Below are 144,179 nucleotides of genomic sequence, written 5' to 3' on the forward strand. Positions count from 1 at the left end.
ACGATTGCATCTTAATATGGGGACCTAGAACATGAAATCTTAAACTTTTCTCTGTGACACACATGATGGATGATGTTCCCAGGAAGAGCCTCCTCTGGTGAGGATGACAGGATGAGGCAAGATTGCTGGGGCCCTGCCACTTCCTTTTTGTCTTCTCAAAAAGTGTGTTTGATTGCAAGGAAGAGCATGTCCATTTATATGTGGCACAAAGGATTCCCTTCTCCTGGGGGACAGCGCTTACCACAGCTAGAAGCAACAAAAGGCAGGATTTGGTAGTGCAGCTCCTGGCTAGGAAAGTCCCAGAGACTCTTTCAGCACCGTGCAGAGGCCCAGCTTGGGCATGTTAAATGCCTACTCTCCACAAACAGCCAGTCTATCACCCACTCAGCCTCCATACCACACACACACACACACACACACACACACACACACACCATGAATGTGAGTACAAGGACATGACTGATGATCCGTGCTGGCTGAAGGGAAGAGAGGAGGAAAACAAAAGTCTGAGTGTCTTGGGTATTTGGCCATCAGAAGAGAGAAAGCTCGTGAATGGGGATTGCTTTTTCTATAGCGAGAGGAGCAGTCGTGTGCAGAAGCCCCAAATGCCCAGAATGCAGTGTCTATGCTTGTTGAGTAGGTGGGTGAGCCTCACCTCCATTGCAGTGTGGAATTTCCATAAATTAGAAGCTATGGATCAAAGCTGAAGGCAAGATTTTTTATAAAATCCCTCTGAATTATCATAGTGTGCTTGACTTGCTCATAGTAAGGGCGCTTGCTACTGTACGTGGCCTCCCCTCCACTATGATGTGCATAATGCTGGATCACATAGGGATAATCTTAAATCTATACTACTTTCTATTTGAAAAGTAAGTCAGCAAGCATTTGTTTTTTTAACCTGTGACCCACCTCATAACTTATGGGAACCTTTCTGGCGTGTCATGCTACTAAGTTAGGCAGATCAAGACAGAGCAATTTTCCCCAAATGGCAATAAAATGCAGAAAAGATAATGAGCTCAAGTTGTCACTGTGTGTGTGTGTGTGTGTGTGTGTGTGTGTGTATGTGCGCGTGTGCACACACGCGTGTGCTCTGAATCATGGGATACTATGGGACAACCAGTAACTCTTCCTGCTGAATTAGAACAGTGTCCATTATATGAGTGGATGTAAGAAGGAAAAAATTATATAGACACCCCTTTCCATGACCCAAAGCTTTTCAAAAAGAACCAAATATTCTTATCTGAGTTCTACAAGGTTGGTCCTGGCATTTCAAACTGAAGAGGGCAGTAGAAAGCTAGATCAAATTGTAGTCAACAGTTTGAGCTACATCTTGTCTGAGTGAAAATGAAGCACCGTGGTGTGATATTAGAGTCACAAATAAAGAAATGTGTTGGGAAGTTTATGGGAAATGCAAAATTTATTTGACCTACATGTCTAATCACATCATTAATGTTGAAGACATCAAAACTAGAAAAACACAGGCTATGAGCCAAGGGTCCCAGGAAATTTGAGGCCGGCTACATTCAAGTCATGGCATCCTGTGGGGAGAGTAAAGGTGAAAAGTGGAAACAGGCTGGTTACATATAAATTCAAGGAGTTGGAGCTTGGGTGGTCATGTGACTGCATCTTTAGGCAACTTTGCTTGAGTAGTAGATGCTCTATAAAGTGACTTCTGTGCTTCAATCTCTTGTCTGTATGATGAGGACAAAACAACACTTTAAACTTGTAGTTTTGATGTTTATATGGGTTAATATGTGCAAATGAATTAAAGCAGTCACTGATGTACAATGAGTGCTACATAAGAACTTGCTATTAAAATTCAAACATCTAACCACGAATAGGCAAGGCAACTTGAAAAAGAAGAAGAAAGCTAGAGATTTCACAATCCTAGATTTCTAGATATACTACAAAGCTGTAGTAATCAAAACAGCATGGTACTGGCACAGAAACAGACACATAGATCAATGAGACAGAATAAAGAGTCCAGAAATAAACCCGCAATTACAGGGGCAATTAATCTTCAACAAAGGATTACAAAGCAAGAATGTGCAATGGGAAAAAGAATGTCTCTTTAACAAATGGTGTTGGGAAAACTGGACCGCTACTTGCAAAAGAATGAAACTGGACTGCTTTCTTACACTATACACAAAAATAAACTCAAAATGGATTAAAGATCTGTGTGTAAGACTGAAACCATAAAAATACTAGAAGAGAGCAAAGGCAGTAATTTCTCTGTCATCAGCAGTAGCAACTTCTTTGTAGATATGTCTCCTGAGAAAAGGGAAACAAAAGCAAAAATAAACTATCAAGACTACATCAAAATAAAAACTTCTAAGAAAGGGGGGGGGGCGCCTGGGTGGCTCTGTCAGGCATCCAACTCCTTTTTTTTAAAGTACTTATTTATTTTTGAGAAAGAGAGAGCAGGGGAGTGGCAGAGAGAGAGGGAGACATAGAATCCAAAGCAGGCTCCAGGCTCCTAGCTGTCAGTGCAGAGCTCGATGCAGGGCTCAAACTCATGAACTGTGAGATCATGACCTGAGCCAAAGTTGGATGCTTAACCAACTGAGCCACACAGGCATCCCAGTTGGACATCCAACTCTTGATCTCAGTTCAGGTCTTGGTCTCAGGGTCATGAGTTCAAGCTTTGCATTGGCCTCCACACTGGGCACAGAGCCTATTTAAAAAAAAAATAATAAAAAAGTTCTGCACAGCAAAAGAAACTACCAAAAAAACAAAAAGATATCCACAAAATGGGAGAAGATATTTGCAAATTACATATCTGATGAGGGATTAGTATCCAAAATACATAAAGAATGTATTTAACTGAACACCAGAAAATTAACTGATCTAATGAAATGGGTAGAAGACATGAACAAATGCTTATCTAAAGAAGACAGACAGATGGCCAACACATACATGAAAAGATGCCCAGCATCACTCACTATCAGGGAAATGCAAATGAAACCCCAATGAATAGTACCTCACGCCTGTCAGAATGGGTAAAAAGAAAAAGCCTCAAAAAACACTAAATGTTGGTGAGGATGTGGTAAAAAAAGGAATCCTCTTGCACTGTTGGGAATGCAAACTGGTGCAACCACTGTGGAAAACAGTATGGAGGTTCCTCAAAGTATGAACAAGAGAAATACCATACGATCTGGTAATTCCCTTACTGAGTATATATGGAAAAAATATGAAAACACTAATTTCAAAGGATATATGCACCCCTATGTTTACAAGCAGCCCAAGTGTCCATGTATAGATGAATGGATAGAGAAGATGTGGGGTATGAATATATATATATATACACACACACACACACACACACAATGGCATATCACTCAGCCATAAAAAAGAATAAAATCTTGCCATCTGCAACAACATTCCTGGAGGATGTAATGTTAAGTGAAATCTGTCAGAGAAAGGCAAACACCGTATAATTTCACTCATAGGTGGAATTTAAGAAACAAAATGAACAAAGAAGAAATTAAAGAAAACCCAAAAAACAGACACTTAACTACAGAGAACAAACTATGGTTACCAGAGAGGAGGTGGGCGGTGGGATGGGTAAAACAGGTGAAGGGGATTAAGGAACGCACCCATCGTGATGAACACTGAGTCATGTATAGGACTGTTGAATCACCATATTGTACATCTGAAACCAGCATAACACTGTACATATATCACACTGGAAACAAACAAATAAACAAATCTCCAACATCTACTTCTGTATGTCTATAGTCTCATTATCAGCACATCACAGTAATGACCCCGAGTGAATGAGAAATGGAAATAGGGTTCATCTAATGCTGAACATGACATGGAAGGATATATAAAGTTCACAAATTCCTCAAAGGATCATAAGGAGCCAGTGCTTATAGGGTTAACAATGAGTTGCCTGGAAAAATGTAGCAGTTCAGAAAAACTTTCCCCAGGGTTATGGATGGCCGCGTCCTCATTGTACCCTAGGTTTAATAGGAAAACTTTATATGTGGGATTGTTAAAGTTTAGTGTGGTCGATGCTAAAAATCTTAGGGTCACAGTGACAGAGTCAAGGAGGCCAGGACAGGACCAACAGTGATGGCTGATTGGCAGTGAAGGGGAAAAAGAAATCCAGTATTTTCCTCCCAGAAAATAAGGTTGTGAAATTTTTGCATTTGTTGTGTGCGTATTCATGTGACTACAGACGTGTGTATTAGTCTATTACAACAAAATTACATAGACTGAGTGCCTTAAACAGCAGAAACTGATTTTCTCACAATTCTTCAGGCTGGAAAGTCCAAGATTAAGGGCCTGTCATGGTTGGTTTCTGGTGAGTTCTCTCTTCTAGGTTTCCAGGTGGCAGTCTACTCACTATGTTCTCCTGTGATCTTTCCTCTGTGAGTAGGAGAGATCTCTGGGGTCTCTTCCTCTTCTTATAAGAACACTAATCCTACAGACGTAGGGCCTCACCCTTATGACCTCACTTAGCCTCAATCACCTCCCTAAAGGCCTTATCCCCAAATGTATTTACAGTGGGGGTCAGGGCTTCAATGTAGCAATTTGGGTGAGAGGAGGGAGTACACAATTCAGTCCATAAAAGTGTGTGCATCATTTTAGGATTGGTTGCTTCTGACATTTGGGCAGAATTTTCCTGTCAATTGTTGTAATGTTTATTTTCCTAAAAGGCAAACTGATTCTGGATTAGCCTTTCAGAATTAGCTCTTCTGATAGGGATTAGGAGAGAATGGCAGAAGAAAAGGAGAGAAAATCCCAGTAGAATAGACTGGAAAAGAAAAATAGCTTAAACTAGGCTTTTTGTGGCTAAAAACCTCACAAAATAAGATGTGCTGATCTCTGATGTGACCTAAGTCAAACCCTGAGTATTCCTTCTGTAATCCCATTGGAAATATGTTTGCACCCAGTTTAATCATAGGTTTATTCAGATAAGTAATGCGCCAGTTGCCAATGCTATCTTGGACAAGGAATATATAAAAATCAGGAAAGTGGCCTCAAAAGAACTAATTCTACCTCATGTTGCTGGTCTATTTTTGCTAGGATTATATAAACATTCATTTTTTTTGGAGGATGGACCAAATACCTTTAGCCGAATTTCAAGATATTTAGGGACCCTGAAAGAGTGACATTAGAATCACACCTAGTCAATTGTAAATATTTAAAAATACTTCATGGTGTTCTTATACATTTTTCTAGAGTTATGCTATAAAAAAGACAAGCTTTCAATCAGAATTTTTTTTATATCTTGTCTATCCACCACCAAAAGGCACTACAGCCAGGCTAGAGGTCATGGTCGCTTAAACTGCACTTGATGTATTTAGAAGTATTTATCAAAGAACACTTACTATGTTCAAGGAACAACCACAGACACTGTGAACATAAGGATTTTGCAAGTCAGTCTTTTACTCCAATATCTATAATCTATTTGGGGCAAGGCACATATACACAAACACTGACAATAAATAAGGAGCTGATATTTATCTAGCACTTCTCATGTGCAAGGCATTTTCCATTTTCATTTCACTTAACCTAATTCTTAGCAAAGTCGAAGAGATGGCTACCCTCATTTAACATATGTAGAAACAAAACTCAGGGAGATTCCATGACACCCCAAAGCCACATGGGAAGAAAGAGAGAAACTAGGAGTTCAACCTGTTGTGTCCATTGCAAAAGCCTGATCTTTCAACAACTAGGCTCTGGTGAAAGGTACTCCGGGTCTAGCATTAACTTAAAATGATTTGGATTTTAGGGGAAAATGTGATCAGGTGGCAAAATAGAGAAAAGCTTTGGGCTGGAAATATAGAAATGTTGAGAATATACTCAGAAGGCAGGAATGGGTACAGTGAAGAAGTGTCAACAGTGCATGAAGGCAGGAAATTACAAGGCAGGTTGAGGAGATGAAACCTTAGTGAATCATGGAGTCAGGCTAATAGGGTAGACCAGGGCTAGAGTACAGGTTGGCAAAAGTTAAGCTAACGAATTTGAAAATCATCTCATAGGTGCTAATGAATTAAAGCTTTTGAGTGGGTGTATATGAAGAAAGAACCATTTAGAACCATTATCTCACATGCAAAATGTATTGAAGATGGGGAGAAATGGAAGGTTAGCTGGTAGTTGTCAGTCCTAGCTGCATATTAGAATCCCCTGGGGAGTTGTTTTTAAAAATGTCAATACTGGACCCCACCCCAGCCCAATTTAATTGGAATCTCTAAGGTTGGGACCAGACAAGAATTTTTTTTTAAAGCTCCCCCAGGTGGTTCTAATGTGCAACCAGGGATGAGACTCACTGAGTTAGATTATTGCAATCATGCAGCATATAATAAGTTTTTGAGCTAGGATGATAGCAGAGGAAATGACCAAATGCAGCAGACACTGTGGAGGCAGGGGAGAAAATAATAGCTATATTTGGGGAGAAATTATTATAGGTAGGGAGGAGGGGGGGAGACAAAGACGTTACATGAGTAACTGACAAAATTATAAGAGAATAAATTCAGGAGGACGAATCATGTGGGGCTGGCAAAGTTTTCCATTTTAGGTATGCTATGTTTCCATCAAGAGCAGAATGTTCCGGGGAGTCTGATGTTCAGCGCTAGAAGGAAGGAGACATCATGAGAAGAGATGAAATCTCAGAGATGGACAGAATTAAAAGGTAAGAGGGTGTAGGACCTTGGGAGATGCCAACATGGAGGGGTAGCAGAGGAAAAAGGGAAGCAAAAAAGAGAAACAAAATGCAGGCTCCAAAATGAAGAAATGGGGAAAGGGAAGGCCAACAGTGGAAAGTGCTACCAAATGGGGGTGATATAACCTACCAAGCCCCGTGCCCTCAATATGCAAGAACAATAATGTTGCCGTGGCTGCAGCAGCTGTTTTTGTCTTCCTATTTGGGGCTCTCAAGCACACAATATTGCTTGCTGCGAATGCAATCTGGTCTCTTTGCTAGATGAGAAAAGAAAAGCATTTGAAGTATGTGCCTCCATGGAGGAGCTTATTAAATAGGCTGAAGGTCTCTGGGATAGGTTGGAAGGAATAATACAGGAAGGAAGCCAACACAAGGAAGTTTTTTTAAGAGGCAGAAGGGAATTAAAATTGCTATCAACAAGTTGGCAAATAAAAAACAGCGACACAGAGAAGAAACAGAACCAGAGGAAAGACAGCATTTCTAGGGAGAGACAATAGATAGGAACCTTGATAATTTTAAATGTGAAGCCGTTGTGTTTCAGTTCCATCATTCAATGGTAAGGAAGATTCGGCTTCTATTGGGTTGGAAGAATTCTGAAGATAATACCATCCAACTGCATAAAAAGTCCCCTGCAGAACGAACAGGCTACTAAGACAGTCATCAAGCTCTAATAACATCTGAGACTGGCCATTTAGTTGTCTTCAAATTCTTTAAAAAAAATCAGTAAATGAAAGGAAAAGAAAAGCAGCTGTCATAAAGGTGTAACATGAGCTCTCTAGAGGCATGTTGAAAAATTAAATTTTATTTCCTTTTCTGATAAGTTCCTTGGCTTGTTGACTAGAGCACTGACAGAGAAATGTGTATCTGACAACGTCTTTCATGATGTTTTATGACCAACATGGGGCAATGTTAGATGATGGGACATTAAGTGGATTCATAGCTGCTTAAATGATTATAAAGATCATTGGGCCAGCAATCAAACATGTAGTCTCTGGTCTGATTCCATCACTTAGTAACTATTACCTGAAGGGAGTTTTCATACTCTCTGAGCTTCAAATTCTTCATCTCTAAAATGGGTTCAATAACAGCTGCCTTTTGTTGCACATGGGATGAGTGAGTCATTATTATGGGAACAGGTTCTGCAATTTCAAAGGTCTTATGACATCAGGGGAAGAGATGCTGGTGATGGGCAGAATCCCAAAGCCTCACCCTAACCCCCGGAACTTAGAGATATGTTACATGATGCAGCAAGGGGGAATGGAGGTTGCAGATGGAATCAAGGATGTAAATCATCTGAGTTTAAAGGAGATTATCCTGGATTATCTAGGATGCACTGTAATCTCAAGTTTCTTTAATGGGGAAGAAGAAGGCAAAAGAATCCGAACCAGAGAGATGGCAGAGAGATGCCTACTGCTGGCTTGCAGCAAAAAGTCAAGCAATGTAGGGGCCACAGGGCCAAAGAATGCAGGCAGCCTCCAGAAGCTGCAAAAATCTAGCAAACGGATTCTTTCCTCAAGCCTCCAGAAAGAATGCAACCCCACTTCTGACCTCCAGAATTAGAAGGCGATCAATTTGTTTTGTATTAAGCCACTAAGCGTGTGGCAATTTGTTAAAGCAGCAACATGAAACTAATACCATGCCTTTGTACAAGCCTTTCTCTAATAAAGTCCCAGAATCCTGTGCTCTTGGTCCTAACTGATACAAAATTCCTATTAATTTATATGAAGTCATAGAAAGTATACCTCTATAATTTGGATGTAATACAAAAGTGGAAAGGACAGCACATATACTGCCTAAACTCCTGATAAATCTAAAAGATCTTTATGAATCATATTAAGATAGAGTATCACAAGGAAACATAAACTTTTCCTTTTAGGTTCAAAATACACATTGCACAAGTACAGAATGAATAGACCAAAAGTTGCTCATGAAAACACAGATGAACTTTAATTTAGTACAAAGTCATAATAAATCAATGGTGACTGATAAAAATCCCATGCAATTCTAAGGCTGCACTGATAGAAAGTGGGCAATGAAATGATAAACAGATTTATTGGACTCTAACAGATGAATACGCTTTTCCTGCTAGAACATTGCATAAGTGACTAATTGTATATTTGCAAAGTCAAGAGACCAATAAGACAAAACCTTCTATATTAATGCTAGGATTGGCCAGCAACATAAGAATCATCTGTTTAAAAAGAGAGATCTATGACCCCTATCCTAGAGCTACTAAATCAGAATCCCTGAAGATGGGGCCAAGAACATGTATTTTGTGTTTTCAGCAAGTGCCCTTGGTGATTCTAATGTGTAGGACACGTCTGATCTATGGACCCCAGGTCAGAAGCAAATGGTCAAGTCACTAAGATAAAACATGGGTGTAGACTGTGGAATCTCACATTCAGGGAAGGCTCCATAATTGTCTTCACATACTTGAAGGGATATCAAATGACGATCCTCTGCAGTTATACAGAATAAACAAAAGGGTACAAGAGGCCAACAGGTACTTTTCAGTAATTGAATTTATGTGTATATACCCCAAGTTACGCCAGGCTACTCTGGCCTGAAGGTTGAAAATGGGTCCAAGTAACTGTAACAAAATAGTATTTCTATGGCTACATCCTAACCTGATGGTTGCAGACTCCAAGCTTCTCTCCCCCAAATGTTTTTGGGAGTCTCCAAAGAGTATCACATGTGTCTTTGAGAAAGACAGCTCTTCGTCTCTAAGAATCCATAACATATGTATCATTTTCTGTCTCTGGCTGACTACTGCATGCTACCAAAGGTACCACGGTAGCTTCATTATTCAAAGAACCCACTAAGGTCTCTACCACAGAGACCTATGATGTTTTCTTCAGCTACTTCCTAGTTTCCAATGACTATGGTTCCTCTTAGGTTCAGTCTGCTAGCTCCCCTTGAAACTAAATGTGGTTTAACAATTACTGCAATTAGGGAAGGTTCATGGTCAATTTATGACACTCTCTGTCACACAGACTTTGGCTGTCAATATTTTATAGACAACCTTCTTTCCTTTCTCCCTTATCCCTCCCTTTCTACGTTGCACTTACTCTGCAGTCCCTCTCCCCAGGAAAGAGACAAATGACCAGAATTAACTTCAGTGAGCTTAAGGAGAAAATGAAAAACTTATTGTATGGACACAGGGGTATTTCAAGAGTAGGTATTCAAGTTTTATAAGGGATTACAATGAGAAAATCCAAAAGTGTCAGCAGCCAAGGCAGAAACTCTATGGAGCCACAGACCTTTCTCTTAGTCATTTGCTGCATGCATTTTGAGGCCAGCTTTCATTGCTTCTCTATGTATAGGGTCGAGAATGTCTTCCCCAGTTAACACTAATTTTCTGATTATTCAACAAAGATTAACCGGAGTCTCTGGGTGCTACTTAAAATTTCCTGGGAAAGAGAACCAAATGGGCCCATTTTGGGTCAGGTGGTCACCCCTGGTTCAATTAATGGTAGTTGTAGATCATATGGTCCATTGCCTTATTAGCAGATACAGAAGTAGAATTTCTAAGAAGTAGTATGAGCAATGTTTCTCTGTGAAAAACACTGTCTTAGAGACATGGGATTGGCAGGCATCACAAAGGATTTTATGTCACTAACCTTGGGCCAAATTTATACTCCACTACGTTTCTTTCCCTTTGAATGAGTTTTTCCCACAAGACCTTTTGTGCATAGACTTCTGTGGGGCTGCTCAACCAGTCTCTGCAAGACATGGTTGACCATGTCTGCTTTCCAGCATAAACAGAACCTTCATTCTCCAACTAAGATCTCTTTTACGAATGATTATAAGGAGACGAGCTTCCTACCCCAGGAAGTACTAAAAGCAAGAAGAACCACCTATAATAAAATTGTAGAAAAAGATATCATGCTCCTTGACGTAATAGGGTATACAAGATCATTTTAAAACTCATCAGTATCTTAAATTTATAGGTAATATAAGTTTACTGACCAGCCAACTGAAAGTTGAATTAACACAGTCTCATCTAAATTGTCTAAAAGCTTGAGAACTAAAAAATAAACCTACTCTCAGAATCTGATATATGTTTTTAAAAAAAACCAAGTTCTTCTATGACTACAAATCCATTTACTTTGCCAAGAGAAGGAGGAACACACGGCGTTGCTAGTTGTAAATTAGGTATTTATCAGTTGGAGAGGTTTTCTTGTGCTCTTTTTACCAAATGTTCTGGGGATTTTAAGAGTGGCTTTCCAGGTCATCAAACTAATTACCTTCAGTATTTCTTAAAGAACAGAGGTGGTAAGAAAAACTAGCTCAGATGGTGTAAATGAAGCACCAGCTACCTCGAATACAAAACAGGTGCCCAGCAATGTATTTGGGGCAGTTGATGCTGTGTTTGCTAAGTGGGCACCATTCAGATTTCAGGTCCATTTGGCAACTTCACTTTTTGTTTTTGGCAACTCCATTTTAATTGTGTTTAATGATGAACATAGAATTCTGGAGTCTTGATTTTCTAGTTGGGTGTGTGTGTGTGTGTGTGTGTGTTTAATAAATGAACTGTGTTTTCAGCGTGTCACTACTGTTTCCATTCTTGTTTCTTTCTGTAGTTTTATAGAGTGTGAACATTTATGTTATTATACATGGAAAGTAAGTAGTGCCAGTAATTCAAGAACTGTTTAGGTCTTCAGGTCTTTCAGCTGCCTGTTCATGCAGGAGATGCCTGAATTCTCACATCACTGCACTTTAATCCCATGGAGAACGGGGGACAGTATATGGGTCATCTTTCTTGCTACAAATCAGAGCAAAGACGTAGGCCTTCCCCACAAAACTCCCTTTCTCCTCCAGTGGAAAAACATTTAACTATTTAATAACTAAGTGAACAGACAAGGAGGCATCATGATATACTAGGGAGAACATGGGTCTACCAAATACGCAGACATGAGTTTGAATACTAACTTGATCCCTTGCTCTTTTGGCTTTGTTAAATGCGAATCACAACAGTGACCACATGGGGGTTTTAGAAAAATTAAATAATAAATATAAAAGCACCATACGTGCTCAATAAACATTATTTCTTTTTCCATTGCCTCAAAGTTTGAGGAGAGGATTAATGGGGGCATGTATGTCAATAGTGCTTGTACATTTTTGAGTCAAGAAGTCCTAGGAGATTTTCATATGGCTATGGACTTTCTCCTGGGGAAGGGAGGAACCCATATAGATGGAAAAAATAAAGAATTAGGGCTCAATTTGGGGAAATTCACGGACCTTCTGAACATACCATCAGCAGATGGTATTAATAATGTTAATTGTCATCTCCCTGGTTGTTGCTCTGTTCTGTCCGAAATCCTTAGTCAGGGCTGACCTCAACATACAGGACCAATGTGATGTTAAGGAGCCTAGCAAACACAGATTGTTCTTTCTATACCCAAGACCCTGAATTTAAGGCTTAGATCACTGTTCAAAGATTTATGTTTGGTAACTAAACTTTGAACCTTGTCTTGAGATCAGATTGTAGACAAAGAGATCCTGGGGACCTGAATGGAGATGGAAGGAAGGAAAGCAAGTGACTGACCTCCAACAGTTTGGGGGAAAGGTTGGAGAACAAGAGGCTGGGGTTCTTAGGTTTTTTTCATCCACTTTACAACTTTAATCAAGTATTTGTCCTAGCAGATGCACAGTCTAAAATTCATATTTAAATATGTGTTACATTTTTATGTTTTATTTTTTAACGTTTATTTATTTTTGAGAGAGAAAGAGCTTGAGTGGGGGGGGGGGGTGGCAGAGAGAGAGAGACAGAGACAGAGAGACAGAGAGAGAGGGAGACACAGAAGTCTGATGTGGGGCTTGAACTCAAGGACTGTGAGATGGCGACCTGAGCCTAAGTCGGAATGTGTAACTGACTGACCTACCCAGGTGCCCCTAAATATGTGTTACGTTTTAAAAAATCAAAGTAAACATACACCCAATTAAAAAAAAATGAAATAACTTAGAAAACAAAACAAAAACAAAACCTGAAACACTTGTCTACCAACATGCCCCTACCCAGTCCACATCTCTTTCTCAACAGAAAAATCTAACTGGTTTTAATTCTACTATCTTTCTACCTTATTTATTTTATGAACCTCCTCCTATAAGAAGTTAGGGCTTAGCTTACCTCACTTATTTAGTGGGGAGAGAGAGAAAGACAGAGAGGTGGGGGAAGGGAGGGAGGGAAGAGGGGTGAGAGAAAAAGGGGACTGAGGAAGGGGGAAGGGGGAAAAGGAAAGGGGAGGGGAGAAAGAGGGAGGGGGAAGGAGGGAGAGGGAAAGAGGGAGAAATGGAAGGAGAGGGAGAGAGAGAGGGAGGAATATGGAGGGAGGGAAAGAAAATACATCTAGGGTAGCCATTTCAGTTGGAAATTCTTTCAACTGAAGAATATCTCTTTAGGACAGAAAATGTGTATCTTGCTATTTTCTGTGTATATGTGCTGCCCTTCATTTTCTTAGTTCTCTTCCTTTTTGGAAATTCTTCTAATCACAGTCTGTTTCTCCTCTTTAATTTTCTCTTTCTCTCCTCACAGTATGTTCTGGGAGAGTATCTTGTCTTTATTTTCCACTCTTTCCTTTGAACCTGTTTTTTTTTTTTTGTAATTAAATACTTTTTTAATTGCTGAGAGCTATTTCTTATTCTCTGTTCCTTTTTCATAGCCTTCTGTTCTTGGTTTATGGATGTAATATTGTCTCAAATTTCTCTTAGGAAAAGAGGGTTTTCTTAAAGTTCTTTTTTGTTCCTTACATTATCTCACTTTCCTCTCAATCAGTTTTTATTTTTGTTTAGTTTGGTCTTTTTGTTCATGCTGAAAGTTTTTATGAAATAACTGAAAGCCGTTGGTTGTTGGTTTATATTATGAATGAAGGAATGTTGACAACAATCTCCATGGCTGTAGGAGTGCAGCTTATAAATGGACAACATTGCTATAGTATGAAGAGCAGGGAGTCAGCCGTGTTTGTCTTGTGCTGTGTGTGTGTGTGTGTGTGTGTGTGTGTGTGTGTGTGCATGTGTTGGAGGGGCATTCCAGAAGTCAAAAGGAAGTCTTTATTTGGAATACCAGAACTATACCAACTTTCCTAATTTTTCATTAGATGGTGTACAGTCTGTTCAATTTCTTCAGAAAGGAGAGCCCTGGGGTTTAGTTGTTGTTGTTGCTCTGTTTAGGGCCACTTAGTTGGCTGCTGGCTCTGCCAGGGAGGGAGAGGGCAGATTTTGTATTACAAGCCTCTGTTTTCAGTCCTTCTCCATTTCTGCCCTATCTGCTTTGCCAAGTCAGCAGTCTTGTGGAGATTCTTCTGAGAAGGAAAATGTCCTCCTGAGTTGCATCCCTTTGTGAGACTCTCAGGTTGAAGCTTTCTCTACTTCATTGACTCATGGTCATTTTTCCATTTGCTTTTCACATTTAAGGAATTTGTTGAAATGTGTGGTCTGACAACAATCCCTTATTCAGTGTACTCTAAGGAAATCATCGTTATCATTTACGGGGAGAAAGGGGAGACAAATGAGGGAGTAGAGTAAGCCATGATGATATGGAAGTCATAGCAACACTTAACAAAGTCCCTGCCCTCTCTTACTGTCCAGAACCCTGATATTTTTAAAGTAACCTCAAGCACCTAATCTGAAAGAGCTGTCACCCTCTTGTCCATGCTGCCCTGGCTCAGTTTCTTAACCATCCAGTTCCTCTTCCTTTTGCACTGCTCCATATATATACCATGTGTGTCCTCTGACATGTCACATCTCTCTATTCAACATGGCACACCACTGAGTAGTAGTCTACATTTCACCCAAGTCTACATTTTCCCCAGGAATATTTTTTCCTTCTGAAAACAGGTGAAAGAGAAAGAGTGTAAGCATTTACCTGGCACTGTCCAAATTCCGTGTTCTGGGGGTTTGGGAGCAGGGAGGGCTGTTAGCACTTTTAATGGTTGTTAACCCATCAGAAATGAAAGAATGAATTTCCCTAGAGCAATAAAAGGGCAAGGTCAAGTCTTTTTCTTCACAGAGAATAAAGCCAAGCAGCTGGGCAATGAAAGACAAAGGAAGAAGAGAGAGCACATTCCTGAGAAATAGTTTTTTGTTATAGGAATGGGTTTCTGTGTATTCACAAAATTAAGTAACTGGTAAAACTTTTAATAGAGAAGATGACTGAATAAAGCCTTTGTTTACATTTCTTGAATAGCATTCCATTCACTAACTCAAACAGCTGAAATGACTTTTGAATTTTACTCAAAGTCATGGAGATATATATCCACTTTGGTTGTCTGGCCCATCACAGTCATAAATACCAAGAGTGAAGGCCAGTAAATCTGCCATTTCATAGCAAAAACAACACCATGACAATTTAACTAATGATTCCCTCACACCACTTTTATTATACAAAGAAAGGTTTCTCTTTTTGACAGAGAAAGACATCCTTCATGGATTCTTTTCCAGAAAGGCAGAAATGTGTGTCTTGTTGATATAGAACATTAAACTCAAATACAGAAATAAAGCAAAGAAATAAGCCTGCCTCCTCTTAATGCTTTTTAGGATGACTTTCTCCCACTCTCTTACTTTTTCATATTCTTTCTATATATAGTTTACAAGAGGATATATCTTAAGAGTTTGACTGAGCTAGTGCCAAGCATTTGATGGACCTCATAGTGTGGGTCTAGTCAAGATTTCTTTTATCCCTCACCCCTTTTTTTCTAGTCAAACTATTCTAGTCGCTGTCCCTTAAACATGCCCAAAGTCTTCCTACTGGGATGCTACTGCATACATTGTTTTCCTTGCCTGTAAAGTTCGCCTCCCACCTATATGCCAAAAAGTTCCACACCTCCTCCAAGGTTCAGATTCCACTTGCTCCGTAAATCTGTTCTACACTGGCCTCGTCCTTTTGACATATTCTTTTCCTGTTCCAAACTTCCATCACTTGAAATGTCTACTTTGTGTTGTGGCTCTTGTGTATACACTGCCTCTCTAGTATCTCTCTGACTACAACAAGATCACTCAAACTTTCAACTTTTGTGAGAGTCAGGGTGTTTGCCCATTAGGGTATTTCATGAAAAAAGCAAGCATCAATTTGAGAAGAATTTTTTTTTAAAGATTTATAATTCTTAACTTAAAAGACACATTTTAAAAATAAAAAATAATGATTATTTCATAATCAAGAAAAGGAAATATTGTTGAAACATTTCATCAAAATATCTATAGCTAGCTAGACACAAATAGATCAATCCAAAGGTCAATTTCCTCTTCCAACCATTTCCCCCTTATTCTCTAATACTGCTAAGGCTGAAAAATTCTAGTTCACAGTTTATGGCTTTAACAGGTGGTTATGGACCTTGTACTTGAACCCAGATCAGAAACTGGGAATAGATCTCTCTCTACAAACTAGCTACAGAACTCCTCTTTAAGTTGATGGCACATTGACTACAAATCTGGAGAGGTGAGGGATTTATGTTGGGAGAGGGGAATCAAGGATTTCTAATGCACCGTTTGGTTTCACTGGGGTCAGCCAGGTATTTCTTCATATTCTATGGATGCTTGTGTACAGGGGTTTAAAATATATGCAATGATAGGTTATAAATTCTGTTCATAGGTAATTAAAATAAAGCATTAAGAGTTGAGAAAGGGTCAAAATGGTGACTGAGCTGTTTTCACCTCAAGTATAACTTCCTAAGAACTTTTTTAGGTTAGCTGAAGTTCATGATGTTTCGCTCTGAAATAACACGTTCAGGATATAATATTTGTTAAAATAGCTAATATTTAGTGCATGATGACTATATGCCAGGCAGCATAAGCATGTTATGTGTGACCCTTAGGACAAGTCTTTGAGGTAGGTACTATTATAAACTTTATTCGCTCATAATGAAATTGAGTCACAGAGGTTTGAAATGACTTCTAAAATCACATAATTTTTGTATGGTCCAGCCGGGGTTTGAACCCAGGGTTTGAACCTGACTCCAGAAACTTAAGTCGTAGCCACTATGATTTCATTCTGTTTTGTTTTTTTTTTAATTTTTTTTAACGTTTTATTTATTTTTGAGACAGGGAGAGACAGAGCATGAACAGGGGAGGGTCAGAGAGAGGGAGACACAGAATCTGAAACAGGCTCCAGGCTCTGAGCTGTCAGCACAGAGCCCGACATAGGGCTCGAACTCATGGACCGCGAGATCATGACCTGAGCCGAAGTTGGCCGCTTAACCGACTGAGCCACCCAGGCACCCCACTATGATTTCATTCTGGATTACACCATTTAAGAAAGCCACTTACAGAAACAATTGTGGCCAGAAAGAATAACTTCATTAAAATGTTTTTTTTTTTTTAATTTTAAATGTTTATTTATTGTTGAAAGACAGAGCATGAGCATAGGAGGGGAAATGAGAGGGAGAGACACAGAATCTGAAGCAGGCTCCAGGCTCTGAGCTGTCAACACAGTGCCCCACGCAGGGCTCGAACTCAAAAATGGCAAGATCATGACCTGAGCGGAGGTCGGATGCTCAACCGACTGAGCCACCCAGGCGCCCCTAAAATGTTTTAATCTCATTCATCATTCAATAAAAATTCATGCCAGTACCATTTCCCCTGACCGCAAGTGTTTTTGTGTATCAAAAGACAACATTTGACATGACTATCATTTTCTGTGCCAAAAGAAGTTACAAAATCAACAGCTGCAATTTGGTTATATTTAGAACGTCAGTATTTCCCTCAAAACTGAAAGAATGTTACCAGTAATGTGGCTCGCCATCACTTTTATTCTTGAACAAAGTACTCTGTGATCAGGGGCATCCTTTTTTCTTTGTCTAGTGATGCCCTTCCCCTATACACATATAACTGGTATAACATTTGGTATTTATTCCAAGACAACCTACACCACAGTATATAAAATGATCATTCACTAAACAAAAATCTTCAATGGCACATATTTTCATTAATAAACAAATGAGAAGTTATCCAGCAGTCATTTCTTATACAGTTTATCGCTGAACAAAAGTGGGAGTGGAGAGTATTAGGGGTGCTGACCTCCCTGTACAGTTGAAAATCTGCCTATAACTTTTGATTTCTCCCAATATTATCTACCAATCACCTACTGTTGACCAGAAGTTTACTGGTAACAAAACAGTTGATTTAAACCTATTTTGTATGTTATTTGTATTGTATAGTACATTTTTCCAATAAAGTGAGAGAAAAGAAAATGTTATTAAAAAAACCATAAGGAAAATACCTTTTAGTAATGTATTTCTTTAAAAAAATCCACGTATAAGTGGACCTGTGCAGTTCAAATCTGTGTCACTCAAGGGTCAACTGTATACATATTGCTTGTAAGCCAAATGGGGTTTGACTAAACTTTAAAGCAAAATGTCAACCAAGAGCACACAATATTAATTACTCTTTTATACAGTATGATACTGAAATTCCAAAATGTTCTCTTATAAATGAATTTTACCAATAGCTCACTTTGTGTTGTGGTTTAAAAATATGTCCACAAATTTTTTGACACTCTTCTCTTCAAAAGGTCAGTGTTGGTTCTCTTCCCCTTGGGCATACACTGGACTTAGTAACTCACTTCTAACAAATAGAATATGGCAGAAATAGTGTGGAACTTATGACATTAGGTCATAAAAAGCATCATGGCTTCCTCTTTGGATCACTTGCTCTAGAGGAACCTAGCTGACCTTTTGTGAGAACACTCAGCTCCACAGACAAGTCCATGTGTCAAATAAATGAGGTCTTCCAACAACCACAAAAGAAGTGAGGTTTCCTGCCAACAGTCATGAGAGTAAACCATCATGGAAACAGCTCCTACAGCCCCAGTCAAGCCTTCCAATGACTAAAACCTTGCTGACATCTTGAGCACAACTTCTTCAGAGACCCTAAGCCCTAACCACCTAGATAAGCCGTTCCTAAGTTCCTGACCCATGGAAATTTGGAGATAATAATAAATATAACTTACTTTAAGCTTCCAGGTTTTGTGTTAGCTTATTACATTGCATTAGATAACTAATACACTTTGTTTCTCTTCTGTACACACTGTTCATCATTAACTTTATGACTTCTTTTATATTTTCTCTGCAGTAATTTGAATCATACCTGTTTTCACTTGGAGCACCTTGAATATGTTTTACTTCATTTCTTTCTTTAGTAGCATAATTCATCATTTCTAACTGAAAAGGTATAAATTTGCACTTGTACTAGAAAAACTCAATTAGTTTATTAGCATGATCACTGCACTCTGCTTAAATTCTGATAGTTTCATGCCACTATTGGAAAAAAAAATTATAATAATGAATTAAAGTGTAGGAGCAAATTGATATCCAGTCCACTGAAAACCAATTTTCAGATAAAAAATCATTGTATTTACTGCTTGCAATTCATTCTAACTAATTTACAGAATCATGATACTTGTAGATTCACTTACTATAGCACATTCAAATTCATCCTCCATATTTGCACAAACTATTAACTACTTAGAATTTTTCCTTCAATGGTAAGATTTATATTAAATTTTTCAGCAATATTTTTAGGAATACATGTATTCCTTGTTAAACCACTGGGCCATTTTGTGAAATAGTGTGTAATGTAACATAATAGTAAGGCAAATTTTCAATTTGATATATATAAACAAAAAGACAAATAATACATACTTATGTGCACACATTGTTGAAAATATCAATAAATTATAAAATACACAGACTGATCCAAAAAATGTATAAATTATTCTTATCATAAATTAAAGAGGAGACATCACTACAAAACCTACCGATATCAAAAAGGTGAAAAGCGAAAATTATGGACTCTAGGCAATAAGTTCAACAATAGAGATGAAATGAAAAAGTTCTTCAAAAGGCTAAAACTACCAAAGAATACTTAAGAAGACATAGGGAACCTGATTAGCTCTGTGTCTAGCAAAGAAATTGAATTGTATATAAAAACTATCCCAGCAAAAATGTGGGTGCAGATGATTCTAGTAATCAATTGTATCAAAATTTTGGTAAAGAAATAATACAAATTCTACCTTAACTCATTTTATGATGCCATAATTACTTTGATGCCAAATTAGACAAAGACATAAGAAAATAAAACTAAAGACCAATATTTCTCATAAACATAGATGTAAAATCCTTAAAAAATTTTAATAAATCCTTAGTAAAATTTTAGCAAGCCAAATTGAGGCACATATTGAAAGGATAATACAACGTGAGCAAGTGGGCTTAATCCCAGAAAAGCAATTTTGATATAACAGTTAAAAGACAATCAGTGTAATCTATCACATTAATAAACTAAAAAAGAACCATATGATATCTTAATAGATTCAAGAAAAGCATTTGCCAAAATTCAACATCCAGTATGATAAAAACTAGGAATGCAAGGTAATTTATCAACTGATAAAAGGAAACTCTACAGCTAACATTATAGTATGGTCAAAGACTAAAATGCCATGCCCCTAAAATGGGAACAAAGCAAGATATTAACTCTCACCACTTCAGCATTATTCTCAGTTTCCAGCTAGTTCAATAATGCAAGAAAAAGAAAAAAAAAGACATACAATTTGGAAAAGAGGAAGCATAATGTTTTTGTTTGTTTAAAGTTTGTTTATTTATTTAGACAGACAGCATGCTCACGAGCAGGGGAGGAGCAGAGAGAGTGTGAGAGAGGATCCCAAGTAGGCTCTGCATTTGCAGCACAGAGCCTGATGCAGGGTTTGACCTCACGAACCCTGAGATCATGACCTGAGCAGGTCATGCTCAGAGAGTCAGATGCTTAACCAATTGAGCCACCCAAGTGCCCCAGGAAGAAGCATAAGTGCTCATTCAAAGACAGCATGAATGTCCATCTAAAACATTTTAAGGAGTCTATATATAATCTAGTTCAAAGCAACTAGAACTAATCAGTAAAGTTTGCAACAGATATATTTTACATAGAATGTAAGATTGATATAAAAAATTCAATTGTATTTCTGTATACTAAAAATAAACAATTGGAAATGGAAATTAACAAAATACATTTACAATAATATTAAACAATGCAATATGAATCAATGTAACAAAGTATGTATAAGACCTGTATATTGAAAACTATAAAACACTGCTTAGAGAACTTAAAGGAGACCTAAATAAATGGAAGGATACACTATGTTCACCAGACTTTAATTCTCCTTAAAATTATCTATACATCCAATGCAATTCTCGTCAAAATTTCAGTAGGATTTTTTTTTGTAGTAATTGACAAGCTAAGTCTAAAATTTATATAAATGCAAAGGATTTAGAATAAACAAAACAAATTAGAAAAAGAACCAAGTTGGAAGACTTACATTTCCTGATTCCAAGACTTAGTATAAAGCTTCAGTAATCAGGACAGTGTATTACTGGCATAAGGACAGATGTATAGAACAAGTAACAGAATAGAGTCCACAAATGGACTTACCCATAAAAGGTCAATTGCTTTTCTGACAAAGACACCAAGGAAAAAGGACAGTCTTTTCAATATATGGCATTGGAATTGGATGCCCATAATTAAAAAAAAATGAATCTCAACCTTTACCTCACAACATATACAAACATTAACTTGAAACACATAATAGGCTTACATGTAAGAGATAAAACTAGAAAACTTCTAGATAAAAACATTGAGAAAAATCTTTGAGACCCTAGATGAACAGAGAATTCTTAAGTGGGGCAGAGAATTCAGAAAAAATTTTTAAAAAATGGACAAAATGGACTTCATCCAAGATAAAAACTCATTATTTGAAAGCTATGTTAAGAAAACTAAAAGGCAAGCCACAGACTGGGAGAAAATATATGCAAAATATATATCTGACAAAAACTTGTATCTAAATATATAAGGAACACTTACTACTCAATAACAAGAAAAGAAACCAATTAAAAATGGGCAATATATTTAAACAGAAACTTCACCAAAGAAGATATTCAAACGGCAAATAAACACAAAAAAATGGTGCTGAACTTCATTAGTTGTTAGGGAAATGCACAGAAAACCCATGAGAAAACTCTACAAATCTGCTATCATGGCTAAAACTAAATTGTCAGACATTATCATGTGTTGGTAAGTGCATGGAACAACAGGATTTCTCATTGCTGGTGTGAATCCAAAATAATGGAGGCACTTTGGAAAACTGGCAGGAATTATTTTAGAAAATTAGCAATACACCACACAGCCTAGCAATAATGCCCTCAGATGTTTACCAAAGAGAAATGAAAACACATGCTCGCACAAAGATGTGTACAGAAATGTTCACAGACACCTTATCGAGGTGGCATCACCATGGTGGTTAAGAGCACACACTTCAAAGCTAGGTTACATAAAAGCTAATAATGGCCTCAGGATAAAAAATCTTAATATCTATAAACTGGTAAATGAATAAACCATATTATGGTGCATCCATACAATGAAAAACTACTCAATGATAAAATGGAACTCATTACCAATGTACGTGACTATGCATGGATCATAAATTAATTATACTATTAGTTAATAAAGCCAGGCCCAAAAGACTATATGACTCCATTTATATGCTCTAGAAAAAGCAAAGTCATAGTGACAGAGAATCAGTTGACAGTTGTCAAAGCCTGGAAAGTGGAGACAAAATTGACTACAAAAGAGTAAAGGGGCACTATCTGAAGAGATAAAAATGTCCTGTATCTTGGGGCGCCTGGGTGGCTTGGTTGGTTGAGTGTCCGACTTCGGCTCAGGTCATGATCTCACAGTCCGTGAGTTCGAGCCCTGCGTCGGGCTCTGTGCTGACAGCTCAGAGCCTGGAGCCTGTTTCAGATTCTGTGTCTCCCTCTCTCTCTGCCCCTCCCCTGTTCATGCTCTGTCTCTCTCTGTCTCAAAAATAAATAAACGTTAAAAAAAATTTTTTTAAAAAATGTCCTGTATCTTGATAACAGTGTTGGTGGTTACAAGACTGTACGGACACATTTGTCAAAACTAACCAAATTTTGCATGTAAAATTAGTGACTTTTATATTATGTAAATTACATTTTAACAAAGCTTATTAAAAAAGAAAAAAAAGCTGATAGGAAAAAAATTATTCTGGCCAAGATGAATACCACCTGTTAAGAAAGCAATGACATTTAAAAGCACAATAGGATGTTATGGAAAAATTATACTTTACCTTATGTTTCAAATCTGTGAAAAATATGTAATAAAATTGTTTTCCTGATTCCTTTTTTTTTTTTTTTTTTGAGCCTAACAAACCACTTTGTAGACCAAACTTTGTGTTGCAACCATCTAGGAAAGGGCTTTTGATGTGACTTAGCCCTGGCTTACACTAGTTTAGTTTCCTTCACTGTATTATTTTAGCCTACCCACTCCTTAAATACAGACATTTCTCAATGTTCTGCTCATGGTCCTTCACCTTCCTTTTCCTCTCCCAGGACTTTACCAGTCCCCATAACTCTATCTGGTATATGGTGGCTTTGTAGTCACTCTCACTAGAGGTAGAATATACTTCTATATCCCTTAGTTTTGAGCTTAGCCATGTTTTGGTCACTATGATGTTTAATGGACTTAACCCCAATGGAGGTTTAATGTGTTTGCAGAGTTAAGCTTGCCTCCTGTAAGCTTGCCTTCTATAAAGAGATTCTCCTGTGGAACTTCTGTCCCTTCACTCCAGGCCCCAGAAAAGACTATAGGTGCCAACCTCTGGTCAATCTGAAGACCCAGAAGCATGAGAATAAAGCCTGTATGCCACTGGGTTTGGGGATAATTTGTTATGCAGCATGATTGCTGGCATATTCTTGTCCCTTTTTGTTTCTTCCCTTTTTTCCAGGGATTTTTAGTGGAAGAGATCATCCATTCTCCTTGCTATCATTGTCACATCTAAGGGAAAATACCACTAAATCTGCCTCTAACCTGGCCTCTCTTCTGAGCTCCAGATTCCCACATGATATCTACAAAGTAAGTACCTACTAGATACATGAAGAAAGAGAAAAACGAAATTCTATCAATTAGTGGCCTACTAGAAACTTATATACTTTTTCCATATGTTGCCTCAGTGAATATTTCGATGAGTTAATGGAAGTATTACTGGTATAAGTTAAACTGGAGAGAAGGTTACTTATAATTACTTGCCCTCGGCAAGATAAAATGGGACCGTATATGTTCTCACTTGGAAAGGGCACGTTAAAGAAAAAAGAGGAGGATGGATGAAATAGATAAAGGGGATTAAGAGTACACTTATTTTGGGGCACCTGGGTGGTGGCTCAGTCGGTTAAGCGTCCGACTTCGGCTCAGGTCATGATCTCACGGTCCATGAGTTCAAGCCCCGGAGCCTGCTTCGGATTCTGTGTCTCCCTCTCTCTCTGACCCTCCCCCCGTTCATACTCTGTCTCTCTCTGTCTCAAAAATAAATAAACATTAAAAAAAAATAAAAGAAAAAGAGTACACTTATTTTGATGAGCACTAAGTAATGTACAGAATTGCTGAATCAGGGGCACCTGGGTGGCTCAGTCACTTGAGCATCAGACTCTTGATTTTGGCTCAGGTCATAATCTCATGGTTCATGGGATTGAGCCACATATCAGGCTCTGCATGACAGTGTGGAGATTGCTTATGATTCTCTCTCTCCCCCTCTCTCTGTACTCCCCCACTCATGTGCCCACATTCTCTCTCTCTCAAAATAAAGAAATAAACATTTACAGAAATTAACTGCTGAATCATTATACTGTACACCTGAAACTAATAAAACACTGTATGTTAACTGTTCTTTAATGAAAAAATAGTCCTAGGATTACAATTAATGGATTTAAAATTATTTTTGGTCTAATTTTTAAGAATTGTTTATATAGTATAGGTACTTATATTGCTGTAATACAGAGCTGATACTACATAAAATATTTAGCTTCTCCCTTCACTATAAAATGGAATTTATATTTTTATTCTTTATTTGAGAAAGAGAGAGAGAGAGCACGAGTGGAGGAGAAGGTCAGAGGGAGACAGAGAGAATCTTAAGCAGGCTCCAACACTCAGCATGGAGCCCAACATGGGGCTCAATCCCACAATCCTGGGATCATGACCTGAGCTGAAATCAAGAGTCAGACACTAAATTGATAGAGCCATAGATGCACCCCCAGAGTTTATATTTTTATAGGAAAAAATATAGATGCACCAGGGTTCATTTACTGAGATAACTTTTTAAAGTGTTTTGCTATTGGCTTTGAAAGGGTATTAAGGTAATCTATAACTACTATATAATCCTATCATCACAATGCATTACATGAGTAAGAAAGGAGATGGCCACATTGTCAGGTGTTTGAAAATGCATGTGTATGAGCAAATTATTTTGGTGATGTAGAAGCCAAATCACTTTCTGAAATATTTACAGGGAGGAATGAAATAAGATACCTTTTTCCTTGGTTAAATTTTGTTAGAATAGGCTTTTTAGAACAGTTACATATTTACAAAAAGTTTAAGAAGCTGTAACAGAAAGTTCCCACACACTCCTTCAAGTAGTTTCTCCTATTATTAACTTATTAGTTATGATTAATGAACAGACACTGAAGCATTATTATTAAATAAAGTCCATAGTTTATCCAGATTTCTTTATTTTTAACCTACTGTCTTACTCTATTTTAGGATCTCACCCAGATTACCACATCACATTCTGCTTATGTTTTCTTGTTTTGTTTTTGTTTTTTGTTTTTTGTTTTTTGTTTTTTTGGCTGTGACAGTTTCTCAAATTCTTTATTTTTGATGAACTTGACAGTTCTGATGAATACTGGTCAAGTATTTTGTAGAATGCCCCTCTACTAGAATTTGTCTGATGTTTGTCTCATGACTAGACTGGAGTGACAGCTTTTTGGGAAGAAGATAACCAGATGTAAAGAGACACAAAGGGACATTTTCATCACACCACAACACAGGTAAGTACTATCAACATGATTTATCACAGCTGGTGTCAACCCTAATCACCTGGCTGAGGTGGTGTGTAATGTTTTCCCCTCTGTAAAGTTCCTCTTTCTCCCAGCTTGCCATACTATATTCCATGGAAGGAAGTCACCATGTTCTGCCCACTCATAGGGAGTGTGGAGTTATGTCCCTCCTTTTTAAGGATGGAATATCTACATAAGTTACAGTGAAGTTCCTCTGCACAGATTTATCTTTTATTTATTCAATCATTTATTTATATCAGTGTGGACTAAAGGATATTTATTTTACACTTTGAGTTCTAGTGCAGTAGTATTTTATCTTGTTCCAATTGTTTTAGCTTTGGCCATTAGGAGTTCTTCCACTTGTGGGGTGCCGGGGTGGCTCAGTCGTTTAAGTGTTGGACTCTTGATTTCAGCTCAGGTCATGATCTCATGGTTTGTGAGTTTGAGCCCCGAGTCAGGCTCTGTGCTGGGTGAGGAGCCTGGTTGAGATTCTCTCTCTCCCTCTCTCTCTTCCCCTCCCCTGTTCTCTCTCTCTCTCTCTCTCAAAATAAGTAAATAGACTTAAAAAAAAAAAAAGGAGTTCTTTCAGTTGGACTGAACTGTCCTGTGTCCCTTTGGCAAAACCCACATCAATGCTCTGTTTTGTTTTTTGGAATTTCTTACTTTCTGTCACTATAAGGGATTCCAGTCATACCTTATATATTTCCTACTCTAGCCCAAGAATCAACCACTTCTCCAAGGAGCCCTGCTTCTTGTTACTGGAAAATGGTATTAGATACCAAGATATAGCTGCTGAGTGTACTTGTGACTAGAGTATTCTTACTTGTAGGTCTCTCATCCGACAGGGCAAGGATTATATATGTGACTAACTACCCCACAGATACATATCTACAGATATTTTCATATATAACCATCTGTATCTGGATTGAGTTAAACATGAGTGCATATGAATGCCTCCAACTCTAATCTATGGTCACATGGATCATTTTAGCCTCCTCCCCTTGCTTAACAGTGGATTCCCATTCTAACAGTGAGAAACCTGGCCCCTGCCATCTGCCACACATTTACTTAATTTTTGAATTCCAATATACATGCATAGCAGTATCAGAATTGTTAAGCCAGAACCCCATGAGAAACAAATTTATTAACTAGAGTGCAGTATGTGTGTGTGTGCACACAGCCACTTAGGTCAGCAACCTCCCCCACCCCCTTCAGTGAGGTTGTCTCATACATTTGTAATCCAGTTTGATTTTCATGTCACAGGCTACATTCTTCCTGAGATCCCTGACCTCCTAAATGATTTGGTGAAAGCTGCACAGATTAAAGTTTACTTTGTGCCATATCAAGCTCTATGGGTCTTGACGAATGCATAATGTCAGGTATCCGCCATTATAGTCTCAGGCAGCAGAGATTTACCACCCTGAAAACCTCCTGTGCTTCACCTACTCAATCCTCCCCTACTCCCCCGAACTCCAGGCAACCACTGATCTTTTTACTGTCTTTAGAGTTTTTCACTTCTATAATATCATATAATTGGAATCATAAAATGCATAGCCTTTTCACACTGATCAACCAATTTTAATTTTCATTTTAGGTTCATCATCATGCTGTTTTTCATGACTTGATAGCTTATTTGATTTTATAGCTGAATAGTAGTCCACTGAATGGATATACAACAATTTGTTTATCCATTCACCTAGTGAAGGACATCTTGGGTTCTTTGGCAAACACATTTCTATAAGCATTTTTGGCATTTTTGGCAAACACATTCCTATAAGCAATGTAGGAACCCTCAACAATACTTGTTCCATGATGAAAACAGAGAATTAAGTGAACATATACATATGAGCATACATATATATGAGATACTGAGACCCCCGGGCACCTTCCTCTATGAGGGTTCCAGAATTCTTGTGCCGGTCTTTTACTCTTCAGGCAGGATACTGAAGGATCTATAAAGGATCCAAAAGAATGATGTAACATTAAGGATTCTTCAATAAGATGGCCCAGTCAGGTCATCTTTGGTGAAACTCATAGTCCACAAACCCTACTCAAGGGTCTGCAATCCCAGTGAGTTTTTAGTCTCTCACTCATATGCAAAGAGACAATGAAAGATCACAAAAATCCAGAGGAAATCCTCTAACATGAAAGGTGGACAGTAACCAAATAGCAAAAGATAGAGAGAATCGGTTGAAAGTCCCACTTTGACTCAGGTCATGATCTTGCAGTTCGTGGGTTCAAGCCCTGCATCTGGCTCTGTGCTGACAGCTCAGAGCCTGGAGCCTATTTCGGATTCTGTGTCTCCCTCTCTCTCTGCCCCTCCCCTGCTCGCTGTCATTCAAAAAAAATTAAAAATTTTAAAAAATCTCAAAAAATAATGTGCAATAAACAGGTTCTGAAATGAAAAGGAAACTTAAAAATCCCTTTCTTTAAAAACCTCAGACACAGAAAATATTGCAACACAGAAAGAGCAGCAGACTGAATGGGTGGGGGGGGGGGTGGGCTGTGCGAGGGTTTAGAAGCAAATATGGCCAAGGCAAGGCTGTTTGTTTGTGCACCTGATGAGGCAATTTTCCATACTATCCCTGCATTGTCCTGCAATCTTGACATATGCCTTGAGCATCAAAGGGAGGCTTGTAGGACTCCTTTCCATCCCACAGGGTCTAGGAGTCATTTCTGAGCCTGTCAAAATATGTGTTTTACTGTGTGATGCTTTCTAATAGTAAGACCTTCTTATAGATTAGTCAGAAAAATATTTCAACACATGAAGACCTATCATTTCTATTTATTTATCCTCTCCCTTTTCTATGTTCAAGCATGTGTCACAGCTGGTTCTGTGAACATTACCTCAAGAAAAGTGTGTGTGTGTGTGTGTGTGTGTGCGTATGAGAGTACATGTATAAGAAATAATTCTCACATGGAATAGAAATAACCTAAAAGAGTCTTTGCAGATGTGATTAGTTAATTTAAGATGAGGTCATACTGGATTTATGTGGGCCCCAATCCAAAGACTAGCATCCTTCTAATGAGAGAAATTAGAGACAAAATTTAGACACGTAAAGAGATAAGACAGCCACATGAAGACAAAGGCAGAAATTGAAGCAATGCAGCTGCAAACCAGGGAACAAGGATTGCCAGCTGCCACCAGAACCTGGAAGAGGCAAGGACGGATCCTCCCCCAAAGCTTCAGAGGATGTGGCCCTGCTGATGTCCAATTTTAGACCTCTAGCTTCCTCACCTGTTGAGGAATACTTTCTGTTGTTTGAAGCCAGTCAGTTTGTGGTACTTTGTTATAGCAACCTTCAGAAACTAATGCAAGGGGATAGTTGTACACACTCAGTTATCTTAGCCAGACGTTTGACAAAGGTAGGGACAGAAAGCTGGGGAGGTCAAGAGGCGAAGCAGGGGAGAGAAAAACAGAGAAGAGCTATGTTCTTGTAATAGGGCTTTCCAGAGATAAATGGGACCAAACATAATTTGATGGAGGGACGGACAGACAGGTGATATAGACTGATTCAGCATAAGGAATTGCCTCACACAATTATGGAGGCTGACAATTCTCAAGATTTGCAGCTGGTAAGCCAGAGGCCCCAAGTGAGCTGTTGGTGGGGTTCTATTTCAAATGCTGATCGAGTAAGACCCAGGAGAGACGATGTTTCAGTTTAAGCCCAAGGGCAGGAAGAAAACTGATGTCTCAGTTGGAAGGCAGTCACACAGGAGGAGTTTACCTTACTCCCAGAGAAGGATTAGCTTCTTCTTCTAGTCAGTCCTTCAACTGATTGGGTAGGGTGTCCTATCCACATTAGGGAGGGCACTCCGCTTCACTCAGCCTACCAATGGCAATGTTAACCTCTCCATAAACACCCTCACTTACACACCCAGAACCATGTTTGACTGAATGTCTAGGTACCCCATGGCCCAGTCAAGTTGCCCTCAAAAAGTAACGGTCACAGTCCTACTTCCTGGCAGGACTGGAGACAGCAAGTCCCTGGGAAGCAAAACCCGGAGGTGAATGAAGCAGATCCATGCATGGCCGGTGACAAAGCTGTCACCCCGAAGAAGCCCACATGGATCTGATTTGTGTGGTTCAGCCATAACTGGAGCAAGCCAAGGACATGATAAACAAGGACAGCTCACTCTTTTTTGTGGGAATCTTTGGAAACTCATGAACCTCCCAAACTTGACCTAACTGAAGTTAAATTTCTCACAAGCCCAGCTGAAATAGATCAGTCAGTTCCTAGGATATAAAGAGATGAGATTCCACACATGTGTTCGTTACCTGGAATTTATAATCTCTCTATAATCAGCCTCTGGCAAAATAAAATGGCACGGGACAACCCAAAAAACCCTTGAGAGCGAATGAAGGTCCTGTCACATAGAACCTGTTTCAGTGAATGTTAGACTAGAAATGGACACCTGGCCAATTAATTCTTAAGAAATAGAAGTCACCTGGGGTGCCTGGGGGGCTCAGTTGGTTAAACATCTAACTTTTTATTTCAGCTCAGGTCATGATCTCATGAGACTGAGCCCCAGGTCGTGATCTGTGCTGACAGCGTGGAGCCTGCTTGGGATTCTCTTTGTCTCTCTCTCTCTCTGTCTCTCTCTCTCTCTCTCTCTCTCCCTCTCTGTCCCTCACTCACTCATTCCCTCTCTCTGTCTCTGTAAATAAACATTAAAAAAAGAAATAAATAGAAATCTCCCTGCACAGCCTACATTTCTGATTACACACAGGCCTACTACTTGACATTAAGGGAGGGAGAACACAGGAGTGTTCTGTGAAGACTTCTCTGCTTGCCTGTGCCAAGTCCACATGAGAAGTAAGTCCTTTAGATATAGGTAGGAAAGCTCTTGGGACAGACGCATATGATGCTGCAACCCCCAAGCACTACGGGCACCAAACTCACTATACTCTGATGAAGCCTCTTTGTCACGATTTTCCAGGAAATCAACTTATCCCCATTGTAAAACATAGAAAACCGTTAAATCAGGGCCATGTAATGGAATGACTATAGAATGCAGGTGCATAAAGATGCACCTAACTGAGGACCTAACCCTCAGTTACTGCTCCACTGATTAAGTCATGGGAAGCATCACCAGAACGAAAAAGCATGAGGATATGGTTCCTCGCAGGAACCCTGAAGGCAGGAAGGAAGCTTTTAGTGACTGTCTGCTTTTCTGGATAATTTCTGTCCCTGGCAATGGTGTGGGGACCCTGGAAAACTATACACTTTGGTATCAGGAAGGCTGGGGTTTGAATTCCAACCCTGTCACTTTTGAGGACATTAGGTACATTACTTAACCTCTTGCTTCTTAAAAATAACTAAGTTTTCTTACATCTTCCTCTTCAGCTTGATTCAGAGCTTTCATTTCTAAGTATGACTTTATACCTTGGCAAGAGAAAGCCACTTTTGGGGTGGGGGTGGCATTTTCCAAAAATGACACAGCTTTCCACCCAATCAGAAATTCCTGGACAACCGCTGTTTAAACAGCAAATAACTCTTTAGAAAGAATGTTAATAAATCAATTACTTCATAAACTAATGAATGGATTAAATAGGAGAGAGCAGCATCAACAGATAAGAGAAAGCTTACTAAAGAAAGAGAACGAAGAAACATTTAGTGGCTCTTCTCAAGCGAGACTCTTGAATGCAGAAGGTCAACCTCCTGTGGCTTCTGAGGCCATAAATTGTGGTCTCTTCTAATCTTGAAAGGCCATTGCAAATATGATTCTCTGTCACTGTAGTGGCTGGGACTACCTGGGGAAATCACACCTCTGCAGTGCATATGAAGGAAACTAGTGAGACTGATAAGGGACTAATGAATGGCTTGATTCTCAGCCAATCAACTGGGCCTACAGAAGATCCAGCTTTTCAGAACAAGCCTCTGTGGCCCTCAGTGGCTACCTGATATGGTCACCTGCAGGCTATTAAGCATAGCTCCCGATTGCTCCAGGGTAGGACAACCTTTGATGCTGAGTCCTCATGATACAGAAGGGAATGACCCCATGAAATCACCAACATAATCATTCATGTCCAGGAACACATATGAAGGATTATTTTATTCTCTGACTTTGGGAAGATTCTCTGACTTTGGAAGAAATCTCAGAGAGCATCTGACCTGGCCTTTATGTGTTACAGATGAGGAATGGACTGTCTAAATGGAGATGGTAATTTTTTTTTTGAAGGTGACTGAGAAGACTTACTTTTACTTCCTCATTTTGTCATTGACAGGCTAGATCCAGCTTCAGTCTAGCCACTATACATAACCGTCCGTGCTCAGCTGGCCACGGGGATGTGGCTCAGAAGGCTCTGGAAAATCAGGATGTAAACGTCGAAGTTAGATAGAGCCCAGTGTACTTCTTGCCTTACTTACAGTAAAACCTTGGTTTCCAAAGCACTCGTATATCAAAGCAAATTTCAAGAACCGTTGGCTCACTTGTGATCACATGACATTTGGCATCATGCACTACTCGTTTTACAAGACATCGCTTGTTTATCAAGTTAAAGTTTATTAGAAATGTTTGCTTGTCTTGCGGAACACTTGCAGACAACTTGCTCACAATCCAAGGTTTTACTGGTATTCTTTCCTAATTTCTTTGAGGAAAGCTATCTACTGAGGGTCTTCAACACTTTGTTTCCCATTCCCTAAACTCAGGTTAAGAGGAAAATAATAAAGACCTGGTTGTTTGGTATTTATAAAGAGTTTTCACATGCACTGCATGGGTCTGGATCTTTATAAGGACACTGTGTGGCAGGCAGGATGCATAGATTTCCACTTTCTACACAGACACTGTGCTGGGAAGACTACAGTCAGACAGGATGAATCATCTGCTCATATCCCTTGCTTTCTTATCTATCTGGGGAAATCCACTGAGGCCTAGAAGCAATCTGAAGATCTCTTTTTTCTTTCATTTTTGTACACTTAACCTAGAAGTAGGCAGTCCCCTGTTTTCTTTCTGTTATCACAGAACATATAGCATCTCCCCAAAAAAAGGCATGGCCCACATTCATGCTGCCTGTACATCACACACACTTTTGACTGCCACTGGCTGTTGTAAATCCTTTCTTAGATAATGGGATTGACAAAAGTGAAGAAAAAAAAAAAAAGGTAACCTGGATGTAAAAGCAACTGCCTTCTGTTTTTGTTCCTGTCATATTCACAAAGTCTTTTGTAGAAAAATACGTGGAATTAAGTGGTGCTGAAAAAAAAAAAGGCACTGGATTGCAATTTACTATCACTACTACTATTTCTAACTCATACAGCATTTTAAATGAACACTCCTTTTTTTTTTTTTCTATTCCTCCCATTTCATAGATGAGGAAATTGAGCTTTAATGAGTTTAGGTGAATTGAATTTCCGGTGTATCTCTATCAGCATTTTGCAAGGGCTCGGTTAGTATTTGCTGAATTGAAGAGCATTCACTTCTATATCTCTTTTTGCACTTAATATTCAAATTAATGGCTGAACCAGGTTTTTTTCCCCCCCCTTGGAGAAGTGCACACCATGGAAAGGTGCCTCTGGGAATGCAAATAGCCCAGTCTATGTATTAGGCAACTATAAACAAATGGAGATTTGCACAGATGTAATTAAGAGTAGAAAATACAAACCTATGTGCAGAACCATGATTTACAGTCAAATTCACCTGCCTTGAAAGCTCATATTCGATTGCTCCTCGTTTGATTACCAAGCTGGTATTTCAATGCAAAGCATATGCTTGTGGGCCCCCAGGTTCTCTGGGCTTATGAATTAGCTAATAACTTTGAAACGAACCTTTTAAGGGACGAGCGCTTTATGCCTCAGCAATGCAAACATGGGCAAGTGAAAATATATGCATCTCGACTGGTTATTTTTGTACGGAGGACAAATGTGTAAAAATATGTTTACCAGAAAAAAATTTCTGGTTTTGACTGTTTGCCAAACGTTACACAAATAATTAGTGATGTTGTTAAATGCTCAGCAGCTCTTCCAAGGCTTCTTTTTTGGCATCAAATATGTTCGTTCTCCAGTATACGGGCATATATAATAATTTAAAGTATTCATAGAACATAGCTTCTGGCTTGACTTACAAAATGGGCTGCTAATGTTTCATTCCTTTCATTTATCCTTTTCAGTTTCTCTCTCATATATGAGAGCCTGAAAAGAGATGAATGAGATTTTTTGTCACAAATCTAACTTAACTTTTCTAAATTGTAAGTAAAATATCCTAAAGCGGTTGTTCATTTTGTCCACATTCCCTTCTCCATCATGCATCTTCTTCAAGTATATTTGGAAGGTAAAATTTTGAGGGACGCCTGGGTGGCTCAGTCGGTTGAGCATCCGACTTCGGCTCAGGTCATGATCTCATGGTTTGTGAGTTCGAGCCCTACAGGGGCATCATTGCTATCTGGGCAGAACTTGCTTCATATCCTCTGTCCTGCTTGCATGGATGCATGCTCTCTCTCTCTCTTTTCCAAAAATAAATAAACTTTTTTTTAAAAAAAGGAAGGTAAAATTTCTAATAGAAAGCAAGAAAGCAAAAGTTTAAGGGCTAGAATACCAGAGCTTGGCTTTATCCCTCACCCGGTCCCACTCCCCCCACCAAACACACCATCTTGAAAAGCCGGAACGACCTAGAAAAAAGTCTCATCAGCCCCACTTTCTAGACTCAGTGGATGTTGCTAATATGAATAAAGTGTTGTTCCAAGAGTGAACTTTGGGTCTCTCCACCACGTACACGCAAAATGTCTGCCATTACTGTTTGCTGTCTTGAGTGAAATGCAGCAGTTTTAGGATATCAGTAAAGTAAAAGCCACCCCCTCCAACTGCAAACCCACCGTGGTCAGTGGTACCAGAGGATGATGCATTTGTTGGTTAGCCTAGCTGGAGCTCCATGCCAGCATCTTTCCACTACAGGGGAGCCTGGCCATGAAAGGGCCCAGGAGGAGTCACCTTGAGGAATGTGTTGTATTAAAGCCAAATAGCAGAACTGTGTATGATATCTCTTATATCAGAAAAAAAAAATGTCAGGGAGGAAGAATCCTGCCCAAGGCAAAATGCCAACCATGAGACAGAATGGCAAGTAAAAAATGGGCACAGTTGTGATATACTGATGGGGGTAAAAACCCAAGATGATGGGAGAGTATGTCAGAGGAGAAGGAGGAAAGAATAAGGAACTGCCAAAATGGAAGGCAGTCTGGATGTGTCCCAGAGCAGAGCACCATAGAAGAGCAAAAAGAGGTACAGCATATAAAACATCTTGTAAAGAGCAGTGACATCTCCCTATTTTACACATCCAGAACCTCAGTTGATGGAAGGAAGTCAAGGGCACTGCACAAAGTCCACCCAGTTGACCAAAGGTCCTACAAAGAGTGATTCAGCTTCACATTCTCACTGTGCAGGTTCCAAAGTCCTGATTCTACCTGGAGAGACACTCCATGGACCCTCCTCAACACTGCCCGCCTCTACTAAGACTGGGAAAAGGCCAACACACAGAATCACTCAGAAAAATGGGAAAAGGAGGAAAGCAAAGGGGGCTGGACAGCTTGCAAGATGAGACATCTACCATTAGAAAATAAATACACCGCATGTACTGATGGAAATTTAAAAAAAAAAAAAAAAAGGCATGATCCAAGAGAAAACTCTCCATATCAGAATCTAGAAAAAAATATCCATGCAAATAAGGGCCCATTATTTCCCCCTCTGCACGGAATAGCTGGCTTGGAGTTTTAACATGGGAGGAAAAACCAGATGGCGGCAGACGGGCTTATTATAGAAAGTCCACTTGTACTGAAGTTTTCTCAGCGCGCTCCATCACTGCTGAGTGAGGTTTTGTTTTGTTTCCTTCTTAAGTGTAGGGCAGGCAAGTACCAAAATTTGTATAAAGTCTGAAACCTTTTCATGAAAATGTTCTGTTCAATACCTCCGATACATGATATATGATGCCACCACAGGAAAACTAGTGTTGCTACAGACGTTAATCATAATTATGAAAATTTTTAATTTAAATGTAGGTCTGAACACACAAAATACAGTGCATGGCCATCTGTTAGTTTTCCATCTGGGCTCATTTGCAAAATACATTCTGTTTCACTCCCCCCTCCCCCCTCTATTTATAATCTTCCCTGGAAAACAAATATGCCTAATCTATGGCATGCCAGAGCTGAAGTTAGCTATTTACAAGTGGCTTTTAATAGACATGGCTACAGTTGAAAGCAGTAACAGAAACTTCAAGGGTTTTTTTGGGGGGAGGGGGGTTGTGTGTATGTGTGTATGTGTGTGTATGTATGTGTGTGTGTGCAAGAGACACCTCCTTAGATTGTCAGTAGATTTCTCCTTTGAGAGTATCCCATCCCCATATGAAAATGGCTTTACAGGTTATCTGTAAGGAACAATGAAAAATGGGGGCGCCTGGGTGCCTCAGATAGTGAAGCGTCCAACCTCAGTTCAGGTCATGATATCCTGGTTCATGAGTTCGAGCCCTGCGTCAGGCTCTGTGCTGACAGCTCAGAGCCTGGAGCCTGCTTTGGATCCTGTGTCTTCCCCTCTTTCTGCCCCTTCCCTGCTCACACTCTGTCTCTCTCTCAAAAATAAATAAAAACATTTAAAAAAGTAATGAAAAATGCAATATTGCTGTCTCTTGGTATCATGCTAAGAATAATATCTAAAACTTGAAGCTTTCATGGCAGCATTTTCACAACAGCCATAAAGTAGAAATACAAATGTCTATCAACAGATGAATGGATAAACAAAATGTAGCATATCAATAAAGGGAGTATTATTTAGCCATAAACAATGAAGGACTGATCCGGGTGCCTGGGTGGCTCAGTCAGTTAAGCATCCGACTTCGGCTCAGGTCATGATCTCACTGTCTGTGAGTTCAAGCCCCATGTGGGGCTCTGGGCTGACAGCTCAGCACCTGGAGCCTGCTTTAGATTCTGTGTCTCCCTTTTTCTCTGCCCCTCCTCTACTTGCACTCTGCTTCTCTCTCAAAAATAAATAATCATTAAAAAAATTTTTTTTAATGAAGGACTGATAACTGATACATGCTACATTGTGGCTAAACCTTGAAAACATTAGGTTAAGTGAAAAGAGACACAAAAGGCCACATGATGCTTGATCTCATTTATAAGAAATGTCCCAAACAGGCAAATATGTAGGGACAGAAAGTAGATGAGCAGTTTAGTTGCCTGGGGCTGGAAGGTGAGGTTGGGGGACATGGGGAGTGACTTCCAATGGATCCCTTTTAGGGGTGACCAAAGTGTTCCAAAATTAAATGCTAGTGGTTGCACAATTCTGTGAATATACTAAAAGAAAAACTGGACTGTACACCTGAGATAGGTAGACTTCCTGAAATATATATAATTTGTATCTCAAAAAAGGTATTAAAAAAACTATACAGCCAGACAGAGATGAAGAAATCACTTAGTCTATTTTTTACACTTTATCTTATTTTTATTTTTTATGATTTTTTTAATTTTTCATCTGTTTAAGATGGTACAGTGAGGTCTTGGTGGGGAGGCGAAAAATGACAGTTACCCAGCTGGTAGTGGTCAGGTTTCTAGGCGTCCATTCAAGGGTTCTCCCTGATCCGTAATGCTGAATGATGACGCTAATAAATTATCCTAGAGTCATGAACAGAGTGCACTGAAGAAGGAGAGGTTCAAATTCGAATGGAAAGACTCATTAGAAAATTGCCTGGTGAAACCAAATCAAGGCAAGAAAGGCCTTCAATGATGCCGGCAGTATTAAGGACAGACGAATGTACTTGGCTCCAGGAGATCTCTTCGAGGTAAACGCTTCATGACTTTGTATCTGATTGACTATGAGGGGAAGTGGAAGGGAAGCAGACCTGGATGAGAAAGATGGCTGTGATCAAGAAGCCTAGACAAAGTAGGAACTGGAGAAAGACGATGAGTCTAATTCTTACCATGCATTGGAGTCATCCGGGGAACACAGAGTGCAGACACTAAACAGGAAACTGGCATGTGAGAACTCAAAGTTTGTCCTAGAGCTTAGGGCCCAAGATAAAGAAGGAAGCCATCTGGTGAGCATGGGCCGTGAGAGCACTGAATGGGTACAGTTGTCCTGGAGCCAGAGCAGAGAGGAGCAGAGACTGAGGACAGTACGCGGGGACTCCCACATATAAGGATGCAGAGAGGAACAAAGAAACATTCTGGAATGAAGGTGGGAAATCAGGAGAGGTCAACAAAAACCAAGGCAGCAGATTTGATCTAAGCCAGTCAGAGGCTCTATGATGGATTTTGGAAGGCATCATTTGAGGCCTCATCCTTTGGTGAGGATTTTAGTTTACTTAGGTAGGCAGGTAGTGGGAAATAAATTCAGAAACTTGAACCAGCCAAAAGGTCTGGCTCTGGAGATAGGCAGGATGGGGAAAAATCTGTAAGAGTTAAACGGATTAGATGAGAAAAACTAGTGAATAGAACTAAAAGAAAAAACAAAAAAAAAAAACAGATGGAAGCTGCTGGAAAATTCAAGAATGAGGCTATCACGACAGACTATGTTATAAAAAGGAAACTACAGTTCTCAGAAGATCTACTGTCACAATGAGGGTGAAAACGTACAAGTAAGCTTCTGCATTTCTGCCCTAGCAGAGTGGGGGGAACACAGGTACTAACCCAGACCTTTAGGGGAGTAGCAGACTTCTCCCATGTTTAAGGAGGTTAGCCACATTCTGCACTTCCCACTTCTGAGGAAGTTGAACTTGACAATGAGGGCAAACAAAAGCCTCTGAATTTTGTTCAGTTAAAATAAAATCCAGTTCCACAGATTCCCACTAGGAAAACCACAAAACCAGGAGTCACAGGAGGTATCGTCCCTGGGACACTGTTATCTCAAAAAAACACATACTGAGCATGTGTTTATTTACCAGGATGAAGCGTACGTCCTAGGAATTGAACGAAAAGAAAGATGTCTTGGCCTGTCCTTAGGGAAATCGCAGGGGAGTCACAGACAGGCAGACTGTTTCCAAATCATAAGATAAATGCTGTGAGAGAGACCTGGGTATGCAGAGAAAGGCATGCCCTACTCTTCAAGGGACTGGCAAAGTGGGGCAGAAGAGGCTTTTCACAGAGGAGGCCATGCCCGGACTGAATCTTGAGGGATAAACAGTATACCAAGCCGACTGGAGGTGGAATGGGCATGGGGACCATTCTCCCAGGGTGCAGAGCACAGCGGAGGGCCTGCAGCTGAAGTGCGGCTGGTCCTGGGAAGCCGGAGAGGCGCCTGCAGGGACCAGAGCGTGGGGGGACATTCTGCATCCTGCTGGACTTTGTTTCAGTGTCCCCAAAAGCAGGCCCTAAGGTAAGTACTGGGTGCAGGTAGTTTATAAAGCACGGAGGAGAAAACAGAAGTCAGTAAAAGCTGAGTTAACCAGGGGGTTACCTCTGTGGGCACCTGGGCCAGACCCCCTGGAGTCTCCTGGGTAAGCAAAAAAGACCATACTTCCGAATCACCACGCTACAGGGCAGCCTGGACACTTATTCTCCAATTCCCAGCCCCAGGGGTGGAGCACTACTCTGGGCGTGTTCAGCCTACACACACACACACACACACACACACACACACACTTTACATTTTCAGATTGAACCTGCCACCTGCTTACTAACACTTCTCCTCCTCTCAGGCAGAGAAACAGAACAGAACGTTAAGGAAGCAGCTGCCTGTGTGTAAGAAGCTGTCTTCCCCAAATGTGGGTGACCTCAGGGTGGCCAAGGGCAGAACATCAGTGGCTTCTGCTAAGCAACCCAGAGCGGGCCAGGGGTCTCCGCCTTCCGACCATGGCTAGCTCACGTCCACCTCCACAGCTCCATGCAGGACCTTCATTCTTCCTCAGCCCTGAACGTCTAACCTCCTCCCACTCCCCCACAGTTATAACACCTCCCTCTGCTGCGAACACACAAAAATGCGCATCGACTGCCGCACACGTCCAGAACATGCCACACACCATCTCTTTGTAGTCCCTGAACATCTCATACCATTTAAATTGTTGGTGTCTCTGCCCTTCCCACAGGGCCCAGAGCATGCTAGCATCGATTGATCGCTTGGGCAAAGACTATTTTATGAGCTTTTGGGAAACCAAGCCCTTCCAGTAAATCAACCAATCCAGTGACACCTCAAAAAGCATATATACTTAATACTGAGGCAACAGAATTAAGCTGTCTCAGAGGGGAAGGAATGTGCTGTCTTATAATGTGAACCAAATTAGCCTAATACAGAGCTTTGACTTCCTGATAGTCTTCTGTCAAAAATAAATGAAGCGGGAGAGTCAGAACAGAGTTATGTATTTGAAGCCAAGCTGAAGAAACAGAGCAGACACAAGACATAAAAAGAGAGCACACTGGCTTTAAATACATATAACATAAAGCATCAATGTCTGCTTCATAACATTTATTTAAAACTTTTTGCCCTCTGAATCACCTTAATTTTGGATATCACTCTTCCCTATGGTCATTGTGAAGAATTGTACATTATCAAAAAATCTTTATTTATTTTGGTATATATTTTCTGACAGGTCAACTAGCATGGAAATTCTGGGCCTTGGGAGGTCTGAGTCTCCTTTTATATTTACCCAGCAAACGTGCTGTTACTCACTGAAGTCACTTGAACTATATGGGCCAGTTTCTCTTGTCAGCTTCTTGGAAGCTTTGAACTGGAAAAAGAAATACACAGCAGGGTAATCTAGCCCTTTGAAATTTGGGATGGCTAGGAAAGATGCAGTGTGGTATTGATTTGCAATAGGCTTTGTTCAGACGACATCAGTCTATAATATGATGAGGATTCTTGGATTAAGATGTCCAGTGGTTATAAATGAAAAGCTGTTCTCTTTTGGTGGGGGGAAGGGTGCCAGGTGATATGAGTATGTGATTTTCAGTTACCTCCTTTGTGGGACTTTTGGCACTTGAAAAAAGGCACAGGTCCTTTCATTAGCAGGACAAAAGGCAGCCTAGAAGGACGGGTCGATTTAGAAGTTAATACATGACGGGTTTTCTCACATGGAGTTGAAGAAGCTGAAGAAGCCACTCTCCTATGGTCCTTATACAGATGCTGTTTATCGAGCTTCCCCCACCCCGCCCCAAAATGCTGGGCGAGGTGCTGGCACCTTCCAGCCATGCTGTCCTCACCAGTGTTCGAGAAGCTGTGTTTGTATCAGTTTGCTGTGAAGACGAGCAAACTGAGGCTGGGGAGGGGAGGTGAGCTGGCCAAGTCTCAGAGTTGGTGGAGTGAGGGACCGAGATAAGAACTGATTACCATTCATCTCCAAAGGACAGGCACTAAACAACTACCTTGCATGGTATGACTTTGTCCAAAAAAAAAAAAAATATATATATCAAAAAAACAAAAACAAAAAACAAAAAACAAACAAACAAACAAACAAAATCTTCTGTAGCTAGACTGGGTGGTTTACCTGCTGGGTGTTTACAGACATCACCTCCTCGTGGATGGAAGAGAGGTGAGTCAGACCATTCCTTTCATCAGGAATTATTTAAACTACTTTGATTTTTATACCTAACCTTTTTGTCAAAGGGCTTCATTTTAAATATTCACACATTCTGGTTCTACACAGGGTGTCCCTGGAAACCAATGGAATGTGTTTTTGTTTGGTTATTCCCAATTAGGCAGGTAGTCCCGATTAGGACTGCAGGGATCTCCAGGAATTCCAAGTTATTTTCACACACTGATGATGTGGTGGGTGTGATTAAGTCTTTTCTATCATGAAGAACTGAAATCTGAACTATATGGATCTTGGTATCTTTTCATTAGCTATATATGACATTAAACTTTTACCATACGGCTGCTTTCCTTTAGAAAGCTATCAGGCCATGTCACTCCCCTATTTATAGTCCTTTTAGTGTATTTCACCGTTTCAATTTGTATGTCCTAGTTTTCTGTGAGGTTAACATATTATATTAGTTATTTGGATTTTTTTCAGAATCACTTAGGACCTCAATCTAATTGTAGAGCCTCCTGAAGGAGCCCTTGAATGGAGTGTAGCCCTCACTTGTGCCCCCCATATCTTACAGATACCTGGATGAAGGTCTCATGGGGGATTAGGGAAGAGGGAACAGGGTAAGGTCCAATTTCCACTCTTTCCCAAGGAATTTGGTGCTCTCCTTTGTTACGGATCGAATCATGTCTTTCCAAAAGACATGGAGGTCCTAACTCCCAGTATCTATGAATGTAACCTTATTTAGAAATAAGGTCTTTGCTGGGGTGCCTGGGTGGCTCAGTTGGTTGAGCGTCCGACTTCAGCTTAGGTCATGATCTCGCGGTCTGTGAGTTCGAGCCCCGTGTCAGGCTCTGTGCTGACAGCTCGGAGCCTGGAGCCAGCTTCAGATTCTGTGTTTCCCTCTGTCTCTGCCCCTCCCCCACGCAAGCTCTGTCTCTCTCTCTCTCTCTATCAAAATTAAATAAACATTAAAAAAAAAGAAATAAGTTCTTTGCATATGGTCATGTCAGACAAAGTCATTAGGCTGAGTACTAATTAATATGATGGTTTCCTTATAAAAAGGAGAAATTTGGAAACAGAGACAGAGACACAGGGACAACACCATGTCAAGATTGAAGTTTTGTTGCCACAAGTCAAGGAATGCCAAGATATCTAGAAATCCGCTAGAAGCTAAGAGAGAAGCATGGAACAGTTGTGCCCTCACATCCTGATGAAGAACCAACCCTACTGGCTCCTTGATTTTGGATGTCTAGCCTCCACAGGTGTGAGGCAGTAAATCTCTGTTGTCTGCACCACCCATTCGTGGTACGATGTTACAGGAGTCCCAGATACTACTACAGACTCTATCTCAGCACTCGGCATGCTCCTCAATCCCAACCTTGCCTCCTCACAACACAGATCCATTTTCTTCGCATCCCTTCAGTTTACTTTAAACAGGACTTGGTTCCATAAATATCCTATCTAGATATCCTGCTACTCACACCCAAAGCCAAGAGGTCCATGAGAGTGGCACCAAGGCCTCTGTTCAGAGGGACACCAAGTGCATGGAGTGCAAATGACAGCCATCATCTCACCCTTTTGAATGAAATACTGGTATTGCGAATATACGACCCAAATACCAGAAGAATGATGATGTCATGCTTTTGCTTTGGTACTGAAAACGGTAGTCCCATTTTCTCTATTATGTCATTTCTTCTTTTATTTAAGCATGTCATTGTAGGGATTCTAGTATTTCTGGGGATAAAGGACCTAACTTACAGAGAATAGTGTAGGTGGGAATACTTATTCAATATTTAAATGTAGGAAAATAAGAAAGCACAATGGAGTAGCCCCCATGTAGGGGTGCCCTCCATGAACGAGCTTCTTACTGCTTCTTTTTGGATTTGGGTGAACGGGTGTGTATGCAGCTTGAGGTCTCTGAATCCCTGTGGGAGACAGATCTTTGCTTTGTGGACGTGTGCTCCTTCTGTCCTCCCTTAGACCTTCAAAAGTAAGTTATTAATGCTAATTATCCAGAAGAAAAGTTTTGTTACACTTTGCTTTAGCATTACTCCAACTCTGAACTGTATTTTCTTATTTATCCATAAAAAAATAATTTTACTCTCTCCTATTAGCTTCTCTTTCACCTTTGGAAATGTCTGAATGGAAAGATTCTGGGGAGTCATGGATAGTGAGAGTGAAAAGGAGTGTGTAGTTTACTGTGGAAAAAGCTTCACTCTGTGGTCTCATCTCAGTCTCTAATAATTGGTTTCAGAATCTTGGGGGTCTGGGGAGAGGTAATAGGACAGATGTCAGACCTGAAAGCAGCTCATTCTTGGTACCAAGGACACTGTGTCCATATAAGTTTTGATTGCCCTTTTTACTTTCCTACAAGAGTAGGATCTCTAGCCACCAGAAGAACTGTATGTGTGGGATAACAGTCAAAGGGGCTTATGCCCCTAACTGCAAAGGGCCAAAGGGAAATGTTCACCAGCTGGCAGAGTGAGCTAGAAATTAACAGTGATGCAGGTACTGTGTGCTCCTTTGTAATGACTTAGGTGGAAAAGGGCTGCTTTCTAATAGTTTAGGCAGAGGACTTGATAGAAACAAAGCAGTTACATCCTCCTTCCTATCCTAAGGGAGAAGGTCTTGGTTGTCGCAAAGATTAATCTTCACAGTGATGCCATGTGAAGTCTTCATTTCTCCTCATTTGTTCAACAAATATTTATTGAAGGCTTGCTATGTGCCAGATGCTGTGCTAGCCTCTGTGGTGTTATAGTGAATAAAACATTGCCCCTGCCTGCAGTGGGGGAGGCCAGTGTGATCTATATTTATATTAAGAGATATTAAGTGCTAAAAAAAAAGATAAAATAGGTTAAAGTACATAAAGAGAGCCAGTATGGGAAATAGAAACAGCTATTCTTTTGGACAGGTGGCCGGGGAGGCCTCTGTGATGGGGTTAACATGAGAGCAGAGATGAGTGGCCAGTGAGGAAGCAGATCATCTGGGCACAGACATCTCAGGTAGAGGGAAAGTGAAATGGGGAAGGTACACCAAGAACAGTGGTGGGGGAGTATGAAGGTCCAACTAACTTGCTTTGTAGGGGACAAACTCAGGTAAAACTTATACTCCACATGTACCCTGAGGGATCAGGCTGAGGCTGGAACACTGCCTGAAATTACACAGTGCTTAGCTTCCTCCACTTCCATGTTCTGCTCTCCCTGCTCCTTTGATGGCCTCCTCTCAGAACACTTCTTTAATGAGTTGCATGACCAAAAATCCTCATCTCAAGGTCTGCTTCTAAAACAGCAGCCATTGAAGAGTTCCATGCCAATGAGTGCTATGATCTGACTCACTGTTTATAAGGATCATACTGGTGGCTGTGTGGAGAAGCAAGGTGAGGAAGTCATGGTGGGACCAGGGAGAACCCCATAGGAGGTTTTTGTAATACTCCAGGAAGTAACCGTGACTAGGACCAGGACAGTAATAGTGAGTAGGTGAGAAGTGATTGGCATCTGAAATATTTTGACAATTGACAAGGTGCAGTGAACAGGTTTCGATGATGTTTTAGAAGAGAGAAAGGAAGGAATCACAGATGATTCCAAAACTTTTGACCTCAGAAACTAAAAGGACGGGATTGCACAGACTGCGATAGGAAGGCAGGAGGTCCACATTTCAAGGCAGAAATCAGGAGCTCAGTTTCTGACGTGAGAAGGTTGAGATATCTGCTGGATATCCAAGTGTCCTAACCTAACCAGTCTGGAGTTCACAGGAGGGCTCTGGGCTAGAGTGCTGGGAGTATTCATAGACATGCCACTAAAATGCTGTCACCAGAGGATTGAAGCTAGATACATAAAAGGTCTCAGGAGTGAGCCCTAGGGTATTCCACCCCTGGGGGTTGGGGAGGTAAGGAGGAACCAGCAAGGACGTCTGGGGAAGAGTGGCTAGTCAGATGAGAGAGAGAAACCAGTGAGAATGGTGCCTTGGCTGGCAATGAAAGAAAGGGCAGCTTGTAGAGGGAGTAAGCAGTACACAGTGCTGAGGAGGTGGAGTAGGATAAGACCTAAGAACTTTCCCACTGGGTTTGGCAGCAGAAGCCTTAGGCTGTCTTGACAGGAGCTGTTTGGGAGTGATGCGTATAGTCTTGGTTCGGGGCGCTGTGGGGGAGAGGCGGTCAAGAGAAAATGGGACATGAGGAAGCATAGACAGTAAGTACAACCAACTTTTCTGAGAAGTTTTGTTTTAAAGTGGAGCAGAGACATGGCAAATGCTTGAGGGCAGAAGGGAGGGTTTTGAGAAGATGCAGATATTACCAAATGTTTTCTAGTCATGCAAATGATCTCGTACAGAGATAAAATAAAAATGCAAGAGAAAAGGGGCAACTGTTAGAGCAATGTCCTCGAGTGGGTGGGAAGAGATAGGACCCAGCCATGACTGAAGGGGTGGGTCTCAGGCAGGTATGTGCATAGTTCATCCTTACTCACAGGAGGCAGGTGATACAGGTGCAGACACAGGGAAACAGCAGGTGAGGTGGTTAGTGCATGTTGAATGGTCTTTTCTGATTATCTGTATTTTTTTTTAGATGTCTAGGACTCATGGTCATAAGCTGTGTCGGGATACCTGATCAGCTGTTACATATCCATTTTCACATTCATGATGATTTAGGTGCTGATTCTCCTACCCATTAAAATGTAACTGATGTCTAAAAAGACCTAGACCTACATGAAGGTTAACGCCCTTCCCCAAATCTCAGATTCCCAGGTTGAAGTTTACTTACAGAGATTATGAATAAATCAAGCTGTTAATTAATAAAATCAATGTGTATGATTTTAAGAAAGACTAAATTCATCCCAAAGGGCTGATTATTTTTATAGGCAACTTTTCACTAGCAAAACACAGTTTTTAGTTTTAAATTTGCTGATCTCTCCCTACACAAATTAAGGATGGCACACCAACCTTCCCTTTCCAGTCTCCTGGTTTTTGCCACTCTGACCAGCCCATAGTATTATTTACACATTTTTCTCTTTTTATTATAAAAATGTCAGCCTGCAGATTAATGAAAACTTGTCCTTTTTGTGTAATTTATCCTTCGAGGCTGACGGAAAACCTTCAGGGGGAATATAAAAGCAATCAGGCATCCATTTAGAAAAAAAAAAAAAAAGCCGTGATTATTTTTTGTATGTGGTTTTATATCATTTCACTTTTTCAATATGTCTATTTCACATAATTTATTACTTGACACTTTTTATTTTCAATCATTTTTGGTTGCTTATAAATAAACATGCATTAATGTCAAGAGAATTAGCATTCCATTATAAACTTTATACAAGCTGAAAAAATGGCTTCAGTGAAGTTGCCTCCTTATTTGGGACATGCATATACATTCGATGGTGCCTGTCTAGAGAATTAAACACTGGCACATTTTTTATCTCTGCTAAATAGAAGCAATTCTGAAATGGAGACAGTGATTTCCAGAGCAACATTATGCAGGTGAAGATTATGCATTTTAATGTTGTTCTGTTTGGAAGTTAATCTTAAGATAATTTAAATGGTATCTTAAATAATGATTCTTTGCATCTCCCCAGAAAGAATCCTGGTCCACAGTATGACCATATGTGTTTATATACAGTCCGATATGATGATATGATTTAATATTTCTTAATACCATAGCTAAAACATGTTATTGGAATATTTTAAAATAAAATAAAGCATTTCTTCACCAGTCATCAAAGCATATCAAATTTGAGCTCCTCTATGTAAATCTAAGAAGAAACAAAATTTTTCAACTAGTTTTGAGATGAAGGCTATTGAATCAGGGTCTGGACAGCAGACAGCAAGGATATGAGCGCAGGGGGAGAAATCATTATATAATTTTAAAGTTATTTCTGGGAAAGTTTAGCATATAACATATAATATTTAAATACAAGTTGCAGAAATAGAAGTAAAATACAAACAAAATAAATTTATAATCAAAATAAATTTATCTAAACAATCAGGATAATTTTCTCTTTAGATTATACAATCATTAGATCATTAAAATGTTAGTAGAAAATACGGTGACAAAATTTACCAATGCCCAGTACTAAATAGATATACAACATTTAAATATTCTTTTTCAAAGTGTGTAAATTTTAGCTAAACCACAGGTAAACTTTAATATCAGTTTTGTACAAAACTAAGATGTGTCTGCCTGAGGCCACAGGATAACCAAAACTGACTGAATGGACCTTCTCTCTTTCCATAAATCCATTTGTGATTGTTGACTTTACTACCCATTGGTCACTATAAATGTTAGCCTTCTCTTGTCTAAAGACTTCAAGGCATCTCATCTGAAACAGGTGTCTTGCAAGGGGATGTCAATTCTTCTTAAGACCTCCACCACCTTGTGTTGCTTCAAGATCCATAATCTGGGACAAATCCCTACAGATTACAGAAGATGGTCATAAAGCCTAACTCTGGAAGAAGGAGTATATCCACTGAAATATTTTTGCCTCTTTATATTGGCAGAACCTAGAGAATGTACAGGGAAATGGATTTTAAGAAGGTAAAACAAGGGAAAAATACAAAATGTATCAATATGGGTGTACTTAGTACAGATTTTGCCTTCAGTGTGTTATTTCAATAAACTAGTGTTTAATAATCTACTTAAAAGACAACAAGACTCAACACTATGCTGATTTCTGTAATGACTGAATTGTTAGAACCTTTTTTGGTAGAGGAAGTAATTCAAAGACTTAGGAAGATAAGAAAGAGAAAGATGATTCATCATATCAGTTTCTGCATACAGCCTCACCCCCACTATGTGCTCAGGAGGGCTAAGAGGGCACATCTTTTTCCCAAAGTGTTGTGAAATGACTTGATAAGAATAGCACCAACACCTCTGAAAGCATTTGTAGTGGCTTTCCCCTGCAAGGCAGGAATGATGGTAACAGACGTAGCCACTGAAGAAGATTCCTGGATTTCACTGGAGCATGATGACATCCAGGAATGGAAGGTGACCAGGTGCCTATGATAAGATCAATGTTATCACTGGAATAGGTATCAGGTCTGCAACTAAATTCAGAAGTGGTCATGATGTCCTTATGACTGAAAAAGCTGAACAGACTTATGAGGATGTACTTAATCCATATAAGTGAGGGGGCGGGGGGAACCACCTTTTCATCCTGGTGAATGGAGATCCAACTTCAGACACCAAAGAAGAAAGTTACAACTCTTTATTCAACTCCTAAGGCATACAAACACAGAATTCCTTCAATGAAGAGTAAACACGGGTTACTAGAAGATGGACCCTACAAGTATGCCACAAGTATAACCCATAGATTTTCCTTAAAGCATTTCCCCAAAGTGGCTATATCAGAGTGACCGTGTCTTGGGCATACAGAAATACCCAGACATTTTGGGGGTTAAAAAAATTTTTTTAATGTTTATTTATTTTGGGGAGAGATAGAGACAGAGTGCAAGTGAGGGAGGGGCAGAAAGAGAGACACAGAATCTGAAGCAGGCTCCAGGCTCTGAGCTGTAAGCACAGAGCCCAATGCAAGGCTTAAACTTGGGAACCAGGAGATCATGATGTGAGCTGAAGTCAGAGGCTTAACTGATTGAGCCACCCAGGTGCCTCCAGACTTTTCAGAGATTATAGTATGATGCAAACTCTAATCTTTATGCACCTGACATATCAGTCAGAAGAGGGACTTAAGTGTTGTTGATAAATGAACTTTAATCTTGAGTCCATTGATAATAAGATCATTGGGTCTACAACCCTACTCTATAGTTGTTTCTCCAGTTCCAGGACGCATAGCAGGAGCAGACATATATATATATTGAATACTTTGGTTACTCCTTCATCCATGCAGTGAGAGCTATTATGGTAGGAAGGGCCAAGTGTAACCACCTGGAACACATTTTATATCAAAATAGTAAATTTAAAATATTAATGCTTTCATTGGGGAAATGCAGGGATTAGTTCCACCATCAAAAATATGAAGGATGCAGGTGCTGATTTCTATTAATTCTGTTTTACCTCCTTATTTAATTTGTGCAGAATATAGATCACTTATAGAGAATGAAAGTGTATTACCGCAAACTTTCAAGTGGTGACTGAATTGCATTTACTGTTCCAACTGTGGTCTCTTTATTGGGGCCACACTCAACATAAGTCTTGCAAACTGATATGCAGACATTAATTTGACATCTTCTTTCTTCTCTATAACAATCAACAGGATCAATCAGAAGATGTGTGCTTTCACTTGGGGAAAAAAAGCATTATACAACCAGTGATTTTCTTCAGGGATATGTCAACTTTCTGGCTCTCCCATAGAAACTGATCTCTTTCTACTTAAGGTATGATTACCATCGCCTGGGAGATTGTTAGAAACGAACAAGCTCAGATCCCACTTCAAATTTACTAAATAAAAATCTACATTTTAATAAGATCCTCAGGTGGCCTGGAGCATATTAAGAGTTTGAAAAGATCTTGTCTAAAGGCACCCTGATCATGTCATCATCACATAGGGTACCAGACTGGTCCGCCTTGTTGACAACAATGTTGGTTGGACCCAGAAATAGAAAGTACTCCGGGTTGGGGCGCCTGGGTGGCGCAGTCGGTTAAGCATCCGACTTCAGCCAGGTCACGATCTCGCGGTCCGTGAGTTCGAGCCCCGCGTCAGGCTCTGGGCTGATGGCTCGGAGCCTGGAGCCTGTTTCCGATTCTGTGTCTCCCTCTCTCTCTGCCCCTCCCCCGTTCATGCTCTGTCTCTCTCTGTCCCAAAAATAAATAAAAAAAAAAACGTTGAAAAAAAGAAAGTACTCCGGGTTAATCTATACACATGTGAAAGGGTGAGAAATAAGCCCTATGGAGACTCAGGAGCCTGCTATCTCAGTGAGATTTCTTGAAGTTCAGTGATTTGGGAAATGTTTAGGTACCCTGTTTAAAGTGGAAGACAAGTTGATTGTATCTTGTGCCTTCTAATACTATGACTAGTGAAGATGTTTGCATTTCGGAAGCCAGAGAGACAACATATGAAAGTGTTACTCCACCCATTCACTAAGCATCTATCTAGGTTACCAGTGGTGCCAGCTATGTCTGGAGCCCAGAGCAAGAAAAGATTTTACAACAGGTACAGGTTGCAGTACAAGCAGATTTCCCATTTTAGTCATATGACTCACCAGATACAATCGTAATATGATATGTGTAATTCATATGGTTTCGATAAGGTTCCTTTGGCAATCCTAATAATAGACTCACAGAGTGTAACTCTAGAATTTGGACAGAAAGGCTTGCCATGCTTTTCAGAGAAACAGTCTCGTTTTGAAAACAAAGTGCTTGGCTTATTAGAAGGCCCTACTGGAGACTGAACAACTGGCCAAAGAACACCAAGTGACCATGCCACTTGAGTCATTTCTCATGAAGGAGGTGTTGTGTGCTCCAACAAGACATAACTTTGGTGTGTACAAGAGCACTTCATCATCAAATGGAGGTGTTGTATATAAGACTGGGCTTTGGCAGGTTTTAAAGGATCAAGTGAATTCATAAGCAGTTGACTATAATGGTAACTGCTATTGATACATAGGCATTTATCCCTCAACTCCGTGGAGAAGTTATGCCGCTAATTATATGAAAGAATGAATGTAGGCCTGTTTTGTTGTTGTTTTGTGAGTTTTTTGGGGTTTTTTCTTTGTATTTTTTTAGAAAGCATGCAAACAGGGGAGAAGGGCACAGAGGCAGAGAGAGAGAGAGAGAGAGAGAGAGAGAGAGAGGTTCTTAAGCAGGCTCCGTGCCTGGTGTGGAGTGTGGCACAGGGCTTAATCTCACGACCCTTAGATCATGACCTGAGCCAAAATCAAGAGGTGGAGGCTTAACCGACTGAACCACCCAGGTTACCCAATTTTAGGCCTTTTATTTATTTTTTTTTTAATTTTTTTTTCAACGTTTTTTATTTATTTTTGGGACAGAGAGAGACAGAGCATGAACGGGGGAGGGGCAGAGAGAGAGGGAGACACAAAATCGGAAACAGGCTCCAGGCTCTGAGCCATCAGCCCAGAGCCTGACGCGGGGCTCGAACTCACGGACCGCGAGATCGTGACCTGGCTGAAGTCGGACGCTTAACCGACTGCGCCACCGAGGCGCCCCAATTTTAGGCCTTTTAAAAAGATGATTCCACATGGAATTCTGTCACAATTCCAAATTGGACCACTGCAGCTTTATCAGAATACTCTGTAATTACTCTAAAGACATTTACAAAGGGAATACTCCCAGCAGAACTTTCAGTGATGCATTTAGTTGTTGCCTGTACCTGGACAGATACATATGCAGAGGTAAAGTTTATGTTAATTCATAGGCAATAGCTAATGGTTTGGCCAGATGAGTAAAGGAAGTAAATTTGAGAAGCAAATGATACCAAAGACTGAGGAAGAAGTACATGGCTGGAACTATCTCAGAAGGGACACAGGACATGAAAATGCTTGTATCCATGTGAATGTTCACAAAAAGATTCTCCTGTAATAAAGTCTCTTGTTAAATAGGTAGACAAGATGATCTGATTGGTGGATCTCAGTCAGCTTCTTTCTCTAGTCATGGGTTTAAGAACAAAGTGGCTTTCACAGGAAAGATGTAAGTTAAAATTATATATGTATTTTATAGCACAGATAACAGTCACTGTTGAGTGCCTAATACACTAACAGTGTAGAGACAACAATGAGTCCTCAATATGGTATCATTCCTTGGGGAGGCTGATCAACCCTTTGATGGTAATCATCACATTGGAATGTTTCATCATGAAGTATGGAATTTTTACTCACTGGAATTGACATTCTATATACTTTTTGTTAGCCCTCCTGCCATTTGCAATGATTCTACACATAGTATTAGCTATGGATTTACTGAGTATCTTTCTCACCATTAAGGCATCACACTCAACATTGCTTCTGACAAAGAAACTCACTTTACATCAAAAGAAGAGATGCCCAATCACAAAATGCACTAGCCTTACCTATCTTATAACCCCCAAATAACTGGCTTCATAGAATAGTGCAACGGAAGACCCAGTTACGGTGCTACCAGTTATGGATTTGGGAAAAGCAGTATGGCTGTATGTATTTTTCTGAGCCATAAACCAGTCATAGGGTTGGTTTTTCTATAGCTAGAATATACAATCTGGAGATGAAAGGGTAAAATTGGCTTCTTTCTCTATTATCCCTTAATAACTTACTCTAAAATTTTTGGCTTCCTGATTTCTCAACTTTGGAGTCTCTGGCTTAAGGATATTAATTTCCAAGGGAGGAGTGTTTCCTCTGGAGGCACAACAATGACTGCAATTAACTGGAATTTGAGATTATCACCTGGCATTTTTTGGTTTCTTTTGCCACTAGCCATAATACTGTAATGCCTAATGCTTCAGGCAAAGAAGCACTATGGTACCAGATGGAGATATCAGTCTTGCCTGATTATCAAGGAGAAATGGGGGGCATTTTCATAATGTTATGCAGTGGGGCATGAGGACTATGTCTGAAAGTAGGATACTCTTTTGTGAAATTCTTAGAATTTACATGTACAGAGTAAAGGTTATTGGGAGACTATGGCAATGAAATACCAGAAGGACCACTAATGGCTCTAGAGATGAAGTTTTGGGTCAGAATAGCTGCAATCCTAGCTGAAATAGATGGTATAGAGAATAAGCCATGAAAAAAGAAAAACAATCATGTCAAGTTTTAGAAATAAGGACTAAAGCAAACATACATATTTTGTTCCTAGTTTTGCTATATATTTTAAATACATTAATCAATAATTTCTCCTTCATGAGTTACAGACTATAACATGGGACTCATCAAGAAAAAGAATGACAATTACTCAGAAAAATATAGAGTAACTCACAACATTTTTGTTTTCCATCTTGGGGGATGAAGTGAGCACATCTTTGGTTATACATACATATATATATGTATGTTATACATATATATATGTTTTCCATCTTGGGGGATGAAGTGAGCACATCTTTGGTTATACATACATATATATATATGTATACATATATATATGTATACTATATATATATGTATATATATATAGTATAGCTATATATGTTAGCCATAGCATGATGTTGTTATTTGAAGTTTTAAATATGGGTGGAGAGGTGTATATAATTGCTAAGTTTGATAAAGTGATAGGATGTGTCAAACTCTGTACTGTCAACCAGGCATCACCCTCAAATCCTTCTACATTTTCTTTTCAATGCCAGGAAAGACATCTGGATCTGCATTTCATAGAACCCCTTTCATCCCGTGGTTCTGGGATTCTATCTGGGACAGAAGCAGTTGCTGAAGATTTCAAAGTGGGAGGGAAGAAGTCATTAATCCAGCAGAAGCTATAGGTAGACCATTGAGATGATCTGCAACACCTTCCCTTGGTCTCTGGGCATTTTCCTAAAATTAGGCATTTGTGAGGCTTCCCATGGATTCCAGTGAGTCTTCTTGAGGCACATCTCTGAAGTGCTGCAGACAGCTGAAATCACCAGAACTGGCTCCTGTGGCACCCCCAACTCATGAGAATCACACATCAGTGCTACAGATAGTCAGAATCATTGTTGGCAGCTTCTCTGTGGTTCTTATACTTCCTGATTTCCACCAAAGAGGTCTGTCTTCTTGATTTGTACTCCGCCAGCCATTCCTACCATGATGCCTCTAATACCCATTAATAAATCTTTTTCTATTTGAAATCCTAAGAATGACATAGTCACTTACCAGGATATAGCAACCATTTAGGAATAAGGAAAGGCTGCTAATGAACCTAAATAGATACAATAAAGACCAGAGACATTTTATTCACAGGAAAACTCATGTTCTTACTTAGAATCTGTTTACATTTTTGCATATAATCCTAATAAGCTCGGCCATCCATTCTCAAAGAACAGAAACAGCAAATTGAAAGGAAGTGAGTCTGTCTGAATTTGGGATTCTGAAAGCAACAGTAAATAAACCATTAGCAGCATGGTTTTACTGATTCTTTTATACAATAGTAAATATCGAAACTTAGAAAGTTAGAAGTCTGAGATTATTTAGCATAGATCCAGCATTATACGTAACAAAATACCCAAAAGGTATGGTGATATCATACCCTAATGTAAAAATCAATAATGACAATAACTTGTGAAATCAAGAAAAATGTACACCATATTGAGAATGCTCTAAGAAATAAGAGAGAGATGAAATCCATACAAGACAGTTTTTTTCCCCAGAAAACATATTTAAAATTGAATATATGATTTTATGTGGTTCCATACAAATTTTAGGATTTTTTTGTTCTAGCTCTGTGAAAAATGCTGATGGTATTTTGATAGGGATTGCATCACATGTATAGATTACTTTGGGTAGTATAGACATTTTAACACTATTGGTTCTTCCAAGCTATCAACATGGAATTTCTCTGTGTCATCTTTAATTTCTTCCATCAATATTTTATAGTTTTTCTGAGTAGAGTTTTTCACTTCTTTGGTCAGTTTTATTCCTAAGTGTCTTAACTGGTTTTTGGTGTAACTGTAAATGGGGTTGATTCCTTAATTTCTCTTTCTGCTACTTAATTATTGGTATATAGAAATGCAACAGAATTCTGTATGTTGATTTGTATCATGCAACTTTACTGAATTCGTTTATCAGTTCTAGCAGATTTTTGGAGTCTTTCAGGTTTTCTATATATAGTATCTTGTCATATGCAAATAGTGAAAGTTTTACTTCTTCCTTGCCAATTTGGATGCCTTTTATTCCTTTTTGTTGTCTGATTGCTGTGGCTAGGACTTCCAATACCATGTTCCATAAAAGTGGTGAGAGAGGACTAAAATTTATATGGAACAAGATAAGACCCCAGGGTGCCTGGGTGGCTCAGTCTGTTAAGCACTGACTTCAGCTCAGGTCAGGATCTCATGGTTCGTGGGTTTGAGCCCCATACTGGGTTCTGTGCTGACAGCCTGGAGCCTGGAGTCTGCTTTGGATTCTGTATCTCCCTCTCTCATTGCCCCTCCCCTGCTCATGCTCTCTCTCTCTCTCTCTCTCTCTCTCTCTCTCTCTCTCTCTCAAAAATAAATAAACATTAAAAAGAAAAAGAAAAGGCCCCAAATAGCCAAAACAACTTTGTAAAAGAAAAGCAAAGCTGGAGGCATCACAATTCCAGACTTCAAGTTATATTATAAAGCTTCAGTAATCAAAACAGTATGAAACTGGCACAAAAATAGACACATAGATCAATGGAACAGAATAAAAAAAAACCCCAAAAATGAATTCATAACTATATGGTCAAATAATCTTCAACAAAGCAGGAAAGAATATCCAATGGGGAAAAGACAAATGGTGTTGGGAAAACTGGACAGCAACATACAAAAGAATGAAACTGGGCCACTTTCTTACACCATATACAAAAATAAATTCAAAATGGATGAAAGACCTAAATATGAGACAGGAAACCATCAAAATCCAGAAGAGAACCAAGGTAGTAACTTCTCTGACATCAACCACAGCAACTTCTTACCAGATATGTCTCCGGAGGCAAGGGAAGCAAAGCAAAAATAAACTGCTGGAACTTCATCAAAATAAAAAGCATCTGCACAGCAATGGAAACAATCAACAAAACTAAAAGGCACCCTATGGAATGGGAGAAGATATTTGCAAATGACATATCTGATAAAGGGTTATTACCAAAATGCATAAAGAATTTATAAAGCTCAACACCCCAAAAAAGAATAATCCAATCAAAAATGGGCAGAAGACATGAATAGACATTTTTCCACAGAAGACATACAGATGTCCAATAGGCACATGGAAAGATGCTCAACATCACTGATCATCAGGGAAATGTAAATCACAACTACAATGAATAGACATTTTTCCAAAGAAGACATACAGATGTCCAACAGACACATGGAAAGATGCTCAACATCACTGATCATCAGGGAAATGTAAATCACAACTACAATATCACCTTATACTTGTTAGAATGGCTAAAATCAACAACATAGAAAATAATAGATGTTGGCAAGGTTGTGGAGAACGGGGAACCCTGTTGCACTGTTGAGAGGAATGCAGCCACACTAGAAAACAGAATGGACATTCCTCAAAAAGTTAAAAATAAAACTAACCTATGATCCAGTTATTGCACTACTAGGTATTTATCCAAAGAATACAAAAACATTAACTCAAAGGGACACATGCACCCTGATGTTTACAGCAGCATTATCTATAATAGTTAAATTAAGGAAACAGCCCAAGTGTCCACCAACTGATGAATGGATAAAGAAAATGTGGGGGGCACCTGAATGGCTCAGTCAGTTGGGCCTCCAGCTTTGGCTCAGGTTTTGATCTCGCAGTTTGTGAGTTCAAGCCCTGTATCGGGCTCCATTCTGACAGCTCGGAGCCTGGAGCCTGCTTCAGATTCTGTGTCTTCCTCTCTCTCTCTCTCTCTCTCTCTCTCTCTCTCTCTCACTCTCTCTCAAAAATAAACATTAAAAATTAAAAAAAGAAGATGTTGTACTTATACACAATGGAATATTACTCAGCCATAATAAAAAATAAAATCTTGTCATTTGGAATGACACGGATGGAGCTAGAGACTATTATGCTAAACAAAGTAAATCACTCAGTGAAAAGACAAATACCATATGATTTCACTTATATGTGGAATTTAAGAAACAAAACAGACAAGCAAAGAGACAAAAGAGAGAGGCAAACCAAAAAACAGACTCTTAACTATAGAGAACAAACAGATGGTTACCAGAGGGGAGGTGGGTGGAGGGACAGGTGAAATAGGTAATGGGGGTTAAGAAGCGCATTTGTTGTGATGAGCACTGGGTATTGCAGGCAAGTGTTGAATTGCTATATTGTACACCTGAAACTAATATTATACTGTATGTTACTAGAGTTTAAATAAACACTTAAAAAAATAAAGTTGAATAAATAATCTTTCTTTCTCTTAACTGTTGATATTATCCAGTGATCTGCCTAACCTCACATTTCCTCCCAGTAGACTGTCCCAGTGTTTTCTTACCAGTTCTCTTGAGTAGACACTTGCTCTATGCTGGCTAGGCTTGTAAAAGTTCTCCTCATAGAATTAAGAAATGGGGCCCCAATTACTGAATGATGACAGCCAACACTTATATAATGCTAATTTTCATAACAAACCTATGATATTTCATATTTATATTTCTTCCCATTTACTTGATTTAATATTAAATAGAAACTATATTACTATCCTTTCTATTTTACAGATGAGGGAACCACCCCTGATTGTCAACCATCATCTAAACTCAGCTGAAGTCAGAGCGGCCTTTCCCTCAGGCAGCTGCTATATTATCGTTTTCCACACCTGGATATAGTGATTCTCACACCTTGACAGCAACTCTTAGAAAAAAAAAAAAAAACACCAGACAACTGGGTCATATCCTTTATCAACTGTGCTATGCCTCAGCTCTACTTAATTTTTTTACATTCTTGTCTCTTTGAAACTCCATAAATACATTCACGAAACATTTCTGAGACCTTTTTGATGATTTCCTATCCATCATTATACTTCCCGGCTAATTCCCCAACACTCCATGTGACCACCTAGATCCCTCATTCCTGATTTCTCTGCTATATCTGATTTATTTACTTCTTTGCTATATCTGATTTATTCCTAATCCCCAAATACCAGCACAGAGTTATGTATTCTTTTTCTCTACAGATGTTTGCTGAACGGAGTCTTGGAATCTGAGTCACAGTTATCTGTAGGCTTCTAATTCTAGTTTCTACTCTCCGCCCCCACCCCCGACCTCTAAACTATGGTACTATAAATTGCAGCTGGAGCCAGAAGTTAAACACATGGGCAGTTCACTTCGCCAAGACTGGAGGACCAGAATTATAGGAACCAGTTGATGAATTCCCAGCCAAAGACAATACTGGACAGGAAAGCAGGTGTTTTCCTGCGAGTCAAGTTGGTGATGAGGAAGGACAGAAATGAGAAATAAATGATGAAGGTAAGGAGCTGGAAAAGAGGGCACTGGATTTGTGGTATAAATTTCTGAGTCAAATTTGAATAGCAAACATTTGGCCCATTTGGTGTTTCTAAAGCTGTAGTATCCAGTCTCCAAGATGGCCCCTAATAATCCCCACCTGATGGCATTATACCTTTGTGTAGTAGCATCATTATTCCAGGCTGATTTATATGATCAACAGGATTAGGAAGAGGTGATAACTTAAGACTAGGTGACAAAACACATTATGGCTTCTGCCTTGGTCTTTATCTTAGATCACTCACTCTGGTGGAAGCCAGATGCCATGTTGTGAGGGCACTAATGTGGCCATTGAGGAGACCGTATGCAGGAGAAAAGAGTCCTCAAGCCAATGTTCAGATAAGTGAGGGTGGAGGTGACTGCAGCCCCAACCAACTGCTACCTCTGAATTTTTGACCTTCAGAAACTGTGGGGGATAAGTGTTTATTGTTTTAAGCTGCTAAACCAAACGGTCATTTATTTCACAGTAATAGAAAACTAATCAAAAGCCTAAATTATAGGTTGCAAATTGAGGGTTAGAGTACAATTTCTGCCCTGCTGACATAGTTTTGTTTCATGGCGAAGGGACAGATGATGGTTTTAAAAATTCAACTGTCAATTAATTTTTAAAACTTCAGTTGGTTAGTTTCTTTAAAAAACAAAAGACCTTGTAACACAGCCCTGTCTTCATGGCTCTGTTGCCTTCAACTTGATCTGTCCCATTCATTTAAATATCAGTAGGCATTTGACTTTGCTATCTTTGGTCCAGGCTTCAATCTGTCAGGAAATGATTCCATTTATCTTACATTGCCCTTGCTTTAGCAAGAACTCTGTGTGTGTGTGTGTGTGTGTGTGTGTGTGTGTGTGTGTGTGTGTGCATACAGTATCTTTTGTTGATATATCTATATCTATATCTCTATATCTATCTATCTATCTATCTATGTAATATCTTTTGTTGTTATGGTCTTTTAAAGTTTTCACTGGATGAGTTTTGCTGCTAAAATAAAAATAAACAATCAAACTCCCATGATTTTTATTTTTTTTTTATTTTTAAACTCCCTAAATCTGTCATTTCATCAGAAATATCTGGAAGATTCTCTTATTTCTTTTTTTTAATATGAAATTTATTGTCAGATTGGTTTCCATGCAATACCCAGTGCTCATCCCAACAAGTTCCCTCCTCAATGCCCATCACCCACTTTCCCCTCCCTCCCACCCCCATCAACCCTCAGTTTATTCTCAGTTTTTAAGAGTCTCTTATGGTTTGGCTCCCTCCCTCTCTAACTTCTTTTTTTCCTTCCCCTCCCCCATGGACTTCTGTTAAGTTTCTCAGGATCCACATAAGAGTGAAAACATATGGTATCTGTCTTTCTCTGTATGACTTATTTCACTTAGCTTAACACTCTCCAGTTCCATCCACGTTGCTACAAAACGCCATATTTCATTCTTTCTCATTGCCAAGTAGTATTCCATTGTGTATATAAACCACAATTTTTTTTTATCTATTCATCAGTTGATGGACATTTAGGTTCTTACCATAATTTGGCTACTTTTGAAAGTGCTTCTATAAATATTGGGGTACAAGTGCCCCTATGCCTCAGCACTCCTGTATCCCTTGGGTAGATTCCTAGCAGTGATATTGCTGGGTCATACGGTAGATCTATTTTTAATTTTTTGAGGAACCTCCACACTGTTTTCCAGAGTGGCTGCACCAGTTTGCATTCCCACCAACAGTGCAAGAGGGTTCCCATTTCTGCACATCCTGGAAGATTCTCATATGTAAAGATTTCCAATCGTAGATTATTACAGACATGGTCATTGTATAATCATATGTTTATATTTCAAAAGAGGGGTCAAAATTTTCTCTTCCCCTTCTGGAGATGGGGCAGTACTTAGGAGGTATTAGTGTGGAATGGGAGTTTATTCCAAGGGCAGATCAGGTTGTACCTCCTCATAAGGTGATTCACAGTGGGATGATCGAGCAGAGTGAATCTGAACCAGGTCCTTTGTTTGGGGTGGCGGGCAGGGTGGAGTAAAGCATTAAGCTGGGAAGAGCAAACAGCAATGCCAAGTCAAGGCAGGCATCAGTGGGATCAAGAACAAGAAATGGAGCCAAGAGGACAAAGGATTGAAAGCAAGAGGTCAGGACAAAGCTGGAGGGGTCTAGGATGATTACCACAAAAAGCTTTGGTGTTTCTGCAGTTCTTTCTTAATCCATGGATGCATGAGACATGATAATGATGTAACCATGGATCTTTGGGAGTTCTGCCAAATAAAGGACTGCTTTGAAAATTTATCATAAAGACTATCCACATGACATGGCTGGTTTCTGGCAATCCAGCCTTTCTAGGTACAGAAAATCCCATTGATTACTTCCAATTATTTTGTTCCCTCTTTTGAAATGCCCTAGTACTTCAACGCATAGGGCAGTGATGAGCTGGCTTACTTGGGAGAAATGGAAAAATATTGAGGCCAGGTAACATGATGATTTCTTCTGACATCAACCTGATACGTTTAAGTGAAAGACGATACTTTAACATTTGTGTACATCTAGTTGAACGGAATTATATTCACATGCAGATCATATATTTGGCTCATTTCACAAACACATGCTTTATGCCATGCATTCGAGAAATGTGAAATCAAGCCAAGTTTTACATAGCCCACATAATTTTACATATTTGGGAAGGTTAATAGTAAAAATCCTCAGCAACTGATTTAGGTGGTTTTTAAAATTTGGTGATTCTACAGATGATTATAGATTTAGAGGAAATTGAAAAACTCAACAAATTTCTTCCTTTCTCTAGTTACTAGAGAAGGGTACAGAAAAGAATTGCTAAGCAGGAAAGAATGGTTTTGCTATTTTCCACAATTCCTTTCACCACCATCTTCCTTCAGGCAAAAGTTAGCCTGTATTTTTAAGTGTCTGGGTATAAACATGCCTGTATTAAAACATTCTCCTTGTTTATAATTTTATGATTTATCTATATATCTTTATTTTTGGCTACCGTGGCTTTTACAGCTTTCTAATTTATATAGCCATTTGTTTGGGCTGTCAAAACATTTTTAATTTTAATTACTGTGTATCATGCCTGAGGGTGTAAAACTGTCAGATAAATCTGAGACTCTGCATAAACATGTGGAGAACTGCATGTGTTATCACTCAACAATTGCTAGTGGGCAGTTAACAAATGCCTTTCTAGGGGATGGGTTGGTCGGCTTCTTTCTCTTCCTCATGGAGGCACCGGATGATGTTGTCAGGCTGGGTGCTGGGCACCTCATTACACACCACATGTTGGTGACTTTGGAACAAAATGGGCAAGAGTGCGTGATGGGCCAGCCACAGGCTGGGCAGCCTGCAGATGGCTGATGTGAGAGCACTTAATGTTTAAGTTTATAAGATTCAGCAACTAGACAATCAACCTGGCATCACTTTAAAAAATAATTGGGGAAGAGGAGTCAGACTTCTTTAAAGTGGGATAGTATATTTGACTGGCAAAATGTGATCAGGGATTTGGCTCTTTTTTCTTTCTCATAAAGTCTTAGTAGAATGTATGGATGGATGCTTGCATGCTTCCATCCATCAACCTATTATAAATCTAAAAGTCTTGAGTTTGATATCAGGAGACTTGAACTTGAACTTGAGTCTTGCTGATGTCTACCAGCTCTGGTAAACTTGAACACATTCTTTAGTTGAAGATTTATCTTACAGTGAGCTGAAAGGCTTTTAGAGATAATCTAGCACAGTATCCAATACAACATTGAGATCTATGATGAGGTATGGAGCCAGATTATGTCTGTATTTATCCTAGGACAATGTAATATAATTACAGTTCAGTTATGAGTTTTTATGTCAATCTTAGGGGAGACTCAATGCCCAGGGAAGGTTGCCTCTACCCTGTTCCCATTTCCCATAGACCCAGCCTTGAGTTCAAGAACCAGAAAGAAGATGGCACAGGGAAAATTATGGTAGAGATTCCCTTCTGCAAATTGCTTTTGCAGATCTTCTCTTTTACCCTTGACATGCTGAAGGCATGTTAATGATGCAATATGCCTCTGAATGAATGTCAACTAATTGAGTTTCCAAAGACCTTCTTGTTTTTGGACTATAAGCTCAACCAGGTAGAGGCATTTATAATATGGGGCTAAACTGATTATTGGTGTGAAATCTTTCAGACAAGAATCCCTAATAGAAAAATGAAGAATCCTTTACTTTTGAATATTAAAGCTTGCTAATTTACAGACTATGAATTGACTGTATAAGTCACATGAATTCAAAAAATATCCCTTATGCACATTTAGCTCTCTGATGATGCTCAACTCAAGAAAGTTTTTTTTTTATTAACATCTTATCATCTTTGATATAGAAAAACATTGCTCTGAACTAGCCCTTCAGGATGGCTATTTTTTCCTAAAAAAAAAAAAAAAAAGTCTTTCCTCTCCTAATTTTCCAATATAGAACATTTCTCTTTTCTACCTTGATATTTAATAGTTCTTTGTTGGAGTCATTTGCTTCCTTATGTAAATATCATTCACTGCATTTATTACTGGTATTTGGTAAGTGCCTACTATATGCTAGACACTGAATAAGGGGCAGGAGATTTAAGGAAAGCAAAAACAGATAATAAACAAGAAGTCAGAACCGGACTATATTTCCAGTCCATCCAACAGTATGGTTGTTGACAGGTGTTCATCTCTGGTAACTGTGTAGACTGAACTATAGATTATATCTCATTTGAAGGAAGTTTGATTTGTTTCATCCCTCACTACCAAGCACACAGAAGGAACTAAATGTAACTGAATTAATAAATAGATAAATGCAGAATGAGTGTTTCTTTATCTTTTTATCTTTTGACTTTGCTAATTTTACCTTGAAGTCTATACTGAGAAACAAAATTAAGAAAAAGAGTAACACCCATAATGCTGTTGTTATTTAATTATAATTCACCTTGTCTACAAAAAGGTACAAATGAAAAGGAAGTATATGTGCCTGTCAGTTGATTATTTGCTTCAGCATAAGAGATAAAAGGAAGGTGACTTCACACCCACATTCATAGCTGCCCTATTCATAATAGCCAAAAGGTAGAAGCAACCAAAATGTCCACTGATGAATGATTAGATAAACAAAATGTGATACACACACACACACACACACACACACACACACACACAGTGGAATATTATTCAAGTAATCCTATCACATGCTACAACATGTATGAACCTTGAGAACATTACACAGAGAAATAGGTCAGTCACAAAAACACAAATACTATATGGTTTATATGAGGTATATACAATAATCAAATTAATAGAGATTAAAATAATGGGGCCTCTGGGTGATTCAGTTAAGTGTTGGACTCTTGATTTCAGCTCAGGTCATGTCTCAAAGTTTGTGAGTTAGAGCCCTGTGTTTCTCTCTCTCCTTTCTCTATGCCCCTCCCCCTGCTCTCAAAATAAACAAACATTAAAAACATAGAGTCAGAAAGTAGAATGCTGGTTGCTAGGGGCTGTGGGGAGGGGAAAAGGGGAGTTGTTTAATGGGTGTAGAGTTTCAGATATGCCAGAGAAAAAAGTTCTGATAAGCTGTTTCACAACAATGAGAATATATTTAACACTACTGACTGTACACTTAAAAGTGGTTAAGATGGTAAATTTTATGTCAAATAGTTTTTACCACGGTTAAAAAAAACTAACTAATATTGAATAAGGGCAGTGTTCCAGGCACTTTACATGGATTATGTCACAAAACCCTCTCTATTCCATTATTGGACAGGTAAAGAAACACACATTAAGTTAAATAGTTTTCAAGGCCTTAGGATTCAGAAGCTGAGGATGTGGAATATGAATCAAAACATGCATCTATTTTCTTCTAAGTAATCTCTTCAGCAAAGCATTGATAAAAATGTCATAGACACTTAGTAGAGTTTGATAATACTCAAAATAACAGCACAATAATAATACATGAACATTAACTGTGTGCTATGTTCCATGTATTTTTTTCTGATGGCTTTACACATGACCTATTTAATCCTCAAAACTTACGACATAAATATTATTATGAACCCCAATTTAAGGAAAGTTAAGTAACCTGCTCAAGGTCAAGGAATCAGTAAGAGGCAGATATTTGACTATAAGTAGTCTGACCCTAGTGCCCTCTCACATTACATGACCCAAGAATGAGTGTCTAGTTGGAGGGTGTTTCATAGCATTTCAAGCCCCTCTTCCCATACATTATTAATGTGAAAAATCAAGAGGAATTGTGAGGTCTGCAAACAGCCATCATTATCTCTATTTTAAGGAAGACAATACAAAAGATCTATCAGAGAAGTTAGGAATTTTGTTCAGGAACACACAGAAAATGATAAAAGAAAGATTTGAATCCAGGTCTCCTGACTTCAGGTTCCATGCCCATTTTCTCTGACAGCCTAGGTGAGGTCCTAGACCATCTGGGGTATGGAGAGACTGGAGTGTATCACAGATACTCCCTTACTTTTACACTCATTTCTGAGTTCCATGCAATTGCTGGTGGCCATAGGTCGGGTGGGATTTGCCTACGAGGGCCTCCGGTGACTTAGCCTTGGGGCAGGCTACAGGGACAACCTTGCCTGAGGGGCTCTCCTGGTCTGTTGAGGGAGGCTTGGGCAAGTCTGTGCCCTGCTCTTTCCTGACATGCCCTCAGAGAATAGGATTTTTATTGGACAGTTGGTGACAGGCACAGAATGTGAGCAAAAGGGACCTCGGTTTAATATCTCACGAGATGGACAGCACATATTATGCTGGCAGTAACTCACCACTGATTTACCGCCCTGTACGACTAGTGTTTTCTGAAAGACGGGGAGGAGGCAGGAGCAGAAAATTCTTTTTTGTCCCAAGACTTCTCTTACTGCAGATGTTTGCAACTGGCACTCCCTGCTTTTCTCCCTCTGTGGGTGCATATGAATAACCCACATAATCATGTTTCTGTCTTAATTACGTTTCTATTACTTAACTAAAATACCTGATTCTGATGCCAGGAAAAGCTGGCATATCTGTTAAAATCTGAATAGAGGGAAAGCTGGGCTGTACTTGAAGCAGTCAAGGCCTCCTTACCCTTGAAGTCTCTCAAATGAATGAAGCCATAAATCTTAGGCAACTTATTTCCCCCTCTCTCCAAATAATTTTAATATGTTAGAAAATATCTGGCCCACAGTTCTGAAGGTGCATTTGGGTTTTCTCAGTTACCATTTATCTATCACTACATAACAAAATCCCCTAAAGCTTAATCCCTGAAAACAGCAATCATTTATTATTTATCACAAATCTGCAGACAGGTGGGTGATCCTGTGGATCTGGGTGGGGATTGTCATACATCTTGTTGGGTTGACTTGTTGGGTCAGCTGGGGGCTGGTGGATCCATGGTGGGCTCGGCTCTGATCTCTACAGTCTCTTATCCTGCAGGCTGCCTGGGCTTATTCACACTGTGGTTGTAGGGTTCTCAGAGAGGAAGCAGAAAACGTGCTGCTACTTTTTCCAGCCTCTGCTTATGCCCAGGAGGCTAGCATCCTATTGGCCAAGGCAAGTCACATGGTTGAACCAAACATCCATCAAAGTGGGGACTCTGACTCCACAGAAATAACAGCGCCTAAGGGCTTAAGTACAGGAAGGACTTTTAGGGGCTATCATTTCAATCAATCTTCTACACTCTCTAAAACACACTGATACCCTGAAATTTAAGGATAGTAGCTCTCCCCCAAGAAACAGAGACACTGTCCCCTTTCCTTCTATCCTAGTGCTAGCTTAGGATGGTGCTTTGGATACAGAGGATGCTAAATGTCCTTAAACTGAATGGCTGCAAGGTGTCCTTACCAAGGGACCAAGTCTCTCAATCAAATCTCTTTTGGTTCCAGTAGCAAGCATCTCTTCAAACTGGCTTCAACAAAAGAGAAACTAACTTATTTCATTGAACTCAAGGCCAGGAAATAGAAACAGGTTTCTTGAGGGGCCAGGACCAGAGACTGAAAGTTATAAGGGCCTGAGTCCACTTGATGGGCCAGAGGCCACCCTTACTCCAATAAACTGTAGTGATGTAATGGCCCCAGTGTCATGTGGCACAAAACATCGCTGTCTGTCGAGCTCTGGATGGAGCAATGTCCATTACAGATGACTACAGGTAGGAGAGGTTTCTTAAAGAACGTGGAAATTCTTTAAGGTGCAATAGATAGCTTCAAGATTCCTGTCCCTGATCAAACACTATTCTAGATACTAGTATACTATTCTATATACTGCTGAGAAGGGATTTTGTGGATGCAATTAAAGTTCTAAATCAGTTAACCTTAAGATATGATAGAGATTATGTGGGTGGGTCTGACCTAAGCAGTATTTTCTCTGGCTTGTAGCAGAAAAGGAATTCAGAGATTAAAGGCATGAAGAGATTTGACGTGCTGTCCCTAGCTTTGAAGATTAAGGGCCATGTGCAAAGGAATGTTTATGGCCTCTAGAAGCCAAGAGCAGCCTCTAGGTTTCATCCAGAAAGGAAATGGAGACCCTAGTTTTACAACCAAAAGAGCTGAGTTTTGCTAACCACCTGAATGAGTTTGGAGTATATTCTTTCCTAGAGCCTTCAGATGACAGTCCAGCTGGCCAACCTCTTGATTTTGGCCTTATGACACTCTAAGGAGAGAAGCTAGCTGAGCCCTGCTGTATTACTGACCTATAGAAACTTGTTTCAAGTTTCTGAGTATGTGATAATTTGTTAAGATGCAATAGAAAACTAATCCACAGGCTAATTACCATTTCCATTTACCTTTGTAAAAATGTTATACCATTTGAGAAATGACATAATTGAAATTATCACTCATATTTTGGTCTAAATTTGTTGGCCTCAAGTGCTTCATGATCTGTGGGAGCAAAAATGTGGGAGCAAATCTGTGGGAGGGAAAAGGAACATTACAATTCAAAGAGGTAAACTGTGAGAGAGAGAAAGATTAAATTTTCAACTGAGGGGAAGTAAGCTGGCTTTTGTGAATTGTAATCTTGCATGGTAGGCTTTCAGGGAGACACCATACAAGCAAGTTCAAAGGCACTGGTAACCTAAGAGGTGTGTGCCTGCGTTGTGTGTGAGATAGACAGAGAGACAGACAGACAGGCAGACACATAGATAGATAGGTTGATAAAGATGGAGAGACATACATAGAAAAAAAAGAGACAGGGAAGAGATTAGTAAAAAGGTACTGAAAAGCACAAAAAAGCCTTCCATTTACCTCTACTTCTGCATATTCCATCTCCTCAATTATATTAATATTAGCAATCAAACTTGCTCAAGTAAATCTGATCTCAATCTCTATCTATCTATCTATCTATCTATCTATCTATCTAATCTATCCAAATAAGAGAGACAGAGAGGGATGGAGGGAGAGAGAGAAAAAGAATATGAAAGTATATAAATTAAAAGGAAAAGCAGGGAATTCACAGAAGATGTGTGGACTGGGATTTGATACCATTCCATGAATCTCCCAATTCTTCAGTAAAGTTACCAACTCAAGAAATGCTAGGAATGATCGGATTTCCCATGGGAAGCAGTGAAGACGCAGGAGCTTTGATGAGAGTCAGAATCAAGATGTGATCTTACATAGGGGACAACTTCTAAAGGAAAGATGCAAGAGAGCAAGTGGGACAAGATGTAACCTTCTTTTGACCTCTGTGAATTAAAATGTATGCTATGGTGGATTCTAGGGCTGGACTGCCTGGGCTGGGATTCTGGCTTTCCTAGTTGTCAGCTGCGTAACCTTAGACAAGATACTTAACCTCTCTGCTCAGTTTCTTCATTCACAAAATGGAGATAATAATAGCATTCACACAGAGTTGTTGTGAGGGTTCAATGAGTTGATTAGAGGAAGAGTGCCCAGCACAAGAGACACTATGGACATGTTGCTATATTTATTACCTTAGGGCTTCAGAAGAAGGGTCTATTACAGTCATTCGAAAGGATGAAAAGAAGCTTCATGGAAAAGTGGCACCTGAGATGGACCAAATATGTCACCAGTTTACCTGCATGGAACTTTCTAACCATGCCAGAGAAGGAGAGAGAAGTGTGGCAGAAAGGTGAGGGCAAGTAGGCCAGGGGAACAGAGGAGGAAACCCACAGCAGATGAGTCTATCCAGTTTTGTAGAGACTAAGCAGAAACTGCCACGGTTCTAGGCTGCCAGGGTCTTCTTTCCTCTGGGTCCTACTTACAGTGTGGGACATCTACCACGTTTGAGGCTTCCAGGCAAGGTTGGCTGATCTGTTGGAGGGTCACACACCCATGGGGTAGTGGGTGAAGCAGGGTCCGACTACCTCCCTGTGACTGTCTCAGCAACAGCTCTGGCAAAGGCCACAGGCAAGACTCCCAGAAGGAAGCTGCCAGTGTAACTGGGGCCTGGACCCTCCATTTTGGCCTCCCTGTTCTTATCCTCTAAGAACAACCCACTCGTCTCTCCTTCAAGATGGTGGCTGTTCAACAGATTGTATGCTCCTCCGTTAAACAAAACCAAACACAGTTACTCTCTCCACATGCTATTAAACACAGCTACATTAAAATAATGTGTAGGTTGAGACAAATACATACCACCACAAGATAATTGGGAGTTAAGTCACTGTGACAAGCTGAATAACTAAATTAACCCTATTAAAACCTGTTTTCATAGGGTCAAAGGCTTTTCAGTAGAAGAAATCAGGTGTAAAAGAAAGCACTCACTTTTTGAACACCTTGAAACACTTGCCGAAAAATAAGCCAGTCGCTTGGAGAAGCAAGCAAACAATTTGACTTAGTTCAAGGAAAAGACAAAATGAGCTCACAGGTATTTGCTATTTTTAATTTAAATTCTATTAGCTTACGAAGGGGACACTATTTTTTCTTTTATCACAGTAAAAGCATTTTATGATGAGTACTCCAATATGTTAAATGTGATTTAACAGTAAATCACTAAAAATAAAAGAAATTTCAATTAAAACAACATGATTTAGTAGTGAACCTATCAAATTTTGAGGACTTAAACAAAATGATAAAAATTTTGCAATGGTGAGAGTATGAGGAAACAGGCTCAAATCTGGGGGCAGGGTGGTGTTAATATTCCTGGATGATTACTTCAGAGCCAAAGAATGATCCAAGTATCCTGTGCATTTCACTGTCCCAGCTCCTTACTTATAGGCAAGTAAAATATCTACTACCTAAGGCAATAAAATGACTATATATTAAGCTACAAGAATATAAGCTCATTGAGAGCAGCAATTATGATTATGATTTAATTTATTTATTTAAATTCAAGTTAGTTAACATACAGCACAGTACTGGTTTCAGGAATAGAACCCAGTGATTCATCACTTACATATGATACCCAGTGCTCATGCCAAAAACTGCCCTCCTTAATGCCCATCACTAATTTAACCCATCCCCCACCCACCTCTCCTCCAGCAGAGCAGGAATTATTTTGAAATTGTTTCATCCTCTTGTTACCCAGCACCTAGGACAAGTGCTAACACAGAATGAGCAGACAAAAGTTATACACACACACACACACACACACACACACACACATATCTATACATATACGTACATGGTAGCAAAAATGAATTATAGTGTTTTTATATCAAAAGACACCTAAATGCTTAGTCATAGGAATGGAGGGAATAAAATACGATCTAACAATACAAAAGGATATGATGCAGCCATTAAAAATAATGCTACAGATTAAATAGTGCTAGCAAAGTGCCTGGGTGGCTCAGTCAGGTGACTGTCTGACTCTTGATTTTGGCTCAGGTCATAGTCCCAGGGTCATGGGATTGAGCCTCTTGTTGGGCTCTGTGCTAAGCGCCTGCTTAAGATTCTCATTCTCTCCCTTTCTCTCTCTCTCTCTCTCTCTCTCTCTCTCTCTCTCCCTCTGCCTCTGTTCACACATGCTCTCTCTGTCTCACAAAAAAATGTTGTGGAAAAAAACTTATATGACACAAAAATATGTTCTTAATCAATTGTTATCTGAAAATACCTGGTTTTAAATAATGTGTAGACTATCATCTTAATTTTTCTATAAAGAGTATGTACATACAAAAACTGGGAGATACATACTAGGATGTTAACATTGGCTATATCTGGTTGTAGTTTACTGATGGTGTTTTTCTCTTAATTTTCTAAAATGAGGAAAAAAAATATAATGAGAGTAACTGGAGGTTAGGGACCAGGCTGAAATGATGAGTAAACTCCCTTGAAGTGAGAAAAACCAGAGATTTTTCTGAATATCTCTATAGAAAAGATCCAGGGCCAATGGGAGAATGATGCCGAGGAGGAGACATCGATGGGGCATCAGCCATCAGAGCCATTCAGTAACAGGACAGGCCACAACTTGAAGTAGTGAACTCCTCATCCCTATATGTATGCAAGCAGAAGCTAGGTGACCACCCAAGAAGAGTTATTTTTTCTAAACTCTTAAACTAAATGAACTTTAAGTTCCATAAACCCAAGAGTTGAAGATTCTATGATCTGACTGGCAGACATCCCTCTGCAAACTGTATTTGACATGAAAAGAGAATTCTTTTTTTATTGACCGAGGATGTGTTTCTATTTATCCTTCTGTTTCCTGGGTTATCTTCCCCAGTTTGTTGCTTCTTTCATTTGTAAGGCTTCTGTAAACTGTCCTTCTTCACTTGTTATACTACCTGAATGATCAGAGTTTCATTCATATCTATTTTAATGGCTTCTGGGTCTTCAAGAATACTCGACAGAGTGTCAAGTAACCTTTATAGTTATCATGAATCTTCTTAAAGTGAATTGGTTTTCAACCAGCTGAGCCTTCCCTTTAGTAACATCATTGGATGGGTTCTAGAAAAGGGAGAGACTAGGATGAGGGCCAAGGGTTGTTGAACAGAGAGGAGATGAACATACATCCACTTGAAGGTTTTGATAAGAGTTATTCCTAGCCAATTAAAGTGCCCACAGAAAAGTCATCGGCTTTCTTGAACTATCATACATTGGTTGATATCCATTTATATCTTCAAATGTTTGTTTGACAGGAAATTACAGAATAATTTTGATATTGAGTTTGGAGCCAATTTTAAATAGTTCAAAGGGGCACTGTTTAGATTCACCACAAGAATAAACCCTGTATAAAACCAGTTATTTAGTGTTCCAGTTAGTATACACAGATCATGCTTTTTGAAGTTGTTCAGTCCTGAGGATAGTCCAAGGAAATAAGGACCTATTCTATACTTGAAAATGAATAATATTTGACTCAACTCCCTTCTGAGTTTGTTCACCATAGTAGGTTAGGGCGGAAAATTTATTTGGTACAGATCCAAGTGCTACATAAAGATTGCTTAAAGCATATCCCAGACCTGCCAAGGAATTAATCTAGACCCAACTGCTCCTGTAAAAACTCACTTGGTCGGGTTTGTAGAGCAGTGAAAGGGTTTAGAACATGCATTTATTATGTGATAAAACTACAAAACTTCTCAAGACACGCTTGTTCACTTTATAAAAGAACACAAAGTGCTAGCAAAGTACCAGGTTCATTATTTGTGTGATCAGTTTCTTGGAATACTTTGGAATAACCATGTGGGCTCTCTCGCAAGGGGTGAGGAAGAGGATGATAAGAGATTACAAAACCATCCCAAATGGTGTCTTCCATGGTAACTGAAGTGATGCTTTCAGGGAAGACTGCTGAAGCATCCCTCTATTCCCATTGCCAAGAACTCCTGGAAAATCACAAGGTAAGCAGATTAGGCAGAAGGCATTTGGGATGCTTCATCAAGCCTGCTGAAGTACCCTCGAGCAATATCCTATTTCATTAGCTATTCAATGGAATGGGAATAAGAGAACAGGGATGCCATGCTGACCAACAAAACAGAAGGTCACTGTAAGGAGATTTCCTAGCCCGTTGCTCATTGCCAAGGGCCACTATTAACGCACTTCTAGTTGGAAGAGGCCCATCAGCAAGTTTCCAGGACAGGGAACTGGAGTATATTCTTTTCCATTGCTCTCTGAAATGTGTGGTCTCAGAATAGTACAGAGGCTAAGTGGGACATGTGGCACAGTGCCCACAGTACTTCAAGCTTCCCTTGGGCTCACCAAATGAATCCATGTGCTTCCTGCCATGTCTCGAGACTCAGATATTCTGAGCAGTAAGGGGCATGAAGAGGGAGAGAGTATGCAGAATACAGTAGGACCACATGACCTGTGCTTTGTTAAGAAAGTATGCAAGCTGTAGGTTTTAGAGAAGAAGCGAAGCCTAAAGAAGAGGTCTTACGGCACCACCTCCACAGATACCCAGAGATAGGATGATGAGAACAGTAATGGAAGGGATAAAGGCTGAAAAGTCACAGGGATACCAGACTGATCTATTCCATGACACAGATATTTACATGAAGACTTTTAGATAATATTTTAATGCCCAGTTCTTTGCAATACTTTGGCTGAGATACAGGAGTGGACATAACACATATTCGGTATGTGGGCCATCTCTGGTATACTAATTTCCTTTTGCTTAGTCATGTAGGCAGCAGCAGAGCTGATCTCAACTAAGGTGGCTGGTACTAATTGTTAGTTTCCAATTACTAGTTGTTCAAGGTTTATCAACTATTGTGACTTTAATTAGGGCCCTAAGATGTAAACTGCAATGTCTTTAACAGACACATTCCGATGGGGATAATTTGATGAGCCAGTTGCTGTTGTATAGTAATTGAAAACCAAAGAGAGATTCACATATGAATAGTAAATTAAGATGTGCAGTAGTAGCTGGGATTTATACCTGGACTGTTAGAGGCCTTAATGACCCCATAAAAGGGAATAAGGTCATTTGTTATTTAAAGGATCATAAGATATTGCATTTCATAAGGATATTGAGCATGTACAAGGTTAAAGCGCTCATGGGTGAGCCAGATTCCCCCTTTATTCCATTTATAAGCAGAACCAAAAGAGTTAGCACTTCTTTGTAATAAAGCTCTAAATTCCAGAATAACTTGTTACTCTATGTCCCAAATCCCAAAGGGCAGTTGCTGCTGGGCTGGGCTTTGTAAAATGTTAGTTTCACCCTCAAACTCAGCACAGGCACTGAATCCTCCATTTTAGAACCAATTAAAGTGAACGGTTTTCCAATTTTCTGGGACAGATTGTCACAAGTGGCTGAATGGGGAGACCCAGAGGTCTGGAAAGGGTGGAAGGGAGAAAGCCTAATTCTTGGTATTCTTTGGGTACAGCAGGTCTTGTTTTACTTCGAATAAAAAATTAAAAGGGCTGAGCTATATATAGATGAGGGGGTTAATAGCGGAAATAGAACTCTCAATTACCCACAGAAACAAAGAGAAAATCCAGAATAGCAGATAATCCCACATAGTATGTGTTGGCATTTGGAATGTATCATCAGCATCGTGTTTGCATCCTCAATGCTGTTTCCCTTAGGCTGCTGTTGGAGTAAAGCAGTGTTCCCCTTACACACAACCTAACAGCAGGGAAGGAAAGCTGGAGAATACATTTGAGGGTTCTTGCCAGGATTAAAATTTGGTTGCAGATAAACCCCTCCGTAGATAATGGAGAAGTGACTGCAATGTCTTTCCTATCTATGACACATTTTGCTTCCTCCCTTTTGTGGCAAGAGGCACATCTGCTGACACACACACACACACACCTTCACAGAGAGCCATGCAATCATTTCTGCTATCATTATCATGCAGTCTACAGGTGTCTTCTGTAGCCAGGGTCTAACCAGGCACAGCAGAGGCCTTTGGAAGGACAGGTTAGAAAATGAGGAAACAATTTCTCTAGGTAAGTAATTAGAACAGGAGCAAATCAGAAGACTAAATGTTGCTATTTAAATGGAAATTCAGCCAGGCCCCCAACATGCTGTGAATTTTATCTATGCAACGTTAAAAGGCCCAGGTGATAAGAATCTTAGGTGTGTAACTATGGACTGGTGCACTGATTTGATTGGATCTCAGGCAATATTTCTGGTGTGGAAAGATGAGCACACAATCACAAGTTAGCTGTTATTAGAGGGATCAATTATGAACTATTCCCAACATGCAAGAAGGTACAGAAATAACAGGTACCCATATGTCTACCTCTCAGAATTATAAAATTTAGACAATATCTTGTCTTCTGATTAAAAAAAATAATAATAAAGCAATAGATGTGGCTGTGGTCAATTACAAAACACACAGGGATATAATTTTCCACTCCCCCCTGTTGGCTTCCTCCAATGTGACTTTGTATTTTCTCCTGTCAAGGGTAAGGTCTTTTTCTCATTCCATGAAACTGGGCTGGCCTAGTGACTTGATTTAGCCAATAGAATGTGACTCTTTGACTTGATGTGGTCAGTGTGCGTGAATTCTGAGCCTAGGCTTCTGAGAAAGCCTCTTAGCCGCTCTGTGAACAGGATTCGACTGCCCTGCTGGGTGATGAGAGACATGTGACCCAGTCACCCCTGTCACACAGTGACAGCCAGCCACCCCCTCCTCCCCATCTGCTAGCTGATGCATGAGTGAGCGCAGCTAAGATCAGAAGAAGGGCCTCGCCAGTTCCAGCTCAAATTGTTATCCACATGATGGTGAGCAATAAAAAGTGGTTGCTGTTTGTAAGCCACTAAGCTTTGATGTGGTTTTTTTGCGTGGCACTGGGCCACTGATGCAATGGTAAAACCTACATTCTCCTCATATCCTACCTTCTCCACCTCCTACTGTCCTTGGAAGTTTCCACTATTTTGAAACCGGGTCTATTCTTCCAATACATATAAAGATACCCTAGGTACATACAGAATCAATAGGTGTATACAAAATCAGTATTAAATGCTATTTGTAAAATGATGTATAAGGTGTTGTTTAAAGGAAAGATAAATCATACCATATTTTACATATCCTTTGCCCCTTGCTTTTTTCTAGTCTACTTGTTTTTATAAATATCCAAGGTGGCACATGTGGATATCATTTATTTTAAGTACTATGTATTTTTTCAGTGTATGAATATACCACATTTTATCCATTCCTTTACTGCCAGAGTAATGAGAAGCTGGGCTGAAAGATCTTTAAGCCTTACCATGCTATGATTCAAATAAATACAAACTGGCGAAAACATTTTATAAAGAGTCAATCAGGAAAAGAGATAGAAAGATTCCTTAAGCCTTCATGTACCAAACACCTCTTAATAATTGATGGTTCGATTGACTCCTGAACAACATGGTTTGAATTGCATGGGTCCAATTATATGTAGATTGTTTTAGATAAATGCAGTGCAGCACCGTAAATGTATTTTCTCTTCCTTATGATATTCTTAACCTTTGCTTTTCTCTACCTTACTTTATTGTAAGAATGCAGCATATAATACACATAATATATCAGAGTATGTGTTAACCAACATGTTACTGATAAGGCTTTGGTCAATAGCAGGCTATTAGTAGTCAGGTTCTCGGGGAGTCAGAAGTTACACATGGATAAAGAAGAGGTGATATAAATATACACAATGGAATATTATTCAGCCATAAGAAGGAATGAAATCTTGACATTTGCAACAACCTGATGGAGCTAGAGAGTACTATGCTAAATGAGATAAGTCAGAAAAAGATAAACACCATGTAATTTCACTCATATGTGTAATTTATGAAACAAAACAAACAACAATGGAAAATAAAGAGACAATCCAACAAACAGACTCATAAGTGTAGAGAACCAACAGGTTGCCAGAGGGGAGGTAGGTGGGGCGACAGAAGAAATAGGTGGCAGAGATTAAGAGTACACTCGTCTTGACAATGATTGAGTAATGTATAGAATTGTTGAATCACTAAAGTATACACTTGAAACTAATATAACACTGTATGGTAACTATACTTGAATTAAAATTTTGAAAAATAATTTAAAAGTTATGTGTGGATTTGTAACTGCATGGCCATGTGGGGGGGTGGTTGGCTTCCCTAGCCCCTGCATTGTTTGAGGGCCAACTGTAATTAAGGAAAGAACATTTATTTTCAGGTACAAAAACTCTACATTGTTAGGTCAGGATTCAGAGAAATAAGCCCAGGAATATTTAATTTAATGACACTTACTTACTTTTAAGGGATTTATAAGAAAAACACATGGTTTCACCATAAGAAAACCGTTATTAAAATATTTCTTACAGTCAGCAAACTCATACAGTTGCTTCATAGTATATCCTTGTTAACAGCCTTCCAAGAACTGATCCCTCCCTATAGCTGGAAAGTAGAGGTTCAAAGGGCAACAGAAGGATGAATGTTTTCACATCAGCACATCACTATGTGATGCGGTGATTGGTCAAGGGTCTGTTTGGGGATGTCATCAAAGAGGGTGATAACAAGATGACCACACGTCCAAGTTCGCCTGGGACGGGCAGTCCTGGCTTACACCTGTTGTTACAGCATCATAATTAGTAGTGACCCTTTCGTTCACAACAGGGGTCCTGATTCCGATGATAAATTGCATGGTTACTGTGGAGCACTGGGGCTATGCTGTCCAGATCCTTCTCATGAAGGACTTATTACTGCTTGTTGGGAGCAAATGGCCTATGGCTTTCTGCCCCTTCAGGGATGGCCTTAGCTGCAGAGACCTGCCTTTCTCAAAGTCACACTCCTTTCCAGGAGTTGCCCATACCCAGGGACTTTCAGGGATGATAAAGGCCTGGCTTTTAGTTCATCCAAAGGACTCTGGTTCAGCATTCTAGACTTCTGGGTGAGCACTGTGCCTCGCCTTCTCCCTCATCCCACATGGATCCCTTCCAGTTCACGGGTGTTGACTACAATACACTCTTTTTTATTTTTATTTATTTATTTTATTTATTTTTTATTTTTTATTTATTTTTTAATATATGAAATTTATTGTCAAATTGGTTTCCATACATCACCCAGTGCTCATCCCAAAAGATGCCCTCTTCAATGCCCATCACCTACCCTCCCCTCCCTCCCATCCTCCATCAACCCTCAGTTTGTTCTTAGTTTTTAAGAGTCTCTTATGCTTTGGCTCTCTCCCACTCTAACCTCTTTTTTTTTCCTTCCCCTCCCCCATGGGTTTCTGTTAAGTTTCTCAGGATCCACATAAGAGTGGAAACATATGGTATCTGTCTTTCTCTGTTTATGACCCTTTGTAGCAACGTGGATGGAACTGGAGAGTGTGATGCTAAGTGAAATAAGCCATGCAATATACTCTTAAACAAACATGCAAATATGCTTTAGAATCTGTTGAGGAAGCTAACCCACAACGATTGGTATGAGAAGAGGGCTTTTTGAGCTGGGCCAATGTGATGATCAAGAAGCTGAGGGAGATGACTCCAATGAAAAGCCATGATCAATTGCCCGGTTTCCAAAGCTGAGTCAGCTTTCTCATGGGGAAACCCTCTGACTGAAGAAGAGATTGGGTCCCCCAGAGAGGGGTGCTGCAGGAACTGGCAAATGTGATTGTCAACAAGTCTTCAAGTTGTTCTGCAAAGGGACCAAAGGCCATTTACTAGGGAAAGGGGAATACATCAACATCCCCAAAACTGCTGAACAAATAATCCAAATTGGCATTGATACACAGAAATCCCAGACATTCTCATGACACCCTTGGTGCAGCGGAAGAAGATGGAAGCCAGGTTACAAATGCAGCCTGGTTAAGCTCTAGGTCACAGGAGGTCTATTAAATCTACAAAACAACTCAGTAGTCATTTCTTTGACTTGTGCCTATGTAACCTAAAAACTCTGAAGAGGTAGTTGGTACCACCTTCTCTTTGAGTCCTGGGACCACGGAATAAGAGTTATCATGGAGGCAGAGAGGCCAAGTAGAGGCCTCCACAACAACAGGAACATAGAAACAGATGGACAGTGATGCCAAGAGGGCCAATACACCAGATCTAGCACAATACTCCAACAAGATGTCAAAAATATCCCCTCCCCCATTGTGTCTTTTGCTGCCAAATGCAGCAGAATGGAACTGGAAGGAAACACATACAGGTTGAGCAGGCCAACATGACGGAGGAGGTTTGCTTTGGGAAATGACTGATGTACTCTCCCAGACGCTGACTTATTGCTTGGAAACAATTATTTACTTTAGCAGAGCTACTTTTTATTAGAGTAAAACGTCCCAGTCAGCTAAAGGTCTCTTTCCTTTAATAGCTGTTCTCAAGGTAATCAATGACTTTTAACAGCCAGGCTCAGTTATCAATGTACAAGAGTAAGTTTATTGATTTGACAGATACTTTTCTTCACTGGGCACCAATTATTGCTATCTGAATTGTGCCACATTAGGCTAGAAACACCATGTAATCTTGCTAGTTACTTAATGCATTCTGGTGATTGGCTTCAAGAAGCTTTATCATCACAGTGTTGATTTGTGAGTTAACAATACTTTAAGTTCCACTGAGAGCTAAGAAGCAGAGTCTGCTTAAAAAAAGGTTAATAGAATAAGACATCCAATCTATCTCATTTTTGTGAGGGTAAATGAATGGAAATTTTACAAGGGTATGTAAATCTTAAAAACATTTGGTGTGCTACTATAAACTAGGGTATTTCTCAAATAGAAATATCACCCAATATCGATACTATGAAAATTCTCCATTAAAATGCAGACTATTTGATTTCATAAACATTCCTAAAATTAGAAATCATTAAAACTATTAAAAAGACATGTCTCCATTTCTGATTAAAAATGGAGAAAAATCAAGACTCAGAATGTCATTAATATTATTAACCCAGGCACTAACCTAGAGGCTTAATGAAAAAAAAACCAACAATATAAAAAAAAAAAAATCAGCGAGGGCTCCAGCCACACAGAGAAGCCTCAGGCTGGACAGAGGTGGTAGTTCTGTGTAATGACCTGTCCTTACAGTCCAGAATTTAGCCCCTGAACACTTGTGACATTCCCTTGTTCTGTTGTTTGTACAGTAAAATTCAATATGGTTGCTACCATTAAGACTCACATTCTTTTCCAGTCTGCATCTTTCTTGCTTCATTCATTCTTTCTTTCCATCACTGATTCAAGAAATAATTACTGTGTTCTTACAATGTGCCTTACCACAAATCAGGCTCCAGTGATACAGTGGTGAATAATATAATGATGGAAATGAAAATATTTCCTCCTTGTGCCCAGTTCTACCATTGACAGTTCTTTTCAAATAAAAATAACTTGATTGCTGCTACAGGGAAATGATTATGAATTTCAAGTATACCGTGAACATCAATAATAATGCATATTTGGGGCCAAATTCTCAGCGTGGCTTACCTTGAGTTGTAATTTTTAAATCTTATTTGTCCAAATTCTGAAGTATTAAAATTTCACATTTGAATGAATAATTAAACAGCACTGTAAAGTTCAGGATGCCAAGACAGAAACAGATTTAGTTAATATTATATTTATCAGAAGAATATGCTTAGTTTTGCCATCTTGGGGGACTAGGGTCTTTACTAAGATGATCAGGTAGCATTCTTTCAGCCCAGAAATCCATATGCAATAAATACCCGGATGAGTTAATGAAGGTGCAACTTTATGGGAAGGACAAAAGTATTTATTACAAGCGTTTGATGCCAGACTAGGTAATGAGGACTATATACGTGTTTTCATGTTATTAATTTGGGTATAAATCTGTATCACCACCCCAAATGTATGGTGGGGTTCTGACCCAAGTTCCAGTTTCCTTTTATTAAGAAAGTTCTTAGTCTTTGCTTCTTCAAAAGTTCAAATGCACTGTAAATATACCTTTCTTTGTGGATTTCTAAGGAGATTTGCAAAGGGCTAGCAGTCTAGTCTACTTGCTAATTCTGGAAAGAGTTCTGCAGATCTACTGGCCTCTGAAGCTATTTCTCTGCTTTGAACACTTAATCCTGAACCTATGTTCTTTGTTATAATCAATGTCTGTGTTTTATGGCTCTGGCAGTATACATGGAATTATATTTTGCATTTTTTTCCTAGTTATTAGCTTTATGGAATATAGATGAATTACCAGGTTCCCCCTTCTTTTCCTGGAAATATGTGTCCTACAGGTCAGAACTTGAACCAGAGACTAGTGTAAAAAGTAGTGTAAGGAAGTGCCTGGTTAGGGCAGGCTGAACTAGTGTAACAGTGCTAACAAAACAAATTTAAGAATATGGGATGGCTCAAGTACAACAGAACTTTATCACTTCTAATCTAAAGGTCCAACGCAGGTATTCCTCATTGGCAGGGGTAATCTTGTGGTTGTTCCCCATCAACCTGAGGGAGAGGCAGAGCCACCACCCACAAAAGGAACATATAGGACTGAACAAGGAACACAGGACTGAGGACCTCTGACTTGTCCTAATCACATGGGCAGTGTAGACCTCAAGCCTCCAAAATGATCTCAAGGGAGTTGAGAGGGACTCCTGAAAAGGGACTAATACTAGACATTCTGCTAACCTCGTGGATGAGGCTCAGAGCCTAATTTTGTTTGATTTAGAAAAACAAAGAAAACGGGCTTTGCGTTTTTGTGGAGTGACACCTGCTACATTTACATAAACCACAGTTTATTCCATTGTTGTAATATGAAGCAACGAAGGCCAATTTTTAAGGTTCAGTCAGCTCTCTTTTTGTCTTTAAGAACATGATGGCTTTCCTCCAAGGATAGCATGGTAATGTCCGTGCACCCTAGGAGGCACTTAGCGGTCCTCTCCATTCACCCCTTCCATCCCTCATGACAGCTGTGGTCATATCCTGCAGCACAGGCCTTTTCCCTTCCCCCAGTGCTCTCCTTGATTCTGCCAAGGTTCTCTCTCCCCATCTGAAGATACCTACCACTCGACCTCTTCACCTACCATGGATCTTTCTACTCTCCTCTTAGAGCTTTGCTATCTTCAGGCAAACTCTCCTTTGTCAGATGCTGCAGTGCCTCTTGAAAGACCCATCAGCTGATTGGCTTTTCTATTTTTAGTTTACACAAAGCTGTGGTAACAAGCACATTTTACTTCCGGTAGGAGGAAGTCTCTTTCTGATTAGATTCCCGGTGAGAAAGAATCCCCTTTGGACAGATACATATAAACTATGAAAAAATTAGTTACTATGTCGTTACACATTACACATCACCTCTTGCCTACAAGTGACCCTCCTACTTAACCACTTATGGGGAGTAGTACACAGGCTCCCACAGTATCATTGAATGTTAGAGAGCTTCATGGTGAAGACTCATGATAAAGACATCAGATCATAGAAACCAACAGCTTAAGTTTGTTTCCTGCATGTATGGTATGGTTTGGAGATAAATATCTTCACATAACAATCATTTGTAAGACTCATTTCCTGATTTTTCTGTGAACTACCTTCCAAGAAGTCTTTGCTATATTTTCCAGAGGTAATTTAGTTTTACTATATTCAGCTCACAAGACACAACACAGGCAACAAGTCACATTTCATGATAAGTAGTTGGGTTTATCTTTTAGCTTTGCAAATATTTCTGAAAAACTCTGATTTTTTTTCCCTTAAAATGATGTCATACATCATGCACAAAAAAGAACAAATTTCAGCATGGGTTGGGGAGGAATGGTAATTAATGTTCACATATGCACCAGAACCATTATATGAGAATATTCTTTCAAAGTAATAACAGCTGATCTAAATGGTTGATAGTAAAATTAGAGTATGTGTGGTTTAATAACAGTACCTACTATAAATTGAGCACTAATGTGTCAAGTCTTGTAGTCTGGACTTTATATGCATTATTTTATTCAATCCTCATAAAAATCTACATATTGGCCCCATTCCACAGATAGGAAAATTGGTTCAGAGATGTTAAATGACTTTCCCACTGTCACATATCTAGGAAAAACCACGCTGGAATTCAACTCAAGGTGTTTTATTCCAAAGCCACATGTTTCATCACTTTACCACCTCCATGAACTTTGTGCACCTTCAGGTGATATTCTGCTTTTTTGGAGTTTTATTTTTTTTATTAATTTTTTTACTCAACTATAATTAACTTACAGTTTATATTAGTTTCAAGTGTGCAATGATTCAGCAGTTCTATACATTTCTCAGTGCTCATCAAGACAAGGGTACCCTTAATCCCCTTTATCTATTTCACCCATCCCCCCCCACTACCTCCCCTCTGGCAACCACCTATTTGTTCTTTCTATTTAAGAGTCTTGGGTTTTTTTTATTCTTTTTTCCCCTTTGTTAGTTTCTTTTGTTTCTTAAATTCCACATATGAGTGAAATCATATGGTATTTATCTTTCTCTGATTAACTTATTTTACTTACCATTATACATTCTATGTTCATCCATGTTGTTACAAATGGCAAGATTTGATTCTTTTTTATGTCTGAGTAATAATCCATTAAAATATATATCATATTTTCTTTATCCCTTCATCTATCAAAGGACACTGGGGTGGCTTCCACATTTTGGCTATTATAAATAATGTTGCAATAAACAAAGGAGTGCATATATCTTTTCAAAGTAGTGTTTTCATTTTCTTTGAGTAAATATCCACTTGTGATATTACTGGACCACATGGTCATTTCATGTTTCATATTTGCACTGTTTTCCACAGTGGCTGCACCAATTTAAATTCCCATCAACAGTGCAAGAGGTTCCTGTTTCTCCATGTTGCCAACACTTTTTTCTCATGTTTTTTATTTTAGTCATTCTGACAGGTGTGAGGTGTTACATCACTGTGGTTTTAATTTGCATTTCCCTGGTAATTAGTGATGTTGAGCATCTTATCATGTGTCTGTTGGTCATCTGTAGGTCTTCTTTGGAGAAATGCCTATTCAGGTCTTCTGCCCATTTTTTAATTGGATTTCTGGAGTTTTTTGGTGTTGAGTTGTATCAGTTATTTTTATATTTTAGGTATTAACCCCTTATTAGATATATGATTTGCAAATACCTTCTCCCATTCACTAGGTTACCTTTTCGTCTTGATGGTTTCCTTCACTGTGTAAAAGTTGTTTGTTTGTTTGTTTGTTTGTTTGTTTTAGTTTGGTGTAGTCCCAATAGTTTAATTTTGGTTTTGTTTCCCTTGCCAGAAAGGATTTATCTAAAAAATATTCCTATGGCCAATGTATCCAAGAAATTACTGCTTATGTTTACTTCTAGGAATTTGATGATTTCAGATCTCACATATAGGTCTTTAATCCATTTTTTTGTTTATTTTTGTGTATGATGTAAGAAAGTAGCATTTGACAAAGTACAACATCAGTTCATAATAAAAACTCTCAACAAAGTAGGGTTAGAGGGACATACCTCAACATAATAAAGCCAATATATGAGAAACCCATAGCTAACATCATTCTCAATGGCGAAAAACTGAGAGCTTTGCTTCTAAGATCAAGAACAAGACAAGGATGTCTGGCTCTCACCACTTTTATTCAACATAGTACTGGGAGTCCTAGCCACAGCAATAAGACAAGATATAAAAGGCATTCAAAGTAAGGAAGTAGTAAAACTGTCACCATTTGTAGATGACATAATACCATATATAGAAAACACTAAAGAATCCACCAAAAAACTATTAGAACTGATACATGAATTTAATGAAGGATACAAAATTAATATCAGCAGTCTGTTGCATTTCTATATGCTAATAATGAATAGCAGAAATAAAAATTGAGAAAACAATCCCATTTACAACTTCACCATAATAAAACAAACTTAACCAAGGAGGTCAAACACCTGTACTCTGAAAACTATAAAACATTGATGAAAAAACTGAAGATGACACAAACAGATGGAAAGATAGCCCATGCTCATGGATTGCGAGAACCAATATTGTTAAAATGTCTATACTCCACAAAAGAATCTATGGTTGATGTAATCCCTACTAAAATACCAACAATATTTTTCATAGAACTAGAACAAATAAGCCTAAAATTTGTATGGAGCCACAGAAAACCTTGACTAGCCAAAATAGTCTTGAAAAAGAACAAAACTGGAAGTATCACAATTCTAGATTTCAAGACACATGACAAAGTTGTAGTAATCAAAACAGCATGGTACTCGTACAAAAATAGACACAAAGATCAATGGAACAGTCCAAAAATAAGCCCATGCATTTATGGTCAATTAATCTAAAACTAAGAAGGTAAGAATATGCAATGGGAAAAAGTCTCTTCAACAAATTCTGTCAGAAAAACTGAACAGTCACATGAGAAAGAATGAAACCAGACCACTTTCTCACACTGTACACAAAAATAAACTCAAAATGGAGCTGCATTTTAGATATCCACTAATGAGTAGTTTAGTTTTTCTGATTGTGCCTACTGTCTTCTCCCTATTATTTCCTATTTTTTTCAAGACTTTTTTTTTTTTTTTTTTTTTTTTTTTTTTTGAGAGAGAGCGTAAGTGGGGAAGAGGGGCAGGAGAAGGAGAGAGAGAGAGAAAGAGAGAATTTGAGGCAGGTGCCACACTCAGTACAGAGCCCAACAAGGGACTCAATTCCCTGATTCTGAGATCATGATCTGAATTGAAATCAAGAGTCAGAAGCTCAACAGCCTGAGCCACCCAGAGGCACCTCAGTTTTGAAAAATGAAGAAAATGAAAGTATTTTAAAAGTGGAGGGCACTTCATAAAACAACGTAGACCAAAATATTATGTTGGATTTTCAATGAGAAACTTTCTTATTGTATATAAAGTTCTAGAAAGAAAGGTGAGTCCCTGGCAGAAGCTAATGGTCAGTGATTAAGGGCACTTAGTTCATGCTGACTGAAAGTAATCAGGGTTGAGTTCAGTTGAGTTTTAACGGGGTTTTGGACAGTACATTAGCAGACTGAGTGTGCTCACTCATTTGCCCAGGATTAACCTAAATTGTGTCCATTGTCCCTTCTTAAGTATTAGTGATGTCTCTCAGACATATTTTGATTTGAATAATCTTACCACCATGCCTTTCATGAACACCCTCTCCCTAGGTAAGCATAAAGATCATCATTCTTCAGAGTTTGGGACCCAAATGTGGCACATGAACTTCACTTTTCATTGGAAATCTAAGTCTGGTGCAGGGACCAGGAGGAATCTGCAGGGTTGTCAGCTGCCTGTACCTCTGATTGAGTTTGGAAAAACAGATCAGTTCAAAATCACTAGCCTCTCAGCGAAAACTGCAGGATGATCAATTTCAAATACCACATATATCAGTGAGCAGACGTTATCTACACATTTGTTTCTTCACATCCTCTTCTCCACATGTTCCCATCTCCTCACTCAAATAGCTATTAACAATAACTCCAAGAAGCAGTGGGAACTAATGACAAGTTTCATCCCTCAGTTTAATAACGCAGTCCTAATTCTCATGTATTCATTATCCCCCAGCACCAAACCATTTCCATTTACACACCAAAGCAATCCTCCGTATCTTTAGTGTTGATGTCAGCTTGATCTGCACTGATCACTTTCATTAAGAACACGCATTTACTGAGTAATGTGATCCAAAAACAGATGCTTTCCAAATAAACCACTCATTGTATTGATGAAAAGACACTGACGTGAAGGTCAAAAGCCCTTGAGTTTTTTTCCATTTACCAAGGGGAAAATAGATAAAGAATGACTCCCTCATAAATTTTATTATTCATTCAACAAACATAATGGCTATGTTTTAGGCACTGCGATCATTGGTAGGACACAAAGGTGAACAGTAAAACAGAGAACAAATTCTGAAGGAGGCGGTTGCTCAGTGTGGGAGAGTAGAAGAATCCTATATCCAGACAGGAGGGGATCTGGGACATTATGCCCTGATTGAGGTCAGAGGGGGCCTGGTCTCTACTATATGGAAGGGTCAGTGTTGACTCACTGGCTACAGAAGACAGGCAGATCTAAGAGACAAAGAAGGCAGAGTTAAGAGCTATGTGGACAGTGGCATTGAAGAAATAATCACAAGGAGAATATATTAGTTTGCTAGGGCTGGTATAACAAGGTACCACACTGAGTGGCTTACCCAACAGAAATCTATTGTCTCCCAATCCTAGAGGCTAGAAGTCTGAAATCAAGATGTTGGCAGGGGTTGGCTCCTTCTAAGAGCTTTGAGATAGAACCTTTTCCAATCATATTAGATTAGGACCCACCCTAATGACCTCATCTTAATTTAACTAATTACTTTTGCAGTGACCTCATTTTTAAATAAGGTCATACTCTGAGGTACTACAGAGGTGGGGGGGGCATGGTTATGACTTCAATATATCAGTTTTTGAGGGACAGAATCCAGCCCATAACAGAGTTAGACAAAGAGGCAGAGATAAAGTAGCTCATAGGGCAGAATGGGGAGATACCAAGAAGGAGCAGGAGACCTAGGCAGAGTCCTTGAGACACTGGCATGCAGAGTTTTTGGTTTTTAAATTTTTTTTAACATTTATTCATTTTTGGAGACAGAGAGAGACAGAATGTGAGTGGGGGAGGGGCAGAGAGAGAAGGAGAGACAGAATCTGAAGCAGGCTCCAGGCTCGGAGCTGTTAGCACAGAGCCCAATATGGGGCTTGAACTCATGGACCATGAGATCATGACCTGAGATGAAGTCAGATACTTAACCAACTGAGCCACCCAGGCACCCCTAGAGTTTTTGGTTTTTAACTGGACTTCTGAAGCTCATGTGTGAAGGGAGAGGCTCTAAGGTGAGAATCCCATTCTACCAGAGATATAGACACACCCCTGGGTAGTAGACCAGAAGAGACGTCCTGGGTGGGCAAGTGTCTGGTGTTATGAGAATCCTGAAAGGAATCACACCCAAGGCCTGTTCACCCTGTTCCTCCCTTTCACCTGCTACCCCAAGGGTCCAACAATACAAAAGTACAACTATCTTCTCTTATTGAATTTGTTTTCTTAGATGATTATTTATTTTTGGAGAGAGAGACAGACAGACAGCATGAGAAGGAGAGGGGCAGAGGGAGAGACAGAGAACCCCAGGGAGGCTCCATGCCATCTGCACAGAACCCCATGTGGGTCTTGAACCCATGAACTGCGAGATCATGACCTGAGCTGAAATCAAGAGTCGGATGGTCAACTGAGTGAGCCACCCAGGTGCCCTTCTCTTATTCAATCTTAACCATTCACAAGACACGAAAATTTTAGGAACTGATTTTGGTCTATAATACATAAACACTTCAAACACTTCAAAAACCACTTACTTTAATTTGTCCATGTGAAGAGGTAGATAAATTATGTCCATACGTCGACTGTCTACTGTGTAAAGGGCGTTCTTTTTGTTTGCTTGTTTTCTTTTAACCTCATTCAAGTTTCATGTGATCAATATACCTTTTCCTAGAATTTCCTAATTTTTTTTTTATCTCATTCAAGTTTTATAGAGATACGCTTTGCCCTAAACTTTTCTAGTATTGGTAAACAGCATGTCTTTTTAATCCTACCTCCAGACTATATATCTAATCAGTACACTGTGTTCCAAGGTCATTACCACGGCAGTGTTCAGTGGCTCTCAGAGTGTGGTCTCCCAATAGCAGCATTGGCACCACTGGGAACTTGTTAGGAAAGCAAATTCTCCATTTACCCTCTACCTCCATCACCACCAGGCCTACACAATCAGAAATTCTAGCGGTGAGGTCCAGAAATCTGTGTTTTAATGGCTCTCCAGGTGAATGTGGTCACTAGGCCAATGTCATTTCTTACCTGGTCTGATGCACTGGTCTCATGACTGGTATCCCTACTTGATGCTGTTTACGCTCCATAGAAGAGCCAGTATGATCTCCCCAAAATACCCACCAGACTACTTCATTTCCCTGCTTAAAACCTTTAAAGCAAAGGCTTCTCACTGACTTAAAATGAAAGTGAGGAGCACCTAGTTAGCTCAGTTGGTTGGGTGTCTGACTTCGGCTCAGGTCATAATCTCACAGTTCATGGGTTTGAGTCCCACTTTGAGCTCTGTGCTGACAGCTCAGAGCCTGGAGCCTGTTTCAGATTCTGTGCCTCCTTCTCTCTCTGCTCCTCCCCTGCTCACACCGTCTCTCTCTCTCAAAAATAAAAATAAACATTAAAAGACATTAAAAAAAAAGTTCTCATCTTAACTTGTATGACTTTGGGTGATTTGTCCCCTGCTATTCCACTCTTAAAATCCTATTTTTCCTCTTGACCACCAGATTCCAGGAATACTGGTATTTAGTGCATGAAACATGCTAAGTCAGCCTCATTTTCTCTTGTATCCTTAGCACTAGAGCAGAAGAGGCATTTATTACTTATTGGGTCAACCATTTAATTGGGAAAACTGTCTCTATCTTATCTACCTTGTTTAGGATTTTACTGAATCCAAATTTCTTAATTTTTGTCTACTTATATTTTAAAGAGCTCTGTTCTTTTATTTTTTCCCCTTCAGATGTCTCCATCCTTTGGATCATTCCACTTAATCATTAGTAAATTCTACCAAATATTAATCAATGAAGCACCTACTAGAACAATAAAATAAAACTTAGGCTCCTTTCCAGAAGTTCTTCTGCTAGTAGACAAGCAGACATGTAAACATCCTCTTTTTTATTTTTATTTTTATTTTTTTTAACGTTTTATTTATTTTTGAGACAGAGACAGAGCATGAACGGGGGAGGGGCAGAGAGAGAGGGAGACACAGAATCGGAAGCAGGGTCTAGGCTCTGAGCCATCAGCCCAGAGCCCGATGCGGGGCTCAAACTCACAGACCACGAGATCGTGACCTGAGCTGAAGTTGGCCGCTTAACCAACTGAGCCACCCAGGCACCCCATAAACATCCTCTTTAAAAAACAAAAACAAAAAAACTTTATGGTAGGTAATATAATACATGGTAAAGAATGTAACATTTGATCTGGGTCCAAAAGAAAAAAAAAAGGTTTATCCAAGTAGAGAATTATATAAGGATATTTCTGACAGAGAAACAGCATGTGCAAAGGCACTGAGCAAAAAAGAAAACAAAGAAAATGTTTAGAGTGTCTTGGTGTTGGGGAAGAGAAGTTGAACATGAGGCCGAAGAGTTAGAGTAGACCCTACATATGGTAAGTACCCTATCAGCAAGGGAGTTTTAGATTTCACTCTAGAAACTGGGAAGTTCCATATTGTTTTCCATGGTGGATGCACCATTTTGCATTCCCACATTCCTACCATCCCTTTCCTTTTTTTAATAATAGCCATCTTAACAGATGTGAAGTGGTAATCTCATTGTGGCTTTGATTTATATTTCCCTGATGATTAATGACACTGAGCATCTTCTCATGGAAGAAATCAGAGATTTTAATGTGGACAGGGGGAGGACCATACTTGAGTTTAGGGTCCCTCTGGTGGTAATATGGGGGATGAACTAGAAAGAAAAGAGACAAGAGACATGAAGCTCACTCAGGAGGCTATAATTTCTGAACTTCCTCTGCTTTTCTCCATTACGACTTATGCAGAAGACACCTGGACCTTTCCTCATCACTTTGGACATGGAGATAGTCAAGACAGCGCTTCTCTTTCCTTCAGCTGCTCTGGATGTAGTTTGAAGTGCTGTCACTTTGGGAACTAGGTGGGCTCTGTGCGAGGCAACATTCCCTTGAGCCCATCGTGTGTCTTGTTATCTAGTCAATCTCCTTTGGAGCCCCTATCCCCATGCTATCTCTAGGCTTCTCTATTTATAGCAGTTCCATTTACTACAGATAGCATATTTACTACTCTTGCCTTGTTTTTTGTTTTTTTTTTTTTTTTAGTTTTTTACATTTATTTATTTATTTTTGAGAGACAGAGAGAGGTAGAGCACAAGCGGGGGAGGGGCAGAGAGAGAAGGAGACACAGAATCCGAAGCAGGCTCCAGGCTCTGAGCTGTCAGCACAGAGCTCAACGCAGGGCTTGAACCCACAAACTGTGAGATAATGACCTGAGCTGAAGTCAGATGCTCAACTCACTGAGCCACCCAGGAGCCCCGTCTATTCTTGCCTTGTGAGACTCTAGCCAGCTGGCCTATCCATGCCTTTTTCTTGGTTCTTATGAAGCCCCAACTCTTCAGAAGAGACACTGATGAGTATCTAATATATTCTACAAACACAGAAATTAATAGTGAAATAAGTCATTTGCCCAAAGTTATACACCTCGGTAGTATAAGAGGTGGGACTTAACTCTTAAGTTAACTCTTAATACCACAAATTATTTGTTTCCTAAATGGTATCCTTGCTGGACACATGCAACCATGGGGTGAATAACGATAGCCACAATAATAACCATGTAGCAGTATGCCTGGTGATTTACAGCTTACGAAGTGATTATTATGTCCATTATGTCATTTATTTTAAACCACAAGAGGTAAGTATCCTAATCATCCCCATTTCATTGACCAACACACTGAAATTAGAGACACTGAATGACATGCTGAGATGCCCACAGCCCATGGTGGCTGACAAGAACCCCGGGCCCAGATACTTTGATTTCTAATCTATACATTTTCTGTCCCATTCCATGGCCCTGAGTACACACCAGGCTATAAATAAATGTTTTTATCTCCTCTCCCTGACACGACCTTTAGATATCCTGGGTTTGCATATCTTAACACTGTCTATGGGACAAGGATTTGGAACTGTCCATCCACTGGTTTACACAGCACAGTGACTTACATTTGGTAGAGGAGCAACATCTTGATGAAAAGGAATTTGAAATCAGAGGCTTTGAATACATAAGATTTTGATAAATGATAACAAATCAGTGAAATAAGCAGAGAGAAATTAGAGGGGGAATAAAAATGAGAATAAGATAATTACGACGGAATTCGAAAATACTAGGTAAAGGAAGTTGCACAAGTACAGTGGAAATTCTAGGAAACATTCCGAGAGTCCCCAGTACAACAAGAAAGCAGTCAACAAGAAAAACAAAGCATGGTGTCTCTGGTGTTTAAATGGACCCAAGGCAGAGACGTGCACATTACTGCCATCTCCCAATCACCCAGGCAAGGTAAAGCGTCTCTCAGAATGTCAACATTGCCTTATATTTGAAATTACATTATGCCTCTGAAAAGTTTGCTGACTTACTGAACAAAGGACTTCATTTTTTCTAATGACAAAATTTATTAACAATAATAGCTGCTATTTAATGAATGCTTACTCTCAATGCGCAGGAACGACAATCGGTACTTTATGGGCATCATCTCACTTGTACCCACTGTCATATTAATGTTTACATGTTTTAGGTGAAGAAATTGAAGCTCAGAGAGGCTAAGTAACTTTCTCAAGGTCACACAGTTAATAGGTGATAAAGTCATCATGTGAATCCAGGATTGTCTGAGTCCAGAGTCTAGGCTTTAACCACTAGAATTTGGGTGGGGGGGGAGTAAGTTTGCATAAGAACTGGTATGGATTTTATTTATAAATCGATCAATCAATCAATTCAGAATCAGTCTCTCTGAAATAGCAGCATTTAAAAGACAGAGTCTGGTTTTCCCTTCTATTCAACCAACAAACAGGTGTATGAACAAGGGGGGACCAAATTCCTTAAAGTAAAGCTGCTACATTCTAACTGATTTTTAAAACAGTACTGGGGTGCCTTGGTGACTCAGTTGGTTCAGCATCTGACTCTTGGTTTTGGCTCAGTTTATCATCTCACAGTTCGTGGATTCAAGCCCTGCATCAGGCTCTGCACTGACAGCGTGGAGCCTGCTTGGGATTCTCTGTCTCTTCCTCTCTCTCTGTCCCTCCCCCACTCACACACTCTCTCTCTCACACACACACACACTCTCTCTCTCAAAATAAATAAATGTTTAAAAAAATAAAAAAGTACTGTTCCTTGCATTTGCTTACATCAAACTACTGACTATTTTTGTGTATTTTTGTGTAGCAAATTATCATCCAAGTGGTGTATATTACAGTAAATATAAACAATATATTAAAAATCTAAACATAATTTTTAAAAGTTACAAGCAAATGTCTTTATTTTTTGTGCACGTCTGACAAAAGTACCAGAATTTGGGGTGCATATTCAGCTTGACCCATACATGTGGTATGGCCTATATTTCATATTATCAGGAACTCTTGCTTTGTGAAATGAATGAATGTCAGAGGAATAAATGAGAATGATGATATGGGTTATTGATTCCTAGAAGTCTCTAAGATGATTCGCCATAAATCATGAATTATATTTTATTCTTCTATTTTAATATTTTAATCATACCTCTCTAGTCTTAAGGTGGTGTATCTTGCCCAAGAATTCCATAACCTCAGTTCATTACAGAGTGTCCTTGAAGAGAGCAGTCAGATAAAATAGTAATTCCCCTCTTAGGAATTGGACCAGCTAGAGCACTTGTGACTTGCCTAAGGAAATGGAATAGAAGGCTCCAGAAAGCAGCTACATCTCATTAGCAAATCCCACCACCAAAACTGGCACCAACAGCCCCAGATCTAGTGCGGGAATCTGTCAGCTGTGGCCCCTACCACCTGATTTTCTAGGTCCTGTGAACCAAGGATGGCATTTAGATGTTTAAATGGTTGCAAAAAAATCGTAAGAAGAATATTGTTTGACAGGTGAAAATTACAGGAAACTGACACTTCAGTGTCTATAAAGAAAGTTTTCTCAGAATACAGACATGCCCATTGATTTATATATGGTCTGTGGCTGCTTTGGGGATACCAGAATAGTTTCCAAGGAGACTGGATGGATCATGAGCTCTAGGGAAATCACTATTTGTCCTTCAGAGACAAAGTTTGCTGACCCCCAATCAGGAGCATAAGCCTCACTTTTTCAAAGGGTGCCAGACACAAAAACGTACATATGCCGAGGCACACTCTCACTGTTGAGCTGGAAAACCAAAGTCATTTGTTCTCAAACGTTTACTAAGCAGGTACTATGAGGCAGTTTCTGCAGAAGGTATGCGAAACACAGAGCTTAGTACGCCACTGCCCCTGATCTTAAGGAGCCTGCCATCTAAGAAGGATATAAAACACACCAAAAACACAAAAGCCAGAGGCCTGGACAATCAGAGGTATCAGGGAATACTGGTGTTTACAATGGGAACTAGTCAAGGGCCTCAATGAGATCAATTGTTAACATAATTCCTCAAAAGGAATAAAAGGAAGAGTCAACTGAATGATCCCTTCTGGGGAGCCTGGGACTTGTTTAGTCATGAAGTAGCCATTTGAGTCTTCTTCAGTCTTTGAATGACAAGCTACAGAATCTTGACTCCCTGCACAAAGAAATAAACAACAACAACAAAAATGTTTCTTTGCAAAGAAAAAAGTTAGTTGTTCCTGAAGGTGTAGACATTTGTCTTGAGTTGAGAGCTGAGGCACCTTAGAAAGAAGAGGTCACAGTGGCCGATTAGTTGCATTTTTTGGAATCCTTCATGATGACCTCATTGTCATAAATTCTGTTTGTGGTTTACTGTAATGACATAAATCTTGATGAACTCATCTCATATGAATACGGCTCCCTTAAACCCTTTCTTTAGTGCTGCCCTGCATTTTCCATCACTGCCACCTCATTTCCAGAACCAGGAACCCAAAGGTCAGCCCTTCTGAACGAAGGACTAAGAATGACCTGTCGAAGCCAGTCAGGTGCCCTCTGCAGACATGCCCCATTAAACTGCCTCCCTTGAAAGTTTATCACTGGGTCTTTTACTTCCTATTGTTTTCAAATTCCATTTGCTCTATGATCATTTGCCTAACAGGCTAGAGAGATATCAGATTACTGCTGCTGTCCCTTTTTTACAGATAATGAAAAGGAAGTAAACAGGACCAGTGCACATGCCTCTGTGTTATGCAGAATCAGCTGTTAGGGAACCCTGAGATGAGATTATAGGTGTCATCTGGGGTTGAGCAACCACTGTTCCCTCCTCCATCATATCCAGGCTCTCAGGACTATGCTTGATATGTACTAGGCCCTCATCAGTATTTGATGACTCTATGGAACCACTGCCTACCCTTTTATCAGAAAGTTATTGGTCCTTCTCTTACTATTTTTACGTGTCTTTTTCAAACTCAGTATTACCATGCCCAGCAACAAAAAAGGTTTTAGGCAATGACCACTTGCTTTATGTTATTAGTTATTATGAAGGATCAAAGAGAAGTATCATGATGCCCCCATCCTTGGTGAATGTACAAACTTTTGCAGAAGTCCAAAAACCATCAAAACAATCATCTGAAAAGAAAAATTTAAGATTCAATCACACAAATTTTAAATTCTCTCTCAGTGTATCCTCTGATAAGTGTACTAAAGACTGACATTGGATTCTAAGAAGAAAGTTCTTCCCTGTAGTTGTGGATTGTTCTTCAGAAACCCTAAGTCCTGTTGTACTTCTTCAAAAAAACCCAGGAAACAAGAGAAAATAAAGGAAAGAAGATGGAGTGATGAGACATGAATTTCAGTCCTGGCTCTGCTCTTAATTCACTCCAAACAAATCAGATCAGCTCAGAGCCTCACTTTCCTCCTATGGAAAATGGAGGGTGTAGCAGAGATAATGTTCTGGCTTCTTCCTGCACATACATGGGACCACGAGGGCCCTAGGCCCCTTACATCTAGATGACACCATGGGACTGAGTTCTGGCCAATGGAATGTGGGCCACCTCCAATGCTGGATATAAAACGGAGTCTTCTCACATGTGATCTGCCCCTTTTTCCAAAGGTCTCTAAAAACCTCTGAAATGGTGGGAAGCCTCTCACACGAGGGGAAGCCTGGATGCCAGAGTTCACTGCATGAAGGAGACTGACCAACTATAACCTCCAGATCAGACTTTGTATGAATGAGAACAAATCCTTTTTCTGCTAAGCCACTGAGATTTTGAAATTTGTTACAGCAATTAGTCTATCCTTACGAGAACAGCTATGCTGGTCTAGTCAAGGATCTTTCTAACATGAGAATTTATATTCTTTGGTAATTCTGCTACATCCTTATGTTCTTTTGCAAAATATGACTGAACAAAATTGTCCATTGTCTTAAGTGACATATGTGCAAAGCACTGACCTTCCTATGAGAGCTAGGTATCAGACTCACCTCTATTTCGTGAAACTCATCACGAAAGTGTTTGGTATCTGTTGTGGACTGAGCATTTTTGCACCCTCAACATTCATATGGTGAAGTCCTAACCTCCAATGTGACAGCCTCTAGAGGTGGAGCCTTGGGGAGGTGATCAGGTTTAGATGAGCTCGTGGGTCATGAGGGTGGCCCCTCCCATGATGTGATTAGTGCCCTCATAAGAGGAGGAAACACCATAGCTACCATTCTCTGTCATGTGAAGATAGAGAAAAAAGACAGCCATCTGTAAGCCTGAAAAGGATCTCCTGAGAAAACAAATCTGCTAGCACCTTGATCTCAGACTTCCCAGCCTCCAGATTTTGAGAAATAAACATCAGTTGTTTAAAGAACCTGCTATTGGCATTTTGTTACAGCAGCCCAAGCTCACTGAGACAGTATCTAACTCAAGGACTCATTCTTTTTCAATGGTAATCTTTCTATCAAACAACTAAAAGGAATTATAGGATTGTTTTTTTTCATTTCTGGAAGAATCTTTCAAAGACTACAAGGCTGTGAAAATTCTACCAGTCTGCACAATTTGCATCGGTGCCAATCACAAATACCAACCCTCTCCCCTAAGTTCTTCCCTTGCTCCCTTCAGGAGAAGACCCCTGGACTCAAGATGGGTCTGAGCTTTATCCACAGGCTAAGCCTGAGGGGCCAGAGAGCCAGAGAGGTCAGACATGCTGGCGTAAATGCGGTGCAATTTTCAGGAGCTCCAAAGAGGCCATGTATTTGCAATGCCTCAGCTCCCCGGTGACTTCCTCCCACAGCCCCCATTTCTCCTCCTTCCTGCCTTTCTTTCAGGGCTTGATCCTCTGGACCAGTGCTCATATTTATGCGGTTGTTTTTTATAAACCCAAAAATGAAAAACATAATAAAGGAAAGGGAAAGTGAGACTAGATAGGTTGCAGCAATTGTCTGCCTTTCTGACAGATGATGTTTGCAGTTCAGGATCATTAACTGTACACAGAAATAGCGGTGTTTTTTTTTTTTTTTTAATAAGTCATCCTCGATATGTGAGTCTGTGGCTGTTTAATTTATCATGATACGATATTGCAGGGCACACCTGTGTGAGTACACACTTCTGGATATCGCTGTGCATAAATACAGCTAGCTGGATCCCAGTCTGTGTAGACCTGGAAGCAGTCCAAAAAGGAAATTTTCATTGATCTTCCAGTTTAATTATATCTGTGGCGATATCTACTACCTTGTGAATCATCATGTGGGCTCGTTAGGCACCTGTTCTCTCTCCACTTGCAAGGAAAATGTTTCAATTAGAATAAAAAAATGATTAAAGATCTTTCCTCTTCATTTCTTGCCCTAGGTAACTGGGAGAAAATTGACATGAATATGCAGCTAGTCAGGCGGAGAGCAGGTCAAATCACAGACGGGAAATTATTAGCTCTGTTCCATTTCCCCCAGTGTGCTCCCACCTTTCTAACCCACACACGCAAATCAAGCATTCATTATATGGGTGTCACACGCATTTTTTTTTTTACTCAAATGAAGGCTCCACAAAGCATCGTGAGTCAAGTTGTTGCATTATTTCTTTTGTCCTGGAAAGTCTGATGCAGGGATTTGTGAGTGGCTCAAGTTGCAACTGCTGATGATCAAATACCTTGGAAAATAGATAGACAGGAGAACCCATAAATATTCTGCATGCCAGGCTCTGTATTACCTTGTGTAGTGTACCCAGCAAATTTTCACACCAATGCTGAGAAGAGGGATTGTTAGTTTCACTTATTTGATGAGAAAACTGAGGCCGACCAAGATTCAAAGTTAGGTGGGTATGGTACCAGTGTCTACCACAGACACATCAGCTTAAATGCTGATTGCTGTGAGCCTCTGAGACTTTGTGGCTGTTAGGCAGCGAGCGAATATAGGCAGTAAAATCCCACTCTCTCAATATAGGCTTCTGAGGTGGGGGAAGCAGACAATAGCTAGGAAACAGACAGAAGGTAACAGCACACTTTATCCTCTGCACCAAGAGTCTCAGCTCTTTCCAGTTTGGATAAGGAATAAATATGACAACTAAGCTAGTATGGTGGGCAGGCTGCTATATATGAGCTGTGCTTCAGTCCTTTGAAGAATCCTATCAGGACTGTGGTGGACGATGAATTCGAGAGAGTTCTGGAAGCCAATGTTTGGATGGTTAAGAACATATGAAATTAGGAATTTTACTTAAAACTGGACAATCAGCAATCCAGACAGCAGTAATGTCTGTGAGGGTAATGGACTAGTCTGCTTATTCACTTTGTGCCCTCTTAACCCACCTAAAGGGGTGCATGGAGGGTGTCCACACACTTTGATTACCACCTTCTTCACTAAAACGGAGGATAACTATCCTGTAGTTGTGGCTAAATGTAGATGATCCAGTGCAATAGCAAACCCGTGGAACACAACACAGGGGGGCTGATAGATACCGAGGGCTTAGAAAAGGTGAGTTTCACCGTCTCTACCTTTCATGGACGCTTAATAAATACTTGTTTTAGTTACTAGAATTGAACCATAAAGCAGGGTCAGGGCGGTCCAGTAGGTCAAAACCAGGTGGAGTCAGAACCCAGCAATTCCCTACCAATCACCTGTCTGGGCCAGTCAGTGCTTAGGAATGAGGCAGTGTGTTTCCGCCTTCATCCCCTCCTCTGTGGTTGGAGGGGGATGTTCTGCACCTTGGCTTTGGGGTGGCCCAAATGGCTTGCTTTGGCCACATGAATGATGGAGGGTGGGATGTGAATGAAGGCTTGGAAATTGCGTGCACAATGGAGCTCGCTCTCTGGGGCATTACAAGAAGAACATGCCCAGGCAAGCCTTCAGGTCCAGGATGAGGATGAGAGGCCTGTGACACAGAGTGACTTCACGTGAGCTGCCCCAGCCAGACCCAAGCAGAATCAGCCAACATGCACCGACCCGAGACGTAAGGTAAATAAGTGCTGGATGTTGTGGGCTCCTAAGACCTTCTGATTGCCTGTTATGCAGCAAACACATACAGACAGTAAAGACAAGCCAGTACTCCCACTCTTTCCTACTGGGGGCTGAGAGCTGGAGAAAGCAGACAATAGACAGAAAACAGACAGAAGGCACCAGCACACTTCAGCCTTAGTAAGAAGCCTCGCTCTGCTCCTTCCAGTGCAGCTAAGAGCCCGTCAATAACTACAGTCAAAATCCTAACACTTTAGTTCTGGCAGAATGAGTGGCGAAGATTGCATTTTACAAATGAGAAAGTGAAAGTGTCATGGCCGGTCCAAAGCCTCCCAGATGGCGGACTTCCTGTTCCCGTTTGTAGTTGCTGGATTTCCCGAGTATGACCTTTCTAAACAGAACAAATAAGCCCAGCAGAAACAGGGAACGTTCGATGAGAGACATCAGAGGAAGAAAGTGACGTTTAGCTCAAGCTGAACTACTGACTGAGTGAGGCCTAGGTCTCTGCTTCCTAGAATATGGTCAGTGCCCCTAGGCGCCTTGTTACCCACCATGGTGGGGAGGTTTTACCTTACCCAGGTAAGCTACCCTTACCTTACCCTTCTCTACCTTACCCAAAGCACACCAGCGAGCCGGGTTTCCTTCCCATTAAGCTTATGTCATCAGTTTCCTTCTCCAGGAGTTTCTTTTTATGTTTTTGGACAAGATCCCTTCTCCAGACCAGAGAAAGAGATTTCTAAGTTACTCTATGACTATTTAGTAAGCAGCTGTTTCTGTGGCAAGGTCTCCTACCCTGTCCTGTTAGTGGCCTTCCAAAAGCAGTGAGTTCCCGAAACAAAGCCAGTCAGGCTCATGTGCCCAGGGAGTCTAAATGTTTGCAAATGAGCTTGTTGCCTAGTCTTTTCTGGCATTTCCATGATCCTATGTTCTGGAGCAAAGCTTTATATGTTCAAACTAGGAAAGGGCTCGAAGTCACAGACAGCCTCCCTGGTCTCACATGCCATCTGCTTCTATTTTGTTGATCTTCTAATGCCATCTATTACAGGGTGTACCATAATTTAATAGCATATTTCCAGAAGTGGCGGGGGGTGGGGAGCAACATTACATTTATGTACAACTGGAAGTAAGATGCATGCCTATTTCAGTGCCATTAAATTGTAAAAAATAAATTAATTAATGAAATGATAATAATAATAATAATAATAATGTAACTCAGAACTGAGAAAACACACATTCCTTAATAAGGGATACAGACACCTCACTCCTGGCATTTCATCTTCTTTTTTTTTTTTTTGCCTAGTGTTTTGATTCTTGTTGCATTATCTCAACTCAGGAGATATGGCACGTAACCCAGGTGTCTTAACTGGGTCTCTTTTGTCCTTCCTTTTTCTGATGCGAAAGAGTCCTTTCCAAAAGAAGGCCTTTGTTCTCCCATTTTTATCTCAACACTGCGATTCTATCCACTTGTCCTTAGAAATGCATGTGCAATTCCATTCTTCTGGGCAAGGCAGCTGGCAGCAGGACACAGAAGTGAAACATCTCTTGTGCCACCTTGAACAAGAGCTAAAGGAAGGTAGCCAAGCTAACTTCAGAGACCTCAGCATCCTGGGGACCAAGAACTCAACGTTTACGGTAGTTACGGTCCTCAGTGAACCACTCGTGCCTCACATAGGAATAGGAATTTAGTAAAAAGATTTTAGGGTACTCAAGAGAATTGCTAGAAAGCCTGGAGAAACAAGTTCGTAACCCAGGAAGGGATAAAGGAGGTCAGGCAGTAGCCAGAATCGCACAGCCAACATCATGTCACAGAACCATTTGGTGAGGCCACTACTGAAGGTGCCACTGGACACCCTGCACCACAGCTACGGCTTGCTGCCACTGGGCAAGGGTATGGCCACTGGGTGCCAAAGCTGCTGCTGTCCCTGGATGCTGCTGCTGTAACCATCACCTAATTTTCCTCTGCTTTAAACCCTTTCCTCCAGAAAGCCGTGTGGCTATTCTCTGCTTTAAGTGTCTGCTCAAAAATATCACCTTTCAGTAAGGCATTCAAAAATCATACTACTGAAAATTTTACCCTTCATATCTGCCCCTCCTCCAGAGTATTCTAATCCATTATGCTTGCTTTTATTTGTCCCTATCAGTTACAAGCACCTGACATATAGTTCACTCATGTACTTGTTTATTTTCTTCACCTTATAGAATATAAGCTCTGTGGGGCAACAATTTTTGCCTGCCTTGTCTTCTGTTGTATGCCCAGCACCCTGAAAAGTACCTGGGGGCACCTGGGTGGCTCAATCGGTTACGTGTCTGACTTCAGCTCAGATCATGATCTCGCGGTTGGTGGGTTCGAGCCCCACATCAGGCCATGGGCTGACAGCTCAGAGCCTGGATCTTGCTATGGATTATGTGCCTCCCTCCCTCTCTCTCTCTCTCTCTCTCTCTCTCTCACTCTCTCTTTCTGCCCCTCTTCTGGTCACACACACACACACACTCTCTTTCTCGCTCAAAAATAAACAGACATTAAAAAAGAAAAAAAAAGTACCTGGTATAGGGTAAGTATTCAATACATATTTGTTGTATGAATGAATGAATGAATGAATGAATGAATGCACTGATTCTCAACGGCCTCTACTTCTTCGAGTCACTAGTTCTCAATTCAAAGTCTGTGGTGGAGGAAGCTTGACCGGTTGAATCTAGGTCATGTGCTTGGGCCTCAGCTACCAGGAAGGCTGGGAAAAATACTGTTTTCGGTAATGATATTTGTTCTTGCTTAATGTCTTACTTGGGTTAATATCAGAATTTCTTGCCCATCCTATCTTTACCTTCTCCCTATTTTATAATGCTTTCACTGAGGTGTCTCTGCAGCACAAATTTACTTAGGACAAAATCCATTATGTCATCTCCAGATCTGAAACCTCTCAGTACGCCCTCTCCTCCTCACCTATAGGCCAAAGACTGAAGTACTTGTCATGGCATGAAAGACTTCGTTGGGATCGCTGCCTACCCCTCCTCCTGTGTCTGGAATACCCTCTCCCTCACACGTGGCCAGTGAGCACCTGCTATTTCTCCAGCACCACCCAAGTCTGCCTTCCCCGCAAACCCTCGCACACTGTGATTCACAGGGTCTGACTTCCATTCCCATCCTTCCCAGCCTCGGAAACTCTCCGTGGCAACTGGCTTTCCCTGAGTTTTATAAACCACTGGAACGGCCGCTGTCACCAATTGCTTCTTTTCTCATTTACTCACAGGCAGCATTCACCAAGACCCTCCTGTGTGTGACATGCTGAGCCAGGTGCCCGTGGCTCCATGCTGGGTGAAGTGACCTTCGTCACTGCCCTAATGGAGCTTACTGTGAGTAAACCACTGTGCGAGGGGCGCCTGCGTAGTTCAGTCAATTAAGTGTCTGATTTCGGCTCAGGTCATGATCTCACAGTTCCTGGGTTCAAACTCCGTGTGGGGCTCTGGGTTGACAGCTCAGAGCCTGGAGGCTGCTTTGGATTCTGGGTCTCCCTTTCTCTCTGCCCCTCTCTCACTTGTGCTCACACTCTCTCTCTCTCTCTCAAAAATAAACAGTAAAAATAAATAAATAAATAAATAAATAAATAAATACCTATGTGAATGATTCATTAACAAGTGCCCTGAAACACAATACACAGAATGCTTTATATTTTTAACGTTTTTGTTTTTGTTTTTGTTTTTGTTTTGAGAGACAGAGAGAAAGTGCACTAGCATGGCGGGGGGGAGGACAGAGGGAGAGGGAGAGAGAGAAAATCCCAAGCAGACTCCACGTGCAGTGTGGAGCCTGAAGCAGGGTTCAATCTCACGAACATCAGCCGAGATCAAGAGTAGGATGCTTGACCAACAGAGCCACCCAGGTGCCCCCAACACAGAATGCGTGGATAGCATTGAATACGGAACCCAGACCTCTATTAGATGGTAATATCTAGTAGAGACCTGAAGGGCAGAGGGTTGGGGGAGCTGGTGGAAAAGGATGCAGTGAGGGAAGGGTGGGGAAAAAGTTTCAGGCAGGGTGTATAGATGTCAGGTCTGAAGTCCCTGAGTGAAGATGTTTTATAATACTCACAGAGCCAAAAGAAGGCCACAGAGGATGAAATATGGGGACGGATGGGGAGCCTGGTGGGAGATGATGCTATAAAGACAGAAAAAAGCTGGGTCACCCTGGGCTTTACAGGCCATATGGAGAATTTTGGATGCCATCCTAAGAGGCACAGGAAGCCATCTAAGAGCTGTAGCAAGAGAGGCCCAAGGTCTGATTTGCATGTTACATGAATCACTCAGGCTGCAGTGTTAAATATGGTTAAAGAGAGATAAACCCGAATATGGGGAAGCCACTCATGGGACAGGGATGCCACAGGCCACAGACTGTGTGACAAGTGGCTATGACAGACATCAGCTAGGCTGGTGGCAGCAAGGATCAAACAGGAAGGTGAATTCAGGACGTATTTAGCAAGTGATTCCTCTGGCTAATAATTGGGTGTGGGGTTTGAAGCTAAGGGAAATGCCCAAGAAAGACTCACAAATTGCTGGTATAAAAACTATATCTAGGGGCGCCTGCGAGGCTCAGGTGGTTAAGTGTCTGACTTCGGCTCAGGTCATGATCTCACGGTCCATGAGTTTGAGCCCCGAGCCGGGCTCTGTGCTGACAGCTCGGAGCCTGGAGCCTGTTTTGGATTCTGTGTCTCCCTCGCTCTCTGCCCCTCCCCTGTTCATGCTCTGTCTCTCTCCCTCTCAAAAATAAGTAAGCATTAAAAAAAAAAAAACCAACTATGTCTATTTCCTTGACTCTTTGCTACTCACAGTGTGGTCCACAGACTGGAGACATGGAAATGCAGACGATGACTGAGAATTTGCATTTAAGAAACCTTCTAAGGTTAAGATGCACAGGAACATTCAAGTTGGAAAAGCACTGTCCTTGTAGATGTTGCCCTTGTCATCTTAGCATAGTGCATGCACAGAGGACACTGCAAAAGTGTGGCAAATGAATACATGTATTCATATACACGTTTATGTATGTGGACCCACACATGAAGTCTCATGCAAATAAAGTGAGCGATATGCAAATTGTCCTAAAGACTGGAGCTTTGTAAATTGCCATAAGAGACGGTTTGCAAAATGGTCAATTTTCCTGTTTTGAAAAAACACGGTCCCCAAGATCTAGAGGGGAGGCACTGCATTTTTCCAGATAATCAGAAACACAGTAACATAGAAATAGCAAAAATAAAATATTACATAAGATGATTTTGTGGGTACGAATATTTATCTGTGATAGATGTGAGTGTGTCTGGACCAAAGGCCATGTGAAGCTTCTGAGTTGACCAATATAGAAAATTGGATTCACTTTGCTGGTTCCCTTGGATTCTTCCTGCCTTGCTCAATGAAGGACTGCTTGAGAGAAATGAAGACAAGTACAGAAAGAGGATGGCCACATGTAGTTTATTAATAGTAGCACAGTCTGCTGGATGGCCTTTCCTGCCCTTTAGTTTTCACTGGAAAATGAGTTAACGAGTAAGTTAATTGAATGCTATGTGGAAAACATGCACGCATACAAAAATGTGTGTGTGTGCGTGTATGTGTGTGTGTGTGCGTGTATGTGGTGTGTTTCAGCTGATCACACTCAGGAGCTCTTGTGTTCTGGCGAAGGCAAGAGAACGGGGGGGGGGGTGTTGAAACCACCCTCCCACTGGCTTCTGGGTCCTCGCTGGCCACCCTGGAACTCTGCCCAGGCTAACTTGCCGAGCTGTGTCTGTCATTTTTGACTGGGTGTGATTCTATCAGCCCAGTGACTTGTCAGGTCCCAAAGAAATTAAAAAAGGAAAAGTCCAGATGGTGACATTTGTGGTGAAAAAGAAAAGTGTCTTTTTCAGTCAAGCTGCCTTCCAATTATTTAAATTTATACAGAGTTTATTTATTTATTTGCCATTTTCTACTCTAAAAAGAGAAAGTTCTAGGCCTGGAAGGGGGTTGCCTCTTGCCCCTGGCATGGTTGCCCTTCATCTGCTCACAGCTAGAATGACTGGTTTAACATGAGGTAAAAGGAAGGCATGGACATTTTCCAGGAAGCAGTCCCTTGGTGCTGGATTGACTATGTCCTGTTTGATTCAGGAGCATTCTCCAAACCTTCCTCACAAAGGTTCCGTTTTTTAATGGGATGGGATTCAATGTTCCGAATGCTTTGAGAATTTGAGGGGAAAATGTATACCTCCATGCTTCTTTATTGAGTTTGGTACCATGAGAGGCCCCATAAATGCTATGATTCATATCAAGTAACATTCAGTGAAAGCTTCAATGTTCTCAGCGCTGTTTTAAATGCTTTACATGCATTATTGCATATAATCTCCATAACAACCTGATGACATATGTATGTATGATCATTTCCACTTTTTTTTTCAGATAATAAAATGAGGAAAGGAAGCTTCAGGAGGTTATGTAAATAGCTCTGGGTCACATACTAGCAGGTGGCAGATTCAGAATAAGAATCAGGTCTATCTGATTCCACTGTAACTGCCAAACTTTGCAGTACAACAAACTCTACAGTGTAGCAAGTGGAAATGAAGAATGAAAGTTGGGTGTTCAGGGGCTATCAGGGGAGAGGGGCTTAAACGAATGCACAAGCATTAACCAAATGAAGAAAGGACAGTAGGGCAGGAGGTACACATAAACAAAGACATAAGACATGAATATGGCTTAATTCGGGACGTAACTATGGTTGGAGCATGGTGTGTGTGCGTATGCATGTGCGTGCGTGCGTGCGTGCGTGTGTGTGTATGAAAAATGAGTTCAGAGAGGCCAGAAGGCAATACCATGTTGTTGTGAAGGGCATCTGTCTGCTCAGCTATGGAGTTTATTCTTCCCTTAGATTTGGAGACATTTTAAAGCAATGATGTTATGTGGTCAGCTGTATAGGTTTTAAAAGCCACTCTTTAGACAAGTAGAGGATACACTTGATGTTTCTCTCCTATATTCTTCTCCCCCTACATCCTCCCACCTGTAGCCCATACATGGAGGTGGAGATCACAAGGAATTGGGTGCCAGGGTATGCCTGTCTCCCAGCACTCTGTCCTTGGCCAGTCATGCTTGAATCTTGGCCTTGACCAAGAGATATCCTGACTCTGTTTGATGAATCTCATCATACAAAGACAAAACAGCATAGGCATCCTCCTCCTTCCTTCCCAAAAGAGGGTCTAGGAATACAGAAAAATTATGAGTATTTAGGGAGGTTGTGGTCAAGATAAGTGAGCAAGCCCCTCTTTCTTCTTCAAGACAGTCTTGCCCCATCTAGATCCAGCTCAAACCCCGTATCCATTCCATCCATCTGGAACTCCAGTATACCTCTATTCCAGTTTAAACTTTTTGAGTACAAATTTTGAGATCACATCCTTTCCCCTCAATGCAGTGTCTTACCTCTTGTATCCCTCTCTTAATTTCTAACTCTTGTGTCCCTTTAACTCAACCCTGAGCCAAAACGATCTCTGAGATTTCTATATTTTTCTAGGACCTAGTGATAGCTGCGCTTTGGTTGACCAAGTTCCTAGCCACCACTGGGAAAAACAGAACATGATAAAGTCTTCCTATTAACCAAGCTGTGGGTCTTATGTTGATAAGTAGAATTTTTCAGATTGTATGTAAGACATACAGGTCCATCTTACTTTAGTGATGATAATTTATCATTGAGATTTATGGAACATTCTTTCTTCAGCATTCCCAATAGTCCCCCAAAGGAATGAATTATCATCATTGATATTCGAGGATATAGCACTGGGCAGTACAAATCCAGGTTTTCTACACAGCAAAATGAAAACTCCTTAGCTAGATTAGTGGTCCTGATAATCATCTCTAAGTGTCTTCTCTAATCCCATTCTCTGCAGGTCCTAAGTCTTAAAATCCTTCAAGTTCCTGTCAAGTGGAGTTTTCTGATAGGGGACATGTTCCATGTGGGATCATTTAAAATAACACAGAGGCCCTAACTGGGTGAGGATCATGCTATAAGGATATCATTGAAACAAGTGGATCCATCAGGGTGACAAAAAGTGGGAGACAACATAAATATTTGGTAGGGTTCACTCCCTCTGGTGAAGATAGTTCCAGGACAGAGATCTCTCCAAGCAAAACCACTGAGAATCAAGGCATATCACTCTGTCTCCAAGTCCTGCATTTTTGAACTGTGTTGCCATCAGGTTGCTAGAATGAACTTTAAAACATATCCTGAGGTCATAGATTCTAGACTACCACGCAAAAATTTCAAAGTATCAGGCAGATGCTTTACAGCTGCTACACAGTGATGGTGTAAATGAATGGTGTTTGAGATAATTTGTGATGACAGGAGGGAAAGAGAAGATGCTTTTCCCCTGTCATTTTAAGTAGATAGGACCATTGAGAGAACTTGATATGTGTTCCTTGACATTTGGCCTTGTGTTTGACATCAATTTGAGTAATTTGGAGGGAAAGAGAGGGGCTTGATAGGTGCTTTGGCAATGGAGTGGAGAGTTTGTGCTGCCTGAGGCTTGACCCGCATTCCAGAGACTTAGTGGGCAGGATGCATGAGGATTTTCCATAGAACACATGGGGGTCATGTGGGAGAAATAAAACTTTCCTACAGCTGTCTGAAATCCCGCCCAATTGGGTCAACTGAAGGAACAATGGGCCCCCAAGAGAGGACTTTGTGAAGTGAATGGCTAGAAACAATCAGGGGTAAAAGACCAAAGAAAGGAAGATACATCACCTGGAAAGTACAACTGATGTTTCCAGAAGGACTTGTGAAATGTCTCAAAAATATCCCAGAGAGAAAGGATCAACTTTAAACATTGGTCCGAAGAGAGAGTGTAAAGCTGAGTTAGCTGAGTAACCATCAAGCAAGAACATTCTGCCCTCATTGCTTTTCTTCTCTTCCTCTGGTTTTAATCTTTATGGTCTGAGAGTTAGGATACTAGATGAGGGATAAGAAGTAGAACCAAAAATTATGAAGAAAGAGAAGGAGAAAGGATCATATTCCACTTCCTTGCCTTGTGGCCTCCTAAACCCCTAGCCTGGAAAGAAAAAATAATTATGATTTGAATTTCATTCATCCTTCAACATTCATCAGGGAGATCCAAGATCACAAGTCACAAAAAGAGTGGCTGAGCATATACTGAAGTCAAGCAATTATTCAGAGTTTGTATGAGATAGATTAATCTTTGCCCTTTATACATCACCCCTAGTTTTCAAGAGGCCACCTATACAGGTATTGGCAGGAACAAGGAGAATATTTGTTTGACTGTATCTACGAAGTTAACTACCCATTTTGCCATCATATACCTGTGGTCATGGATGTTAGCTCAATCATTCTTGCTGAATAACATGACTTCCCAATACCAACTACCTTCTGTACTTCAACCTATTCTTTTAAGGTCAAATGCGGTCAGAGCTAATGGCCTCCACAGTAGCAAGAGGGTAGAATAAATAACTGGAATTAGGCCACTCACATTCAATATTTTTTTTAGTCCTTTCTCTGCTTCTTTGTCCATATTCAATTGTGATTCTTTTGAGCTAGAGGTCTCACTCTGTAGACACATGGCTTGAAGTTGTAGCCTCTCCTTTTTCATAGTCATGAGGACCATTCATAAATAGCTTGACAGAACTTGACATTTTATATGCTAAGTCTTCTGCAGCTGACTTAAATGAATCCAACCTTTTTGGAGTTCTTGCTATGGAAAAACCCTGTGCTAGGCACTGAGAGACAGAAGAAGATAGACTGGATGAAATGTCTGCTTTCAGGAGCTCACAATATCTCACTGGGTGTGAGGGCAGCATAAATACAGCAAAAACACAGTTGACACAAAGTAGGTAATATGTGCTAATTAAAGGTAGAGTCCTTACTATAGATTCAAGCTCATCTTTTTCATTTTTCAGATTTGTTTTCCTAAAGGCAGGGGATATGTTCCAATGTCTTAGACTTCCATTCTCATAGTCATAAAGTTTTAAGATAAGAGGACTAATTCTTACAGTAACCTGACTCACATCACCAGTAGACTTTTTTTTCAAAGAGCCATAAATACTTCATTACTTAAAAAGTACCTTCTTAGAGATGAAAATGGGAATAAAGCAGAGATTTGCAAGAGATTCTTTTGATAGATCAATGTGAACATTCAGTATATTCCCAATCCCTATGATACTTTGCCTAGTGTATGGTTTAAAATCTGGTTTATGATCACCAAAGCAACTCTTTGCAAGAAAAGTTGCTGATACGTAAATCCCCCATCCAACTTGCTTTTCGTTGAGCTCCCAGTAAAATTCCCTCTATGCTTTTGACTGTTGTTGTGTTACATTCCAAGTTCAGTGAACTATCGCAAGCTCGGACATGTTTATTTAAATGGATTTTGTGGAAATGTAATACTAGCTTTCTAACACCTGTTTGCATTTCCATACAGACTCAAAAGAAAGGAAGTGCTACTCTCATGCTCAACATACAGAATAATATCTCAAATTTTCTACTTCAGATTGTTGTAAGACAGGCAAGTTGTCTTTACCTTCTTTGTCATTTATTCATTCAGTTAATCATTCATTCATCCATCATATATTGGATATTTATGCTGTATCAGATGCTGTAAGTAGACACTGGTTATACAGAGATGAGTAATCATGCACTGGGAGGCAAATGCATATGTTAGTGGAAGGGTTTATTTCTTCCCAAACTACCAACCATCAGGTCCACTGCAGGATTCTAGCTATTCATTTCCAAATGTTTTCTTTTATAGTGAACACTTATAGAGAAGTTATTGTATTCTTGTCATTAAGAGTGTAGATTCTGGAGTAGAATGTCTATGTTCAAGGTGGAAATAATGTTAACGATTATTTGTGCCACCTCGGTAAAGTAGCTAAGTTTTCTTATCTATAGAATGGGTATAATAATAATCATACCCACCTCAAAGGATTTTTGAGAAGACCATACTTGGCAGATAGTAAGCAATCAAGAAACATGAGTTGGCTTTTATTTCTTCCTTGAAGAGCTAACACAGCATTTCTGTATATTTGACATATGTTATGTATTCCTTGGAGATTTCAGAATGAGACAGTTTATCCATCCTCCTTATCAGCCTGCACCTCATTTTGGGTGCCTTTAGACACATTCAAGGAAACATCTCTCTTTTCTTTTAGAGAGGCAGAAAGCAAGAGCAGAAGCATGAGAAGGGGAGAATGGCAGAGGGAGGGGGGAGGGAGAAAAGTAGGGGGAAGAAAGAGAGAGAATCTCAAGCAGGCTCCATGCTCAGCACAGAGCCCAACATGGGGCTTGATTCCAAGACTCTGGGATCATGACCTGAGCCAAAATGGACCAACTGAGCCATCCAGGTGTCCCTACAGAAAACATCTTGAGTAGGATATGGAGAGAGGGGACCCAGGATAGCAGCAAGAAGTACTAGGAAGGAACATCAAGGCAACTGGAATCACAGCATATGTGTTACTATTCAGAATATCCCACAAGATCCTGTGGCATAAAATCCTCCCTTTTGAGATGATGAAACGTAACTGGATAGGATAAGACTTATACATGATTCCCAAGATAATGAGTGATGGAATTGGGATGCCTAGATCATTTCAAAAACTGAAGATTCAGAGTTGTGTAAAGGTGTGGTAGAGGTGGGACTAGATAAAAAGGACCAAATATTCTGATCTGTATGCTGTTCTTAGAGCTGGTCTACTTGCCTCATCCTTCTACACTCTTCCTCTATCTTTAGGTCATATGACCTCTCCAAAGGTCCCCATGTGGGTTCACACTTTGGTCTTAGTCAAGGGAAACTCTCCAGTGATGTGACTCTTGGTTTAACTTCCTGAGTAACTGAGAAATCCTGCTCAGGGCAGAGAAATCATTTTGTCTAAAATATAAACATTAGATAGAAAAGAAAACTAACAGTTCTAGAAACTTTACTTATGAATTTTCATTTAATCCTTACAACAATGCTAGGAAGTAGGTGTCATCACCATTGGAAAGCTGTGAGCAGTAAGGCGCAAAGAAGTAGAGTGACCTACCTATTCAATGTATCAAAGCTCATTAAATCAGAACTAAAATTTAAAACTAGGTCTGATCTGACCCTGAGAAAATGTTTATGCATTCTTGGTAAGCGAAAAAAAAAGTTATCAATCAGAATAATCTCAACCATATTCAAATGAATTATCTTACATGTAACACAATAGGAAAAAAAAAGATCTACCCCGTGTTCATCTGAAGGTGGAGGAAATACAAGTGATTTTTATTTTTCTCTTATCTAAAAAGTATTTTTCAAATTTTCTACAATGGAAATATTTGCTTTTATAATAAAATGACATGCAAAAATATGTTATATATGTTATCCTGAAACAGAAATGAGACCTGTGTTAGTGGCATTGAACTAGGAGTTCAATGGCAGAAATGCAGAGATTAACCAGTCTTAATTCTCCTTGGGTTCAAAGTGAATTTACAAGTGAAGAAAATTAATTGAATCTAAGAGCCCTTTTCTTTTTGAAGCTAAGTAAAAGAAAGACAAAAAAGTTCCCATCTAAATTATAATTTAATGCATGTGTCCTTAAATTTTTATCTGCCCCACATTTATACTATATCCAGTCACTAAACCTCATTTAATCTAAATGCAAACATTTAATCTCAATACAAAGGAACTTGCTATCACCTTGATTTCTCCACCCTAATTGTCAAAGATGACCCTCCCTTGATTATAATGAAACATAATATAAAGGGAGAGGTTATGAATATCCTTCAACAACTATAAACTTATTATGTTAAAAAAGTCATTTATATGAGTTTTGTTTCTGCTTCTTCCATATACCAGTCATGTGACCTTGACACAGCAGTATAACCTCTCTAGGCCTCAATTACCTAATCTGTAAAATCTGCAATTTAGGATTAGGTTTTCCCAGCCCAAATCACTTATTGAAATTGAAATTAATTACCATTATATACAATTAAAACTTTGGTTACTTAGTCACCCCAGCTACACTTCAAGTGTCCAATATCCATGAACAGGTAGTGGCTGACATATTATATAGCACAATTATACATTTCCATCATCATAGGGCATATTATTGGACAGTATAGGAATGACAAATGCTTAATTTATGGAGCATTTTATAGCTGCCTATGTAAGTCACATTTGATTTCCTTTTCCATAGCCCTATGAAGAAACACAGAATATGAGAAGTGAAGCCCAGGGAGGCAAGAGTCACTTCCCAAGATCACATAGGATGCAAACCGAGGCCTTCTTTTAATTCCAAATCTTTCCTATATTTTCCACTCCATCATTCCACCTTCTAAAACTAAATATCCCCAGGTAGCTTCAGAGGCCACAGATGCTCACTGACATATATGGATTCTGAGAAAGCTCAGGAAAGGTTGTCAAATTTGACCAAGAAACAAACAATAATTATCTTTTTTGTGCATGGCATAGTAGTTTAGGTACCACAGGAGAGAAGACACTATCTCAGATCCTTGCACCCCAGAGGCTTGCAATCTGGTTGAGAACACAAATTTTGTGAATAAAGAAATACATAACACAAACAGTTTTTAATACTGACTTGAAAACGATATACTGTTAAGTATCAAAGAATAAGGAAAATGAAAGTGGAGTCTTTGGATGGTCAAGGGTCAAAATATGGTCAGATTAGGCAGGAAACTGCTATTTTTCAGGATCATTTGCCTTTTAACAATGAGTGCACAGGTGCCTGGGTGGCTCAGTCAGCTGAGCATCTGACTCTTGATTTCTGCTCAGGTCATGATCCCAGGATTGTGGGATTAAGCCCCGTGTCAGGCTCCAGGCTCAGTGTAGAGCATGTTCAAGATTTTCACTCTCTCTTCCTCTGCCCCTCTCTTCCTTTTGTGTTCTCTCTCTCAAAAAATAAAAAAATAAAAATAAATAAATTAAAAAATAGCACATATGTTACTTTGATTAAGAGAGACATTGTATGAAAGAAGAAAAACATCAGGGGCCTTTATGACATTATTTGTTAGTATTCTCTCCTGTAAATAAAATAATTACAGTTCTAAAATAATTTCTTTTTAATCAGTCCTTTTCCAATTTTTATTCTTTGATGTGATTAATTCTCCTTCTGTATTACCCAAGAAAGTCTCAGTCTAGCTAAAATACTTCCCACAAAGACTCTCAAACATATATAACCTGATACATGTGTTTGTTTCCTTTATTTAAAAAAAATTTCTTTGTCACATCTTTCTTGGTATTTACCACTAATGTCCAACTTAGACACATAAATTCAGGGACTATACATAGCACAAAGCAGGCACTTGAACATTATTTGTTAAATGAATAGGTATTTATGTATTCAAACTAACAATGTGCATAGGGATTGAAGAGGTATTTTGGGAATAATGAAGAGAAGTAACAAAATCCAATAAAAAGATGAGAGGAAGAAGACTGATGAAACCAGGTAAGAAAGCTTGTGATCTTGCTGATAAAATAAGTTTTGTAAAAAAAAAACTAGATAACCAAAAACAGTTCTTAATCTAGACTTAAACATGATACAATAGGAAGCTATAAATTTCTTTGCCTTGTAACACGCTTATTTCTCCCACCTATACTTTTTTCTTTAGCCTAACCCTCCGATTTTACAAATAATAAAGTAGTTTATTCCAGACACCCTTTCCTTTTAGCCAAATATTTTCTTCCTGCATCAGGATATTTCATATTATAGTTTAAGACCATGCGTTACTTTCACTGGGGGAAACAAAGAGGTAAATACCTGGTGACTGATTTTTTTTTTTAATTTTTTTTAACGTTTATTTATTTTTGGGACAGAGAGAGACAGAGCATGAACGGGGGAGGGTCAGAGAGAGGGAGACATAGAATCTGAAACAGGCTCCAGGCTCTGAGCTGTCAGCACAGAGCCCAACGCGGGGCTCGAACTCATGGACTGTGAGATCATGCCCTGAGCCGAGGTCGGCTGCTCAACCGACTGAGCCACCCAGGCGCCCCCTGGCGACTGATTTTAAAGGGTTTGCAATTTAATAGGAGTGATAGGACATGAAAACATTAAACAACAGGACAAATGCGAAACAAGAAGTACAGCTGCTGCCTTCTCCAGTCTCATGATCTTCTACTTGACCAATGAGATCTAAGCATTGGGTGTGAGTGTGTGCTGTGATATTTCTATCCCCTGACTACCAAGAAGAGGTCTTCCCTTCATTGACTGCATCCCTAAATTTCAACATTTATTACATGATCAGTCAAAGCCTCTACTTTCTTACCTAAGAATAAAGAAAGTAGAAATAAGGTCAAGTTGCTTTTCTTGACCAGAAGAGATGTGGTAAGTGGCCCCAATCCTTGAATAAACATGACATAATCCTGTTCAAAGCTGAATCTTACCTGTATTTTAATAGACTTGAGATATTCTTTTTTTCCAAGAATCCCTGTCACAAATTTCCCCCATCCTCATAGGGCTGCATAAAACGTACAACTATGTTGGTCAAAATGCTTCTTTCAAATAAAAAAGGAACAGACAGCTCAAAATATGGAAGGCAAGCACTGGGATAACTACATTTGTAGGAGTTGCTTTGCCATGGCAATCTTAAGACAAGAATTTATCTTAATAACTGGCATTCTCAAATACCTTTGGTTCCAAATTATTGTTCAGCCTCAGAAACTCCATTTGCCTGATGTCAAGTCTCTGTGATTTAAGCCTATAAACTCTCTGGAATCCAGAGCTTTTCAATCCTTCTACCTGCCTGTATGTCTGGGCACAAGTGCATTACTAATAATGAACCAATGGTGTTTCTGCACATCTCTGTAATCCTTCAGTGTAATGGGAAAACCAATCTGAGCCCCACACCCTAAATCACATTCTGAATATTAACATTTACTTGGTCAAACTTGTTTCATCCACCTTTTTCTCTTGGAGAAAAAGTAAGCCACCCAACTTAGTTATAAATCATTGCATGGTGTAAATACTTTGGAGATGCCATGAACCAACTAATATTGACTGGGCCTAACAGAAGGGCAAGTAAGTTTTACAACAACAATAACAAAAGAACAGAATCCATCAGAAGCCTGTTTAAAATATTCTTCAAGACCAAAGCTTTTACAGATTTTACTAAATGGGCAAACTCTCTTGATCTCATACCTCTCCACCCTTCAAAAAAAAATTTTTTTTTCATTTTTAGGGAGGGTGAGGTATCCGGACTAGAGAAGTTAGTGACAGCTGAAGAGTAGGACTCTCAGAGAATGGCTATATATTCTAATACCCAGAAACACAGCCAGCCCTTTTAAGAACACACATCATTCCATCAAGAATGGTTTTGTCTTTGTTCTATATGATTCTGAAACATAAGACAACAAAACCCCAATCCACAGAAACTAATGGCATTGATCTGGGTGAAGGTCTAAATGATTTCACTGACTTGTTATGTGCTTAGGGACTTGCTCTAACATATAAAACCAAACAGCTAGTAGCACTATAAAATCACAGAAATCATCAAACCTTATAGATGGCAGGGCCACTTAGAGATCATCAGGTTTATTTTTCTTTTCAGACAGTAGAAATAAGTCTTTTAAAATTTTTTTTTTTTCAACATTTTTTATTTATTTTTGGGACAGAGAGAGACAGAGCATGAACGGGGGAGGGGCAGAGAGAGAGGGAGACACAGAATCAGAAACAGGCTCCAGGCTCCGAGCCATCAGCCCAGAGCCTGACGCGGGGCTCGAACTCACGGACCGCGAGATCGTGACCTGGCTGAAGTCGGACGCTTAACCGACTGCGCCACCCAGGCGCCCCCGAAATAAGTCTTTTAAATTTAAGGTGACATTAAACTAAAAAGGCACTCAATAAATGTTAGTTGATTTATGCCAATGAAAGAGGTACTTTTAGTTTTCAGTAACAAAGCATTCCAATATTCAATCTCTAAGAAATCCTTTAATTCATCTATTCATTAAGGGAATATTTTAAAGGACCACTATCTGCCTGGCAGTGATAAAAGGCACCTTTAAGAGAAGAGGAAAATCTTGTCATTTTCTTTGAAATTGAGTTTCTCAATTAAATTCTATTCTATTTAAGTGCTTTACCAAAAAGTACTTATTATTATTGCTATTATTATTATTATTATCATTATTATTATTATTTTATAGAGAGTGTATGCAAGTTGGGGAGAAGGGAAGAGGGAGAAAGAGAGAGAATCTTAAGCAGATACCCCACTCAACCTGGAGCCTGATGCAGGGCTCGATTCCACAACTCTGGGATCATGACCTGAGTCAAAATCAAGAGTTGGATGTTCAACTGACTGAGACACCCAGGTGCCCCTAATTAATCATTATTAACTCTGGGTTTTTTTTTTCATGTATGCAGTAGGAATGCATACACTGGTTCATTGAACAAAGGATATGAATCGTCCTCAAAAAAAAATCTGTATTAACTTTTTGACCTGAAAATCAGGATAAATTCAGATATAACAGAAATTCAAGAACAGGAGGCAAAATGAAAAGCCTATCATGTACAAATACATCGTTAAAAGCTCATGTTTGTGAGCTTCCTGAAAGCCTGGGGGCAAAGTGGGGCATAGTAAGTTGTTTATGTTGACAGAACAAAGAAACCATTATTCTTCAAGAGGAGCAAAGGTTTCCTCAGCATATGAAGGTAAAATAACTTATGTAGAGGCTTATGTGCTGAGTATTTTCCTTAACAACCTTCTCACAGCAAATGGCAGAAATAGGCTTCTCAAGAATCGACTATTTCGTACAATGCACCTTAATGTCTCCTTTGGCCTGGTAAACCGTCTGTTATCCAGTAAGTGCTCAAAACATGAATGAACACTTATAAAGAGAAAAAAATAAACACTATTTAGCATAGACAGTTCTATCCTTGAGGACAGACCAAGATAAGGTGGTTTATGAAAGAGATCAGTGAAACTATGAGAGAAGAGTACATGCTTTACTTATAGTATTTCTTAAAATGCACCTCAAGTCACACTAACATGACATTTAAAAAGATCAAAGAGAACTGGTTATGAGACATCGGCATAAAATTTGTACAAGCAAAAAAGCAGATGGTTTTCACTGGCTGACTTAGAAGACCAAAGATTACTGAATACTATGCCTATAGTAATGGAGACCCAAACGTCAGGAATTGCACTGCAAAATCCAGAAATAGGAACTAGAAACACTAACAAGCAAACAGTTAAGGAGTATGGATGGGTTTGCAAATAGGTTTAATTTAAAGTTTATATGGAAAGCAGTTCCAAGGTAAGATCTCTCCAACTCACAAGGCTAGGGAACTTCCCTTCCCTAACCCTGGAAGATGACTCCAGGTTAACACTTTGAACGCGCTGGAACCAAAGGGATTCTTACCCTGTTAATGACTGGAAGAGCAAAACATAGGTGTAAGGCAAGAGGTTAAAAAAAGGAGTACTAAGTGAAGCTTGACACCATTAGCCCTTTTCCCTTCGTGCTCCCATAACTTGGCTCCACAAAGTGCTGACAGACCAACAGGAGAACAGGGGTACTTTTTGAAATAAATGGAGTGGAGCAAGAGATTCCTAAATTCAGTAATCACTCAGCAAAACATTTAAGTTCCTGTGTGATAACCCTAAAGTTAATTCACCAATCCATCTGCCCCTTTATGGATACACAGCTTCCAGTCAAGTATTTAGCACCTTACTCTTAAATATTAAGGGCCAATCAAAGATCACTATGCATTAGAAAAAGCATCTGATATACAAGAAACAAAACAGACAAACTTAACAGAAGGAACTTGAAGGAAACAGACAATATGAGGAGAAGAAAAGTCCAAAAACATTATTACTCTCAGATTTTTGTCAAAAGACAAAACAAGGAAGGAACAAAAATAGCAACACAACAAAATATTTCTAAAAATAAATACACTTTGGAAGTCTGGATTAAAATATGATAGCAGAAATGAAAGATATCCAGTAGAACGTTTAGAATATAAATTTGAGGAAATATCTCAGAAATTAGGAGGGAAAAGTCAAAAAGATGGCAAATAGAAGAGGAAGTACAAGTAAACACAAGAATTAGTGTAATGTGGATGGGAATATTTCCAGAAAGGTAAAATATAGAAAATTATGAAATTTACCTTACAAACAATTCAAGAAATTTTCCTAGAACTGAATATGAAATTGTATTATCAAAGGGTCCAAGGAATGAGCAGCATAATGGACATATGCCAAGATAGAAGACTGCATTTTCAATACTTGGGCAAGAGTAACTAAGAGCAAAGGAAGAATCTTCAATGCTTTCAGAAATGTATTTTTTTTATGTCAAAAGAGAAATGAACAATCAGAAGGGCAGTGGATTTTTCAACCACCCCACTGAAGAAAGAAAAGAAGAAAGTATTATTTCAAAAATTCTGTATTATAATAAAAAAAATCCATGATCAACCAAATGATTGATCAAATATGAGAAATGAAAAAAAGACATATTCAGAAATGCCAGGTCTCAAAAATAACATTTCATGTACCCCTTTGTCAGGAAACTGCTAAAGAAGTTGTTCTACCAAACAGTGCATTGAAATAAAAGGCACAGGGCTGAGAAACCAGAGGATCTAACGAAAGACCCAAGACAGAGGAATCATAAGAATAATGGTAAAAGGATAGTTTGACAGTTGATGTAGATTAGGTCCAAAGACAGACCAGTCTATGTTGGAGGAGAACGGTTGATTATAAAGGGCTATCTCAAAAGCAAACAAACAAAAAATGTGTTTTAATATATTAAGAAAAAACTCATCTTTCTAAAAATTGTGGTAACGGGTTATCTGGGTGACTCAGTTGGTTGAGCATCCATCCAGCTCTTGATTTTGGCTCAGGTAATGATCTCACAGTTTAGGAGATTGAGCCTCCTGTCGGACTTCATGATGAGCAAAGAGTCTGCTTAGGATTCTCTCTCTGCCCATCCTGTACTATCTTGCTCTCAAAATAAATAAAAAAACAGACATTTAAAAATTGTGGTAATGGGGCGCCTGGGTGGCTCAGTCGGTTAAGCGGCCGACTTCGGCTCAGGTCATGATCTCGCGGTCCGTGAGTCTGAGCCCCGCGTCGGGCTCTGTGCTGACAGCTCAGAGCCTGGAGCCTGCTTCAGATTCTGTGTCTCCCTCTCTCTGTGACCCTCCCCCACTTGTGCTCTGTCTCTCTCTCTCAAAAATAAATAAATGTTAAAAAAAAAAAAAGTTTAAAAAAAATAAAAATTGTGGTAAAATATACACAACATAAAATTTACCACTGTAATTATTTTTAAGGGTTACAGTTCAATAGCATTAGGTGTATCCTCAGTTATACAACTATCTCCAAAAATTCTTCGTCTTGCAAAACTGAAACTCTACACCCTTTCAACAATTCCCCATTTGCCCCTCACCCTAGCCTCTGGCAGCTACCATTCTGCTTTCTTCATTTTATGAATTTGACTACTCTAGATATCACATGTAAGTGAAACCATATAGTATTTATCCTTTGTGACTGGCCTATTTTAATTAACATAGTGTCATCAGAGTTCATTCATTGATACTATTTCAGAATTTCTTCCTGTTTAAGACTGAAAAATATTCCATTGTATGTATATAGAACATTTGTTTACCCATTCATTAGTTGACGGGCATTTGATTTCTTCCAGTTTCTTCTATTTTAAATAATGCTGCTATGAACATGGGTGTACACATATCTTTTTAAGACCCTGCTTTCAATTTCTTGGTATATATATTTGAAGTATAATTGATGGAGCGTACAGTAATTCTATTTTTAATTTTTTGAAGAACCACCATACAGTTTTCGATAGTGGCCATAACACTTTACGTTGCTATTAACAGTGCATAGGAATTCTAATTTCTCTACATCCTCACCAACATTCCTATTCTCTGGGTTTGACAGTAGTCATTAAATGAGTGTGGGTCTCTATCTCCTTGTAGTTTGGATTTGCATTACTCTAATCATCAGTGACACTGAGTACCTTTTTATATGCTTATAGCCATTTGTGTATCTTCTTTGGGAAAAAAATGTCTGTTGAAATCCTTCGCCCCATTTTAATTAGCTTTTTTGCAGGGGGAGGGGGTGTTGTCATGGAGTTGCTGAGTTGTAAAGTTCTGCATATATTTTGCTTATTAATTAGATACAAGATTTGAAAATATTTTCTCCCATTCCACAGACTGCCTTTACACTCTGCTGACTGTGTCCTGTGATGAACGGTTTTCCATTTTAATGCAGTCCAGTTCACCTATTTTTTTTCTTTTGCTACCTATGCTTTTGGTACCATATCCAAGAAATCATTACCAAACCTTATGTCATGAAATTTTTACCCTATGTTTTACACTAAGAGTTTTATATTTTTAGCTCTCATGTTTAGGTCTTTGATTGATTTCGAGTTAATTTTTCCATGTGATATAAGGTAAGGAACAAATTTCATTCTTTTGCATGTGGATATCCAGTTTTCCCAGAATCATTTGTTGAAAAGACTGTCCTTTCCTTATCAAATTGTCTTCGCATCTCTGTTGAAATTATTAGTCCATAAATGCAAGGCCTCCCCTACCCTGGGCTTCCTGTGTTATTTCATTGGTCTCTATAGTTGTCTTTATGCAGTGTTAACACTGCTTTGATTACTGTAACTTTGTAGTAAGTTTTAAAATCTGAAAATGTGGGACCTCCAATTTTGCTCTTATTTTTTAATATAGTTTTGGCTATTCGAAGTCCCTCGAGGATCCACATCAATAGTAATATAGGTTTTTCTATTTCTACAAAAATTGACATTAGGATTTTGATAGAGATTGCATTTGATCTGTAGATCACTTTGGGTAGTAGTGACACTGTAACAATATTGAGTCTTTCGATCTATAAATATGAGGTGTCTTTCCACATACATGAACCTTCTTTAATTTTTCTCAGCAGTATCTTGTAGTTTTCAGTGTACAAGTCTTTCATCACCATGGTTAAATTTATTCAGATGTATTTTATTCTTTTTGATGCTATTGTGAAAGAAATTGCATTATTTCCCTTTTCAGATTGTTTATTATTGGTAGATAGAAATGCAGTTGATTTTGGTGTGATTTTGTATCCTCCAACTTCACTGAATTATTGGGTCTAACTTTTTGTGTGTGTGAAGTCTTCAGGGTTTTCTACTTAGAAGCTCATGTTATATGTGAACAGAGATCATTTTACTTCTTCGTTTCCATTTGGAAGATTTTTCTTGCCTAAGTGCTCTGGCTAAGACAAGTATATATTAAGTAGAGGACAAGCTTCAGTGTTCTACCATTGAGTACAGTGTTAGATGTGGGCTTTTCATATATGGCCTTTATTATGGCGAGCTAATTTTGTTCTATCCTTAGTTTGTTGAATGTTCTTAATATGAAAGGGTAATGAATTTTGTGAAAAGGTTTTTTTTCCTACGTTGATCATTTGACTAATGTTATAATGATTGCTTTTCATATGTTAAACCATCCTTGCATTCGAGGAACAGATCCCACTTGCTAATGGTTTATAATCTTTTTCATGTGAATTCAGTTTACTAATATTTTGTTGAGGATTTTTCCACTAATATTCATCAGGAATATTGGTTTTTAATTTTTCTTTTCTTGCAATGTCTTTGTCTGACTTTGGTATCAGGGTAATGTTGACCTCCTAGAATAACTTTGGAAGTATTCACTCTTCTTCAATACTTGGGAAGAGTTTGATAAGCACTGGCATTAATTTCCCAGTTTGGTAAAATTCACCAGGAAAGCCATCCGGTCCCAGACTTTTCTTTATTGAGAGGTTTTGATTGATAATTCAATCTCCGTAGTAGCTATATATCTGTTAAGAGGTTTGTTTCTTCATGATTCCATCTTGATAGGTTATATGTTACTAGGATTTTATCCATTGTATCAATTTCATCTAGGTTATCTAATTAGTGTACAATTGTCCATAATGTTCTCTTACAGTCCCTCTTACTTCTGTGGTATTAGTTGAAATGTTGCATCTTTCATTTCCAATTTTAGTTATCTTAGTCTTCTTTTTTTCTTTGTCAATCAAGCTAAAGATATTTCAATTTTGTTGATCTTTTTAAAGAAAACATTATTGGTTTTATTAATTTCCTCTACTGCTTTTCTGTTCTCTATGTTCTTTATCTCTGCCCTCATCATTAATATTTCCTTCATCTGCTAGTTTTGGATTTATTTGTTCTTTCTCTAGTTCCTTAAGATATAAAGCTAGTTGGTTTAAGACCTTTCTTCTTTTTTTAATGTAAACATTTACAGGTATAAATCTCCCTCTTGGTACCATATTCTCGGCATCTCACAAGTTTTGGTATTTTGCATTTTCATTTTCATTTGTCTTAAGACATTTTATAATTTCCTTTGTTACTTTTCCTTTGATCCAGTGGTTGAGGGTGTGTTGTCTTATTTCCCAATATTTATGTATTTTCCACTATTCCTTCTGCTATTAGTTTCTAGTTTCATTCTACTGTGATCAGAAAATTTTTTTATGATTTCCTTTTTTTTAAAATTTTATCAAGATATTTAGTTAGCTAATATATGGCCTGTACTAGAAAACATTAGGGGTGCCTGGGTGGCTCAGTTTAGCTTCTGACTCGGTTTTGGCTCAGGTCATGTTCTCAGCTCATGGGTTCAAAGTCCATGTCAGGCTCTGTGCTAGTGGTGTGGAGCCTGCTTGGTATTCTCTCTCTCTCTGTTTCTGCACCTCCCCTGCTTGCTCACTCTCTTAATAAAGATTGGGAGAAAAAAAGAAAAAGTTACATGTGTACTTGAGAAAATGTGTATTTTGGTGTCATTGGGTAGATTCCTCTGTATATATCTGTTAGGTCCAATTAGTCTACAGTGTTGCTGATGGCCTCCATTTTCTTACTGATCTTCTATATTGTTGATCTATACTTTACTGAAATTAGAGAACTGCAGTCTCTTACTACTATTGTAAAACTATTTCTCCCTTCAGTTTCATCAATGTTTGCTTCATGTATTTAGGAGCTCTGAAGCTTCACGCTATGTATTTGTAATTATAAAATCTTCTTGGTGAGTTTACACTTGTATCATTATATAATGTCCTTTTTTGTATCCTGTAACAGTTTTGACTTAAAAGTCTATTTTGTCTGGTATTGGTATAACCACCTCTGCTCTCTTTGGTTGCTCTTTGCATAGACTTTTTATCCTTTCACTTTCAATCTATGTGTGTCCTTAGATCTAACGTGAGTCTTTTGTACTGTAGACAAACCTATCACTGGATTTTTAAAAAAAATTATTCAGCCAATCTATGTCTTTTGATTTGGGAATTTAATCCATTTACATTTAAAGTAATTACTGATAGGGATGGATTTATTATCACTACTTCATTGTTTTTGACTGTTTTTCAGCTTTTTTGTTCTTCATTTCCTCCCTTACCACCTTCCTTCTTGTTTAGCTTAATTTTTGCAGCAACTTGCTTTGATTCTCTTCTCATTTTGTATATATTCTGTATGTGTGTGTGTGGTTACCATGGGAATGACCTGTAACACCTTAAAATTATAATAATTTATTTTAAACTGATAACTTAATTTTAATCACATAACAAAACTGTATTCATTTATTTCTCTGCTCCTCACTCCTTTATTGTTTCCTTTATGTCACAGATTATATCTTTGCATTCATTACAGATTTATATGTAATATGTGCCTATTTACATAGATCATTATTTTTTATAATGTAACATGGGAATGATATCCCATGATACTTCCATGAAGAAGTTGACCTTCAGCAGACAATTTTTCAAAATGGAGAGAATTATAAATAAAGCTTTCATTTAAAGTCACTGGAAAATGAACAATGGCAAGCAGAAACTAGAGAGGAGTAAACTCTTGACAGATTGCCAGTGCTCTGGGTAAGAACTGTGATTATGTAGCTTTGTTGCCCAAAGATATCCCCAAATTCCCATTCCAGTCTGGTGACATAAAATTGCAGCTTTGTCAGCTCAAGGTGGCAGACAACAGAATTCAGATCATCAAAGCAGCTGGAAATTTAAGAGAGCAATTTTTGAAAGTGAGAGGGAATTAGAAAGGCTGATATCCAAATTCTGAAATAAACTGCCCAAATTTCTGGCTGACTGCTAAGACTACACATTTATGTAGGAGACCCCAGGGGGCTCAACAAAGAAGCAGGCAGAAATTAGAGGATGGTCTACAACTTGAGAAATACCACTGCTCCTGATGAGAATCGCAAATTTCCTGTTTTTGACTAAGTGCATTCCCAGCTACATACAATTCAATGGTAAAAAGTGAAAGCCTTCCTGACTTGAGATATTGGAGGAAAAAACGTGAGGATGAAGAAGCAATTGGAAATTTATGGGAAACCATAGAGCAAAAGAACTATAGAGAAGATAAGCCCAAATCCTAGTTTAACTTTACTCAAATTCTTGACTGTGAAAATATGAAGGCACAAGGGAGACATTCATAAATCAGTTTAAAAACCAGCAGCTGGAAAATGAAAAAAAAGTAAGGAGTTATACAACCTGAGAAGTCAGATTTTGCAGTCTGAGTTCAGATAACTCAATGTTAGAACAACAACAATAACAAAAACCAGCACTAGAACATAATGTTCAGTTTTCAACCAAAAATCACTAGGAATGCAAAGAAACAGAAGGTGATCCCTATCAAATGGAAAAAGTAACCAATAGAAATAAACCACAAGCAAACCCAGGCACTGTATTTAGCAGAAAAGACTGCTAAATCATGGCCAGAGTAAGTAGCTATTATCAATATGTCAAAGAATCAAAATGATATATATGGCATTAGTGTGGGGAAAAAATAGGAAATCTCAAGAGAGCAAAGGAAACTATACAAAAGAACTAAGTAGAAATTCTAGAGTTAAAAAGTAAAACTGAAATATTAAAAAAACACTATAATGAGTAAAATTATCTTTTTTGAGAGAGAGAGAGAGAGAGAGAGAGAGAGGGTGCAAGTGAGTGAAGGGCAGAGGAGAGGGAGGGAGGGAGAGAGAAGCTGGGCTCACCTGAGGCAAGGCTCATGCTCACCCAAAGTGGGGGGGGGGGGCTTAAACTCATAAACCATGAGATCATGACCTGAGCCAAAGTCAGATGCTTAACCGATTGAGCCACCCAGGTGCCCCTGAATGAAATTATATTAACAGCAGATCTGTGATTAAAAAAGAAAGTATCAGTAAACTTGAAGACAGAGCAATGAAATTATCAAATCTGAAGAGCAAAGAAAATAAAATAATTGAAGAAAAATGGAAAAAGCTTTAGAGGCCTGTGGGGAACTAAAAAGCTACCCAGCATGCATGTAATTACCATCCCCAGTGGAAATAAATATTCCAAGAAAGGGGCAGAAAAATATTTGAAGAAAATAATGCATGAAAATACAAAACACCTGTACAACATTTATGGAAATTTTATTTACAATGGCCAAAAACCAGAAGCTACCAAGATACCCTTCAATAAGGAAATGCACACACAAACCAGTGTATCTATACAATGGAATAGTATTTGGTAATTTTAAGAAATTGAGCCCTCAATCCATAAACAGAGATGAAATAGTCTCAATGCGCATTCCTAAGCAAAGAAGCCAGTCTGGAAAAGCTACATATTGTATAATTCCCACTATACTATTACATTCTGCAAAAGGCAAACTGTAGAGACAAAAAAGAGATCTGTGGTTGCCAGGGGCTGGGGGGGGGGCGGCAGGTAGAGAGATGAATATATGAGGCACAAGAGATACTTAGGGTAGTAAACTAATTTTGCTTGATGCTGTAATGATGGATATATGACACGTTACTTATTTCAAAACCCACAGAACTTTACAACACAAGAAATGAAACTTAATGCAAATTATGACTTTAGTTAATAAGAAATCAGTAGTGGTTTACTAAGATAACAAATGGGCCACATGAGTGCAAGATGCTAGTAAAAAAGAAGTTGTATGAGGAAGAGGGGGTTATATGGAATTCTCTGTATTATCTGCTCAATTTTTCTCAGTCTTCAACTGTTCTAAAAAAAAAAATGCCTGCTATTTCTTTTCAAAAAGCTTCCCAAATTTGATGAAGAGTAAAACAGATCATTTAATAATGCAAAATGTTCCTCAGTTGCCAAATACAATTGTTGGAGATAATGTGCTAATTTCTGATTACTTGTGAAACTACGAACTGGAAAGTAGAAAAAGGGACATTGAAAATTACTGAAAAATTAGGGGCTCTGGGTGGCTCAGTTGGTTAAGTGTCCAACCTGGCTCAGGTCATAATCTCATGGTCTGGTCTTTGAGTTTGAGCTCCACTTTGGGGCTCTGTGCTGACAGCTCAGAGCATGGAGCCTGCTATGGATTCTGTCTCCCACTCTCTCTGCCCCTCCTCCACTCCCTCTCTGTCTCTCTCTCTCTCTATCAAAAATTAATTAACATTAAAAAATTCCTGAAAAACTACCCTTCTTTATTTAAGAACCTGAGAGAAAGGACTTGGCAAGTGAATGAATTTGTCCTTTCTCTTTACTAAAAGCTTTGCCACTCGAATCATTGCTACACTATAAAGTGAGGTCTGCATCAGTGGTGTCACAATCCACTGAATGTCAGGCTTTTTGATTTGGGAGCACAGAGAAAGAAACTGTGGAGAAGGGCTTCCCTAGGGCTTGAGGAGCACAGGTCATGACTGCCAATGTTTAGAGCAATAGTTTATGCCACGTGACTTCTGAGTATCAGATCCTTAGTGACATAGGTGCCTGTTGTTTCATAATAGGTTGAGTCTGTGTGACATGTCGAGCCCTCTAATGTATGAGGGTCTTTCTGTTAGGGTTTAAAGGAGGGAAAAGAAACAAATAAGAAATAGTAGTATAAACATGTTATTTAGAAATATGCCAAATACCAAAAGAAACAGGTAAAAAAAAAAAAAAATGAGTGCTTCTTGATGATCAGGGGTCAAGATATGGGAAGGATGATCAGGGAATCACTGTTGATTAGTAATTACGATTTGACTTTAAAACTGAGAATATATACTATTTGGATCAGAAGAGGAATTACTGAATTATTGGGAATTAGACTTTGTGACATCACGCTTTGGCTTTGCCCTCTATGGAGTGAACAGTTTTGGTTCTAAAATCGTTCCTTTTAACTGTTCATTGTTCAATTTGTAATCTTCAACAGGACTTTCCCTGTATACTCCTCCAAGATAGTCTCAGTTCAAATAAAATAATTCCCAACAAAACCTTCAAATGAATGTGATCTGGTATGTAGGTCTGCTTTTTAAATTTTTACCTTTATCACATCTTTCTTGGAATTGAAGATGTGAAGACACTAATGTCTAATTCAGATCCATGAAGTCAGGGATGACACATAGCACAAAGCAGTCCTTTGATAATTATTTGTTAAATGGATATGTAAATGTGTAACTAAACTAAAAATGTACCTAGGCAGTGCAGAGGCATTTTGGTAAGTCATTAATAAAGCCCAGAAAAAAATGGGAGAACCTGATGGAGCCAGATAGGGTATTTTCTTATTTTAAAAGTTGGGGAACAGAATTGAGACTCAAAAGAAGATATACAGCACACCGTTCCTGTGCCCTCCTATCCCCCATATCTGTACACACAGCCTTGAAGGAAACACATACAGTAAACCCATCAGAGTTATGGGGGTCTAAGTCTGAGAACAGTTTCTTATATTTGGCATTATTGGCAGGACCAGCCAAATATTCCTTTGTGGTTGGGGGTTGTCTTGTGCATGACAGGATGTTTAGCAGAATCCCTGGTCTCTGTTCACTGGATGCCATCAGCATCCTCCCTCCAGTTTTGATAACAAAATGTGTTCAAATATTGCCAAATGTCCTCTGGAGAGTGAAATCTCCCTTGGTTGAAAACTACAGACGTGAAGTAAAATGTGTTACGTTCACTTCACTGGCTTTGATGTATAACGTGAAAAATGATCACAGGTAGACTTTGTAGATTACCTACAATCTTTTAGAATTGGTTAGCACAATGAAAAACTAAATAATCTACTAAGTAATTAAATGAATCCTACTAAATGAATAACTAAATAATCTAAATAAAAATACCTTCCTATTAATTCACCTCCACCCTATTTTATTAGGGTAGTGATATAAGGTCACAGTACCTTAGCATCTACAAAAGTGTCTGTGATGGTCCATGAACTACCATAGGGGCATCAATGTTTTCTTTCTCTAGTAGTTACACAGGTGGTCACTGTGGATTTGATGTGGTTTAAGTGGTCTTTTTGGAGTGAAGTCTAGAATCTCTGGCCAGAGACTTAACATTACCAAGTTAGGACAGCTTGTGCCCCTGTAGCAAGACTGTATGTCATACAACTGTAAAAAATCAGGGTGTCTAAAGTTATAAAAGATAGATAGATAGATAGATAGATAGATAGATAGATAGATAGATCCTATATATAGGATCTTATATATAGGTCCTATAGATCACTAGTGCACATGCTAGGTCCACGACCTCGACCCATCTGTTTATAGGTTACATCTGACAATCCTGATACTTTGATACCAACAGACTATGATATTTTCCACTGGGCAAAAGCAGGTCTTATGATATGGTCTATGGCCAGAATTTGGGTTTAAGAGTCATCATTAATCAAAACAAACATTCTACATAGAGAAACAGAAGACACTGTCAAAGATTTTTAATCCTCTAAATTGATAATTTCTTTACTTGCAGTGTGTTGGGGCAAAGTTGTGAAAGACAAGTTGATAACTTCAAACTTTTAAAATTTATTGTGATCTGTGTGCTGCTGAGAAATGCATAATTTGGGGATTTAACACCTGATTAGCTATTAAATGGCTGTCAGGAGAAAATTCTGCAGTAATCGGTTTAGCTTTTAGCCCCTAATTATCACTTCACAGTGGATTTGGGTTGAGATAATTGAGAACTGCAACACTTAAAGACTCCAATTGGGCATTTTTTTAATACAACGAAGTGAATTATTTCTCTATGAGGACTGCATTTAACAGGTATTGGTAACAAGGAAGGAAATGTGATAGTGGATGGGATTTTGTAAAGTGATTTAAAGTAGTTGATTCATTCATTATGCAATTAAGTGGAGCTCAGCTGTGTATAACTTATCTGGTGTCTAGGTCAAAGAATGTCTTTCAAAACTCACGAAAATTCATTGGGAGGAATTTTATTTTAATGGCGGGTTGGAGAGTCGGCGTTGCTGTCTGGACTATGTAACAGAGTCTATCTTTAGATACTGTGACCTTGGGCTGGCTCCTTTCTTATTTTTTGGTTTCCTTTTCTGCCCAGTGAAATACCTATCATTCCATACCCTATTTGTATAAAAGCTCTTAAAAGCGCAGTCCTGGAAGGTAGTTCTTCCTTTATTGCCAACATGGACTTTTCGTCAGAGCTAGGTTGTTGCACGCTGTCTAGGTCCTACACACTCTACACTCACAAGTGCTCACTCCTAGTGCACACGTGGACACGTGCACACACACATATACACACACACACACCCCTTCGTGCTATTACTTTAACTGTTGCATTCTCCTCTAGAACAACCCAAGTCCTTTCCAATTTTCAAGTTGTCTTCAAATCAACAAATGGCAGCTGAATTCATTCTGTATGACACTATGTTAACCACAAAGATGACGGGACACAATCTCCACCCTTAATATATCTAGTAGGGCACACAAGATGACAATGTAACTCAATAAGGGAAATATAAGAATTAGCTTCACACACTTATCTTTAGTTCTTCATTCACACAATCCAAAATGAATATATTGTCATTAATTCATTGCTCATTAATTCAAAGAGAAGGACCTGGACTACCTACTATATTCCTCTGTCTATATTCCCATCTCTTTTAATCACAGTGAAATGGGATGTGACTTTTTACCCAAAGGCCATTCCATACCGCCCTTCTGCCCTCATAATAGAAAACTAATTTGCAATGGAATGGGAGAGAGGTCAGTCCAGAAAACAAACCATTACTGGTATAAACCAACAAACGCAACTTCATTTCCCTTTGCAGAATACTCACTTTTCTAGGCGCCCTAAAACCAGAAGTGAGGGGCACCTGGTTGGCTCAGGTCATGATATCACAGTTTATGAGTTCAAGACCCACACCGGGTTCTGTGCTGACAATGCAGAAACTGCTTGCGATTCTCTCTCTCCCCCTTTCTCTCTGCCCATCACTGACAGGAAATATTCCCTCTCTCTCTCTCTCTCTCTCTCTCTCTCTGTCTCTGTCTGTCTCTCTCTCTCAAAATAAATAAATAAACAAACTTAAAAAAAACCCAGAAGTGAACATGTGATCTATTATTATATTTGAGGTACACAGAAAAGCATGCTCAAAGGCTTCTGAGTATGATTTTTCTTACTGAAAAGGGAGGATTCTTTTCTAGCCATCTCATCCTTGAGGGCTAGGAGACTAGCAGAAGTAGCATGTCAGCTTGCAACAAGGAGAGAAAAAGCACAAGGGTGAAAAGTCCTCAGTGTGAGCCCGACAGAAGTATGTAAAGGGCCTGGAAGGACTTCCTCTTTTGAATAGTTGGAAAAGCTTGTGTCATTCCATGATCCTACTGGTGACAGCTAAAAATTGCAGAGAAATATGACAATCATCTGGTTGAAGGCACCAGATAGCTGCCGGGGCTGTGAGAACTGTATGGGCTGAAACTCTGTGAGGGGGAAACCTTCAGAGAAGTCAGCTCAATTCTACTGCAATTCATACTCCAGGGGCACTTAGTGATTCTGGACTTGGGCAAGAGGCTTAGATTCTGGCATCTGCAGCAACCACTGATGGTGAACAGAGAAACTTGTGGAGGTCTGGGCTGACACTGTGAAGGAGGCACTTGAAAATGAAGTCAGTTTTCCCTTAAAGACATTTGCCGAATCCTAGGGCTCATGGACAGCCAGAGAGAAGCCTAAGCAAACACCCCCTGGAGAGGAGAGTAGAGCAGTCAAGAGTTTCATGAGACAAATATTGGAATAATTTGGTGCCCAGCAAAAGGAATAGTATTGAAGAAAACAGCAGGCACTTGGTTGAAAACCTTGAGGCACTAGGGTGATCTAGAAAGAGACTGGGCCTTAGTAGGGATACCAGCCTTGATTTAGTCCCAAATAGATTAAGGCAGAAGATCAGTTACTACTCTCTCTGACTGGTGGTGGGATGAGCCAATCTCTTCTAGAGGAAAATGAAATAATCTGGGACTTAGGTATATTTTGATACGTAGTGTTTGGCATTCAATCTGATACTACCCGGCCTGAGGAAAGATAGGACCGCATGAGTGAACTGCACACCCACTAAACACAGAGCCATGCATAGTTTGGACACTGTAGTTTGCTGAAAAGAACTTTAACATATCTACAGTTAATTTAGTCAATATAAAAGATGAAAAGAGGCAGAAGATAGATAAAAGCCTTGCAATTTCATCAGAGAATAGAGTGCATTAAAGAAAGAAACAAATGGAAATTAAAAAACTTAAATATACAAAATCTGAAGTTAAGAATCACTGTATTGGTTTAATACCAGATGAGACATACATAGCAAGACAAAGCCAAAGACAGAATCAGTGCATTGAAAGACAGGTCAACATAAATATAGACCTAAACCACCCCTAGGTACAGACAGAGAGAAAAAAATAAAATAAAGAGAAAGATCATAAAAGCAGTCAGGAAACAAGATACATTACCTTCAATAAAGCAACAATAAAGCTTAAAGATTACATCTCGACTAAAACAATGAAATCCAGGAAGCAAGAGAGTGACATCTTTAAAATGCTCAAAGAAGGAACTGACAATCTAGAATTCTATCCTTCAAAACTAAAAGTGAAACAAGGACACTTTAAGACAAACATAAACTAAGATAATTCACCACCAGTAAATCTGCCCTAAAAAGAAACAGCAAAGCAAGTTATGTAGGGAGAAGGAAGATGAAGCCAGAAGGAAACAGGAATGTAGGAAGGAATGAAGAGCAAGAGAAAGGGTAATGTGTGGGTGAGTATAAATAAATACTGACTATATGAAACAGAAGAGTAGTATCTCTCATGCAGTTTGAAAGGAATCCAAACATATGACAGTAACACAAAAGGCAAAGGGGTAAATCGTAGTGTTTACCATAACAACCAGCAGAGGTAATAACTTGCTTTAGATGATAACCGGTCAATGACAAATGCAATATCTAAAAGACTATATAAGTAACCAGTTAGAAGAAGGAAAATGAAATATTAAAAATATTTGATCATTCTAAGAGAAGCCAAGAGAAGCGAGGAACAGAAGCATAAAACAGATGGATCAGAAAGACGAAATAATAGTAAGATGATAGCTAACATCTTAAATATATCAGTAGTTACATTACTTTTAAATTAACTGAATACTACATGTAAAAGATTAATGCTGCCAGGTGAATAAAATAGCAAAACTCAGTTATGAGCTGTAAAATCCAGCTGTATGCCTTAAAAAAATATACAGAAATATTCATAATAAGATATTCCATGCAAACTCTAGCACAAGGGAAAAAAAAAGCTGGTGTAACTAAACTCATATCAGAGCAACTCTTTTCTAAGGCAAGAGTAGATATAAAACTAGATACAGCTATAAAACAAAAAAACAAGATAAGATAATAATATTAATATTAACATTAATATTATCAATAACAATACAGGAGTCAATCCACGAGATAGACACTACCCAACACGTAGCTTCAAACATGAAGAAAACGCTGTGAATGCCGAAGGTAACAATGATGCAAAAAACAAACCTTACCTGCCCAAACCACCTCACTCCATGTTTCATCCCAATAAATTTCATCATGGCTTAAATCACTGCTGGTTTTTTTCACATGCAGCTGAAAGGATTCCCACCATTCACTTGGTCACCAGGCTAGAAATCGAGGATAGTTATTATTTAGGCAAATTTTTGCAGGTGAATCAAAGATTTCTGCAAAGTGATGCTGATCAGAATCTGCTGAGGCAGAACGCGATCTCGCAGACCACCTGCAATCTGTTTATCTTGCCAATGAAGAAATAGGGACTCAAGGGGGGACAAATGACTTGGCTAACGCCCACACATTAGTATAGTAGTAAGATGAGGAGTCCTCAAGTCCCTGACTTCCAGTCCAGGCTGCCCCCCACCATGCCAGGTGCTGCTAAGCCTCTCTCTGAGCTGCTTTATTATTATTACTACAGATAACTCAGCTTTATTTTCCACAATGCTGTTCATCCCTGCACCATGCCAAAATGCTTTACCATAGAAAGAGTACAATTTCACAGTTAAATAACAGGAGAGAGAAATTAAATACTGTAGGTGCAGACACAAAGACATTAAACCAAACTCAATTTGGAAGGAAGACTTTAGACACATTATCCACCAACACACACACACACACCCTAAAGCTCTGTGCACTATGCCACTTGCATTGTTTTCAGACAGGATCATTTTACCTCTATGTTAAGAGAGCCAGAATCAGGAATCATGTACAGGATGGCACAGTGCTTTGGGGCAAAAACCTCCCTTTTACCATACACCCTAGGGCTCAATGAAATCACAGTGGCAGAACCTCACTTCCACGTGGCTCTTTTTTCTTGATTGCTGATGACTTGTGTTGAAAATGAGTTTCTTGTTTGGCTGCTTCCTATACATATGTTGGCAAGAGGAATTCAGGACACAGCACACCCGCAGACCCCAGGGCCCCCCGCCGAGGACATATGGGTATCTAGACACACTCGGTTTCAGGTTGTGTGATTGCAGGCAGCTGAATCCCCAGATGAGGGATTTTTAAACAAGTTGGTGATTTTCAGATGAAGGATACCAGCCACAGAAGTTTCAAGTGCTCCCGTGCAAGTTGGGCTGCCAGTGAAATACCAATTTCTCCTTTTTTTAGAACAATTATTTCTTTTATTTGTCCCCAGACAGACCCTCAGACATTCTTCTCCTCCCTTCTGAGGCTTCTCTTTGAAAGAGCCAGTGCAGTAGATCATGCCGGTTACTCCCCAGATAGAGCTGCCGAACACAGGTGCATTCTGGGGCTTCAGTGTCTGGCTCAGTCTCTGATTTGTTGCAGGAAAAATACTTGCTGTAGTTTCCCAATTCCCAAATGTGGATACTTTGAAGATGGATATGATGTATTAATTTTGTGTTTTTACAGATTTATGCTTTGCAGACGTAACTACATTTTTCCAAGAAATGAAGCGAGAACTGACTTCAAAGTCTGTACGTCAGGAATGGCGTGACAGGATTTGTGGGTCCTCTTGTCTCTTAAAGGAGACAGTAGAGATTCCAAAAATGAAAACAGAGAGCCTGTTGTTTGGCCTAAAGTTTAGAAGACCCCACTTCCAAAATTCATGAGGTTGATGTGGAAAAGATAATGTGTGAAGCACCCTACATACTATTTGGCAGATAGAAGTAACTCAGTAGTTACAGTGTCTCCCTTCAGTCCACATTTGCCCCTCATCTTCATCACCAACCATCAATTACCAAGTGTTTGGCATCCAAGGTAAAGTATAAAGATGGTTTTCGTATGTTCAAAATAGCTTGGATCAACATGATTTTAAGGACGATAATCCCTAGGGGTTAAAAACATAAATCGTCAACCAAAGAAATTAGGTAGTTTTGTAATAGAAGAAGAGTGGAGAAACAGAGACCATGCTTTTGCTTGTTTGTTTTTACCCCATATTTTTTGATGTTTAATAATCTTGAAAGTTTGTAATGGTAAGACTTAAAGAGCATTTGTGAAGTAGTTTACAAAGCCTTTTCATATCTGTTATCCCTTTTGAACCCTGTAATAATTATGGGAAATAGGCAAGGGATGGACTGTCATTCCCATTTAATAGAAAAGCCAAGATGGCAGACATAGTGCGGCAAGGGAGAATGAGTTAGCCATGAACGTGGGAGGTGAGATGAGGGACGGTGGAGAAAATAAGGGCAATGATGTTTTCTGTGGTGAAGTCTGGAGTGTGATCCCAATATCTCTCCTTACTAGAGGATTTTTGCCCTAGCTACAGAGAGTGGTATCACCAGAAAGCCTCCAGCCAATAGTGCCTTCAGGGATTGCTTCAGTAGCAAAGCTTTCTTGCCCCAAATCATGGCCCTTGTTGGAGTGGCAATCACATCCAATAAATTATTGATGTGGTTGTAAGAGCCCAGCCTTTTTAGTTGAACTCTATATAGCTTTAATGTGTCATTTTAGCTACAGAGTGTCCTGCGAGTTAGGCAACATTCCAACTTGACTCCTCTACCTAATTGTGTTCTTTTCCCCTCTCATCCAGAGGTGTGATTCCCAAGGGCACCCCTAATAATACCTTGTGCATTAAACTTTGTCCTGGAAACCCAACTTGGGGTCCATCATATGAGCAAGAATGATTATAAAAAGAAGCTGGCAAGATTGGGTTTTGCAGATGAATCACACACTCGTTTCCTGGCTGTCAGTGAAGACCCAATCACTTTTGGTAAAGAACTGTGTCTCTAGCACAAAGTGATTGTCCAGTTGTTCAAATGGGCACCTGAACATGAACTGGGGTGGTATATAAGTAGAACAGAGTACACTAACTGTTGTAATATACCAGGCTTGTGAAACCTATGGGGATAGAGTACTCATAAAGACAGCAAATTCCAGTGGTTAATTCTTAGCTTGAATGACATTCTAGAAAGATAAAAGTCTGACAGGAATCAACAGGCAATGGAAAGCCAAATATGAATATGAGAGGGCTATCTTGGTAATATATGAAGACACTCTCACCTCTTGCATTGATGGGCAGAGAAAGCTTAGGACCAGGAACAGAACTTCATCATAATACAGCCAAATGTGTTAATTATTTGGGCTGCTTTAACAAAAATATCATAAACTGTGAGACTTATAAACAACAAATATTTATTTTTCACATTCTGGAGGCTGGAAAGTGCAAGATCAAGGCACAAGCAGATTTTGTGTCTGGTAACATCCATCTCCTGATTCACAGACAGCCAAATTTTCCCTGTGGCCTCACATGGCAGAAGGGACTCTTTGGTGCCTCTGTTAGAAGGGTACTAGCCACATTTATGAAGGCTTTGTCCTTTTAATCACCTCCCAAAGGCTCCACCTCCAAATACCATCACACTGGGGATTACATATCAATACATGAAATTTGAGATGACATACACAGTCAATCTATACCACCAACTTCCAAAGAAGATGAAATTCTGAGACAACCAGGGTCTATTATTTCATGGAAACATCTGGGTCGGAGTCCCTGAAAATCGTGAATCCTCAGGCTTCTCTCAATGCCCTGAACACTCACTAGTGGCCTAACACTCACTACTAACAGCTAATACTACCTCTTGGCTTGAAGACCATGAAGAGGCCTCTCTCCCTCAAGATGATAGGTCCCCCACCCAGGATCTGCCTCTACCTCTTCTCCTGGACTCGACCTAAGTCACAGCAAAACCTAGCTGGGACGTTCTGGGCCTGATAAGGGATGGAAGGACTATCTATACCCCAAAGAAGCTGTGAGAGCTAGCCACCAGGTATGACAGGGGCTGCAAGATCTGGCACTAGTTATGGTATTTGATCAAGAGGGCACAAACATCAAATTGACTGAGGGAGAGTTGAACAATAGGAGAGTAGTCTCCCAAGAAGTAGGACTTAACACGAGGTGATGTGAACTTGCTGCAAGGATGGCTCCTAGAAACCTGAAAATAGTGATGACCCACGCTGTGTGAGGTTCAGTGTCAGAATTCTCATGGCATGGATGAAAGAAGACAATAAAAGGATTCAAGAAGTGGGTGTCCTTGAGTCAGACACTACATATGGCCAGAAAATCCTCCACATGATAATGCTGCACAGGAAAGCCAGACGACACAGCATTTGCCAAGGCCATAAGCAATGATCTTGTGAGAGGGTACCAGCGCCACTAAAATGTTTAGTGGTGCTGTTGTCTACAGATCACAGCTATTTGTAGATGCAGTCATTACAGAACTAGGCTCACAGCGAGCCATGGATATGATAGGACTTCAAAATGATGGAAGTTGGAAGACAAAATGGATGTGATTACTGTGATAAGCAGCAATGTAAGAACGGTAGCCAGGGGGCCTGACTTGCAGAGAGTTAGTTTTTTTAAGACTACTTATTTATTTTTAGTAATCTCTACACCCATCGTGGGGCTTGAACTCATGACCTTGAGATCAAGAGTCATACACTCTTCCAACTGAGCCAGCCAGGGGTCCCAAAAGTAACGGATAGTTAAAGAATGCAGCATCGATAACGTCAAAATAGCTGGGGAGCCAACAGGGACACTACTCGGTTTCTATCATCAGAGGAAATAGAGGATAAAAGATGTAAAGTCTGAATGCAGTTTCTCAATGAAATATCATAATCCCTTGCTCAGTTTCTGGACCTCATCTAGTTTTGGGGTCTAGAAGCCACTGCCTGAATAGATGACTAAGTCAACAGAGAGAAGGACTCTATTAACATGACAACAAAGATATACAGTAATCACTGTACCAGTCATTTTTTCTCAAAGAAACCTCAAACCATTTACTCAGGAAACTCAACATGGGGACAGGAAGATATCCAAACATTTCAGTTTATTTAACTTCATTTTTGTTTCAGTTTTACTGAGACCCAATTGACAAAGTTGCAGGTATAATCCAAATGAACATGATGGGAGAGAAAAGGAAGATGGCAAAGTAGGCAGATCTTAAACTCACCTTGTCCCATAGACAAAACTAAATAATAGTTGCAACAGTCCAACTAATTCAGAAAATGACCTGAGAACTAGCAGAACAGACTTTATACAATTAATCATACAGAGGAGGTCACATTGAAAAGGGTAGGAGGGGCAGAGACATTGTCAGGAACCAAACTCCTGGCAAGACTAACCACAAACAGGAAGGACACCACAAGCGTGGAGAAGGGAGAGGAGCAGACCCTATACCAGGTACCCCAGGCATGAGGGACCTGCACTGGAAGGACAAGTTCCCATAACATGGGACTTTGAAAACAGTGGGCTTAACTTCCTGAAGTTTTTACAATATTCAGGGCTTAATTCCAGGTACTTGAAAAATGAGCAGGATTAGCTCTGGGATACCCAGAGGGTGAATGACAGGAAATGGAGTCCATACTCTTAAAGAACGTAAACAACCCCACCTAGAAAAGCTGTTTGAAAAATGCCTGGAGTATACAGAAAGGGTATTTATTTTCTAATCTCAGAAAGTGCTTTGGAAGGGCAGGGATCTTTAGGAGACTTCTCCAAGAACAAAAGAGCTGGGGCCACCATTCCCTTCCCCCTTCCCTGCCTAGATTACCGGATACTTTTGGGAGCCAGAGCAAATGCCCTCCACCTATCTTGCTAACACCATGTGCCCCACCCCCACTTTCTCCTTCAGATTCCTCCTTCCCCATCTAGTCTATCCCAGTCTTCGGGCATGTCTCCAAAGGCAGCTCCTGCAGTGACACATCCTATAAGCAGCCCTGGCAGGGACCAGCACCACTCCAAAGTGGCTGCTGCCCTTGGGAGAGGGGGATGTAACTATACACAACTGGAATGACTACAGCCCTAGAAGACAGAGTAGGGGCAGGCATCTGGTTTGACTACATGCCCAGTTCACCTATAAAAGGCTCTAAAGGAGCAACACAGGGAAAACACCCTATAGTTCAGTAAAAATGCAGCCCTAGCAGATTGGCTAAGGGCAGGCATGTGGTCATACCATTGACACTGCCCAATAATAAGCCCACTCCCAGACTGGCCCTTCAACAACACAGGGACCAAACGCTGCCCATAATAGGCAAGTGGGCTACTGCAGTCAACTGAACTAAAGGCAAACATGGGTCAGCCAACCCATGTAGGACACAGACAACCCACTTAGGAGATACCCTTACGTTCACTGGTTCTGGTGAACAAGGGACATTGCACTACAGGGCACCACAGGATGTCTTCTTCATAAGGCCACTACTTTCAAGAGCAGAAGATGTAGCTGCTTTCCTGATACACAGAAACTAATGCAGAGAGTTTGACAAAACAAGGAGACACAGGAGTATGTCCTAAACGAAAGAACAGAGCAAAACCACAGCAAAAGACCTAAATGAAACAAAGACAAGCAATATGCCTAATAAAGAATTCAAAGTGATGGGCATAAACATACTCACTGGACTCAAGAAAAGAGGGAAGGGTCCTAGTGAGACTTTGACAAAGACAGAGAAAATATTTTAAGGAAAGAACCAATCATAGAAGAAGAATAAATAAATGAAATTAAAAATACACTAGAGAGAATGAAAAGCAGATTAGAGGAGGCATAAGAATGGATCAGCAACATGGAACACAGAGTAATAGTAAATAAGCTGAATATCAAAAAGAAAAAAAGAATAATGAAAAATAAGAATAGTTTAAGGGAACTCAGTGACATCATCGAACACAATAACATTTGCATATAGGGATCCCAGAAGGAGAAGAGAGAGAAAGGGGGTAGAAAATTTATTTCAAGAAACAATAGCTGGAAACTTCCCTAATGTAGGGAAGCAAAGAGCTATCCAGATCTAGGAGGCACAGAGAGCCCCAACAAAATCAACACAAGGATGTCCACACCAAGACACATAATAATTAAAATGCAAAAAAGGAGTGATAGAGGATTTTTAAAGCAGCAACAGAAAAAAAAAATACAAGGGAAACCTCATAAGGCTATCATCTCATTTTTAAAAAATGCTTATTTATTTTTGAAAGAGCACAAGTTGGGGAGGGGAAAAGAGAGGGGACAGAGGATCCAAAGTGGGCTCTGTGCTGACATCAGTGAGCCCGATGTGGGGCTCAAACTCATGAACTGTGAGATCATGACCTGAACCGTAGTTGGACGCTAAACCAACTGAGTCACCCAGGAACCCTAGTTATCAGCTGATTTTTTAACAGAAACTTTGCAGTCAGAAGGGTGTGGCACTGATATATTCAAAGTATTGAAAGGAAAAAAAAAACATGAAACCAAGAATACTCTACTCATCAAGGCTATCATTCAGATAGAAGGAGAGATAAAGAGTTTCCCAGATAAACAAAAGTTATAGGAATTTATCACCACTAAACCAGCCTCACAAGAAGTGTTAACGGTAACTGAGTTGAAAGACAGGGCCATGATCAGGAGTAAGAAAATTATTATAGGAAACAATTCACAGGTAAATGCAAACATAGTTAAAGTAGATTAATCACTTGTAAAACCAGTACAGAGGTTAAAGCATAAAAGCAGTAAAATCAATTATATATAATATAATATATTATATATATAATTTTAAAATTCAGTTAAGAGATTCAAAAATAAAAAGATGTTAAGTATGGCATCATATACATAAAATGTGGGGGGTAGGGTAAAAATTACGGCTTTAAGAATGGTCTCACACTTAAGAGACCATCAACTTAATGTAGACTGTTATATGCACACAATGTTATATATGAACCTAATGGTAACCATCAATCAAAAGTCTGTAATAGATACACAAAAAATAGATGGAAAGGAATCCAAATATATCACTAAAGAAAGACATTAAAACACAAAGTAAAAAGAGCAAGAGAAAATGAAAAGACCACAGAAGGACTACAAAAGCAACTGTAAAACAAGTAAAATAATTGTAATAAATATATACCTATCAATAATTACCTTGACTGTACATGGACTAAATGCTCCAGTCAAAAGACACAGGGTGACAGAATGGATAAAAACAAACAAAGAACAACAAAAACAAAATAAGACCCATCTATATGCTGCCTACCCGAAACTCACTTCAGACCTAAAGACACATGTAGTTTGAAAGTGAAGGGATAGAATAACATTTACCATGCAAATGGAAGTGAAGACAAAGATGGGATAGCAATACTCATATTGAACAAAATAGAATTTAAAACACACATTGTGACAAGATATAAAGAAGGACACTACATAATGATAAAGGGAGCAATCCAACAAGAGGGTTTAACAGTTATAAATATTTATGCATTCAACATGGTAGCACCTGAATATATAAAGCAACTATTAACAGACAAAAAGGAAAAAAATTGAGTGTAATACAATAATAGTAGGGGACTTGAATACCTCACTTATATCAATGGACAGATCATCCATACAGAAAATTAACAAAGAAACAAGGGCTTTGAAAACTTTGGGCCAGATGGACCTAACAGATATATTCAGAACATTCCATCCTAAAATAGAAGAAACTGTATTCATTTCAAGTGCACATGGAACATTCTCCAGAATAGATCACATGTTAGGCAACAAAAACTAGTCTTAACAAATTTAAAAAGAATGAAATCATATTATGCATCTTTTCCTACCACAATGGTATAAAACTAGAAATAAACCACACAAAAAAGTCTGAAAACAACACAAATACGAGGAGTCTAAATAACATGCCACAATGAATGGGTCATCCAAGAAACCAAAGATGAAATCAAAACTTACATGGAGACAAATGACGATGAAAACACAATAATCCAAAATCTTTGGGAGGCAGCAAAAGCTGTTCTAAGAGGGAGGATTATAGTAATACAGGCCTACTTCTTTTTTTTTTTTTTTTTTTACCAGAACTATTTTTTTTTCAATATATGAAGTTTATTGTCAAATTGGTTTCCATACAACACCCAGTGCTCATCCCAAAAGGTGCCCTCCTCAATTCCCATCACCCACCCTCCCCTCCCTCCCACCCCCCATAAACCCTCAGTTTGTTCTCAGTTTTTAAGAGTCTCTTATGCTTTGGCTCTCTTCCAATTACAGGCCTACTTCAAATAGCAAGAAAAATCTCAAACAACCTAACGTTGCACCTAAAGGAGCTAGAAAAAGAAGAACAAAGCCCAAAGCCAGTAGAAGGAAGGAAACAATAATTAGTGACAAATAAATTAGAGAGTGAAAAAACAACACAAAATATCAATGAAACCTGAAGCTGGTTCTCTGAAAAAATTAAACAAAATTTATAAACCATTAGCCAGACTCATCAAGGAAAAAAAAGACATAAATAAGTAAAATCATAAATTAAGGAGAGAAATAACTGACATCACAGAAATAAAAAGGGTTATAAGAGAATATTATAAAAAATTATATGCCAACACATTGGACAACCTAGAAGAAATGGATAAATGCCTAGCAACATAAAACCTTTTAAAACTGAATCAGTAAGTAATAGAAAATTTGAACAGACTGATGAATAGAAAAGAAATTGAATCAGTAATCAAAAAACTCTCCCCTCAAAAAAGTCCAGGACTCAGACTGCTTCCCAGGTGAATTCTATTGAACATTTAAAGAAGAGTTAATACCTATTCTTCTCAAGCTATTCCAAAGAACAGAAAAGGGGGGGGGGGGGGAAGATCTTTCAAATTCATTTTATGAGGCATCTTTACCCTGATACTAAAACCAAATAAAGGCATCACAAAAAAAGAAAACCATAGGCCAATATCTCTGATAAACATACATACAAAAATCCTCAACAAAATATCAGCAAACTGAATTCAGCAATACATTAAAAAAACCATTCATCATGGTCAAGTGGGATATATTCCAGGGATGCAAAGGTGGTTCAATATTCACAAACCAATCAATGTGACACATCACATTAACAAGATAAAGGATAAAGACCATATCATTATCTCAATAGATACAGAAAAAGATATGACAAATTACAGCATCCATTCATCATAAAACTCAACAAAGTGGGGTTAGAGGGAACATACCTCAACATAATAAAAGCCACGTGTCAAAAATCCACAGTTAACATCATACCCAATGGTGAAAAACTGAGGGATTTTCCTTTAAAATCAGAACAAGACAAGGATGTCCACTCTCTCCATTTTTAATCAGTATAGTACTAGATGTCCTAGCCATAACAGTTAGACAATAAAAAAGAAATAAAAGGCATCCAACTGGTAAGAAAGAAGCAAGATTGTCACTATTTGTAGATGACATGATACTATATATAGAAAACCTTAAAGACTCCACCAAAAAACTACGAGAACTGATACATGAATTTAGTAAAGCCACAGTGTGCAAAATTAATACACAGTAATCTGTTGCATTTCTACACTCTAATAATTCAGTAGCAGAAAGAAAAATTAAAAAAACAATTCCATTTATAATTGTACCAAAAGAATAAAATATGTAGGAATAAATTTACCCAAAGAAGTAAAATACCTGTACTCTCAAAAATACAAAACACTAATGAAAGAAATAAAAGATGATACAAACAAATGGAAAGATATTCCATGCTCATGGATTGGAAGAATCAATACTGTTAAAATGTTAATACTACCCAAAAGCAATCTATAGATTTAATGCAATCCTATCAAAATACCAACAATATTTCTCACAGAACTACAACAAATTCAAAATTTGTATGGGACCACAAAAGACCCTGAATAGCCAAAACAATCTTGAAAAAGAGGGACAAAACTGGAGATATCACAATTCCAGATATCCAGATATACTACAAAACCGGTAGTGATCAAAACAGTAGGGTAATGACACACAAACAGACACAGAGATCAATAGAACAGAATAGAGAGTTTAAAATAAACCCACACACTTATGGGAAATGAACCAATGATGAAGGAGGCAAGATATACTATGGGGAAAAGACAGTGTCTTGAATAAATGCTAGAGAGCAAACAAGACAGCTACATGCAAAAGAATGAAATTGGGCCACTTTCCTACACCACACAACAAAAATAACTCAAAATGGATTACAGACCTAAATGTGAGACCCGACACCAAAAAACTCTTATAAGAAAACACAGGCAGTAATCTCTTTGACATCAGCTGTAGAAACATTTTTCTTGATATGTCTCCTGAGGCAAGGGAAACAAAGTAAATTTAAACTATAAGGACTACACCAAAACAAAATCTTTTGCATAACAAAGGAAACCATCAACAAAACAAAATCTCAATCTACTGAATGGGAGAAGATAACTGCAAATGATATACCCAGTAAAGGGTTAGTATTCAAAATATGTAAAGAATTGATACAACTCAAAACCAAAAAAATAAATAATCTGATTAAGGTCTTCTTCACAGAAGAAGAAGTATTTCTGGGTATTTAACCAAAGAAAATGAAAACGGTAATTCAAAAAGATATATGTACCCATGTGTTCAATGCCACATTATTTACAATAGCCAAACTTTAGAAACAACCCAAGTATCCACTAATAGATGAATGGATGGAGAAGATGTGGTATACACACACATATATACACACACACATATACACACAGTAGAACATTACTCAGCCACAAAAAAGAATGGAATCTTGCCATTTGTAACATGGATGGACCTAGGAGGTATAATACTAAGTGAAATAAATGAGTCAGAGAAAACAAATACCGTATGATTTCACTCATATGTGGAATTTAAGAAACAAAACAAGTGAACAAAAAAAAAAGAAATAAGAGGCAAACAAACAATAAAAGCCAAGACTCTTAAATATAGAGAACAAAACGGTGGTTGCCAGAGGGGAGATGGATGGGAGACGGGTCAAATAGATGAAGGGAATTAAGAATACACTTATTGTGATGAATACTGAAAAATGTTCATAATTGTTGACTCATATTGTACATCTGAAACTGTATGTTAATTATACATGAATCAAAAACAACATTTTTTTGGTAGAACTGTAAATAAGTAAATGAATAAATAAATGTACATAATGATTACACACACACACACACTGTGAAAGAATTCTCACCATTGAATTAATATATATATATATATATATATATATATATATATATATATATATATATATTTGTGTGTGTGAGAGAGAGAACACATAAGTTCTATTACCTTAGTAAACTACACAATACAGTTTTTTCAACTCTAGTCACCATGTAATACATTAGTTCCTCAGATCTTATTCATCTCACAACTGAAAGTTTGTACCTTTTTACCAGACTTTCCCTACTATTTCCCCTACCCCCAAGCCCCAGATAACCACTCTATTCTCTGCTTCTATGAGTTCAACTTTGTTTTCTTTTTAGATTCTACTTATAGGTAAAACCATTTTCTTTGACTACATACCGAAAATGGTGTTCTTCCATTCTTTTTTCTTTTTTGCTTTTCTGATTGAATGAATTCTACTGCTCTGCCTTCAAGTTCTCTGATTCCTTATTCACTTGACTTAGTCTTCTGCTGAATCCCTCTATTGAGTTTTTCAGTTTAGCTGTATTCTTCCACCCTATGACTAGTTTGGTACTTTTAAAACATTTTCTGTCTCTGTTGAAACTCTCTTTCTTCATGCATTGCACTCCTGACCTCAGTGAACTTCTTCGTGACTGACATTTTGAACTATGAGATAAATCACTTATTTTCATTTCATTAAGATCAGTTTCCAGAGATTTATCTTGTTCTTTTGTCTGGAACATATACTCCTGTTTCTTCATTTTCCTTAGGTTGTTATGTTGATTTTTGCACATCAGATAAAACACCCACCTCTTCCAATCTTGACAGAGCGGTCTCATGTAGGAGATGAATCTCATTAGTAAGCCTGTCCTAGGCTCTTGCTTGCCTCTCCAAACTTTGTGATTATCTAAGCTGCATTCCTG

This window comes from Panthera onca, chromosome D4 (genome assembly GCF_046562875.1).
Source record: "Panthera onca isolate mPanOnc1 chromosome D4, mPanOnc1 haplotype 2, whole genome shotgun sequence".
NCBI classification, from domain to species: Eukaryota; Metazoa; Chordata; class Mammalia; order Carnivora; family Felidae; genus Panthera; species Panthera onca.